Raw genomic sequence first — 144,179 nt, 5'->3', positions numbered from 1 at the left:
CTAAAGAGAGTATTATAGTTTTGTTCACATAACGGTTGTTTGTAACACCCAAAACTAAACGAGTTAGATATAGGGTTATATATACCAAAGTGATCAGGGTGAAGAGTGGAGTTCAAATCCGAATGTCTGTCTGTCCGTCCGTCCGTCCGTCCGTCTGTGCAAGCTGTAACATGAGTACAAATTAAGATATCTTGATGAAACTTGGCACACTTATTTCTTGGCACCATACGAAGGCGCTTTCGAAAATGAGCAAAATCTGACCACTGCCACGCCCTCAAAATGGCGAAAACCGAAAACACATTAAGTGCCCATTCCCAGAATAGTTGTTGTTTGTTCCTTCTAACAGTAATATGTACATACATATAATACCAGAAAAGTCTATAACAACAACAACAGTGTAAATTCTCTGGACGAATAGATAGATTTTCATGTAAAATTAGATTTTTTTTACACGTTTTCTATTTTTTGCACGATTTTTTTTTAAATTGGTCCCAATAGTAAGTTTTATATAAAAATTTTATTTTTTTTTGCTCGGTTTTTTTTTACACGTGTAATTTACTGTCCCAGTTAACCGTGCAAAAAGGAGATTAACTGTTTATATTATTATGTATAAACAATAAAGATTACAAAATAAACAATACTTGGTAACTCTATAGTTTAGTTCAAGAATGATAGAATACAAGATTACGACAGAGTGATGCGCTCAGGACCCCAGAATGGGAATAGGCAACAGAAGAATTGTCAAATGGAAAACGGAAAACGGAAATGTAAAACATAGTGACCCAAATTGAATAATGTGCAGATAAAATATCACAATGAACATGATTCTTAAAATCGTCGTCTATAAAATGATCCAATATAATAATGCATATTTATAATTAAAACAAGGAAGGAAAGGCTAAATTCGGGTGCAACCGAACATTTTATACTCTCACAACTTCGGCATACAGTTTAATAGAACAACGAAAACCTATATAGTGTATGAGGGCTGAGGTAATTCCTGAACCCATTTCATTCCTTTTTAGGCTCACATAATTTTGCTAAGATATCTCACATATTTACCAATACATATATACGGAATAAAGCCCACCGTATTTTTGAAAAACCTATAATTAGGTATATGGAAGCTGGGAGATGTTATGACCCGATTTTAATAATTTGTGGAATAGAACACTTTTAGAAGAAAACAATTTCCTTTGAATTACATTAAATTATCTAAGAGATTTACCCATATTTTCGGTTAAAATTTACCCTTAGGCGCTGAGTTCAACATGTCCGATATCTGGGATCTTGAAAAGTTATAGTCCGTTTTCAACAATTTTTTTCAAGTGAAGCCAGAGATGATATGCACTATTTGTGTAAAGTTTTATACCGCTATCTTCATTGGTTCCTTATGTATTCATTATAAAGTGAAGGAATCAGATGGAATTCAAAATTCAGTTATATGGGAAGTTGTCGTGGTTATGAACCGATTTCATCCATTTTTCACATGTGTCATCAAGGTATTATGTACCGAATTTAATTGAAATCTGTCGAGTAGTTCCTGTGATATGGTTTTTGACCCATAAGTGGGCGATGCCACGCCCATTTTTCATTTTGTAAAAAAATTTGAGTTCAGCTTCCTTCTACTAGTTCTTCTGTAAAATTTTTTTTTAAAGATATCTTAATTTTTACTCAAGTTATCCGTTGCACGGACAGACGGATGTACGGACAGACAGACATCCGGATTTCAACTCGTATCGTCATCCTGATCAATTTGCTATGTATAAACCTATATCTAACTCGTTTCGTTTTATGACTTACAAACAACCGTTATGTGAACAAAACTATAATACTCTCTTAGCAACTTTTGTTGCGAGAGTATAATGATACGTTTTCTTACAAAAAGTTCGCCTTTTTGTCAACTTTTTTGTTGGTTGTAAAAGTAAAAACTCTTTAGATACGACTTTTATGTACTATAATTGTTAAAGTCTCCAACAGCTGATCGTTTTTCTCCTCTGTGTGCACAAAAGGTGATAGCGGTGAAATTACAAAACTTCCAATGCAAATTAGTCAGTGGTTGTAAGTAGTGTCCGACCGATACCAAAATTTTGGCCGATGCCGATGCCGATTCTTTCATTAACAACATTATTTAGTAAATTAGTACAGTAACAAAATAAAGACAAACACAAATAACATCACAAAATAGGTAAACAACTCAATTCATATGTTAATATGAAGTTGTTTAGAGATTTAATTAATATTCAAAACTAAATAAATTATTATTATAAGATATATGTTTATAGAACAAATAAGTTATTCGCGTTTTCTCAAAGCGAATCTGCAATCAGCAATATAGCTTTTTTCCTTTAAGGGGGTATACCGGTGTGACATTTTCAAAAAATCGATTTTTTATTTTTTGCTTATTCGAAAGTTTATCATTTCAAAAACATCCTGTGAAAGGTAAGGTCGTATCTTGAATAGTTTTTGAATGGCAGCGTTCTAAAGAGCAATCGCTTACATGTATTAGCCGCTATAGTCGAAACTTTAAACGCGTTTTTCTCGAAACGACTTTTCACAAAATTAGATATTGACCGATCAACTTTAAATTAAAACTGAATGTTCTTGAATATATTTACTATACAATGACCTACGATCTCTTTGATTTGTTGAAAATTGTCAATTTGGCATTTAAAAAACGACCATTTTTTACCTAAAAAATCGAAATTTTTTTCAGAACTAAGCCATTTTGTTAATGTTTGATATCTTTCAATAATCGTAGGTCATTGTATAGGGAATATATTCAACTGTAATAACCTTTTTAAATTTTTGTGTTTCAGTTACTCATTCGTGATTCCAAGTGATTATTACGTGACCCTGTCTATGGCAAACTTTTAAAAATAAATTAACCTAGTTACGATTGCTTCTATAATAGTGACTTTATGACATTATCTGCAAAATTCTCAACAACTTTAAACAAAACTGTACATATTTGACATAAATCGAATGTTTCTAGCAGTGCTAAATAAAACCGTTCATTAATGCAAAATTGTTGAATTTCTTTATACTAGACTTAAATTATCACCATGATGAATTGTTAGTTTAGTCAAATGTGATTCACTGTATTTTATATGGTAAACAGAAGAATTCAAATTTTATGCTCTAAAGAAATCAAAAAAGCAAAAAAAAAATTTATTTTAGTATAATCCGAAAGAAGTAGAAAGAATCGGCTAAGAATCGGCCAAATATGGCCGATGCCGGTGCTTAATTTTGTGGCCGATGCCGATACCAAGGCCGATTAATCGGTCGGTCTCTAGCTTTAAAACTGGTATTGAAACTGGAAAATGGGTATTGGAATTACCTGATCAATTTCATCAAAATTTAGTTCATACTATTTTGTTGACCTCCTGAACCCATTAATATTTCGAATATAACATAATTTGCACAAATATTGGATTGGTGTAAGACCTATGCCTGATTTTTTTACATAAAATTGCCCATATACTTTAATAAATTTCATAAATTAATTTCCAGAAATAGTGTGCTTTGGTGTTGAAAATTAATAATATCGGGTCATACATTTACACTTATTTAAAACATTTTGAATTCCTTCCTTAAGTCGTACGCTATTAATATTTTCACATTCATGTGCGGAAACGAATCCCCATAATAATGTTTTGAGTAATTTGCTCACTCACTTTCATTGCACTATAATTTTTCAATTTATTTAAAGATACCCATAGCTCACTTATGCCCAAAAAAAAAAAAAATGCTTACATTCACATACTATCTTGTTGCACTAAACTTAAGTTCATGGCTTTGAGTTTTTCTTTATGTCTTTTGATGCTATCGGCAAGCAACGCACACTTAATTGGACACAGAGTGTGTTAAAAACAAATTTTCAACAAATTTTTGTGTGAGCTCTAAAAAATTTAAGCATAAAAAGTTTTTATCTTGGCCAATGGCAATAACACCATTAGCCTGGTGAGCCACTAATAAATACTTATATAAAGGGTGTGTTTGTAGGGATTTCGAATTTGCTACAAGTACAGCTGTGAAAACAGTTGGCATTGTTAAGAGCTGTCTTTCATCCCATGTAAATATTATTATATTTGAAAATTAAATATTAAATTCCTGTCTCGAAGATTTGTTTGTCAAAAGCCTTATATGGCGAATTGAAGGATCTAACAATTATACAGACTAAAACCATGAGTCAAAATCCAACTGAAACCTTAAAGCTTTTATATTTAAATTACAAGTTTGAAACTCCATAAAAGCACCTTGTACTTACGATTTAAGATGTAGATAAAGCAAGAAATGGCAGTACGTACACTTAGCGGGAAATGAGTGAGCTTGTCCAATAAGCCAAGCAGGACGAGTGCAAGAAAAATATACTGCTCCAAATACCAAAGCAGACAAACATATCTGTACATACACAGGCAGTAACGTGCACAATGATGGAGCCATGTACAGCGGGTGTGATCCAAAAAAGAAACAAAAAGGTAAAACAATAAAGAAGAGACGAGAAGAATGCGTGCGCGATGTGCCATGCCGAAGGAGACCAAACGAAGCGTGCAGTCAAAGAAACGCTGCCGCCTTTTATTGTCGCCAACGCGTATACATAAAATGCCGCATAAATAAAATGAGCCGAAAACTTTTCTCCCAATGGGATCGCCAAAAAGTTAAAGTTATTGTATACAAACAACAACAATGCACTTGTACATGGGCACACGTAGCCGTGGCATTGAGTGCCTGCCATAATGAATTGGATAGCCGGCTCGGCGAAATCTGAAGGGCCTGCCAAACAATAACAATAATAGTTAATAGCAAAAGTTACAACAACACTGGCTATGGCGAGCGTAATAAAAGCGCAAAAATGACAACAAAACAAGTAAGAAAGGGCTAAGTTCGGGTGTCACCGAACATTTTATACTCTCGCAATTTATTTATTTAAATTTATTAATATAATAAACAATTTGACTCACATATTCGGCATATATGTATGTATATGGTATAAAGTCCATTGAAAGTTTGAAAACCCTAATATTAGGTATATAGGAGATATATGATCCATTTTAGAATTAGACTATTTTCACAACATATCATTGGGAAGGTTGGAAAATATATGAACCGAATTTCATTGAAATTGGTGGAGTAGTTTCGGAGATATGGTTTTTGACCCATAAGTGAGCGGAACCACGCTCATTTAAAATTTTGTATACCATTCTGGGTGCAGCTCTTCTGCACCTTCTTTATAATAAAATTTAAGGTTTTTGTTGGGTTTCCTTACTGAATTAAAGCATTTTTAGTAGTTTTCAACATAACTTTTGTATGGGAGGTGGGCGGGGTTATAATCCAACTTCCTCAATTTTAGGACTGTATAAGATAGTACCTAAAAAACGACTCTAGATAGTTTCCTTGATGTAGCTTTAGTAGTTTGCGACACTTTATGTGTTTTCGGTTTTGGACATTTTGTGGTCGTGGCAGTGGTCCGATAACGGCCATCTTCGAACTTAATCTTCTTATGGTGCCAAGAAATACGTCTTCCAAGTTTCATCAAGATATCTCAATTTTCACATACAGACAGACAGACATCCGGATTCATTTTGATATATATATATAACCCTATATCTAACTCGTTTAGTTGTAGGACTTACAACCAACCGTTATATGGACAAATTATAATACTCTCGTAGCTTTGTTGCGAGAGTATAAAAATTAAACGAATGAAATGCATCCCAGCACGCAGCTCCTCTTCTGCTTTCTCTACATTCTCACGACTATAAAAGTTCAACGGAAACTGCGCGCGGAAGTGAAAGCGGAACCAGACGCGTGGTAGCCGGGCCGCCAAGTTCGCGTGCACGAATGTGTCTCCACAGTGGCATTGGCGGCCAATGGAGGCCAAAATAAATATCAGTTGCGCAATTATGTAACTTCCTAAGTGGCTGCCAGCAGGTATATGTGCTGTGTGCTTGGTGGCTGCGGCAGAGTCGCTGGGGCTTGCTGGCCGCATGAGCGTTTGTAATTCCGCGCGCGTAAACTAAGAGCGCGTGCATACATACATAGATATAGTGTGACTGTGCGCTCCGCAAACTGGAAGGAGTCGTTGTTTATATATTCCATTATATATTATACTGAAGATTGAGCGCGAGGGCTGGCTTAATTGAAGACGTCGCTGTAACTGGAATTTCAAAGCTGTGCTGCAGGAAGCGCGTTTTCAGATTTGTAGGCTGATAAGTTTCGTGACTATAAACAACGTAGGAACTATAAATTGTCTGCGACAAGAAAAACTCAAAAAAATTTGTTAAAGTATTATTTGAACTTTCGTGAAGTTGATTTCGAAAATGTATTAGTGAAAGATGTAAAGCTAATAATAAACTATTTTAAATAAATTTTAATAAAAAATTTTTAACCAGTAACATAATTATAGAATGTATAAACAAAACTAAGTTTCAAGAAAACTTTTTGAATTCTGCGAAAAATCGCTACACTAAATGAAACAAACAATTCGGAAGCATCAATAAAATACTAAGGGATAATAGTTATTATGACATTTAGTTGTATCAATTGCTGGATTATGTGTTTTTTTAAGTTAACAACTTCATCTAAAATTAGTTGAAGTTCGTTATACCAAATAAGAGTTTAGTAGTTCTGTAGTACAATTCCTTTAACTTCTATTTAATTGAGTCCGTAAATGAACTAGTAGTAATTTGGTAAACGGCACTATTAGTAATATAATAAATTGTGTTGAAATCATTCTGAGACACTGAAAAATCAGATGAACAAATTCTTTAGTATAGGATTGTGATTGTTCAGCTTAACATAGATCATAAGAGCAGACATTTTATAGAAATTCAGAAAGAATATTTTTCTATTTATAATGTGCATCTCTGCCAAAATGGGTGAAATCGGGTCAACATTATATTAGGGTTTTCAAACACACCGGGTTTTATACCATAGATATTGATTAATATGTGAGATACTTTATCAAAATTAAGTGAGCGTATAGTATTGGATATAATGTAGCTTGGTGAAGAAAATTAGTGACATCTGGGATTAGTGCCTAATATATAGGTCATTAAATAAATAAATTGCGAGAGTATAAATTGTTCGGTTACTCCCGAACTTGGACCTTCCTAACTGGTTTTATTTCAATTTGTTTTATTGAATTTGCTTTGTTAAATTGATTGATAATGATCCCTATAAAGTAGCATGGTGTATTTAAGTAGCAAGTGAACCATAGATTAATTAGTCAGAAGTGAATAACCATGGCCTAACGCACATTTTTCAAAAATAAAATAAATTGGTTATTCTACTTTAATGTTTTATTGCTACAAATACATACAATCGTGTATTTCAATTTGAAAATAAGATCAAGGCCTGATTAGAGGTCTCAACAAACGCTGTATTTTAACGAAAGAGTAAACATGTACTTCGACATAAGAAGCCTTTTATTATTGATATGAAACTGTGGTACTAGCAAAGGGGTGACGAATGATGACATTTACGGGTGACGTTAGTTCGAGGTAGCCTTGCCATCTGAAACACGGTAATAACAAAAAAGCATAACAGTTAAAATTAGATGTTTAGAGCTACTGACTTTCGGTAAACATTTTCTAGCCACATAACACTCTCATTTTAATCTAATACTAATTAGCTGATCTGTTCTGGTGGAGTAGTTCTTTTGGTCTAATTGCCATATGAACATATTTCATCGAGTAGTAATCTCCGTGCCAAGGTTTCCACATTATACCATCGGCAAAGGATTTAGTGACACCATTAAGATATAGTCCATTTAAGTTGCTGTAAATTGGAAAGTACGTCACATATTTTGTTATTTCCAAACATATATGTACATATGTATTTCAAAATAAGTAAATTTACCTATGGAGGCATTCATATTTGCCATACCACCAACCGCCTTTATATGCTTCTGCGCAATTGACATCATTATCAATATGTTCGTCATTATCCTGATCGTATGTGGAGAATTTGGCACCACCATGTACTTTTAACATGGCATCACCTGCTGTGCCCGAATATTCTCCTAAAATACTCAAAGCATATTTTTGTCTTTCGTCGGCAATGGCAAAACTGTCGTACTTGGCATACTTTGTACTACCCTCGAAATCTCTCAACTCGATCCATAATTCGTGCAATTGTGAGGCCGTTAATGCATGTAATTTATCGAGACCCATGAAGAAATTCATATTCAAGTTGCCGAAGCCCTTCTTGTACTCCTCCCAACCACGAGAAAAATTCATGTATTCGTCTTTTCGTAGTTGTATTAGTGTCCAGGCTTCTCCACCCGATGGATCCAATAAACAGTGAACATAGAACGCTTTACCATCGCCGTATTGTGGAGGCAATTGTATTTTATATATGCCACTTTTAGCTTTCTTCCCTGTCAAATGAACTGCTTCATTGCAACTCGCCGGTAAATACTCTGTATCGAAGGCATCTTTACACGAATCGCTCGCTGTGCTGGCGCCGAGAGCACAGAGAATTACCAGTAAAACTGAGAGCAACCAGAAACTCTGTTGGCAACTCATCTTCGCAAATTTTCTTTACAGACTAACTTTACTAAGGCATTCGAGAATTCTATATATACGAACCCGTGCAAAATATTTTTATTGTATTTCTGTATTAAATATCAACTTTAATAAAGTGTTGTTGTAGTTACAGAAGCGATAAGAGAGTTATTTTGGTATAACAATCGCAAATATTCCAAAAGGGTCTTGTGCTTTATTATTCACGTCGGTTTTTATACTCTCGCAACAAAGTTGCTAAAGAGAGTATTATAGTTTTGTTCACATAACGGTTGTTTGTAACACCCAAAACTAAACGAGTTAGATATAGGGTTATATATATCAAAGTGATCAGGATGAAGAGTGGAGTTCAAATCCGAATGTCTGTATGTCCGTCCGTCCGTCCGTCTGTGCAAGCTGTAACTTGAGTAAAAATTAAGATATCTTGATGAAACTTGGCAAACTTATTTCTTGGCACCATAGGAAGGTGCTTTCGAAAATGAGCAAAATCGGACCACTGCCACGCCCTCAAAATGGCGAAAACCGAAAACACATAAAGTGTCATAACTAAGCCATAAATAAAGCTATGGAAATAAATTGCACTATGAAGGGGCATATTTGATTGTAATTTTTTTGGGGAAGTAGGCGTGACCCCGCCCCCAAATAGGTTTTTTGTACATATCTCACAAACCAATAGAGCTATATAAACCAAACTTTCTACAGTGTTTTTTTTAGCCACTTCTAATAAAGTCCAAAAATGAAAGAAATCGGATAATAACACGCCCACCTCCCTTACAACGGTTAGGTTGAAAATTACTAAAAGTGGGTTAACTCAGGAACTACTTGACCGATTTCAATGAAACTTGGTTTGTAATAGTTTCCTTTCATCCCAATGATATGTTGTGAAAATAGGCCAAATCGCTTTACAACCACGCCCACTTCCTATATACCAGAACTTTGAAGACAATTTGAATCGTTTACTTTACAATATATAAAGTAGCACTAGTGAAGATATCGGTGCAAAACTTTGCAAAAATACTGTATTTATAGTGTGGCAGCCCCATTCTAAAAATCATCGAAATCGGGCCATAGTCTGTCAAGGCCCCATATATCGAACACGGGGACCTCGGTGCTTCTAACCTAATATCATGGTTTCCAACATTTAATGAACTTTATACAATATATATGACGAATATGTGGGTCAAATTGTGTATTATATATTATAAATAAAGTTAAATAAATAAATTGCGAGAGTATAAAATGTTCGGTTACTCCCGAACTTGGCCCTTCCTTACTTGTTTTAATGAGGTCGATGCGTGAAATTATAGTTTACCAGGAAGAGTCTCGAAATTCGTTGAAATTTTGAGCTGTGCTTTACGCTAACCAGATAATTTCATGACTAATGAATATGAGTACGAATTATTTTTTCGTTCTTCAGTATGTTCCTGCGGTTTTTCTGCCCATTTTTAAATTTCAGCGGCCGGCATCCCATACAAAATGTGAAGATGACGTAACCGCTTCAAAATGCGTGGCCCCATCGAATAATCGAACAAACTTCTTTGAAGGAATTTGTGCCCATAGCTAATCCGAAATTAACTACATATGTATGTATGTCTAAATTTTTGACGCATTCCAACAATATCAATACCAGTTGTAGCAAGCATTTGACGCAATAAATACTAAAAAATATTATTGAAATGGCTCCAAACGTAGACAACGTGTAGTGATGATGCATTTGGCAGGCTGAATTATAACTATGAAACTACTTATATCTGTTATTCTTTTTAGGCCAGCCATTCAAGATTAGGTGCCTGATAACTTCCAAGAGTCCTATATCTGATTTGAGCTAGGGTCGGGTATTCGCAGAGAAAGAAGAAGACCGATTCCTTTTTGTCTTCTAGTATGCAGGAGCGACATACATATGTGGTTATGGGGCAAACCCATTTTCAACAAATGTTCTCCAAATGTTCTCCAGTGCCCTGTTATTGTGGATGAAAGTCTGTATATGTTTTTACTGGATTTATCTAATAAATCCTTCGTTTTTATCTTATCATAATAAGGCCATAACTGTTTTGTTATTTTACATTTGTTATTTGCTTTCCATCTGTTTAGGGCTATTTGTATGTAATGTATGTATATCTGTCTTCTGATGGTTCCTAATGGGCATGGTATTTGTTCCGCCTCGGATTCATCTAGAGAGGCTCAAGGCTCTTTTGCCAATTCATCTGCTTTTTCATTTCCGAAAATATTCCTGTGGCCGGGAACCCATATAATGGACAGGTTTAGCTTTTCTGCTAATGAGCACAAAACTTTCATGCAATTGCTGACTACGTGTGAATTACTCTTTGGAGACGACAAAGCCAGCAATGCTGCTTGACTGTCTGTGTATACATATATTCGCTTTCTGTATCCCCCCATTGTTGTTCAATATAGTTTCACAGGCCTTCTGTATGCCAAGCACTTCCGCTTGGAAGATACTGGCTGCGTTTGGTAGACGGATAGAGAGAGATATGTCCAGATCCTTGGAGTATACCCCCGTATCTACTCCGCAGTCCATTTTGGAACCGTCGGTATAGATTGAGATTTTATTCTCCTCTATTTCTAGACCTCTTCTCCATTCACGTCTGAAATCTAACTTTGGGGGGATAACTGATTTGTATAAATCGTTAATAAATAATGGTTCAGGATACCGCTATGTCCATAACTTTTCTGGTTCCAACCACCTAGTTCATTTATTCTTATAGCAGAAAGTGCTGCTACGTCGATGGACAGTTGGTATAGGAGGGGTATAGTTGCGTCAGTCGGACATGACTTAAGCGCCCCAGTAACCCCTTCACATGCTGCCCTCTGTAATCCATTTAACTTCTTGATGTTATACTGCACGGCCGGGTACATCCACATGGCTATATTTGGTTTAAGGCCCCAGTTTCTGCTTATTATTCTCTTGCAGGTATAGTGGGCCACAAATGCTTTTTATACTCTCGCAACAAAAGTTGCTAAGAGAGTGTTATAGTTTTGTTCACATAACGGTTGTTTGTAACACCTAAAACCAATAGAGTCATATATACCAAAGTGATCAGGGTGACGAGTAGATTTGAAATCCGGATGTCTGTCCGTCTGTGCAAGCTGTAACTTGAGTGAAAATTAAGATATCTTGACGAAACTTGGCACAAATATTCCTTGGCACCATAAGAAGATCAAGTTCGAAAATGGGCGGAATCGGACCATTGCCACGCCCACAAAATGGCGAAAACAAAAAATACATAAAGTGTCATAACTAAGCCATAAATGAAGATATAAAAGTAAAATTTGGAATAAAGGATCACACTTGGAAGGGGCATATTTGGATGTAATTTTTTTGGGGAAGTGGGCGTGGCCCCACCCACAAATCGGTTATTTGTATTTAACTCGCAAACCAATAAAGCTATATAAACCAATCTTTTTGCAGTTGGTTCTCTTACATACCCCACCACACACCATGAAAATAGTTGAAATCGGATAATAACCACGCCCACCTCCCATACAAAGGTTAGGTTCAAAATGACTAAAAATGGGTTAACTCACTAACGAAAAACGTCAGAGACATTAAATTTTACAGAGGAAATAGCAGAAGGAAGCAGTACTCAGATTTTTTTACAAAATAAAAAATGGACGTGACATCGCTCACTTATTGGTCAAAAACCATATCTCAGGAACTACTCGACAGATTTCAATGAAATCCGGTATATAATATTTTCTTGACCCCCTGATAACACGGATAAAAAATGGACGAAATCTGTTCACAACCACAACTACTTTCTTTATGACTCAATTTTGAATTCCATCTGATTCCTTCACTTTATAATATAAACATAAGGAACCAATAAAGATAGCGGAATAAAACTTTACACAAATAGTGCATATAATATTTGGCTTCGCTTGTGAAAAAATTGTCGAAAACGGACTATAACTTTTCAAGGCCCTAGATATCGAACATGTTGAACTCAGCGCCTAAGGATAAATTTTAACCGAAAATATGGGTAAATCTCCCAGATAATTTAATGTAATTCAGAGGAAAGTGTTTTCTTCTAAAAGTGTGTCTCTGTTCCAAAAATTATTAAAATCGGGTCATAATATATCCTAACTCCCATATATCTAATAGTAGGTTTTTCAAAAATACGGTGGGCTTTATTCCGCATTGTATTGGTTAATATGTGAGATATTTTAGCCAAATTAATTGAGCGTATAGTCAGACAGGGTGACTCACTATCGTGCGACTTCTTCAATCTATTGCTGGAAAAAATAATACGAGCTGCAGAGCTAAATAGAGAGGGTACAATCTTCTACAAGAGTGTACAGCTCTTGGCGTATGCCGATGATATTGATATCATCGGAAGCAACAACCGCGCCGTTTGTTCTGCTTTTTCCCGCATGGATAAGGAGGCGAAGCGAATGGGTCTGGAGGTGAATGAGGACAAGACGAAATATCTCCTGTCATCAAACAAACAGTCAGCGCATTCGCGTCTTGGCTCCCACGTCACTGTTGACAGTCATAACTTCGAGGTCGTAGATAATTTCGTATACCTGGGAACCAGCATCAACAACACGAACAATGTCAGCCTCGAAATCCAGCGCAGAATCACTCTTTCCAACAGGTGCTACTTTGGACTGAGTAGGCAATTGAAAAGTAAAGTCCTCTCTCGACGAACCAAAATTAAACTCTATAAGTCGCTCATTATTCCCGTATTGATGATGATGATGAGGAGACTCTTGGGGTTTTCGAGAGAAAGGTTTTGCGCAAGATTTATGGTCCTCTAAACATTGGCAACGGCGAATACCGCAGACGATGGAACGATGAGCTGTACGATTTATACGACGACATTGACATAGTTCAGCGAATAAAAAGACCGCGGCTACGCTGGCTAGGTCATGTTGTACGGATGGAAGAAAACACTCCAGCTCTGAAAGTATTCGATGCAGTACCCGCTGGAGGAAGCCGCGGAAGAGGACGACCTCCACTCCGGTGGAAAGACCAAGTGCAAAGTGACCTGGCTTCACTTGGTGTTTCCAGTTGGCGCCAAAAAGCAAAAAGGAGGAATGAGTGGCGCGCTCTGGTGGATTCGGCTATAATCGCTTAAAGCGGTTTCTACGCCAAATATATATATAGTCTTGGATATAGTGTACCTTGCCGGTGAAAATGAATGAAATCCGTTCAGGAATTACCTCAGCCCTCATATACTATATATGATGATTTTCGTTATTCTATTAAACCTTATTGCGAATTTATGGGTTAATTTGTATGTTTTCTTAATAAAATTTCTTCAATAAATTGCGGGAGTATAAAATGTTCGGTTATACCCGAACTCAGCCTTTCCTTACTTGTTAAGTATATATTTGTGGTACCTTCTGTAGAGGACCTTTGAATGTTACTCTTTCCAATAAGAGGCTTACAGCGATTTTTTCAAAGCGATTCCACGCCTGGCCCAGGTGTGGCCAGAATGGGCGCTCCTGTTTGAAAATGTCTCTAGAAAGGACTGCAAGTGAAAAAGTCATCAGAGCTTTTTAATTTAAAAAAATTACCAAATTACAATTGAAAGATGTCAAATTACAAATATTTTAGACTAAGGAATCATTATACATTATCCAAGGTCAGGGTGCCACACATTATAAAATTGTCATTCATACTCGACCCAAAACGCCTATGGCTTCGATTGTATGTCGCTTGCAATCAAGCTAATATGGCAGAAAGTCCTTTTATTGTAGGAAGTTATCTTCATTATATTAAATAATAAACGGGATATTATAACAAGAAATGGAGTCACTAGCTATGTCGAGTTTTTCAACTTCGAGATAATCCGTTTACCAAATAAAAGACGATATTTTTCGATATTTAACCCTTTCGACCCCGCCGTTGCCTGTGAGCAATTTCACCAGTTTGATGATTTAAAGCACAACCTGTGTTCAATTTTTGAAGTTATTTAACTTGATTTAAGTGGCTACTTATACGGTAATATATTAAGAATGAAAATCAAAACAGTTAGCAACATGACGTTTAGCGACACTACCCATAGAAGCGGAGATAGGATACCTCCTTGAGGGGTCCCTCTGCTGGTTAACTTGGATGCTATGATTATCCTGTTCATAAGCATCGATTCCAACTGCCAACCATATGGTCTATGCCGGCGTGTGTCAGTGAATCAATTATCGTGCTTAATTCTATATTGTTGAAATCTCCCTCTATATCAAAGAAGGCAGCCATTGTATACTCGATTGGTCTGTTGTAATTTCAGTTTGTTCCGTTTGTAGATCCATTTCCGTTGTTTGCTTATTGCCAGGGAAGTGTGTTTGTGAGTACCTTCAGTGTCTCTTCCGCTGAGGAGGCCCAAGTACCTCTTTCCGTTTTTATGTAAGTATCGATGGTGTGCTCTTTGGATAGTATCTTGCCAATCTAGCCGACCCTTTGCAACTTTCTATCGAGGAGCAAAATGATTGCCAGCAGCATGCTTTTGCTTTCCTAACTGTTTTTTTGTATTGCTTCAAGATATCTTTGTATGATTGGCATAACTTGGTCTTAAGCTTTCATTAATAAAGTTGTTAGTTTTTTTAGGTCTCTGTTCCACCAAGGTGGTGATTTCCTCTTTCTCAGAACTGTTAGTGGTGTGGATTGATTGAATGAATTCATTAATATTTTTCAATCTTCTAAACCTCAGTATCAAGATCCTGAATGTTTCTGATCGTATTGCTATTTTGGCAGACAGTTAGTCTTCTTGTTTCTATCCTATTAAATTGATCCCATGTTGTTATTTTAGGGTTTCGATATTGGAAGGGAGTACTGGATTTTTTGCGAATGCTGAAGAGAATCCAAGAGATGGCTCCTCGGACAGTCTCCAGTTATCGACGACAAGGCTATCCGTCTCTGTTGATAGCGTCAGATCCAGGACTTCCTCCCAGCCCGCATACCTACCTGAATTTGGAAATATTAATGTTGGCCTATCGCCTTTATTGCATATACTTAAATCACTGGTAAGGATATATTGTAAAAACGACTTACCTCTGGTGGCACCATAAGAAGGTTAAGCTTTCGTAAATGGGCAAAATCGGACTATTGCCACGCCCACAAAATGGCGAAAACCAAAAACCAGTGTCATAACTAAGCCATAAATAATGTTATAAAAGTAAAATTTGGAATAAAGGATCGCACTAGGAAAGGGCATATTTGGATATATTTTTTTTGAAAAAGTGGGTGTGGCCCCGCCCATATTAAGTTTTTTGTACATATTTCGTAAACTAAAAAAATTGAGGAAATCGGATTTTAACCACGCCTACCTCACATACAATGGCTATGTTGAAGACTACTAAAAATGCTTTAATTCAGTGAAGAAAAACACCAGAAACCTTAAATTTCGTGGTAAAGATGGAACACAAGGGCTCCACTCAAATTTCTACACAAAATTTGAAATGGACGTAGCGCGGCCCACTTATGGGTCAAAGGCCATATCTCAGAAATTACAAAAATTCAGGGAAATTTTTCGTCTAGCCTCCTTCCCATTATTAAACTTACGGTGGATTCTTCTTGACTGGAAGATTGTGGGGTGTCCCTTTTTGTGGATTGGGCAGAGTACACTGAGATTACAATCGTCGGGCATGCTTTCTTCCGACCATATTCCGCAAAGAAGCTGATGCCGGCAATCCATCGGCCCCCGACACCTTGTTGTTCTTCAAGCGGGTAATTGCTATTCTAATTTCTTCACGGTCGGGCAAAGGAACATCCATCCATCGTCGTCGATTGGGGAATCGGGTTCGCCATCTCCTGGTGTTGTACTTTCACTGCCATTCCGCAGGCTGGAGAAGTGTTCCCTCCACAAACTCAGTATACTCTGGTCATCAATAACTAGATCACCTCTGGGGGTCCTACAGGAGTTTGCTCCGGTCTTGAAACCTTCAGTTATTCGCCGGATCCTTTCGTAAAATTTTCGAGCATTACCCCTGTCGGCCAGCTTGTCAAGCTCTTCATACTCACGCATTTCGGCCTCTTTCTTTTTTTGTCTGCAAATGCGTCTCGCTTCCCTCTTCAGCTCTCGGTATCTTTCCCATCCCGCTTGTGTTGCGGTCGATCGAAACATTGCGAGGTAGGCAGTCTGTTTTCTCTCCACTGCGAGACGACAATCCTCATCATACCAGCTGTTTTTTTGACTTTTCCGAAAGCCAATGGTTTCGGTTGCAGCTGTACGTAAGGAGTTTGATATGCACTCTTACAGCTCCCTTATACCGAGATGCTGATGAGTGCGCTCAGAGAGCAGGAGTGCAAGTCGAGTAGAAAATCATTGGAAATTATACCGTATATATCGGTTATTATGTGAGATATCTTAAATTGAGTGAACGTAAAATTGGAATATAATAAAGCGTGGTATCAAAAATAGTTGAATTCGGTCCAGGAATTACCTCAGTCCTCATATACTATATATAATGATTTTTGTTTTCTAGTGGAATTTATTCCAAATACATATGTGGGTCAAATTGTGTGTTCTATTAATAAAATTTAATAAAGTAATTGCGAGAGTATCAAATATTCGGTAACAGCCGAACTTAGCGCTTAGAACTTAGCGAACTTATTAAGGATACTTGTTATGAAAAATTTCGTTTTCAAATTTGGTATCTACTCAAGGAGGCTAGATGTATTTCTGGTGTACATATACACACCTCGTCAATAGGTTACAATAGTATTCAGCTTAGAACTTTTATTTTGGATTGAATTAAATAAAAGTTGATATCCAAATGCCATGGTAATTCAAGGATTTTTCAGAGATAATATTCAAAAGATTAGAAAAATTAACGAAATTGTGTTTTTAAACATTTTCTTAGAGGAGTTTAAAATAAGGAGTTTAATATTTTTTGGTCTCTAGAATAGACGCACTTTAAATAATTAATTATTCGGGAAAACATAGCTTATTTTAAACTTTTATTTTTAGTGAGTGCCAATAATAGACTTATTAAGATAAAATAAAAAATATTTTCAGTAAAGTGTACTGCTTGCTTTGTTTGCAATAACTTAATATATCTGTTTCATCCTGGAATGATATAGAGAGTCTACATATGTAATTTAGCGAATTCTTACTAATAGCAAGTGTTATTGCTACAATAAATGATCATTTATCTTCGTATTGCTTTCCTTCTTCATAAACTTTCTATAAAGCCTAACTCCAAACTTTTAAATTACTTTAAGATCTGGAGAATATGGTGACCATGATCGGGCGTTACGAATCGGGGCATTATCAAGTTGAAAAATCCATGGGATAGCAATAACAATAAGAAAAACTAACTCTAGTGTTGTTTTGAAGCGCTCACCCTTCATTTTTTGATAAATAAAAATAAAATCAATTGTTCTATAAAACGTGATGGCATCCCGTACCATTACCCACTTATGATGGCGGCTTAAACACACTTCTTCTATGAGTAAATTATGAAAAGAGTATTGAAAGCAGTAAAACAACTGAACACTGATCATTGAGTCGAGTGTCAGAATGAAAACTCCAAGGTACGTACTCTTCCGCAAATTGTTTGGCAATATTTCGATTCCATAGTCCTTGTTAGTAAAATAAGTAAAATTTTATTATTTTTTCCAAATATTGCTAAAAAAACAATTAATTTCTTAATATTACGTTTTTATTAATGGAAATAATTGCTCCTTTTTAACAAAGTTTGAATCAAAACTAGCCTCGAATGAATAAATATAGTACAAAAAAAAACAAAAAAGAAGCTTTTAATCCAAATCGAAATAAAAAATTAAAAATAATTCTTAATATTTACTCACAAAAATAATTAACTAATAAAAATATTTGTATTTTTGGAACTGCTAAGAGGGAAATTCTCAAAACCGATAGTTAAGCAGTATTCAGTTTTTTACTCAGAACCTTCCTGTGGCTTTGGCTTTTATAAAGATGTTTTGGATCATATGCACCTATGTTATTCAAGTAACACCATTGATGGTTGAAACTTATAGGAGGGCTTTACATACTTTTAAGGCTTTTTCTACAGTGGACCTCAAATATTTTAAGTTTGAGTACCACTAAAAAAAGTTTCAACCATTTAAACATACAGGTTGAAAAACGAGTTTTCTATTGCAGTTGCTTTTGGGAAGTATATTATTGTTTTGATGATAAGCATAGGTATTTTAACTTCAAAATTCCTATTCCTTCGCAGCTTTGCAACGGCAAAACTAAATTTAATTAACTGAAAGTCATATGTTTTGGATTATTTCATATTATTTCTCTTGGTGTGCTGCTATTTTCATATTTATGTTATCACAAATTTTTGTTGTGTGCGTCTTTGCATTTTAAATATGTTATATATATTATGTAAACATAGTTTTTCTATAAAAATATACTTTCTTTAAGGATATGTATTGGAGTATATACATATGTTGCAACTTTTAGGCGCAATTTTTTGTTGAGTTGCTCACACTATTGATCGCCTTCCTGCAATGTCAGTACCACTGGCAAAAGTTACAAACAAACATACATACATACATAAATACAAGTGAAACTAAAAAAGCGTATTAAAAAGCGACATAAAGATACTCGTATTTTGTTTTGCGACAAATATCGGTTTTGGGAGGACGAGTTTGAAAATTTCATTTTTAGTGACGAAAAAAGTTTAATTTGGATGGTATTCATTGATCTACTGGATAGCGAGCTCATTTCTTTTGCTGAGAATTCTCATGACGAAAATTGGATATTTCAGCAGACAACGCCCCCATTCAAGTGGCTCGCGCTTCAAAAGCATTTTTTCAGTCAGCTTTAAGTCCTGACCACAACTCCATAGAGGACCTTTGGGGTATAGTTACTGCTAAAGTATATAAACATCAGACTCTGAATGGGAGAAAATTGAGCTAACTACTCTGCAAAACTTAGTAGAGTCCATGTCACATAGACTGTTTATGGTAAAATTACATAAGGGCAATACTATTAGATACTGAAAATATTTAAAACTTCAATAACTTAATGCTGATTTTATTATATACCTGTTAAAATAAGATTAGATATGAATTTTAAAGAATACTTTATTTTACATATATACTTATTTTCTATGGAATTAAAGTAAAATTGTTAAAAAAATTCATATTTAATTGGAATTTTTTTTGTTTACTAAATCTTATAAAACCATAAATAAAAATATAAACATCAAAATATATTATGTGTTTTTGATAATTTAAATTCAAGTTGATGTGTTGCACATATATATATATATATATATATATGACGATTTGTATGTGGACTGCCAAATATATGCGAATTTGTTTCGAATATTTATTTGGGTTGGCTTCGCGTGATATTCCAAAGTTATATATTATACATTGACTTATTTGGTTTCTCATCACATTTATGCACTGTCTTAGCTGCCTGAAGTTATTGGAAAATATTAAATATTGAGAAATTTAAAATTAATTTGAAAGAATCTTAAATACCAGCCTCTCTTGGAATTTTTTTTCTTGTGATTTCCGACACTTACTTAATGACAAATATGTAGGTATGTATTTGCTGTCTCCAGAGGACAAGTAAAATGCAAATGACAACGAAATTGCGGTGAAAGGCAATGAAATTAAATTAATGACCCATTTGTGATGCGCGTCAGGGCGCAGTCGAACTCCCACACATACAAACGAACTTAACAAAGATACTCATATATATAGCCAAATGATGGCATATAACTACATATATATGTACTTAGTGTAGGGAAAAACATTATGAATGCCAAAGGACCCAAAACGAAGCAGATGAATGCAAAAAAGCAAGAACAATAGAAAACACTGAAATTCAATAAGTAAAACAAATACAGCAAGGATAAGGAATGACGTGAAGCTAAATGCTATGAATGGGCACTTTGGCATAGCGGAAATTGTTTATGATGTAATCATGCCATCAATGGCCGCACAGATTTCTTTCAGCGCGCTGGTCGTCGTATATTACAGATATCGGGTGTTTCTTAAGAGGAAACTTTTATTGTAAGATTCTCAAATTTTAGAACTGCTGACTCGACGTATCATCTTAAGAAGTAGCTTACTTCACTTACAGATCTTTTTCCTACTCTTCAGTTTTTCGCTATCTCTTAGCGCACTAGAAAAACAGCGGAATATAAATGTCAACAACGGTTGTTTACTATGCCAACTGCTTAGACAGCTATCGCTTTGGAATCATTGACACCACTTAAAAAAACACCCTTTATATATATATATATATGTATGTACATCTATATCTATACGTAAACATTTCGTTGGCTTGGTTGAATCGAAGATTTAAGCACAATTTAAGGTAATTGTTAGACAATTTTTTTATGCGTATGTATCTATGTAATGTAGTCAGTTACGAAGGAAGTGTCTTGCGATTGTTCACTTTTGTTTATTTTTGTTTGCAGGTTAATGTTGGATATGTGCTAATTTGTCGCTGTTGTGGAAATTAATTAAATATTCTCGATTACAAGCAATGTTGTGCAAATACCGTTCATTCATGATATAACTTCTCATTGATGGCCTTCATTTTGCTATATTTGTAATATATAATAGTTGTAGAGTTAGAACTATTTACGGATGCTAATTGTAGAGTTGGTTTGAAAAAATAAAAGTTGGAATCATCACAAGAACTGACACCGTCAGTGACCCAGCGAACTCGCTGGAATAAATTTAAATGCTGCAGATTTCTTCTCTATTCTACGGGCAGGCTGAAAGCTTTCTTACCACTTCCATGACAGGGCGCCACTATAATTTAGTACATATCTGCTCATACATATCTTATGTAGTAATAGAGGAAAGAGGCCACAGATGAAGAAGAAAATGGAGAGAGAGATCTTGGTTCAAGGGGACCAATGTTCTTAATTAACATACATTTCGCATAATCGATACGTGGAAAACCAGAAGAGTGGTCTACTACTGAGCTCAGAGAATCTGTCCACCGACAGGGGGTTTTTTCGCCCGATAACTCTTCTTCCGCCAGGAGTAAAGAAACTGGGCTTTGATTCTTTCGACTTTTATGCATCACCTGAGCCTGACAGAGCACCAACATGGATTCCGTAAAGTGCACAGTACCACCACTGCACTCAGCTGATGAGAATGATTGTAGTAGTGTTGAAATTATCAAAAGCTAGACACATGTATATATTTGAGCAATCGTCAATAATCCATAATAAAGGGGTTTTGAGAAGGGACGCTTGAAATAGACGACGCTCTTTTGACATTTATTTTCCTCAAGGAAAGATATACGATCCAACATAGAGTCGAAATTATTAAAATACCACCAGAATCGTCTTATGTTCGTGAATTGGGCTGAGCAACAACTTGAAAATGATTCGGATTTGGGTGTGACATTGACATTCCTTCACTACGCATACGACCGTTATTGTTACCAAGGTACAGAGCCGCAACAATATCCTCAAGTCGATAGCCTGCTGTACTTAGGGTAATGACAAGGATACGTAGCTTGAAGCCGAACCACTTCCAAGAGCCAACAAGAGGCGTAGACAACGCTTACGCGTTTCCTGACGGAGCTTTTGGTGTTGCTCAACGTCAGCTTACACAGCCGTATTAGTTTTGCGGGGATACCAAATTCAGACATTGCGGCATAAAGGCAGCTCCTTTTCGTGCTGTCGAAAGCAGCTTTAAAATCGACAAACAGGTGGTGTGTGTCAATCCTCTTTTCACGGGTCTTCTCCAAGATTTGGCGCATGGATTTTCCGCCTTGTTGTTCTTCAAGCGGGTAATTGTTATTCTAACTTCTTCACGGTGTTGTACTTTCACTGCCATTCAGCAGGCTGGGGAAGTGTTCCCTCCACAAATACAGTATATTCTGGTCATCAACCATCACCTCTGGGGGTCCTAAAGGAGTGTGCTCCTGTCTTGAAACCTTCAGTTAGTCGCCGGATCTTTTCGTAAAATTTTCGAGCATTACCCCTGTTGGCCAACTTGTTAAGCTCTTCATACTCACGCATTTCGGCCTCTTTCTTTTTTTGTCTGCAAATGCGTCTCGCTTCCCTCTTCAGCTCTCGGTATCTTTCCCATCCCGCTCGTGTTGCGGTCGATCGCAACATTGCGAGGTAGGCAGTATGTTTTCTTTCCACTGCGAGACGACAATCCTCATCATACCAGCTGTTTTTTCCGAAAACCAATGGTTTCGGTTGCAGCTGTACGTAGGGAGTTTGATATGTCGAGGACCGTCCAGACTAATTATAGACAAACACTTAACACCATTCACAGCGATGTTATTAACACTAACACTACTTATTGCAGACGAAGAGTATTAGTTGGCTCGTGAAACTAGAGTGACTCTCGAAGAACATCGTTCTGAATACTGCACTAAAATATGCCTTATCACTAACCACCTATTTGCATGCTCAAACAAAACCACCCTTCTAAGATCTCGTCGAAACAGCTCATTTCCTGGGCCATTTAGATAACTTCGATGACAATTAATACATACATACCACTTAGGGTTTAGATAACCTCTATAATAACTTCAATATGAAGATATTTCCAACAAGGCAATATATGTGTATCACAATTGAATGAAAACGAGATATTGATATTTTATAAAATATGCTTTCTATACGAGTCCCATCATGACAGCACTCATATAAATCACGAATAGTTAATTATTTTATGTTAAACTTCTGTTGTGCATTCAGAGGGGATGCCACATTTTTTGCTGCGTTAACTCAGCATAAAAACAGCGCAAGATATCAGTGCTTTCACTGTCACCATCCTCTGCGTGTGACATTTCAAATGTGATTTTATCGCTTATGTCAGCGAAAATGTCAACAAGTGTGTCAAACATTACCCCAACGGCGTGAATGATAAATAATTTGTGTAGTGTGATGGTTTTATAGAATTAATACTGATTCATCGGTAAACCAGTAAAGAAAAGGAAGTGACGGGGCGTCGCGCAAAAAGCGAGCAAACTCGAAAATGATTTATGACAGCATTCATGAAATGCATGTGGCACTGTATGCGAGTATGTGTCGTGTGTGTGTACCTCTGCATATGTATGAGTCTGCTTAAGTGTTTTAACTGCTGAATAAACATGAATATTTATATCCGCTTTTTAAAGAGTCCGTAAACAAGTTTGAGCCGTGATAAGCGTTTCTGTTTTTCGATTAACGCTTGACGAGATCATTTGGCTAAAAATATGCTGATGTGATATATGTATATGTGTATATATATGAGGTATGCAGATTTTTAAAAGCGCAATGTCAGCGCCAAAATCTCAACTTGACTTTTAAATCAATGTTGACAGCCACTGAGTGAAGTCAACGTTTTTCACTCACTTAAAGTGTGTTCAGAAACTGGTGCTGAGACAGAAAAAAATATTTTGATGAAAAATTGCTTTAGATATTTGGAGTTTAGGGAAGTACTGAACCAAATATAAAATTGTTTTAATTCAATTTAATATAAATTCCAAACGAAAGGCCAAATTTTCGACCACTTCTATCAGCAATAAAGCTTGTTTCGAAGTTTTTCATTATTAAATGGTTTTCACTATTTCCACCACAAGCAATACATGTATGTGATTGGCGTTGCAACCGTTTAGCCGGTTATAGCCGAATCGACGATAGTGCGCCACCTCTCTCTCTCCTTCGCAGTTCGGCGGCAGTTGGAGATCCCAAGTGTAACCAGGTCGCTCTCCACCTGGTCCCTCCAACGGAGTGGAGGCCTTCCCCTTCCTCGGCTTCCTCCGGCGGGTACTGCATCGAACACCTTCAGAGCTGGAGTGTTTTCGTCCATTCGGACAACATGACCTAGCCAGCGTAGCCGCTGTCTTTTTATTCGCTGAACTATGTCAATGTCGTCGTATAACTCGTACAGCTCATCGTTCCATCGTCTGCGGTATTCGCCGTTGCCAATGTTCTGAGGATCATAAATCTTACGCAAAATTTTCCTCTCGAAAACTCCTAGTGTCGTCTCATCTGATGTTGACATCGTCCAAGCTTCTGCACCGTAAAGCAGGACGGGAATGATAATCGACTTGTAGAGTTTGATTTATCTTGCGGGAAAAAGCAGAACAAACGGCGCGGTTGTTGCTTCCGATGATATCAATATCATCGGCGTACGCCAGGAGCTGTACACTCTTGTAGAAGATTGTACCTTCTCGGTTTAGCTCTGCAGCTCTTATAATTTTTTCCAGCATCAGGTTAAAGAAGTCGCACGATAGTGAGTCACCTTGTCTGAAACCTCGTTTGGTATCGAACGGCTCGGAGAGGTCCTTCCCAATCATGACGGAGCTTTTGGTGTTGCTCAAAGTCAACTTACATAGCCGTTTTAGTTTAGCGGGGAGATTATACCATTGGGATGTCAAAATAAGGTCCGAAGTATAAGCAGTGGGTGGTATTGTAGAATATTTACCTCAGTCAGTGTGATACATAGCTCTATCTTTAACCTATAAAGAGTTCAACAATATCTTCTAATAACATGAGATGTGCTTTGAGCACCTATGCAAAATTGCTGTCTAGATACTGCAATTAGAATGTTAAATTCCTTTTTCGCTTGGGTCTATTCAAACGTCATCTTCTGAAATTATTAAAATCATAAAAGAGCTGAATCCTGAAAAGTCGGCAGGACACGATAAAATTACTCCAAAAATGCTAATTGAGTTACCAAATATTGCTTTAACAGTACTCTCCTTGCTCTTTAACGCTATTCTCAGTTTCGGGTACTATCCAAGTTCATGGAAAAAGTCGCAGATCATCATGATAGAGAAAACAGGTAAAGACTTGACACAGCCGTCTTCATACAGACCAATCAGTCTTCTACCATGTCTTTCTAAAATATTTGAAAAAGTGTTACTATCAAAGATGTCTCCTTTCCTCCATGAAAATAATGTAATACCAACGCACGAATTCAGTTTTCGTGCAAAACATGGCACTGTAGAACAAGTAAATAGAATTACTAACGAAATCAGAAAGGCGTTCGAGTATAGAGAGTACTGTTCTGCTATATTTCTAGATGTGGCTCAGGCGTTCGATAAAGTGTGGCATGACGGGCTTTTATATAAGATTAAAAAAATCTTACCTCTCGAAATGCATAAAACCTTGGAGTCTTATTTAAAAAATAGAAAGTTTACTGTCAAAGTAGGAGACTTCATATCTGAAGAACGACCAATAAGAGCTGGTGTACCACAGGGCAGTGTTTTAGGGCCAACTCTATACATAATATATACAGCAGACCTTCCAACAGCTAGTAATATTTTGACATCAACTTTTGCGGATGACACAGCTTTAGTGAGCCTAATCAAATGCCCAATTATAGCATCAAAAGTATTAGGAGCGCATTTGATTTTTGTCGAAGAATGGGTAGCAAACTGGCGTATAAATGTAAACGAACAGAAGTGCAAGCATGTTACATTTTCTCTAAGACCAAAAACGTGTCCGGCAGTTAAAATGAACAATATTCTAGTGTCTCAAGCGAATGAAGTTACCTATCTTGGTATTCACCTAGATAGAAGGCTTACGTGGCTGCAAATTTAAATTGGCTTTTAAATAAAAACTCTAAACTTAGCCTAGACAACAAAGTACTTTTATACAATGCGGTCATAAAGCCGATTTGGATGTATGGCATTCAACTGTGGGGTACGACCTGTGCAACTAATATCGATATAATTCAGAGATTCCAATCAAAAATGCTTAGCTTAGCTTAACAATCACGTGCTCACCATGGTATATGCGTAATGAAAATATCCATAAAGATCTTGGTATTCTCATGGTAAAGAAAGAAGTAGAGAACAGCAGAAATAAATATTTATCGAAACTCCGCGATCACCCAAACCCATTGGCTAATGCTTTATTACATTCTTGTAATCAATCACGTCTAAAAAGAAGAGATATGCCAGCACACTGAGGAGCAACGTTTCACCAAAACAACTCAATCAATTGGTTGAGCTTGTCTAGTTTTAATTAGAATTAAGATTTTATAACTTATTGTTAGGCTCCAAAGAGCAGATTCAATAAATAAAGAAATATATGAAAAAAAAAAATCCTTTTTCACTTCACGAAAATGTGAAAATTTCTATGTGTGTTAGCATTTCTAAACTTCCATTAATTTTGCTCGTTTGTCGAGGCTATTAGCTTCGAGTGAAATATTTAAGTAATCAACTAATTGGAACCTTACCCAAACTGGGTTTATTTGCAATTTGCGAGTGCATTTTATAATAATTTTTGACATTAAAATATTTACGCCACTGATATATGTCAGACGCATCATGTTCATCACAAAACGATGAAAAAGTTCAAAAAGTTTTGGTTTAATTAAAAATGCAATACAGGAAAATGTAATTAACAATATAAATGAATGAGTGTTGTTAATGTGCTGTTTTGCATTATTTATGCAATTTGCAATATATTTATGTAGTGTAAATTGTAATGAAAGGGTGCGTATGGACACAGCACGAACCCTCTAGGCAAAAGGAAACCAATTTGTGAGGGTTCACTTGTGATAGATATATCGTGGATAAAATCACTTTTAATGTTGCTCTTATCCTACGTATAGCGACAGCAACAGACTGTTACGCATCATAAAAACCAAAAATATTAATTGATTTTTTTTAATGTAATCTCTCTTCGGCATTAAGTTTTTCAACTCGTATTGGTTGAACTGAAATTAAAACAACTCAACTTGAAAACAACTAAACTTATTTCTTGGCATTACTTATTAAAACAGCCAGTTTAATTCTACGTTTATTGAAGTTGTCAACCTGATGATCTGAATAGCTGATTAATTTGGCAATTACTCAATACAATTTAGTTAGAGATTGCTAAAGAGCTAACATGTATTCTTTACAGTATTCTAATACTAAAAAATGCTTCGCTAGTACTCGACTATTCTTCGAATTTTTCAGCTCCAAGCAAGGGAAAGCTGTAGTAACGGTTGAATGTCTTTTCATTCATATTTTATTGCAAATTTAATTTGATTGTTTGTATTTAAAATAGAAAGGGTTGTACCTTAACTAGTAAGGTGATCAGCTGTTGATGTTGCGACCACAAAAAAGGTGAAAGATAATAATTTTTTTACTGGTTGTGTGGATTACGGTATTACCAAAATTTCAACTGTAATGGAGTTGAGTTGTAATCCACATTTGCTTAAATTTTGATAGACATAATTTTCTTAGTGTCTTAGTATAACTTGTTTAATCCTGTTTGAAGACTCTTCATAATCTATCGTGGGTCCCGATTCAATTCGCACCATGAATCATTGGGCATCTTAGCAATGACAAAAGGATCACAAAGGCAACAGTGCCAACAACAGATGGAGGGTGATAATGGATGAGATGGATAATGCCTCTAGTGCTTTTATATTTTTTTTTTTGAGTCCTTAATGAAAAAAATCACAGAAAATATGTTTCCATATTGTAAAGTTATCTTTGAATCACATTTGCTTATAAATCTGGATATTTTGTTTGGAAGCCAGGAACTGCATCGTCTTGTAATCAAAAGTGGGAGATAAAACTATTTAGTATTTGAAACGTTTACGGACTTAATAATGATGAGCGTATTCGTTTTTATTCTTGGAGCTTTAAGCTCGTACCTGAAAGCTCGGATTTATGATTACCTTGGCATTGCTTGGACAGATTTCAATTCACTGTCAAATGATTTTTTTTCAGTATTCATTGAAAATTACAAAAAAAGATATGAGCTTTAAATCTCGAACTTTGACAGCGGCAACATGCGTTGTAAATAAAAGCATAATTAAGAATTGTTATTGCCAGCGGCAGTGCGAACTACAAAAGCGCAATCGCTGCAGGGTATTACAGCATGTAGTATTTATGTGCATAACACACGACGCAGAGGTGCTTTCAAGCGCAGGTACACAGACACAGACATATGCGCCAGCGATTGCATTAATTGCGTATAATTAAATATTTATGCTGATGAGCAATTGTGAGCAATAAGCGGGCATCATTAATTTTCAGCGGTAAAACAATTTTCAACTACAAATGTAGATGACATATGGAAGAATTAATAAATTGAAAGTGAATGCAAAAAAAAAGAAGTCAACTTAATGAAATTAAAACTCAGTTGAAAATTGAGGACTTATTCATACGGTTTTTATTATTAATTAATTTCCATTATATGCATATATTTTCATATTTTCTTAGCACATTGCTGTCTGGTATTGAAAATTCAACGCCTTTTCCTACACATGCGTACATATAGAGTTACAGTTACAGTTATAATACTTATACTTAAGCTTAGCAACAATTACAATTACAAGAACTTAATGTCTATACATATATATATGTCTTTGTATATACTGATATACACTCATACTCACATATATTTATATCGTATATACTAGTTTTATATGTATATATTTAGCTGGGTTGTTAAGTGTGTCCTGTTTGGTGACAAAGTCAAAGTCAAAGTCAAAGTTTGGTGCTTTCGTCAAAAATTCTTATTTCTTTTTTTTTTATTTTGCTTTTTTGCGTACAAATAATTTTTGGTAGAGTTTGTTTGCCACTTGAAATATGTATGTATGTTTAATGATTATGCTTAGATCTGAGGATTTTATTTACTTTTCATTTATTCATTATTTTTTATTGTTTTCTGCTTTTATTTGTGTCGTTTACTCTTTGGCATTATTACTAGAGTTTTTGTTTCTTTTTACAGTCGTTTCTCATTTCTCATTTCGTCACATACATATTTATTTCTCATATTTCATTAGTTGCTATTGGAGTCATAAAAAATGCCTGCTTCCATTTTGGAGGGGTTTTGATGCATACATCGTGATTTTATACAGTTTTTTTTTACATTATAACATACAAATATATTATTTCCACTAGTTTAATTCATATGCTTTAATACACTTATAATTTACTGGAAATACTCGTTATACATTTGCTTAAATACAACTAATGCTCCTACATGCACACACAAACACACATACAGAAATAATAGTAACAATATGTCTTAGAAGCACATTTATAAATTATTATATATATATATATTTATATGTATACATATGTGTCTTTTTCGTTTTATATTTGCGCTAAAACTTATAACGCACTACTGATATGGCGACATAAACAATATTATTTTTACTAAATATTACATTTATATCTTAAATACATTCTGAGCTACAAAATTAGTTTTCTGTTTTTTCTCAAATATCATATTTTGTCTACATTATCGCTATATATTTATTATTTGTCTCAATTCCTTAGAAGCTAGTATTCTTATGCACTTACATACATATACTCATACAAACTATACATGTATGCATTAAGCTACTTTTTGTCATAATTCCTGTTTTTTAATGTTGATATGCGTTGTATTGTATGATGTGTGTGTGTGTGATTGAAAGAAATAAGTTTGTAATGCAAGTAAAAACGTTTTTTTTTTTAATGTGTGATGTGTATTGAGTATATTTGTATAGCTACTTTCCTCAAACATCGTAGAGAAAAGCTACGAGAAGGAGTTAAAAAATTAATTAACCACAGTTAACTAAAAACCAGCATTCGTTTGAAATAATTTAAAATAATTTCGAGTTACGAAGTTGACAAGTTATTCAAAGCTACATTCAAAGTTCATACCACATAAAATTCAAAGTTTCCAAAAATGCAATGATGAGTGCCTTGGCGTATGAGTAACATTTCAATGCATGCCAATTTGGAGCATTATTTTATAAAATTTATGTGAAATGTAGTTTTGAATTCTTTTCTGCATATTATATACCTAAAAATTTGCATAAAAAGAATAAGAGAATTGATATCAGTATGCTTAAAAACAACTTAAGAAGATAATAAGAAGACAAGTTATGATTGAAACGCCATTATACTGACACCACCTATTTAAAATGCCTCCATAAGATCAAATAACATAAGTAAAATTTAGTTAGCTTAATTCCGTACAAAAATATCTACGTGCATATAAATGAAATAATTACTATATATGCGCTTATACTAAGAGCAAGCATTTTGACCTGCCATGGCGTATGAGCAACATTGTCAAGCAAGCCAATACTGAGTATACTAAACAAGTTCTTTTGTCATTGTAGCATTGCAAAAAGTGTGACACGTGTGAGTAGCTTCAGCACAATGACACGTGAAAAAATAATGCAATGTTGCTTGTAGAAGATTTCAGTTGAAATAAAAATTTTAGTCCACTTTTATTCAAATTTGCAAATATTGTATGCGCTTTTTCGAAATCGAAGAGGGTCGTAGTCATTATTGCTACACTAAAATATCAAATATATATTTAAAATAACATATTTGTATGTCCGTGTACATTTCGTTTCGTAAGTCGTATAAATTTTGGCATTTAAAAAGAGAGGATCAACTGAGAGCTTTTGCACTTAACATTGTTGTTTTTTCATGCCAACAAAACTATTTATTTAAATTGAAAAGAAATAAAGCGAGCAACGCTAAAAATAATCCTCGGAATTCGCAAAGCTAGTGTCAAAGCAAAGCTGTGGCAAGCGAAATGATTTTACGAACCCAATTTAGGGAGAAAAGCGCGGGATAATGAAAACAAAATAGACGGAATAGAAGAAAAAACGGAAAATAGCAGGTAAGAACTAATGAAAATTGGTTGAGAATGAAATGAAATAATGGCGGCAATAAAATAAATAAAAATGCTGAGCTCTAATAAAATATTACCACGAATAAGGCTTAAGAAAATAGTGATGTTAATGTAGAAATATTTATATATATCTGTATATTAATGTATATATTGTTTATTGTGCATGAATTCCTCTTCTATTTGCCACAGCAGCAATTCATTTAAACCGCTGCGCGTCTTTTGTGTAACTACAGCACTGCAGTCAAATCGGTATAAGAAAGTGCAGTGATAAAAAAATTAATTTTGCTGAATGAATAGCGCACGAAACAACAGCAGCAAAAAAAAAAACAAAAATAAAAAATAAAGAAATAAAAATAAGAAACATAAATTCAGCACGGTCAGTTGCTACCAAATCCACGCGCTAGACATATTGCCCGGCAATCGCATTGAGTGCACAGCGAATGCAAATGGAAATGGATTATTTTTGCGTGAAAAATATTAGAAAACCCGAATTGCACGCTACACAGCGCACACCGTGCACCGTGCACCGCAATGCATTTGGCAGTGTGTGTGTTTGTGTGCGAGAGTTTTGTTTATTTTCGTAAAATGCTTGCGCGGCAATTGTTTTAGATTAATTTGTTGGCTGCTCGCCGGTTGCTGGTCGGTTGTTGGTTGCTGCGTGGCAGCCTCGCGTTGCGCACATGAATACCGTTGCGGCGTAGCCAGTTACAGTTTTCGAGACTTGCCATGAATTGCATGTCGAAGCTCAATATGATGCGCGTATGCCGGAAGTAGGTCAGCACTGCGGCAAGGCGGTGGTGGATGGCGATAGAACTGGTGAGAATGACTGCAGGGCATTCAATGTGTGGATTCGACAAATGCTGAATTATATGGCTAAAATGTCTGGTTTGGTTTTGTGCGAATTCGCCGGAGAGTAAGTAATTGCTATGCAGACGTATTGTGTGTGTGTGTGCCTGCGAAAATATTTGCCTTCATGGCTATGCGCAAAATAAACGCTAGCTGTTGTTGCTCACTGCTGTAGATATTCAAATCTCTCTCTCTCTATATACAATACATATTGTAGTCGAATTTGCATGCCTGCTTAATATGTCAGCGTATTCTAGAGCTGTTGCTTAGCGTTTAATGTGTGAAATAATTAATCATTTGCTTGGCTCACAGCTCTCAGCTAACACTTAATTACAATAACCTGGTGGTTGGGATCGATTTTGTCACGTTTAAAAATAAAATGTGTACTATCAAAAAATAAATTAGAAAGCAAAGAAAATTTGCTTGAACCTTTGCTCTGGGTAAGTAATCTGATCAAAGTTGACAATAAAAATTTAGTGTGGTACACTTAGCTTTATGCCTTAAACCTATGAAGGATCGTGCAAATATGCGATTCAAAAGGTTCCAGGTCTTTTAGTTATTGAAAATCATCAGCTAACTTCTACTATACTATTGAACATAAAGTTAATACCAATTGACAAATATAGCATGCTTAGTTGTTGGTATTCGGCATCAATTTACACAACATTTATATTGAAGTAACAACATTTCGTAAATTTCGAAAGCTGAAATATATAAGCATATATTCAATTAAAATTAGCTGATTATTCCGAAATTACACATAACGTCTCGAATTCAAATATAATGTTGCTTACAAAAATATATAGCTTTAAAATTTATTAAAAATTAATAAATGTTTCGCCTTTGTCATAGGTACGTCATATAAATAATTTCCAATGAAAAACTGTACCTCAAAATGCATTGTCAATTAGCTATAATTATTTGCTATTCATATTGTGTCCCATACCTTTTATGCACGTTTTTTTCCACCACTCCTCTCTCTTTGTGCATATTTCACGTGCAATTCAATGCAAAGTGTGCACATTAATATTCAATTAAGCTCAATTAATTTTTCCGTATACAGCATGCTATATATGAATGCATACACTCAATATGTATTTAATTTAAAAATGTCAGTAAATTGAAATGGTATATTTGCATTTTGTACATTAATGTGGTTCTTCATGTACGTTCTTTTATCTAGCCTTCTGTGAGGTCCTACTGGACGAGCACATACTTTTAGTTGTATAATTCCAATCCCACTTCCAATGGGCATGCGTTTATAGGGAAATTTGGTTATCAAACTACTACTAGAGGACCTCTTTAAAATTTTGCTTGCCATAATATGATAACGGTACCTTAGCTATTCGCCTTATAAGCATTTTGTGATGTAACAAAATTGTGCTTCTATAGTTGTTTACAGTTTTGGAAATCTTTACTTTCTTTTACTAATAGTTTTTATAGAGTAAAAATACATTTATTAATCATTATTTTAAATGATTTCAAACTAATTTTTCAATAGCAATAGAGTTTATTTTTAAGTTCACTGAGACTGAAACTGAAATATGAAATACGTTTCTCCGCTTATTCCTAACATTGCCCAGCACAATTTATTACAATTTACTCTTTTAACTATTGCATTCAACAATTGTTCACTCCATTCCATTTGCATTGTAGGAGTTACCCTAATGCTGTGCACACACAACACCCAGCTTTTATTTACGCTCAAACACTGAGTAGCTTTTAAGTGGGTGAATGGAAATTAAATAACGCTTTTTGCTTGTTTGTTTTCTTAGAAAATTTATTTACAGTAATTTCAATTATATTTATGGGCATTACAGCTGCACTTTGTATAATCAAAAGTGAGTTATGCGAAGTAATTGAGAAGGAAAATGTTTTATTGAAATATTAAATGAAATGAACTACAAGAGCGCACTGCAATAACTAAGGTTAAAAGCTGTAAATAAGCAAAAATAACAACATTTTATTGTTAACTGTTTGCAAATGGTATTTTCTGTTTTCATTGCATAAATGCCTATGGAATTGTTGGTGTAATTATTTGAAGTTTTATATTCTGTATTGCCGCTAGCAGGTGGCTGATATGCTTTACTAAAATTGAGTGAGTGTTGGGAATTCGGTTACATTTCGATGTAGATTGCTATTGTTAGTCAAATAGATTCCAATAAATATTTTTTTATGAAGGCAGACATGAAAATAATTCTCACAAAAGTGCGAGTGTAGTGGGGTGGTAATCGGTTGTGTTGAATTTTATATTCACAATCTTCTTAGGCGTTCTCAGCAGTGGTCACAGAATTATGTTCATTTTATGATTTTTGTATGAAAGTTTGTCATATTTAAAAGACTAATGCTTAAAAATTAAAATACTAATGCTTAAAAATTAAAATACTTAAAAAAACTTAAATGCATATAAGAAAATTACAAAGGAAAAAATGTATATTTTTTGAAAAAATAATTATTGAAATATATACCAATAATATATTTTAAAATTATCAAATTTTCTTAGATAAAATAATAATATTTATGCTTATAAATGATAATTAAAAAATTTATGATTTAATGAATTTTTAACTTTGTTGAAAATAATTTTTATTTTTTTATTTTTTCAAAAATAATTTTAGGTGCATAGCGACTATAGGCCAATAGTCGGAATTTAAATAAAAAATATTTTTTAGATAATTTGAACTTGCCAAGAACATAAATTCGAATTCGAATACTTATTAATAATACTCCCAGAAAAAAATTTATTAAATTAATTATTTATTTTCTAAAGAGAATACTAATATTAATTGTTTAATTAAAACTTTTAATAAAAAAAATACTTGGTTTACTGGAATGTATGCGAGTAGAAAAGAGTTTTAGTTTACACTAAGCTAAAATCTATGCTTGTTCAGTACTCATTTAATTACATATAAACAACTCTCAATTCACTGCTTCGTTTCCACTACATAATACTTCAAAAAAGCAACTATTTTCCATAATGTTACTTAACATTACATACATATGTATATATAATTGTCTAAGTATAAATCGCAGGCACTCACACACACATACAAAACTTAACTCAATTAGTAACTTTGGACTAAATAAATACACCGCAACGCAATGCTTTTGCTTACCCACGCACATAAATTGAAAAATCAAATCAGTTCTCGGCATACATTTACGCACGCATATACAACGTAATCGTATATGCGCCGCCGCATATATGCCACTACCATATTTACAGACATATCAACAAACGCACTGCATACGCAAACTGTGTCGCAGGCATGACTTTGGTGGCGCCCACATCATCATCTCTACACTACATATGAATTGGTGTGTTCGTGCCGAGCAGCACTTTACAGACGCGCCGCGGAAGCATACATCGCTATCGTTGCCGGCGAGCGCACTGGCCGATGCGTCGCGCTATTCGCTGCGGCTGGCAGCACCGCCGCCACAGGCATTGCCTCCGAGCGCGCACTATCCGTCAACTCGTGCTGACCAGCCGCAGGCGCTGCCGGCAGCGATGGTGATGACGACGACGATGACGTCGGCGACGTCGCTACGGACGCTGTATGCCATGTTGTTGTCATCGTCGCTTCCGCAGCTGTCAGTGCGGCACTGCACTTAGCCGCCGGTTGGCGTTTAATTAGCATTTGACTAATTTTGACGGCAATCCATTCATTGCGTGCCGCATCGAACCAAGTCAAGCCCAAATTGTAGCGTCCGTTTAGATTGGCGTGCTGACAATGCGAGAACCACCAGCCACCCTCATAGTTGGCGGCGCAGTGCGTCTGTGAAATGTCACGATCGACATCGATCGCCGAGAACTGCATGCCCTGCTGGTAGTCGAGCGCATCGGAGGCATTGCCACTGTATCCGGCGGTATTCAGACGATAGCCATCGGCGCGCGACGAAATATAGAAGCGATCGTATTGTGCCAGCCATACATTATCATAGATATCCTGCATGAGTATACGAAGTTGTGTGCAATTGTTGCGTGTCAAATGATGTAGCTGTTCATTGCCAATCCAGTATTCGCCGGCTGGTTGTCCGAAACCGGCGGCATAATCAGCCCATGAACGATTGAAATCGGCGCTGCCATCGTAACGACGCTGTATGGTGGTCCAACCGTCGGCGCTGCAATGCACCATGCGTGGTCGTTGCTGGCCGGCTGGTGAAATCATAAAGAGACCGGCATCACTGCCGGTTGGCGCTTCGCTGCAATCCTGTGGGAGATTCTGTATAATGGACTCATATTGTTCTTCGACATTTTCGAGCTTGGCGACAAGCGACTCAGCGCCATGTGCCTCTGCGGTTGCCGCTGCAATGTTGTTGTTGTCGTCATTGTTATTCTTGTTGTTGCTGGTCTCTCGGTGCTGGTGATTGTGATGCTTTTGGTGTGAGTGGTGTAACTGCAAAGAGATTAAAGAAATATGCGTCTGTGTTAAAATGTCTCGTAATATTTTAGAGTGTTGTGGTTTCAAAGTTGAATGGCCCTTATATGCCATGATATGGTATATGTTTAGTTTAAATATTAAATTAATATAATGTGTTTGGTTTGACATATTTCTATTTTTGTCAACGAAAGCCGAAACGTTGACGTTGTTTGTCATTTCACTTACTCATAATTCGTAATTATTCACAGCTCGTCTAGAGAGCTTTTTCAGGGATGAATTTCAGCTCAGAATTTATTATAAAATTTAAGAAGCATTTACTCTGGTATAGGCTAGTCATAAAACCGTCGAGATTGCAAGCTCTCTGCACTCCTGCAAAAGTATTGTCAGACTGGTAACGGTTAGAAGATTCGTTATCTACTTGGGGATTAATATTGCACTGTTATGCTTTGTGCGTGAGCAGTAGACAACTGCTGACACTTGTGCGGATTTTGATTCTGCTGTCTTATAGTAAATAACAAGTCCAAATTGTAACTCAGCAACCACGCGGTGAGGCTCAGTCCAATTGTCGAAGTTGTCGCGACGAGGATGAAGTACTGACCTCTGACTGACCGATGAAAATATAGTTCTGGAAAGGGACGTATGAAGTCTGAATTCACCAAGTCAAGTTTAAAGTCACCTTTAACGACCTGAACTGAACATTGCGGAACGTATAATTAGTGTATGATGTTAATCCTCATCGGTAACGTTGTCAGTTCTAGTCAGTTCTTAATCCTGTATTCCGTTCCAGTCTAAAGCATAAAGTCACTTTTCTTTGATGAAGGTAGACGTTCCAAATAGCTTATCTACGACAGACTAATGCTTTTCGTGTGTTTTGGCTTCAGTTTAGGAATGTATCTCAGCTTATACACAGCCGGTATACTGTTACTTTTTAGATCTTTCTCACTTGCCACTTTGCTAAAGTTGACCAGCGAAAATATGCTCCTCATCTTTATCCAACAACGGCACATTACAATTGCAGACACATTCCTACACTCTACCAACTCGTGCCCTGTGTGTCAGGCAGTGAAATCAGCAGGGAAGTGAATTGTAAAGGCAAATGATAGAGAATAGAGAATGTCAGGAGCACGTCGGAAATCATTTTGTGTCGTCTTTATGCCGGAAATACAATTTAAGTGTGGTACGCTTGAAAAGAACGTGTCAACAAAGTGAAATTTAAGAGTGTCTGAGTGGCGGACAGTTAGCGGGTGACCACGCAGATTCCAACGACAGCTGCAAGAACCGAGCATAGTTGGACGAGTGATGGAGTATTGAAGATAGGTTGGAGATATTCAGTTGCGTTGGCAGTTTAGCTGGAGATGAATATTTAGAGAGGAGGTACAGGGGGGAAGTGGGCTTTGATTGTTTAGTTTTGCGTGACTGAGCGAATGACTGTCAAAGTGTGGCAAGTGGGCGGCCGATAGCAAAGTACTCGTAAGAGAAATGAGTGAGTGAGTGAGTGGGTAGATGTGCTGCTGAAGTGAGTAAACTGGTGTCGACATGCGAACGCAATTGAACAAGCTCGCACACTGAACGCCGGAAAGTATAAATTCAAGAGAAATAGAAATAAAAGAAAACCAGCAATCACAATGCACACACACGCAGGAAATGCAGAATGTAAATGTAAGTAGTACATATTAGTGACAAAAGCAACGCCAAACGGATGTCACAGCAACAAAAGCAAGCAAAAAGAGCGAGAGAGAGGGAGGGAGCGCCAAAGAACGCACAGCACGCTAACGGAAACGGATGCCAACTTAGAACGCACGGATGTTGGCGTGGCCGGGCGTGTGGCCATGGACAAAGCAAGCGCCGCTCACAATAATGAAGAAAAATCAGAGGTTGTACGCTTGTAACGACGTAATGCGAGCAGCGTGCTCTGCGAAGTGAAAACAAAATGTTCTTGGGCAACACAATCAACAACGCTTCCACTTGCACACAACCAAGTGGACGAGCGTGAGTGCGCGACGAGACGAGCTGTGGCGAGGGTGGAGCAAAAGTTTCAAAACAGTCACGCGTCGTTGGCCACACTAAATTGCTACCATTTAAGCTCGTATGCTGCAGATTTGCGCTCGTTATGTGCGTTTTCTATTCCTTTCCGCCCTCGCCATTTTCGTTGAGCTTCCTCTCGTTTTGCGCAATTTTAAATTCGCTTTATTATTTCAGCACTTTGCGAAAGTATAATAGAAAATTGCTTAAAAATGAGTTGTGCTCTCCAAAAAGGTCACAGCGTGCATACATGCACAGGAAATGAATACAGCAAAGTGTTTCCGGTCATTAACACGATGGCCTTGCATATGTTGACACGGACTGATTGCCTCGTGGTGGCCAACAATGAATCGGTAATGTTTTTTGTGCTTGATATTTGTGCTTTATTTAAGCTGATTGCTGTTGTAACGGAAATTTACATTATATTGCGCTGACAATTTTGAAATTATTGAATGAGCGAAAATGCATTGTCACAGCAGTGAAATTGCACTAACGGAATGTGCTTTGCGCGAAAGCAAACGAAGCGTTGAAAAGTGAATTTACAATAAAATCGTAACTGTAATTCAGTATAAACAATAACTTATATTGCGGTAATCATGCTTAAAAAGAGACTTACTCACGTAATGATTCAATTATTTATATGACCACTAATTGATATATGAAAGTGAAGATCTGTGGTGGCTTGTGTATCTAATTGCCTTGGGCTAGCTGACAACAGATCATCTAAAGAGAGTTGGACCGGTTAGAAGCGATTTACAAAATTTCATATGTGAAACCGACTTTGAAAATATTAATTCCTATTAAATTGAACCCCTATAAATTTTATTCACTGCAACGGATTTGTGCAGCGCTACGAAATACCGTCACGCCAGCAGTTAACGGAGGACCATCGTATTCAGTGTATGCTGCATTAATTGCATTCATATATTTTGGGTGGTCGATATAATGTTGAATGGTTTGAACCACAGAATGTTGTAATATGTTTGAAACAAAAAAAATATAAACATATAATATAATAATAGAACTTTCAAATTTAAGTAACCCTTTTTATAAGTTGAATGAAGCAAGCTTACAACGCATAAAAAAGTTTGTAGTTGCCACCTGTTTCAAAAATTTAATTTTATAAATTTGGTTACTGTATTACCAGCTTCTCCTCCTTATTCGCGCTTCCTTTATTCGCGTTTTCGCTATTCGCGGATTAAAAAAATGAGACCCAATTTCTATATTCGCGACTAAAAAATTTTTTATTCACGGATCTAATAAGCACATACTTAATAATGAAATTATTCCAATAGGTATCCAACCCAATATTCTTGTCGAATGGACTAATAAAAAAGTAAAATAGATCTTATTGCAAGAAAATGTTAAATAGTCCACTATTTTCGCAATATTTTTGAACTTTTGGTAATATTTCCATATAGAAGAGGCTCACATGGAACTGAACACAACCTCTTAGTGAAGGATTAAGAATGGCAATTGAATTCTGCGATTTCTTTATGAACATTGATCCGTCTATGGAACGAAGTCTAATTTTTAAGAGACAAATTGCTAATGCGACTGCTGTGTATCAGTCTGAATTGAAGGAGCTTTTGAAAACTGCTAAGCAAGAAAAAATTTCAAAATTCAAACCATTGCCTAATCCTTAAGATAATTAACTAAAATGTTCAAAAACTTCAATTAAATAATTTTTTTATATACCTATTTGTTTTTTTTTTTTTTGTTACCTAGGAACATATCCCCTATAATCCCATATAAATTACCATCCCGTATTCACGGTTTCTGTATTCGCGGCATATTTATGGAACATATACCCCGCGAATAAAGAGCTTTTACTGTATGCAAAATATTACATTTTTATAAGTTGTAGAAAAAGTTCAGAGAAAATATCTGTAGTTGCCACCTGTTTATTAAATTCAATTTTAAAAAATTTCATAATAGTTTACGCGCACATTTTTATTTAATTTTCTAGCTTTATCAATTTAATACTAAATATTTTCGCTTTAAAAATTTATAGTTCTAAAATTAAATGAATTTTAAAAATTTGAAAACTATAAGTTTAAATGTAATTGAATATATTTTTTCTTTAACTCAATGAAATCGTAGATTGGTTTCCATACTGCTGTTGCCAGGCGATATGAACCGAAAAAGATACGTTGACTCTATGTGTTTCGAACTATGTATGAAATTGGTCTGAACAGACTTCAGGCGTAAGGAAAATTATGTATGTAGTTCCGGTATTGAAATATTTCACCGAGTATTGATCGATTAATTTTATTTTCTGATCGCAGGTAAAGCACTAGATCACTGATGGCCTCGAAGCAAAACTACATGCCAAAATAACAGTAATACTATCCCAAACAAAGGTCAGCTGTTGACCTCTACTAGAAAAGTGTTTTTGTTACTATTTCAGATTCAGTTATCGACATAATGGAGGAATAGTTATTTCGTCGAATTAATTCCAACTATTAACTGCTTTCCATTTATCGGCCTGTATACTTACAAGTGACTATTGCCGCAATCTCAACGTACCTATTCCCTGCGGCTTAATGTAGCTTAACGCAGAACAACTGGACTGGAGTGGCAAACCCCAGCTGTGCAAAACAACTCAATTAATTTGCCTCCAAACTCACAGAAACCGTGCACACCTTACACAAGACGCACAGAATACACAACTACAACTCACCTTGTGCTCCATGCTATGCTGTTTCTGCTGTTGCATCACCGCCCGTTGCATATCCTGCGACACGCTCTCCAGGCGGTCCAACTTGCCACGCAACTGCGCCACTGCCACCTGCATTTGTTTATTGGCATCGCGTTCATCCTGCAACGTACTGACACTCACCGCCATCGCCTGCACTGAACGCGCCACATTTTTGCCCTCCTCACGCAGCAGACTCTGCTCGGCGGTTAGTTGGGCGCTGGTGAATTCTAATTTGGAAATTTCATGCCTCAACTCTGGCAGGCTTTTATCCATTTTCGTTTGCAAACTCTCGACATCTTCGAGCAGCTCCAGCATTGAAGTGTGCAGTTTATCGAGCGAGGCAATTTGTCGACTCAAATTGAAATTGGCATCGGCCATGCGATGCTGTTCGATTTCCAGGTTGCGTACACGTTCGCCAATGCGATGATACTTCAGTTCGTTCAATTGGGATTTGAGTGAGTGTTGTGCCAGTTGGAGTTCATGGATTTGTTGGCGCTGGAAACGGCAATGGCGGCGCTTGTGATCGGCGGTTAGTGGGTCGTTGATTAGCTGCAATTGGAGAGAATGAAGAATTGAAGTTAGTGTCATCACATGACATAATGAATGCGAAATTAACTGACTTGTTAGATTAGTAAATGAAATGACGTTGCAATTAACACTACATTCGAATGAGAGCCGACACTACATAACCAGAGCGAACCCGGATTCAGTTCCACCCAAATAATATTAATAATTAGTTTAATAAAACAACAATAATAATAAAACAACAATTATATTAGGCTGAAATATAATTGTTGTTTTATATTTTTGATTAGATCGTTGTTTTGATTAGAGTTGCCACCTTTTGATTGTAGTAGAAGTGAGCACAATATATTATATTACAACAAAATATGTACCAATTGTAAGGGATTAAGGACGATTCCAGTATTACTTTCTGATCGGTTTTCTTTAAATAAATTTAAGAATAGAGTTACCATCTTGAACTATAATACCGATGGCTAGTTATTTAAAATTTCAGTTCCAAACGTAGAGGGTTTATGAAAGTCTTTCACGGGCATACAGAAATTCTTCATTTTGATCATTTCGGAGTAGAGTTGGCAACTCACGAATTAAATTTAGAAATTCTTTAGCTTAAAGATTTTGGAGCGGAGTTACCAACTCACTAATAAAATAAATTTAAGTTTTTGATTTTTTTTAGAAAGCTTGGAGGAAAGGCAGGTTAGGCGCTGGTCTTACATAATCGAGAAGACAAATGAGTTTTCAAACCATAACGGTATCAATGACATTAAAATTATTGCTCACTTACAGAGCATTTCTTCAAACTCGAATAAATATTACAATGTGATGAATATTATTGGCTATGTTTTTACAAAGGAAAAAGGTCAAAACAAATTTAACAACTTATTACAGTGAAATAAAATCACCTGATAATTGATTTTCATTGAAATTAAAAAAATATGAAAGATTAATATTAACAGCTATTGAATAAATTATATAAAACCTGTCTCAATCCGCTTAGCTGTTAGTACAGAGGAGCAAATAATGTTTGTAATATATTTTAAAAGTTGCGAATTCGAAGTAGAAGTCAGTATGTTCGACATGGCCAATTCTAGAAAGCAGCAACCTCTCTTCTTCATAAAATATGCTTAGAAGTCTGCGCGGTTTTGTTAAAGTTTCAGTAGTTAAATGTGGAAATTGCGAGGCTTTCACAAACTCTGAAGCAAAGTAAATATATACAAAAATATTCAAAAGTGAAAAAATATGCCCGAGTCCATGAATGGAAGATTTTAAATATGGAAAATACATGTGTGAATGCTGCAAGCACACGACCAGCTGCACGACCACTGGAGGCTGCGACAAATTGTGGTACCCCATAGGCTAGTGGCGAATTTTCATTCACAGAATTCTGGTTTACACATGCATACATGTGTGCTTGTATAGGTGAGGCCGACCGAAAAGAGCACAAAATGTGGCACACCATTGAAATTTGGAGAAATGGCGAAAAATTGTAAAACGATGTGGGAAGGTGAGGTCTTTTATACAGTTGTAGTTATTTATAAAAACATTTTTGAACCGAGTAGTGTATGTGGCTATAGCTAAAATTTCAATATAAGTACACCTAAGGGAGTTCGAAAAATTGTCCTTTTTCAGCTGGTGAAAAATTATATTTGGTGATTGTTTTATTTTAGGTTCTTGGGTTGGGAGAAATAGAAAATTCTTCATTTAATATTTGCTTTAATACACAATTTGTCTTGATTGAAACAATCGTTGCCTGCAGACTTCGTAACGAGATTCAAGGGAATAAATGATGAAATTATTAGAATTATTAAATAAATAATAGTATCATTTCACATGACTTGTTTGTGTATTTATTAATTAATTTAAAATCTTCTTAAGGATTTAATTGATTAAATATCAAAATTCAACTCTTGCTATTTCTTTCTACAATTTTATTTCCAAAAAAAAAAAAAAAAAATATTTTAGTTGCATTCACGGACTCAGCATATTTTCTAAACTGGAAAGTTCTACAAGACATAATATACATATTAGTAAACAAATAAATATATATATTTTAATAGTTTGTGCTTAATAGAATTTCCTGCCTTTCTTGTGATACATATCATATACCTCATATACAGAAGAAAGTACTAATTTCTTATGCATATCAATACATTTTCTTTAGAATCATACAAGAATGTCTTACACAATATGAACATGAAATACACACACTTTCTTCAAATGCAGCTTTGTGCAATTCATGGCATTTTTGTCTTCTGCGGTTGCTTGCTGTGCGGATTTGACACGAGTTGTTTTGCAAATTGAAATTTATAAGCGAATTTTATTCAAGGCAAGTGAGGAGCAACAACAATTAATGACAGTCAAATATTGCATAATGAAATTCGGTAAATTTATATATATCCATTACATATGTACTATATGTACTACATGTATTTATTATATTTTGTCTATGTAAGTATGCAATCACTTAATAATAATACGTGAATAACTCAATCGGCTTGTGGTTTCTATTTCTTGATTTGGTTTAGTGGCATTATTTAGGTTAACCACCACATGTACACATATTTTATTAATTTCAGTATTTTAGTTTATATTTTGTATACATAAATAGGCTGCGTATTTAAGTAAATCTGCTAAAAGCTATTTTAAATTTTTTTAATTGTTGACATTTTAATCAAAGGGAATTGAAAATCATCACAGTAACTTACGATTTGTGCAAATATTGCAATTTTTTTGATATTTTGATTAATTATTTAAAGCACTTCCTTTTCGCTTTGTTTGATGTTTTTGTTAATATCGTGATATTTTTAGTCGTCAGCTAATATTCTGATATAATCTAAGTGTTATCAAATTAATTAATTAATTTTTTAAGAGATTACTGATATATTTGTTAAAAATTTCAGCTATTTCTTGATCGCTTTTATTAAACAATATATTTCTTTTAATGTGCCAGTAGTGCCACATTTTAATAGTTAGCCTAAAGTTAGGCAACGTTTAATCCGTATTCTAGGAATAGAGCTATTATTTTGGGTTTGAATATTTAGAAAAGCTTTCTGTTTTCAACTAAAAATTGTCTAAATGGCCGCAATTATTCGATAAATCTTTTTCAGAGCCCTTGTTGTGGAAATTTTCTTTGAAATGCTAGTAAGTTATGTTGAACAAAAAAAAAATCATCAAAGTGTCTGACATAGATAAACTATATGCGATCAACGTTGAAAGAAATCACAATTAGTTTATTTATTATTATTATTGGTTGAAAGCCTGATATTGCAGTTTGAAGTTTTAAATTCCTTCTGATACCTTATATCAATTATAAATTATTTACTTTAATAGAAACACCTAAAGAAAATATTCTTTCCAATCAGAGCGTTATGGCATATCTTTAAACTAAATGCATTTGGCTTTTGCGCCTAGAATTATGCAAATCTTTCACAAATGAACGCTTTAATCAAACGTTGCTTTAAAGCAACAGGCAAGAAGTATATAAAAACCGTTTATACTTAATGCATATTTTAGTAGTCATTAGTGCATTTGACTTTAGTCTTCCGCCAGCGCACTTACTCAACATTTTCATAAATGTATATTTTCTTGCATAACACTTATAAAGCTACTCGTGTACCATCATGTACATATGTATGTATATATGTGGGTGTGTGTGTCTGGCACGACTTCTAGCAAAATAAGCACACTTAATGGCGCATTACGAATTCATTTCGTTTTATTGCGTGCATATAAAATATGAAAAAAAACGGGAAAAATGTTGGGAAATTGTAGAAGTGCGTATTTTAACAGCACACACTTCCTACATATGCATACTCCTTTAAGTATATATATGTGACTATGTAAATATCTACTGCTAAACTCGTTTGTTTGCATAGAAACTCGGCTAATTAGCACACAAACTAATGTATAACGGTATACCATGTTAGTGCATGCGCTAGTCTTTTTAAGCGTTGTCTACCATGCTGCTTGCGTTCGTTGCCTTCTTCACGCGCTACTCATACATACAGTTAACTGCTTTGAAGTATCCCCTTTTCAGTTATGAAGTAACATGTTGCTGAAATCGTTAGCACCGTTATTACTTATTTAATGTTGTAACAACTGTTGCACGCCATTAAATGGGTCACTCTTCACTAACGTTCTGGATAATAAGCTGATATGCATAAGTAATAGGGGTATTCAGTGCTGAAGAATATATATGTATTCAGTAACACCATTACTCTTAATCTTAGTGATTTAATTAGTTTTTTATCAATTTAGTTTTATTTTTGATCTTCCACGTAGTTTCCTTACCATCCTCTCTAAATAGAAATATCTACTGACTGCAAGATAGCAGATTTTATTTTAATTGTGACTATTTCTCGACCTTATTTCTCCTCATTTCCTCGTGTTTTTGGTGTGCTATGTAAACCACATTAGATCAGCACAACCCTATTGGCTGATTCTTGACAATATTTTGCGTTTGTCTCGTATTCCCTTGTCAGAAAATTTCTCTCCTAGGACCATTAATAATAAAGCCTAACTCTCAATATTTCTATTTATCATAAATAGCTTTTTGAAATTGTAATTATTACTTGCTTGTATAGAGTTTGTTTCTAGATCTCAATCCATAATCTTACAGAAAAATGAGTACAGTGCTGCAATTACTAGAAAGTTGAACCTCATAAACATCTATATATATCATGTAGACATATAGTAGATCTAAATACCGGAGAACAGCCGAAGCTATTTAGCTATAACTGTTACATGAGTCTATTCAAAGAAACGCGTTGGTTCTGAGAAAGTCTTAGAATGCTATTTTGTCAAGATAATGATTACCAAATTAAAAAAGCTCTAAAATTATAAAATCAAATAAATCTTGACCTTTCTGCTCTTCCACAACTTGTGTTTTTTAATTACATACATTATTTAGCGTGTAATTAAAAAAGCTATTTGCAAGATGTTGAAAGTATCTCAATCTATTGCCCTGACATCTTGCACTTTGTTTACTGTAATTTAGAACTAAGCGCAGCTTAATTGACAAGAAGATTGGCATAAAACAAAAAAACAATTAAGAACATGGCATAATGTGGAAGTTGATAAGAAAAAATGTTATGAAACTGTCGTTGGATCAACTCGTTAATTATGTTAATGAAAGTATGCACACATAACGGCAAAAAAGAAGAACATCACAGCGGTGTGACGCCAGCACAAATAAAGCTGGAGACAGAGTTAAACGCGAGCGATATGAAAGTGTTGGATAACTGGAACTGAGAGTAAGAATCTTATACTCAGCTAATACTGTTACTTTTTACATAAAGCTTTGCTTATGTTTCTGCACTGCATTTTCATTAGACTCCACTGTGTATGCAGCCTAAAGCACTCACGGTAGCCAGCTGCGTAAGTGAGGTTGCCAGCCAGACAGTAAGCCAAACAAGCTGCTCGTGCTGCTGATGCCGCTGTAAACAAAGTATTAGCGCTGAGACCGAGATAAAATCTTCAAGAAAGTTTGCACTGAAACACTTTATTATATTATTAAGGCGACAGCAGAGCAGCGAAAAAGTTGTAAAACGGAAAACAAATGCAGCTAGTGTATGCGTATAAGTAAGCAGATTGCAGAGAGTACTGGATGGTGCAACGGCAGTGAATGAAATCTCTGCGAAAGCAAAAGTAGCAAGAAAAGTTTGGAGCAGACCGGCGACCAGCCAGCGCTGCAGCGAAGTTGGCACGCGTGAGGGCAATAAAATTGTCAACTTGGTCATGACAACAGCGTTAATAATGAATGCAGCAGACACAAAGAGAAATAGAAATATAACGAAGCGAAAAAGAGAGTCGACAGACGTTCAGCAGTCCAAAACCTTTAGCTATAAGAAGTTGCACAAACAAAGCAACAAAAGGCCAACAAAGCCGCCAAGTTGCATGCAATGATTTTTACTTTCAAATAAAGTTGCTGAACAGAAGCGAAAGGGAGTTCTTGGAAAATTGCATTTTACAAAAGAAAGTAGAAGACTAAAGACTACCTTGTCGTCCTGCCAGCTAATGTTGCATGCAACATTGCAGCTAAATGTTAAGTGATAGGCTGTCGCTGCAAAGTTTTTGCCATACGTTTTGCCCTTTCATTTTGCTCCCATCAACCAAACCCTCCATCCCCCCTTACCAAATGAAACTTGCGTTCTTGCCAGTTATTGGGTTGTGTGTGTGTGGGCCAGCTACTGCAGCTCATGTCCAGTGGCATAATTCGTTACATGCCGGCAGTCGACGGTCTTTAACTCTGCTTAATGCTTTTCATATTTTCTTTTCTATGCAATAATTTTATTTTATTTTACAAATGTTGCCAGTGCCGGCAACAGGATGTTCTACGCTGTTATTAGCAATCTCTTTGCGCTCCTTTATTATTTGCTTGCGCTGTTTTATTTCCTTTTGGCTTATTAAGACATTTCTATGTTGTCTAATACTATTCTTTTCCTATTCCATGCTCTATGCCTTTGCAAGTTGCAAGTTCTTTGAAATTGCTGGAAATTGGCCGGCGGTTATTTATGTTCTACTGAAAAATATTTAATCTCTGACCTGCTACTATTGTACTACGCTGGTAGTGACTACAATTGCCAGTGGCTATGCTTTTTCTTATTTTTCATTTTTATTTAAATAAAAAGCGCACAAGCAAGCAAAATACTGTGGCTTTTAGTAGTAAATGCGAAAGATGGAATTGTAAAATGTGATTGCCGCCGAGAAAAAAGACTTCAAAGCTGGCGAAAAAATAACATTGAAAACATAAAGTTAATTACAATTTATTGCTGGCGGTCTTAAGTTCGTATAACTTGCTTTCAATACAAGCATAAAATATTTATTATATTATATATTGATAAATATTTATATATAGTATTGAACCGCATATTCTTCTCAAAGGTTAGTGTTCTTTTATTGATATACGTTTGGAATTTGTTCAGTTATATATCACACTTGTACATATTGATTTATGTATATAAGAATGTTCTGTAAAAGCTATAATAAAATTACAATTTTTCCATTAATGATACGACATACATATGTCGGCACCTCAAAAGTCTGAGAAAACTCAAATAAGTATTCTTCAAAATAATGTCTGTAAAGTATGTTCAGGATGGTAAGTCAATTCAGTGTTATTGGCACCCTTTTAAATTGGTTAGTTTAGGTTCTATCACTAATGGGCATCTCAATTGGACTAATATTTGTATATAAAACCTTTTGCCAGTAATTAGATCTTATTTGTACACCAACTTCTATTACCTCATTTATCTAGATGTCTGAAGACGTGAAAACCGAGGTTTTTGAGCCTTGAACTCACAAAGGGGTAGTAAAACAGAAAGTATTGAAGTGACTCTCCAACTAATTCAGATAAATCGGTCTGTTGGACAAGGTTTGACGTCGTTATTACGTTGAAATATAGAGTGTCCCTGTGAGGGCCTTAGAAGTGGAATTCCTAATAGGCGCTCTAAATGAATTTTCATAACTTCGAGTGATTTTTTCCAAGTATATGAAAGATTGTGAACTATTAGTTAATCGATTTAACAATGTGGTAAAAAATGTGAAAGAAATGCAGAACAAAAATGCTAGAGTTTATCTAAGGTCATATTACTTCACTTCAGGAAGCATTGTAACTCTTAATCCTATCAGATTTTTGGCATATAGGTAGAGGTTAACAGTAGACAAACGTTAGTTGTCATAACTGTTATCTAAGTAAGGCTGAACTTGATTGTAGATTGTGTTTCCTTAAGACATGTCTTCCTTAGATTTCATTGGAGATGAACTTAATATTTAAAATAATGTCAATCCTCAGTTAAAGTACATTATTTTTTCTATGATCTTGATTTGTGATATCTCAAAACCCTTTTGTCTAAAGTCCTTGTAACCGTACATAATTGAAGCTGGCGATATTGTCAAAACTCAAATGTCTTCTCGAGACTCTTTAATAAATTATTATATTAAATGTCTTTAATATTCATAGCTTGCAAAATATTCTTATTCGTATTCTTAGAAGTCTTCTTCTCCAACACTCTGTATGCATAACTGTGTATACACGGCGTCTGAATAAATAGTAAAATGCATATTAATTAGTTGCATATAAATTAATATTATTGCGCAAATCATTTAAGTAGCCATGAGCGGAAGTCAAAGGCTCAACATCCGTCAAAGTTGGCGCACAGTTACTTAAGTTAATTAAACGCACGCCCACACACACACACTTATACACCAACACAAGAAACAGAGCCAGCACTGGCTGATAGCAGCGTATTGAAAGTCAATTTAATTCATACTCCGAGGCAAGCGAGCATAAATTTGGCAACACATGTCGTTTGTAAGCCAGCACTTCTGCTGTAGTAGTGCGCGTGTGAGTATTACTGCCAAGTTTCTATAACCATATATCATTACATACACAATGAGTTGACGTACGCATTTGTAAAGGGTGATTTTTTAAGAGCTTGATAACTTTTAAAAAAAAAAAAACGCATAAAATTTGCAAAATCTCATCGGTTCTTTATTTGAAACGTTAGATTGGTTCATGACATTTACTTTTTGAAGATAATTTCATTTAAATGTTGACCGCGGCTGCGTCTTAGGTGGTCCATTCGGAAAGTCCAATTTTGGGCAACTTTTTCGAGCATTTCGGCCGGAATAGCCCGAATTTCTTCGGAAATGTTGTCTTCCAAAGCTGGAATAGTTGCTGGCTTATTTCTGTAGACTTTAGACTTGACGTAGCCCCACAAAAAATAGTCTAAAGGCGTTAAATCGCATGATCTTGGTGGCCAACTTACGGGTCCATTTCTTGAGATGAATTGTTCTCCGAAGTTTTCCCTCAAAATGGCCATAGAATCGCGAGCTGTGTGGCATGTAGCGCCATCTTGTTGAAACCACATGTCAACCAAGTTCAGTTCTTCCATTTTTGGCAACAAAAAGTTTGTTAGCATCGAACGATAGCGATCGCCATTCACCGTAACGTTGCGTCCAACAGCATCTTTGAAAAAATACGGTCCAATGATTCCACCAGCGTACAAACCACACCAAACAGTGCATTTTTCGGGATGCATGGGCAGTTCTTGAACGGCTTCTGGTTGCTCTTCACCCCAAATGCGGCAATTTTGCTTATTTACGTAGCCATTCAACCAGAAATGAGCCTCATCGCTGAACAAAATTTGTCGATAAAAAAGCGGATTTTCTGCCAACTTTTCTAGGGCCCATTCACTGAAAATTCGACGTTGTGGCAGATCGTTCGGCTTCAGTTCTTGCACGAGCTGTATTTTATACGGTTTTACACCAAGATCTTTGCGTAAAATCTTCCATGTGGTCGAATAACACAAACCCAATTGCTGCGAACGGCGACGAATCGACATTTCACGGTCTTCAGCCACACTCTCAGAAACAGACGCAATATTCTCTTCTGTACGCACTGTACGCATTCGTGTGGTTGGTTTAATGTCCAATAAAGTAAACTGAGTGCGAAACTTGGTCACAATCGCATTAATTGTTTGCTCACTTGGTCGATTATGTAGACCATAAATCGGACGTAAAGCGCGAAACACATTTCGAACCGAACACTGATTTTGGTAATAAAATTCAATGATTTGCAAGCGTTGCTCGTTAGTAAGTCTATTCATGATGAAATGTCAAAGCATACTGAGCATCTTTCTCTTTGACACCATGTCTGAAATCCCACGTGATCTGTCAAATACTAATGCATGAAAATCCTAACCTCAAAAAAATCACCCGTTATTTACCACAGCCAGCTAATTAAGCAGCGGCGAACAGAAATGAAAATGTGGCCAACCGAGCCGCCAACGTTGAATCGGAGAAACTTTGCCACGGCTGTTGAATGCTGCTGAAGGGAGAGGGCTCTGCTAGACTCGACGGCAAAGAAACGGGATCTGCAGCAGCTGGTGATAAACTGTGGTGCTGTGCGATTGGTTGTGACAGGGGAGGGAGTAGTGCGAGTAGTGTTACTTCTCTGTGACAATTAAGAAAGCACGAGGAGTGCGTACGTTTTATGGCAGAAAGAATGGCGTGGATAATGACGAAAAGTTTTGCGTCTGCTGGGCTAACTACCTACATTAAGTATCAAAGCGAAAATTTCATTAAAACTGCCGCAAAAGTAGCTGCCTTCGGCTAAGGCAAGCGGGTGTGAAGGCGTGCAAATGGCTGTAGGTGGCAATCAAAATGTGCTATATACATATATAACCACATATGTAAGCAAGCAAATTAACATTGAGCAAGAATTTCTCTAGCGTGTGCCAATTTGTTTAAGCTGCGCCCAAATTTATTTACCATACATATATACATATACATACATACATTTGAGCATATATAATATATGAAACGCAAATATATTTATTTATATGTGTTAATTTATTTATTTGCTGCTGAACTTGTTGACAGTATTTTAGCCTTGGCTTTGTGTGTAACTGTGTGTGTGTGTGCGCGAAATAAATTCAATATCAGCTAAAGGAGGGAATGTCTTGCATGCGAAATGTGTACGCCATGGCGTATGATTGACATAAATGTCTGACATCAACACCATATAATCGCCATTTTATTTATTTTTGTTTTTTTTTTTTGTTGATTTTCGTTTTTTCTGACGTTGGCATTTACGTTAGCATAACAGACTCATTTAATGCTGCGTTTGACAGTTTTCAACGTCTGCAGTGAACTTTATAAGTTGCCTGAATCACTGCGTTTAAGTGCGTCTGCTGTCTATGTAGGAAGGCGTGCGTGGCGTCATTTCAGATTTTGTTTGTTTGTTTTGGGGGTTTTTATTTTTCATAAGGGCGGGTTGTTTGCATGAGTTGCTTCGTATATATGTATTTGAATGAGAAATTTGATAAGTTAATATTGTAAAAAATTTAAGTAAAAATAAAATAAAATAAAATATCTAAAAAACTATACGAGATCAACCATACTTATTATTAGCTGCATGAGCTGAATAGGGGAAAATACAATCAAATTTTATAATTCATAATACATGTTTACATATGTAAACATGTTTATTTGTATTTATTTGTATGCGCATACGAAATGACGTGCTTAAATTTTATTACTTTATTGACAAGAAAAACTGCATGCATTCCACCACTGTATAACCATCTGCACTCGCTCCAATTGCACACGAGCCGAATAATGCGCTGGTATATGTGCATAAATGCACGCACAAAGCCATGAAACTGCAATATCAACAGTTGATTGCAATCAGTTGCAATAATCCACTCCCGCGATTGCAGCAAAGTGTAACAGGACACATAAAGGTTTTCTCATTAAAATAAAAATTGCTTGTCATAACGGCACACAAACAGGCATTTCTTTGGGTAATGAGTTTTCTACAAAGGAGAACTGGTCATATTTACAATAACTTAGAGTCATAAAAATTCGCATATTTGCTCTGCTGACTTTATTTAAGTCTACGTTGTAATTTCGACATTCTCCAGCAGTCATAATTAATAGTGGATGCTTCTCGCATTTTGTTTTATTTTTGCTCTTCTTTATGCAGATGACATGTCTTATATACATATAAATATATAGTAAATATGTATATATAAAGTACCTTTGCGTCCCTTTGAAAAACTCACCAGCCTGTATGTGTGCTCTTACACACTTCCAAACACAGATATTTTCATATTAATGACCTCATATTTATGACTTGGCTACCTCGTTAACCCGAATCGCCGTCCTGTTAGCCTACTCACTTATTAACAACTTCAACTCACCTGCCATTCTGCGCGCCATTTTGCGTCGCCTTCTCCTCGAGTGAAAGCGTACACAGCGCGCGCCTGTGTCTATGCAATAAAATTAATTCAGCGTTTGTGTGCTCATTGTATTCGCATATATAAAAGGCATGTGACCTCAGGTGTATAAAAAGGACATATGCGTACACTTGTATATATGTATGTGCATATGTAATTCAGCGTAAATCGTGTGACATCGTCAACCGTGCTTGCGTTGGCCTTGACGTTACATTATAAATATGGCACATAAGTGTGTTTATATGTTAAGTGACAGACAAACACATGTTCTACTTACAGCCTTTATGTTTTAATTTTTATTTTTCGGTTGCGCACTTTTTGCCTTTATAGTTTTATTATACGTAGACACCTGCCCTTTATTTGCAATTGGTTAAATTTAGTGCTATTTCTTATATCCTGTTCCATTACTTGACATGAGCTTATTATATGTTTTTCATGCATTATTCTTCTTGTTTTTGTAGGCACTTTTTTCTTTTATATAAAAGTTTGTATTATGACATAATAAAGTCATTGCATAAAACTCTAATCCGCTTCTACACTTTTTTGTTTATTATTAATTGGCTTAAGCTGGGGTTTGCTGACGTACTTGGAATGAGTGTTTATATTTTTTTTTAAGAATAAACCGTTGCCGGGTTACTAGTACAAGCCACTGAGATATATTTTTACATTTGTAATGGAAAGGTATATAAGTATGTATATATATGGATATTTACGCATATAAAGAGATTATATTTTAAACCGCTTATTATACAATAATTTGCTTTTGAAATCTTATTAATTTTATTTAATAGATACAATTATAGATATAATACAAAAAATGCAATAAATAAAAGGAGACAAGCCATCTTCAACAAACCTTAGCCTTGTGTACATTGTTTGAACTTTGCTCTCTTGTCAAAAAAATTTGCATATAAAAGAGATCAGAAAGTTATGCAATTGAATTCTAAGGATATGGTGGAATATGATGATAGCTTATTATAGCCTGCTGCTCTGTTTATATTTGATTATTGCAAACTCTTTTAGTTGGTGAATTGAAAGCAGCTAGACATGTGTTAAAAATCTTACTTCTTCAAAAAAACGTAATCTTCACGATCTGTATCAAAGAGAGCGTCTCTATCACAATTAACTTGTAGACTTCAATATTAAATTAATTACACTCTACAACACTCGGCTGGGTATTGAACCAAAATTACTTTTTTCGGAAGATTGAGTAATACGAAAAAGGAATTTTCTTCGATCATCGAAGTTAGCCCCCAAAATAGAAATATTTGTCTTCGAATTTCGAAATAAGGCTTATTAAAAAAATGGAATACTAATTACATAATATAGTTATAAACAAGAATAAAATATAAATATAAAATATATACGCAATCAAAATTTTCTTCTTAACTCTATTGTATATAAAACGTTTCGTTTAAGCTTATATGACAGATGCCATTGATTCGAAGTTAAATATTTCAGCTTTAGAGGCTAACTTCGAAAAACTTATTTAATTTTTGACTCAATATCTCGCAAAATATTTATTTGGCCCAGATTTATTTACCCAGATGGATAGAAATTGTAAAACTGTTCATGAATTTGAACAGTTTCATATTTATTACTTTATATGTATATCACCTATAGCCATATTTGAGTAAATATTATTATTTAAGAATATTTTATTGAAACAGTTTTCAGCTGCACTGTATGCATACAATTTGTTTAGTTCGGCAAAAGATATGCAAATATTGGCATAAAGTTGCTTACTTTGAGCGAATATGTAAATTTGTACATTCGAATTTCATTTACGATTAATCACTGAATTATTTCGTGTTTGTAAATATATATATAAATACATAATATAATTTATATGCGCATACATAAGTAGACATATGCGTACAAATATTAATATACGCGTGAGTAAATAACTGCGCAGCTATTTAAATAATTGAAAAGTCAAATTTAATTTACAGGTAGTTGAACTTATGTATATGTATATATCAAAATATCATGCAAATATATATATGACATACATAACAAATGCGATATATTTATTATTAAAGCGAGTTTATGGAGAGCATAAGCACCCTATAATGCGTTTGATATCGCTAATATTAGATGTAAAGCTATATATTTCTGTTAGTACATGGCTATATATTGTGAAGCAAATTTTCAATCAAATTATCAAGTGACCCTCGACTTCAAAACAGTTGTAACAGTAAATTGCAGATGGGGGTTGGAGAAGCAAAAAGTTGAAAGTACGAAATATGAAATTCTTTGAAAGTTGCAATAAAGTTCTTAGTACATTTTTTTGTGTCACAGACATACATATATTCTTTTATTTTATATATACTTGTACATATATAAATATGAATTCATATTTCTTTGAGTTATTGCCAGCACTTTTTGCAGCCATTGATATATAAATCGATAAATATGTATGCATGTGTGGTTGCGAAATTTAATATCAACCTGTTGGTAACAAGAATTTCTATGATTTTTTTGTATTTATTTCTAAAATATTTCGCACAAAGCACATACTTTCAATGGATTTGTTGATGTTATGTACTGTGCATCAACAACACGAACAATGTCAGCCTCGAAATCCAGCGCAGAATAACTCTTGCCAACAGGTGCTACTTTGGACTGAGTAGGCAATTGAACAGTAAAGTCCTCTCTCGACGAACCAAAATCAAGCTCTACAAGTCGCTTATCATTCCCGTCCTGATTTACGGTGCAGAAGCTTGGACGATGTCAACATCAGATGAGACGACACTAGGAGTTTTCGAGAGGAAAATTTTGCGCAAGATTTATGGTCCTCAGAACATTGGCAACGGCGAATACCGCAGACGATGGAACAATGAGCTGTACGAGTTATACGACGACATTGACATAGTTCAGCGAATAAAAAGACAGCGGCTACGCTGGCTAGGTCATGTTGTCCGAATGGACGAAAACACTCCAGCCCTGAAAGTGTTCGATGCAGTACCCGCCGGAGGAAGCCGAGGAAGGGGAAGGCCTCCACTCCGTTGGAGGGACCAGGTGGAGAGCGACCTGGTTACACTTGGGATCTCCAACTGGCGCCGAACTGCGAAGGAGAGAGACAGGTGGCGCACTATCGTCGATTCGGCTATAACCGGCTAAACGGTTGCAACGCCAATCACATACATGTACTGTTACCGATATAAATACGTGTGCCCAAGAATTTTTTCTTTGAGGAATTTATTTGATCTCATCTTATAGACATTCGTCGACAAAAATACATATTTTTATAAATAAAATGTTGAAATGGGGGAGGAAGCTTAGAGCTTAAGAATGTAGGTATATAAATATATATATTATATATATTCTGATCAATAGTAATTTATTTTTGTATTGTCAATCAAGGCTCGCTCTAATCAACTCTGTTCTTCAAAAATAAAATATATCCTGAAAGCCAGGGTCACATTAGTGCTATTATGAATCCAAAAATAATAAATTAAATTTATAAGTTTTCAGAGCAAAACATTTATTCGAAATTGATGCATTCGTTTTTAAATTAGTTTCGAAAATAATATTTGAGTGTTTTTAGTTCAAATATGTTCAATTCAACTTCATTCAAGCACAACAATAACACAGAAATATTTTCCATCAATTGTCTCGTACTTTTATCGGTCTTCTTAGATGTCTCTGACGCATACAAATAAATCAGCGAACCTCGTCACTTTATTAGAATTGAAAATATTTGTATTATACGTAGATGGAACAACACGACTTTTGCAATAACAATCAATAAATATCAATGAGAAAGTGGCATTGACACACTCACCAACTCCCGAACACTCGTACACATGACAAAGTAAATATACAATAAATGCCAATTTGTATGGACTCATGTAAACGTAGACGCAGCTATTTGTACAACAGCGACAACGGTAATGATACCCACACATGCACACAGCAAATTGTCCGGGAAGTGTGAGGAAAGACGCAGAGGAGCAGTGAATGTGAAACGACAAGAGACCGCAAAGCAGCATCGCTGTTCGATCTTGAGGTTACCACAACAAGAGTCCTGCCGCCAGCAAACTGATTGCCATTGCAACTACTTTCACCCTCTCCACCCCTGTGAAGGAAATGTGGAGAACATGCTGTGCAAATTGCTTGCATTGTAAGCGCAAATAAATAAGTAATGCACGAACAATGGAAAGACAGCGAGGCGGTCGAGGTGCATGGCAGCAGTAATAGCAACAAGGAAATGGAATTGGAAGAAATCCACAAAAAAGGACACAACAGCGGTACGACTAGTGCCCAGCCCTGCTTGGGTGTTTTGAGTGCAAATAAAATACGTGAAGAAAGCAAATATGCGGCAAGACAATTTGCAGGAAGTAAGTAAAAGATTTTAGAAAATATTTGCGACTCGCAAGTGTACACATACTTTTCATACGCAGTGTCTGTATGTCGGCGAGTGCTCTCAGCGAAATGTAGTTTGTTTTAGTTCTAGTTTGCTTAGAGTTGCGGTTTGGCAGGCGCTTTCGAGGCTCACTTTGCTCGGTTGCCAATATTTCAGTTGATTTTACTGTTGTTATTCTTATTGTTTTTGTTGCTGTTGTTATTCCCTTACCTATATGTTCACTGTCAATTTGCCGCTTAAAGTTTTTACTTTTAAATATATTCTTTTTATTTGTCTTCGCTTTCATACTCTCCCATCCGCCATTTTTTAAGGTAGCAGTCCCTAGCGCTCGCTGCAATCCCCAAGCGTGTTTAATATTGTATCGGCGTATTTTTGTTTTCGCCATATAATACCAGTGTAAAGCGTCCGTTGTTGTTTGCTATTCGACTGTTTTCTTTTTACACATTTTATTTTTTATTTATTTATTTTTCTACGCCACAACATTATCCTTGGCTTGTTTTGTGTTTTTTGTTTTTGTTTTTGCTTCATATATCTCTGTGCCAAATATCGTTAGCGTTTCAAGTGATTTTTGATTCGCCATTGTTTTGCCGTATGTAATTTTTTTGTTGCGCTCATTTTTTATTTCGATTTACCGTTGTGAAATGCTCAGGAGACTCGCCTGTTTTACTTTGAGAATTTTCGCAAAAAAGTGTTTGAATTCATATGTATTTGCTCACATACTGGAATATTTATATTCTCTATGGAATGAAACGACTCGACGACGTTGAAATCGTGTATAGGAATGTGGGAATTTAAATATTTTTTATATTTTATTTTAGTGTAATCAGTGTGCCATTCAAGGTTCCGATGGTGAATAATTTTGTTTTTGCTTGAAAGTACAAATTAATATTTCATAAAAATCAATATTTTACTTTCGATTCTATTCATTTTCATTTCACTATATTATATATAGATATGTATATATGTACATATATACTCAGAGATTGACTAATATTACGATACTCTAAAGTCTATTCAAAGTTATATTTTACTAGTTTTTACCTCGAAACGTGCTCATACCCACTTGTAAAATACTTTTGATTAATTTAGGATAATAAATGTTTTCCAAAGGTGGTAACGCTTTCTCAAACTCTTAACGTATATGGAACTAGTGAGAATTTGTTGAAGTTACTCTACTTCTAGCCCAATTTCACGTATAGAAGCGGAGGAAGAGCAAAAAAAATTAATAAAAAAAAAACATATAACAAATATTTCGTCCTTCTATATCAAGGACACTTAATTACTATATACTTTATATACAATTGAAAAACTTCGCGCATGGAATTAGCGCAATATCTTCTTATACGCACCACAAATAAATTTACAACAGTAGTAAGTGTTGTGTTGTTGTTGTTTGCCAGCATTTTATGTCGTCATTGATTGTGACAACCTTGCTTCACTTTCACCTCAAACTTTGAACCACGCCTACAAACCGTTTGTTGAATTTTTAATTGCAGCTACTTACTTAAGTGCGCTAGACCACTTAAGCACTAACACACTTACGTACTTATGTATGTATATGTATCGTCATGTAACTGCAGTTATATATGTACAACGTGTAGAGCTCTCAATGCGAATTAGTGAGAAAGAGCGAACATGCTAGCTGAGCTACGGTGAGTAGTGTTCAATGACTGTGTTCTGTGAACTTGGTCAAAGTGAAAATTTTCAAGTACTTCAAACTGTTAAGTGTAAGTGCGCTCAAATTGCAATCAAACCGCCGGTGCGGTTCACGAGTAGAAGTGGGAGATGGTAAAAGTGTGTGCAGAGATAGCTAGAAACTATATTAAAGTTTATACACATACTAAGGATATCAGGAATGAGTAGATGAGTGCGAGAAATCTCAATTTAGGAAATAAAATATAAAACATATATTACTAGATTTGATGATCTACCTGCGATACTGTGCAGATATATATGAGAAGAAAATTTAATCATTCTCAACCTACAGTTACTGTAATTTATGCATTTCAAGGCTGGCGTTATATACTTGAATTTATATGTAGTATATATTCACATGAGTATTCACATACATATTCCCCACCGCAAAGCTGTTAAGTATGCAATAAAAGCCTTTTAATTGACAAGCGCATCAATGACAATGTCTATCACTCAATCAATCTTATTGACTAATAAGCGCAGCTAACGGTACTTGTGTCCCCAACGCACTTATTGTAACCGCAGCGCCCTCATCAAGTTCTCGCATGCTCACATTTCATTAAATCTTGAGCTGTCGAGGCTTTTGTCTTGCACATTTCATTTGCTGAATTATTCAAATTTTCTTTAATCAATGAAATTTTGCCTTCAAGTTGAATTGCAGTCTCATGACATGACTTAGCTTTTGAACAAGTGAAACTCTTACGTATTTGATTAAAATTCCCCATAGGCCAAAAATATATAAATGATTCGTTGAAAATCGCACTTGAAAAGGTAATTGGTGGCGCAGTATCCCAAAGGAGCAACGTAAATCAATACAGATCAAAATAAAGTGGAATAATAATGTGGATTATAGCTGTATACCCTGCAAGAAATGGCTTTTGAAATTGAGAGCGTATTCAATAGCATGGATTTGAGGCTTCAAACGAAAATTAAAGAAAAAGAATGAGTTGTAATTAACTAATACAAGAATTATTACCACTTGAGGATGTTGTTAATAATATTAATTTTATCTCGAGTACTGGTAGTCGACGAACTACTTAGTGACTGGGTGACTAAGTTGAAAATGATGTTAAAATGTTGGAATATTCGTGCAAACCCAATCTTTCAAAAAATAATATTTGAGGTTGGTAAGCAACATAAATTGGTTATTCTCGAGTATTGTTTTCGTCCAGCAATCCCATGGAGTGCTCTTGACATTTTTAGTGTTTATTTAAAGTTGCCGTAAGATCATTTGATCTCAGATAAAAACCAAAGCTTTTATCTTTAAAATCCATAGAATCTTCACCTCTAAATATCTGGTTATACTAAAGTTAATTGAATTCCTAGCCATTTTGAAAGCTAAACCGAACCACTTTATTTGCAAATGCCTCACTGTTAAAATCACAACATCTTCATTAAAATCATGTTAATTTAAATTTAATAGACAGACAAATATGTCGGCACTAAATGAACAACACGCGTTTAATTGATGCAAATCCCTGAACTCATTATATTACATAACAGTGATTAACACCTCACTAACGCACTTGGCTGGCAATATTATTGACACAACGCTGTACTGTTAATATTAATTTGTTAGTATTACAAGCGGTGTTAACTAAATCATTATATACATTTTACATAATTCAAATTAAGCTAAATAACAAGGTAAATCACAGCACAGCTGTCAAACCAATTATGATCGTAGTCATTGCAATAACAATTGTCTTATGAAGCCCTGTGTTGTGGCGACCTGTCCGAAACACATTGCAGCATTGCACACGAAGCCAAACAAATAAACAATCCATAAAATCTTAAATAAGCTGTGAAGCGTCTGAACATTGCCTACATTTAGGCATTTAGGCTGCAAGCGAATATACACACACATAGACAGGCATTCATTTGTGTTTGGACTTGATAAATTTACATAAATCAGTCAGTTGGGGAAATATTTTACTGACTACAGATTTTTCATTAATTTGTTGATTTAATGTCAACAATCAGTAATTACTGCCGTGTGTGTTTGTGTGTGTAAAAATAACTGTAAATCTATTTAAAGTCTAAATGCCGTATTATGCACGTATCTCTGTCGCTGCAGTTGTGTTTATTGCTTCCGATAACATTGTCATTCACATAACAACAATTGTGACAGTTTGCCTACTTACATTGTTGTCATTGTTGTTGTTGTTATATGGAATTATTTATTTTGATATATCAATTTTAATGTGTTTGCTTTAATGCTTTGCAAGTCAGGCCCAGGCAAATACACTTCACTTCCACTAACGCATGTTCCAATCTTAACATTGTTGTTGTTGTACTTGTACATGTACTTGTCATTATGATTCCGGCATAATTATACACATCAGTTGCCGGTTGACAGTCGCCTGATTGTCTGTTATTAGTCAAATCGTACTCATATGTTGAGTGAAATAATTTGCCGAAATAAATACCATCAAGTCAAGTGGAATGGATGGCTGCCCTGTAGGGAAACGCAGAAGTTCCAAACTGGTAAGGCAGTAGTGGTTTACAGAATACTACTGGTAGGTCTGTGGCTTGATTTTCGAATTTCGAAAATCTACTTTCAAATTTTCGAAAATCTACTTTTCGAATTACGAAACAAAATTTTTAGAATTTCTAAAATCTTTTTTGGAATTTTGAAAATCAACTTTACATTTTAAATTTTTAGGACTTCAAAAATCTTATTTTCGAATTTCGAAAATCTACTTTCAAAATTTCTAAAATTTACCTTTCAAATTTCGAATGTATATTTTCAGAATCTCGATATCTATTAAACGAACTTCAAAAATCTACTTTAGGTTAGGCTAGGGATTTGTGTTAAATCTTGGTTGATTAATTTTCAAATATCGAAAATCGTATTTAAGTTACTTGGGAAAATTTGTAAACCTCATTTTGAATTTTGAAAAATTATTTTAAATATCTTTGGCAAGTCAGGGAATTATTTTTGAATATCAAAAAACTGCTTTACTCAATACAAGCAATGGCCATCCGAAATTTTAGCGAAAGGATTTTAGCCCGTTATACTTACATTATCCACACTTTTTCCAATTCAAAAGCACTCGTTAACTTTTACTTTAATTTTAATAACCATCTGGTACAACTTTGAGCACTTTTGGAGTAGTTCTCCAAATTCCGAGCGCAACATTTTCTAAGAGTTCTGTTGCTTTTGTTTATACTATTGTGGATTTGTTGGCAATTATTTATTTGTGTACTGTTACTGTCAAATTGAGTGATTAAAATTTTGCACGACTTGCAGTTATTTTGTTTATTTTGTATTTGTCAGCTATGGATTTATACCGTAATTTCGTTAAGCCGATTATTTTGATTTGTAGCTTGCGTTGTTATTGTTGTACTGTTGCGGTGGAAATAATCTTTTTCCAGCAATTGATTTTGTCGCATTGTGACTTTCAATTGTAAAATGCTAATAAGCAATATTTTTTGAGGTTATTTTTCTATGTTAATGAAATACTTCAATTTCGATGTGTTTCGACATTTAAAAAAAGGGATTTTTTATCAACTATTATAGAGTGTAGTGAGTTTATTGGTTACCACAAATGTAAGTTTTAAGCGAATTTTAATTCATTAATTAAAGCAATCAAACAAATTCCGAAACATTTAGGGAAAGGGATTTATTTTTCTTTCGAAAGTATTTTTATAGGTTAAGTCAGCAGTAAGAATTAATTATTTTTTTATATTTTTGCTATACAATTTGAAAGAATTTTTTTACGTTCTCAGTTAATATTTCGAAGATTATGTGAACTTGTATTAATTCGTCATATTTAATAGTTTTTTACAGAGTTCCAAAGTAAAACATAATTAGGAACTCTCACAACAAAAACTAACTAACATGATTCTCACTTTTTAACAATATACTTTTCTATACACAAAAAATTGAAGCGAGCAACAAAATTAACTTCAATTTTAATTAAACAATTGCAATTTAGTGTAGCGCCAAGCGGCGTCTACAGTTGGCGGAAAGCAAAAGTTTGGCTTTTAGCGCCAAAAGAGTTGGCAGCGCGCGTATTTTCACCTTGGTTGTCGCTTTACGCTGCTACAACAATAGCAAATGCGGTAATTACAAAGAAACCAAGTGAATTTGCATTAAACTCAAAAACAAAAGGAGAAAAAATTAAACTAGTGCAAACTGTGAGCAAAAAGAATTCAACACAGCATTAGCCAATGAAAAGCCAGTATTAAAATGCTTAACTTTTTTGTTTTTGTGTTTTTATTTTTCAATTTCATTGCACCAAAAACACACAAAATTTCAACTGTGGTGAAACAAAGTGGCACAGTAGTTTGCCACACGAAAAATGTCTGCACATTCATATGTGGTTCGATTGCATACCCAAGAGAGATGAGTGTGTTGTCGCCCCTGCGAGGAAATATCAACGGAACTTCGTGGACCATAGTTGCTACATGCGGAAGTAGTGACCTCCAAGCGGTAAGTTTAAAAATTTTACTGTATTCCAGTTCTAGTAGTAGTAGTTTGGGAGAAGACTTTCTTCTTCTTGACTGTTTCGCCATACCGACATCGAATCTGATCTAATAGAAATAAAAACGTCTCATCTCATTTGCATTCAGGTCCGGGCGGTTTTTTTTTTACCAAACAAAAGGTTTTATTGATACTTGTTGCGCTTCTGCCCTTAAACAGAGGACTTAAAGTACATTGGACATCCACTTGAAACTTTAATATTAAATTTAGATTCTTCCGAAAAAATAAATTTTTTCAAGATAAACTGTTCACTTAAAATATAGCGACACTTGTAGAACACATTTCGGAATTTGAGCATCATTGTTAAAACGGACCGAAATATCGAAATATAGACCTGGAAAATCAAAAGAAAGCTTATCTGTTTAAATATCAATATTTTTTAGTAGGTTAACCATTATCCGAGGAAATACTTAATGGTGATGGCATATGGGAGTTATTCAGTCCGGTGTATATCTTATATATTTTCGGTTTTTATGGATTTCTGTATTTGATATGAGGAGCGTAATTTTCGATTCAACCATTTGCATTTTCTATGGGGATGCCAGTAATATGGCATATTTAGGTGTCTCTGTGAGTACTTGCGGATATTTCCACACAGTAAATATTAACAAAATACAAAGTTGTTTGAAACAAAAAGCTACAAAAAATGCAATGAAATAAAATAAAATAAAGTGAAGGCAAGCATAAAAATACGACTACAGCGCTGAACAATGGCACATAACCATGAAATGCGAGTGGTGCAACAGTAAGTTGCTTAACACATACATATGAAAATGCTCTCACATATATTTGTATAATGGCGCTGATAGTTACTCCAACCGCAGTTGCATGTTAGCTAGTAAAACTTTGTTGGGCAATATACTCCTTTTTCTTGCACTTTGCATGTTGGTCCGTATGTATGTATGTGTAAATGTAACATTATAACCTGTGTGCATTTGCTGGAAAGTTTGCATTTCGCAGCGTGTCTGCGGCAACGCAAAGTGCCATACTGTTTATCGGACACATGCGAACAGTGGCAACCAGCGGCAGCAGGTTGCCTGCTCACTTCACGTATGTACATATGCTTGTATAGAGGAGCATATACTCAGCTTAGTGTGTATGTGTGTTTGTGTGCAGTGTAAGGTGTGTTGGGTTGCGAGTTTATCACCGAGGTAAGCCGTACAGTTGCTTGCTGGTAAAGAGCTGTCAATGAGCTGCTACTGCTGCGCACCACACTGTACTTATGCATTGAAATTTATGTGCATGTGTGTGTGTGTGTGGCCTAAAAGCAATTGCAGTTGGCTGCATGTGAATATAAAAGAAAATGTAACGAAAACGCGAAAATATCACACGGACAAACATCTGTTGTGTGGGAATGTAAATTCGTTTATAAAAATATTGTAAGAAATTAAGAAAATACGCGCTGAGCTCAGGTAGTTTGTTTGAATAAAAAAACATTGTTCAAAAATATAAAATATAATTTTAATTCAAAATTATAATTTAAATTAATTACAAAAATATTATATTTACTTATAAATATAATTTTCCAAAAAAAATTGCAAAAAATTTTATATTTTGTGAATTTGCTACTGAAGCATTGAAAGAATTATATTTTTTAATTTGTACGATATGTTGTTTTTTTTTAATTATATTATAAATGTTGTATAGAAGCTTGTAATATACATAACCACATTTAAATTTTTTATTATTTATTTTTTAAAGCTCTTGCAAATGAAATTCTCCACATTTAATCCTTCAGCAGGCTGCTGTTTAACGACGACTGCCACGATTACCTCATTCATTACATTTTTCTGCGCTGTTAAATTTCTCAAATGAATTTTTTTGTTGCGCACAAAAGCGCACCGTATGCTAATAAATTTCGGGATTTTAAATTGGTTGTTATAAAAAATAAAATATCCAACTCATTTGCGCAGCTCATCTTCACACACTTACACTCCATACAAGCTGCTATGCATTACACCTTTACGCACAAGTATTTCTATCTCACACACATTTCCACCTGCGCATTCGCCATTCTTTTATGCTTTCGCCATCATCGAATTTAATATCCTGGAGCATTATGCTCACAGTGCTCGCAGCGCGCATCATTCAAAGTGGGTATTATCTGCTCTTTAGAATCACCTGTGTAACGGCATCGCATCGCAATCATAAGCAATAATGGCGCCAACAACTGTGCGAGCTAAAAATAATAACAACAACAAGCATCTTAGCAATTCCAACAACAATAACAAAAGCAACAACACGCTTAAGTACGAGTAAAACCTTTGAGTAACATCAGCTTTGGCAAATTTTTACATTCCTTTGCATCGCCCAACCACCTTGCCTCGCATTCAACTTTTGCGCGCTTTTATGTTATCTGCTTTGTTGGAAATAATAAAATTTTACAGCAACATTTTTTAAGCGCGCAAAGTGAAATATTTCAAAGAGTTGCGTTGAAGGAGCAAATCGTTTGTTAGCACTGAAATATGCTCAGCTTATTTGGTGTTGAGGTGAGAGGCGTGGTGGTGGGTTTATTTGTTATTCATAAATTGTATTTGTTGTTGTTGTATTGTATTTATTTGTTTGCAGTGTGTTTCTATTACATACCAGCCATTTTATATCCTTACCACCTTTCCTTTATTACTGAAGTCAGCATAAATTTCACTTTTCCAAGACTTTTACTTTATCTAAAGACTCTTCAAATACATGTTGATTGACTGAAGAGTTGCAGAGGTCGCTTTACAAAGAAAATAGCTCAACAGCATTGTCTGATATGGCGCCATATTGATTGAATGTCACTCAGCATAGTGATTATAAAGCTATTTCGGAGAGAGTTTTACCAGAGAGATGCCCTTTTGATTAACAGTTAATACTAAAAACGATTGAGAATGTGCGAAACGAGTTTTTGCACACACAACATCAATAAAAGTCGATTGTTGACTGTGGAAAATCTTTTGTTGAGTATGAAAGAAGGGTTGAGATCACATTCTATATGAAGAGTCATACTTGTTTTACTCTAACACTCTATTGGGTATCTTTTCATTCATTTCCTCTGACCCATCTTTACTCTTAGGGCATCATTGTTGTTTACAAATAGAATAGCACACATACTTATATACTGATCCCATGTTGTCAAATTGCTAAAAAGTCGCTGGGGGGTATTCGGATTTGATATCGGTTAATTTTTTTCTACTTTCTCGTTGATACATTGCAAACTCCCAAGTTTTTTGAGGTTTAGTATAGAGTGACTAATATAGTTAAGTGTATTGAGTAAGAGTCTCCCTGGTCGTTTTGAGTACGAATTCCATTCGAAAGACAATAGATATGAAATCGCTGAATAACTATTTTATTAACGGCAAATAATTCAAAACATTCTAAGAGACTTTGGATATCGAGTTGCTTAACATGAAATCCATTAGTCATTTGAATAAATACGGCCTCAAAAGGTTTGAAGATCTGGATGCATATGCAGACTAGTTGGCAATAAAGGAGACTTTGATATCAGAAATCTTCAAAACTTCATTGTTAACAAGATTTTCGACCTAATGACTTCCGAAGGACTCATCAGATCTGGCGTATTATGTTTACGACCGCACCGAATAGCCGATTTCAAGACTGGAAGATGCCTTTCGAAAGTAGTTTCTATAACATTTGAGAATTGGTAAGCATGTTTGCCAAAGTGTAACTCTCAATATTTTTTCTCTATAAAACATGTGACTGGGAATGTCTTCGTCAGCATAAAAAGCAATATTTCTAGATCTGCAATTCTACCATATAAGAATAAACTCTAGATTCATTCAATAATGAAATCGAATAAATTCCTTGTTGCGTAAATCCTTCAATGAAGAATGTTCCCTATATCTTGCTAAAATATATTTCAAGCTAACCAGTCCTCTAATCTAGCTCTCATCTCACTTGAGTACCGCGCAATTTCCTTTTTCTTAAAGAGGAAATTCTTTTTAGCTCTAAAAAAAGCTCGCCGTATTCCATTACTAATCCTGGGGTTTCTTGAGCTGTACATATGTTCTCACCTACGCTCAAACCAATACCTTAAAGTATTTGTGTACGAAATTGCCACAACGGAGGAAAGCAGTAACGGCAGCGACGTTGCTTTTGATGCTCGGTTAATCAGCGAAAATTTGCAACACAAACAGCAACATCAGCAGCCGCAAAGGCAAATGCGGTGGCAACAATAACAACAAGCTAAGCTGTAGAATGAGTAAGTTTGTGCTTGAACGAGAAGCAAAAATGGCGAAAAATATGCCAACAGCAACAGCTGTGCTGCCGTGTCGCCACATCCGTTTCATTTTCAGCGGTTGTTTTCTTTGTTTTCTTGGCTTTTGTCGGTTTTTTTGATGATTTTTTGCAACGTTTTATCACATAACCTACGCCATTCTTTCCATATGCCCCGCATTTATATGCGTTTGTCAAAGCTGTCGTTATTGCATGATTAAAAAAATTTTATGCGTTTTTATTTGAATTTCTCTTTTAGGCGCTCCTTTCGCCTTCCACTGGTGTTCGCTTGAGTGTCGCGCTCGTTTATGGCCTTGATAAATATGCGCAGCATGTTCGCTACGCGGGAGCGGCAATTGGATTTAGCTGTGGCATTTGGGTAGCAGCTGTGTTGAAAGCAAATGAAATGTGACATAATTAGAATGAATAATATTCACACATCAACGCACACACACATACTACTCGTTTATGTAACTGTATATTTGGCGCACGAGTGAGTGGATTAGCGGATAATGTGTGGCGAGACGCGGAGAGTATTAAAGCGCGCGAAGACAAAGCTTAATGTGTTATGGATGTCACCGCTATCTTAGCGTATGCATACAAGAATATATTTATTTATAGAAACAGTTATTCCATGTATATATTTCTTTCCACATTTATTCTCTAGTAATCCTTTTGAGAGTCAATCCTGCTTTAGCCTGTTTATACGCGTCTCTGGCTTAGCAATATCAAAGATATGCATATTAAATTAGTTGGATAAGACGTGATTAGCTCTAACAAGTCAAAGCAATCTTGCTCAGTTTGGAGTGTTGAAATTGTGCTAGCAGTTTCAAGTACTGTTATACTTAATATCGAATGTTTTCTGAATAAAATTAGTTTTTTTTGTGACGAAAATGTATCTATGTGACATTTGTAACGTCCGACAGTAGCTGTCGCAAGGATGTAAGAGAATTAACTTTTTCCGCATTCTATAAAGTATTACAGTTATAAAAGCAAAAAAGATCTGTACTTCTGATATTGAAAAAAAAATATTTATTAAAAACACTATACAAATTTGTTTCTTGGTGTGTGGCTGTCTTCGATTCGCCATTTCTCTGCTCGCTATTTTTGCGCGTTGCTCTTTTGCAAAAAAATACGTAGAGGAAGCAACAACAAAGTTATTGAGTTGAATTCGATACAAGTGAATATGAGAATACCTCTTTAAAATGTTTTTTTTTTTTATTTTAGACATTTTAGACCAGTGAATGGATCAAAGGAATTAACTTGAAATAAATTATATAATAAATGTTGAATTGCGCTGATGAAAGTATTTCTTCACCGACGAAAGTAGTGCACCATTGTACAGGCTTTAAAGGACATGTTAGGGCAATAACTCCCAGTTTTTATTATCTGGTATAGTCTGTTCGATTGGCTATTATCTAAAGTTTCGCTATACGGGATGTCTGATCCTTCTTGTCAGTATGACATTAATAGATTATGGAAATTTATAAAGTTGGAACTAGATCATTATGTCTGCTTGTAAATACGGGTTGCATCATCTCACCATCTTGCGAAACGAATTATTCAGTTGTTGAAACTAAATTTTCTCTCTGCAGCCAAGAAGAGACTAAGTTGACTACATAGATATACAGATTTGATTTTTTCAGTTTTTGGCAATAACCGTCATACCATTGACGAACTCAAAGCTTCGAAGTCATTTTTAAAATGCGTGAGTTGGTCGAAAAAGAAAAGAAAAATTGAGATAGAAGGGTTCGATATAAAATAATTAAAAAATATTCCTCGAGAGGGCTTCACTTATCAGTTTACTATCAAAGTCACGATTGTATTATTATGTTTCTACATAAGATTATGTGGGTGAGAAGATCGTTTGGAATGGACAAATTGGCAAGATAGCCGAAATTGTTCAGGAAATATGTATAACGAAGTATTGAAATATCTGTTGTTATCATTCTTATACAGTTATATTTAAAGTATCTCAAAATCTATAATTAATTCGCTAACATTGTGTTGCATGGGCTTTCTGATTATCTGTGTATTTTCAGCCTTTTTCTAGTCTCACTGGCGCACAAAAGAAATACGCAAACGAAATTCGAGGTAAACTTTACAAAATCATATGAAAATCGTTGACATGAAAGGGTGAATTTCAATTAAATTGCGCACCTTAAACCAGGCCAAGCAATTAAAAATGAATAAGCAAATAAATCAGGCATGCGTCTGCATGATTGTGTCGTGTGTCTATGTGTGTGTGCTGCCATTTCGTAGCAAATTTAATTTCGTGCACACACACACACACAGTGTAGCTGTTGTTAGACGTAAATAATGGCAGAGCTCGACCTTTCTTTACGCAAATTCAATTAAAAACCACCAACTCACGCTCAGCGCGCCATTTAGAAAGGCTGCCAAGCACGCTTGATCGTGTGTGTGTACTTATTGTTGTTGTTTGTTGAATGTGTGTGTGTGTAGGATTTTGCCACAACTGAGTGAATTTTATTTAAAATACGTTTTCATGCTATTTTAATTTTCTTTCAACCATTTTATTTTTGTGTTTTTATATTGTATGCTGTTGTTGTTGTTGTGTTTGTTTTGTTTTTTGCGTCCAAGCTGTTTCTTTTGTGTAAGCATGCTGGTCGTGCAATACAAATGTGTGTATTTGATTTTTAATTAAATCCATCTGGTGAGCTTAAAAATGTTTGAACACACAGCAACAACAACAACAACAAGGAGATGTGTGGTAGAAATTAAAATTTCATTAAGTAAAAATAGCAAACAAAAGGTGAACGAATAAACAAGGCGAAGGTAGTGTAATGAATGGCTATTTACTCGTACATAGTATATATCCATGTAAGTATATGAGTTTATGTGTGTGTGTGTAAAGTATTTCGTTTAATTTTGTGCGGCTTCTCTCATCCGCAACACACTTGCGTATTTCAAGTTGCCGTTACTTCAGTGCAGCATATTTGCTTGTGGCGCAGCAATACGATCTTAAGCTGCAACACGGCATATTTATCCCTCTTCTCTTTTGTTGTTGTTGTTTTTTTTGCCTCCATCAAATTGTAAACAACTCTTTTCTGCTTCACTATTCGCCCAGCACACCTGTCGCGCCGCGCAATCAGCTGGAAAGAATCCATTTTTTCTCTGGCGAAATGAGCGAAATAAAACTTTTGCCTTGATAACGGTTAATCGCTGCAGTTGAAAGTGGCGCATAGCTTCTTCAACGTTCATTTTGCTAGCTTCACCGCACGTTGGCGAACCTTTTTCTTGTTTGTCTGCATTATCTCGGCACTTATTTCACTTGTTTTTTAATGCCGCATTCAAAGGCGCGCAGTCATTATGATGCTAAGCACTTTGCACCAACGCTTGTAGCCAATAACATTGAGTTTTGTGCCGCAATTTGGGCGCAACGGTTCTTTTTGTGCGCTTTGACTCACTCTGTCTGGCTGCTTGGCCGCAAATTGTTCGGTTTTTATCTCAATTGATGGCGGCTGTTGTTCATTTGGTGGCGCTTAGTCACTGCTAACCTCAACATTTGCTCAGCGCCTGTTTTTTTGTTGTTGCCACATTTTGATGGCTGAACTCTTCGCTAGCAACATAATTAACGCAATAAAAAGGTTATCTAAGCGCAGCTGTGGCATCAACTTATCGACAAGTGGCCCAAGCGGCGCGGAGTGGGTGTATACTTTGCACAAATTTAATTATTGACGCCTTAACAGAAATTTAAGAATAATACATCTGTTTGTAATTTTTTCGCTCCCAAAGCTTGTTTGTTAAAATTAAATTGCTGTCTGTACGATTTTGTATATGTAGTACATAATTTTATTTCTGTAATTAAAATATTGAAAAATATCGTCGAAATCGGTCTACATCTTAAAAACTTTGCAATAACCTAATCATTCACCGCGCCAAGATAAGTGTTAGAAATAAGGAATACCACTTCATTTGTTTTGGAACCCATATCAACACTGAAGGACTGGTTCTATCAATCTTAAAAAGCTTTCGCATAATACTGCCTCTGACTTATTAATATATAGCTATGTTTCTTTTTTCTTGTATGTACATTATAATATGAGTCAAAAGGGCGCTGGATAAGATAAGCGTAGTCTTCGAAAAACATTTTCGATGCTGCTAAATTAAACTGTGCTGTCAAAACTATACCACTATTCAAGGTGCAAGAACCAAAAATATTCAAGAACTGAAAACATTGGTGGCAAAAGCTCATTTTATGGACGGTGGACCCACAGACTGTTAACGTGCATTCCTTTTTTTATATATATACATGATAGACATCCAAGCAAAATTGGGTACTAAATGTTCTCCTGACGCAAGTACTTAGTGGATGTATTCGGTGTATTAGAAATTACTGCTTTAGAGTTCGTCAAGACGTTAGTCCATACTCTCCGGCATGTATATATTGCTTTAAAGACTCTGAATATAACTTATTTAGTAGCTTGACACATATTAATTAGCAGCTTAGGCGTCAGTTAGTCAGTACCAAAGAAAAACCTTGAAATGTCTAGTCACTCTCATGAAGTAACATTGTATTTCGTGAGAGTGTTTTGATTTGGGAGTATGTTAGGTGTGGCGGATTAAAGTTCCATACTTAAAAATAAAAAGGGGTGACGCCTTTTCTTTCATGAGCTGAATCCAACTCACTTAAGGAGATCTATCATCAATATTGTTGTACCACCAGCTGCTATATTGAAGAATTTTAAGGCCGAAATTGAGAACTTTTAAGGACAAAATAATGTGCTCGGAAAACATAATATTCGGTGTATTGCTTTCAATATAGACAAACACTGAATGAGAGTCAACCATGATAAGGAGATCATACAATTTGCTTATATTGTAGAATTATGTGTGTATGTATGATTTATAAACCCTTTAGGCAAATTTCCACTTAACATTATCCAAAATGTGTTTAAAAACACTGTTTTGGCCAGGCAACATTATTCAATTAAGTGAAATTTATTTTAATAAAACCACTTGGCTTGTAGCTAGAAACCTTTTTGTGGGAAGGCTTGTGGTACACCATTATCAAGTGTGGTTGCTTGTTTACCTTAGTTTACAGTGGTCGTTGGGTTTACGTACACCTGCAAGCTCTTCCGTTAAACTCGATCTGCAGTGCTGCGCAAGCGGTTTTTGTTGTTGTGCATATATAGGAAAGTTTTCAAACCGCAGACGCACCAACTACTTGTGGCTACTGGACATTTTCTGCAGAATACATGCTACATACATATATAGAGAAGCACATGAAGATGAGCACAGCTGCAGGCTAGCACTTTGAGGAAGCTGTGCGTGGTACATTTTTAAATAATTCTCTTTACTGGACACGATGCCGTGAGCGCAGGTAGCATCCAAATTGCTGTTGCTTAAAGAGTTCGTAAAAAAAAAACAATAACAACATGCTGCACTCACATCTTTTAATGTATTTACTTTTAACGTGTTTTTTTCTTTGTTGGCGAGATGCCAGAAGGCTTTTTTTGTGGGATGTGCGAATTGCAGGCCGAAAGAGAAGATTGAATGAGTGATGAGTTTGGCGAAAAAATAACTGTGTTTTTTGTTCGCCGCACTTTTAATGTTTAAAAATTGAAATTTCGGCAGTTTTTGTGCGCGAGCAGCTGCAACTTTACACACGAGTGTACTTGGATGTAGCTTCAGCAGCGCAGCCTCTTACAACTACTTTTGTTTGAGACTGCTGCCAAGGGTTATGTGTACAGGCGTAGGAAACTTTTCGCATGCTGTTGTTTGGAACTTTTTCTTCACCTTTCTGTGTGTATTTTTTAATAACTTTTGCATTTTATTATATAGAGCGATTGTTATCAGCAGTGCGCAGGCAGTTTTGTTGTAGCGAAAATGTGTATGCTTTTCACCAGTGGGAAAAATTATTTGAAGATGCTATAAGACCTTTAGCGATTTCGTAACTTGAAGTGAATTTTTATGGTAACGACATATTTTTATATTAATTAAATATTCAGCATAGGGTGGTGGTGAGCCCATAACAATCTAATTGGGCTTTGTATCTTATTATTTTTTAATGATCAGGATAAGGTGCCAAAGTACATGGTTAGCAATTCAACACCAGTTTTTCCTTGGTTTTGTCAGAGAGAAACTCTATAAGTATTACCTCAAAAGAAATGCGGTGTGTTACATTATTTTGCTGCAGGGCCAGTTTTCAGCATGTTGGGGAACATATTATGCTTCCAACAATTCTTTGCTAAAATTCTCGTCATAATATGAATATTGCAGAATATTTAATACAATATCGCCCAAATTGTCATACAAATTTTATTTAACAGTGTCAAAATAATCAAACATTCAATAAAATATATTTAAATTTTTTTTTTTATATTTTACCCATTGAGAGCACCCTGTATTGTAAAGCCTTTAAAAAGTGTTTTCTTTATAAATTTATTGTTAAATTTGAGAGAACATAATTTTGTTGCTTGTAAATCATATTATTTTCTTATCATTTATTGATTTTAATAAAAAAAATTTAATAAAATAATATTTTTTAATAAAAAAATGTAGCGAGAATTTTAAGTTTAAAAAAATTATTATAATTTTATTATTTTGCCTTTTTCTCTACACACTTTTCTTTGAAAATGTCAAATATATTTGCCGTAAATAAATTTCAATAATTTATGTTTACTAATCAAAGCCCTTAAATGCGTTGGCTTTGCTACTAATAAAGCACAGTGATTGTGTGTTAGTGCTGCTACTATACAATTTTCCACAAATATGCAAATTCAGAATATTTCTTTATTAATATTTTACGCCACAAAATGTGTGTGAATATTTTTTTTTCGACTGCGGAACTTAAACCACGACAACAAGGTGCGTTGTTGCATGTGGCAAGTGAGCGCGCCACTGCCACCAGCTGCGTGCTTTTAGCGGCAGCATTTCAGCCATGTGGCGCCTGTTGCCTCAAAAGCAGAGGCATTTTCACCATAACACACACACAGCAACACATGAGCACCAAAGGCAGGTGAAAGGATGCGCCTCGTTCGCTTCTGGTTTAAATCTGTCAACGCACGTGTGAAAACTTTTCATTGTTATTTCGCTTTTATGACCAAAATGCGAGCTCACACACACACGAACAGTCAAAGCATAGAAATATGCTTGGCATGCAGCATATGTATCATTAAGCTCTTCGCTTGTATTTCCTTTGTTTTTAGGCAACAAAATCGTAAAAGTTGATTATCTGCAATATGCAAGGTCCTCTAGCGTAATCTACTTCGTCTGCCGGCTCTTACTGAAAACTTTACTTACCCGAATTCCGAGTAGATTTGCTTACGTCCCTCAAATTCCAAATCTCTTTTTCGCCACTTATTTGCCATTTTCCATTTCCAACGCCATTTGAGTTTATTCTTCTTTGTTTTTTTTATAACGGCAAATGACACAATATGGCGCATAAAAGTTTATTAGTTTTAAAATTGCTCAATGCCAGACCCTGAGAGTGCGTGTAGTAGAAATGGAATTGTCCAAATGACCTTCTACATTCGCTTGGAATTCATTTGTTTTCGGTTGTGATTATTTAGGTTGATATGTTGTGTCGAGTGCTGTATTATTCGGATTATGATTATGATGATATTTGAATGTCTGTTTAGACCTAATAGAGAATATTTGAGAGGTGTAGCAGAGAATTATTTACGGAAGGTTACTCTGTTTTATGGTGTGAATTTAATGTGGGATTCCTGAGGTGTTTAACCTGAATCAAAAAGCAGGTTTTCATACCAATAAAATGAAATAAAAAAAAATTTAAGCAAAATTTTACGCTATTAAATCACCAAAATTAAATTTTCATATCGACTTTTAATCCATTTTATTTCTCTTTAAAATTCATTCAAAATTCTCCCGAGGTTACTTCTTTGCGTAGCATTTATTCTTATGCTCTCATATGTTTGTACTCTCATAAGCTTAAGTGCAAATAATATACTCTTAACGCACACAATTTGCAGATATCTAAATGCTGATTTTATTACAGTTGTGTGCAGCTGTGGGTGACGGCGCGTTTGATGTTACGACTTGCCACATTCAGTGCTGACACGCCTTGCGGCGCATTCAATCGAAGCGGTTTAATCAAATATTAAAAATAATTAAACCTTCACATCAGCTGGCGTATTCAAATACACATATGTGTCCATATAGTATATAATATATATAAATATATGAATATGTTACTGTCGATTTGTTAATGGTTTCACGTACAAAAATCACTAACCGCTGCTGTTAGACGCACATTTAATATGCACAATGAGCTTCATTTCGAGAAGCGAGCGGCTGTGCATAAGTGAATTTTTAGTATTATTTGCATATTTTATTAAAACAAATGTTCGGAATTAAAAATTTATAGATTTTGAATGCTGCTATGTGCCTTTTGGTGCAGGTGTTGCTGCAAGAAAGTACTTTTCTTGTATTCATTTTCAATTTGTGTGGATTTCTAAACTCAATTGGCCTAATATAATATGGAGCTTGCTTATGGGAAATTTATGAGTACTCTAACTCGATTTACTTCTTTTAAATTTTTCTATAAAATTTGTATTAGGTTACACTATTAGTGCCTAAGGGTGCGTGCAGAGTGGCCGCTTGTTGCCGAGCCGAGCCGACTGACGCTTATTGCAAGAACTTGTTCATGCGAGAAACAAGTTTGAGTGTGCATAGTGGATGCGAGAATCAGCGCTGATATTTTATCTATTATTTGTGTTTTATGTATGTTTGTATGCATTTGGGTTTGTTGTTCATTCGTGTTTGTGAAATTGAAGTGAAAAGATATGGATTCGTCAGATGATGAGTATTTAGCTTCGGCTACTGTTTTAAAGTATTTTATCAACAAAAAATCATTTGGAAAACATCCAATAAATGATAAACGAAGTGAATTTGGAGAATTTCATCACTTATATAGTGATTTAAGAAAATATCCTGCCAAGTTTAAAGAATATACTCGAATGAGTATTGAAACTTTCGACTATATTCTCGAAAAGATTGGTGATAAATTAAAAAAGAAGTGGAGTAATTAGCTTTTCGCAGAATAACCAATGTTTTCGGCGCTGAAATACGCTTTGGAACTGTTTTCTCGCATTCAATCAGCTTTGCGCTCTGACCAGCTCGGCGCCCACTATGACCTGTTCGCGCTTATTTGTACTAATTTGTATAGTACCAGTTTTCTCGCATTGGTTCTCGCAATAAGCGTCAGTCGGCTCGGCTCGGCAACAAGCGGCCACTCTGCACGCACCCTAAAGGTTTACTTTGGGGCATATGTTAGTAGAATTTGTGAGTAATTGACTGCTATGCAAGGCAATATTTTTTTTTAAAACTGTGTTATACAGGTTTATTACAATTATTTAGACTCCTCTTAAAACATTGCAGGAGTTTCCGGGATTTTATGAAATTTCGAATTTCTATACATACATTTTCTATACATACTTTTTACTTGTGGCATATATATGCATAATCGAATGCCTTCCAGAAATCTTAATTATGCTTCCCTCTGCCTCAAGTTTGTGAAATTTTAAAAATGATGGCAAAATAAAGGTAAATAAGTCCGGGAAAATGTGCAGTTAAATGGATTTGCAGTCGGATTTTATTGATGTTTACTTGTTCTTTAAGATGTTCGCGTAAGTTTCCATGTTAGTATATAACTATTTTTAATAAATTTAAGTTGACATATGTGTATCATTAGTATACACATCTAGCCCATCATGTGTATTCTTATGACATATGTAAGCTTAAGTCCAAGATTTTCTTTCAAATTCTCAGTGCATATAAAAAATCAGTAAATGTAGCTCTTATGGTAATTTGAGTTTTTTGTTACATAAGTTTACTCCATAAGCAGCTCTACACAATTATTTGTTTCCCAGCAAATTAGGTTAAGAACTTGACAATATTCATATTAATATATCCCTGGAAGATATATTGAGAGATCTTGATATATCTTCTTCAGAAACTTCACATTTGCGGATGAGACAGCCCTGTTAGCAGCAGGAGAGTCAACTTCAGTATCTACCCTTCGAGTTCAACGATTCCAAATGTACGTAGACTTTACTTAAAAAAAAACATCATACCATCCCATTTATATAAATGGTACTCCTATACCACATCACAATAATGCTTAGTATTTAGAATTACCCTAGATGCTAAGCTTCGCTGGAAAGAGCATGTCAATCAAAAAAGGGGTGAGCTTGATTTAAAATTTGCTAAGTTTTGCCATCTAGTCGGTCGGAGATCCACGCTTTCAATCGAAAACAACCTGTTTATATATAATCAAGTACTAAAGCCAATTTGGGCCTATGGAGCTCAACTAAGGGGTTGCTCAAGTCAAGACTGTATTGCCTGCATTCAGCGCTTCCAAAATAAGGTACTAAGAAGTATATTTAATGCTCCTTGATATGTTAGATCTGCTGACCTTCACCGTGATCTTGGTGTGAATTCAGTAGTAAACGGATTAACCAAACTTGCAAAGACTCACGAAATGAGGCTTGTACAGCATGTAAATGAAGAGACATCCAGACTCATCGGTACTGCCGAACGAGAAAACCGACTGAAACGTAAGAGGCCTTCAGACTTAGCAAGGCAACTGTAGCAGCAAATGAATTTCTCTAACATTTAGCTTTTAATTACTATTTTTTAACTTACTAGAAATGAATTGTTGTTAGTATTTAATCGTTGTATACTAGTTACAATTGTAATAAAAAACAAAAAATAAAGTATAAAAAAAATAAGATATACAGGCAGAGTGAAGTGAGGAATGAATTGTTCGAACAGTATCACTGCGAATACCAATTTTCAAAGCTTTGAGACGAAATCTAAAAAAAATCACTGTGTTTGGATGTAAAAGAATCTGAAATCTATATTGTTATCCAAAATAGCACATCTTTGATTCAAACTGGTTTTTAAGTAAGACTAATAATGCATTGATGTCTGATGTGTCAAGCATTCTTTCATTTATGCGACAAAATTAATGATTTTCATTAAATATATAATTGAAAATAAATCTTTAGTAAATGTATATCAAAACCGATTATAGAGATTTATTTATCCAATAAAAAATATATTATTTTGCGATACCAGTAATTCTTCACTCAATCTTATATAAAGTATGTGCTTAAGATTATTATGGAAAAATTTAAGCTCACATAACGAAATATTTCTAAAAGTATGTTTAAAATCTAATCGAAATTAATTTATTGAACTATTGTTCACAATTTGCAATTAATTTGCTATTTCACTTAAATCTTTTTTGCTTTTGCTGACCACAATTTAATAGCTCTGTGCATAAATCAATGTGTATATCTCACTATATATATAGCTTTATTACATAAACAGGCGTACAATGAACCATAAATCCAGGTGAAATTTGCGCTATCATGTAAATGCGAAATGCCACAGACGCAAACTAGAAGCAGCAAACGCAACAATAAAGACGCAGGTAAGCTTTGCTAAAGCAAGTATTTATGCGCTCTATATATTTATGTTTATATGTAGCTCTGTATGTCTTGGCATTTCCATCTCTGAGGCTGTCTGCCACGCACATAAAGGCTCATAGTTGTAGTGAGATTTTGCTTTGTACACCAACTAACACAGTTATTTATAGAAACACAACACAGCGAGTAGCATTGTTCTAGCGCTTGTTTGTGTTGCACTTGTTGTTGTTGTGCTACAGAAAATAATTTCCATGCGATTTTGAATTATTTGCGCTTCAAGCTGACATAGCAAAGTGATATTTGCTAACTATGTTTCTCAGCTCTGTATGATTGTGCGAAAATTGTCACACACACACACACACGCACAGGCAGCGGCAAACACAAGTCATTGAATACGTATACGCCGTGTACACATACCAAGTAGTACTTGTATATTTATGTTGCTTTCTTGTCGTCAGGTATGTTGTTAGTTATTTGTGTAAGACTTGTTAAAATGACGAGAAAATGTGTTGTTGCTACATAAATTACAACAATAACAACATATTTAAACACATTCATTCATATATGTAAGCAGGCATATGTGCGACTGTGTGGCATGTAAATGGTAAATGTTAGCAGCCTCAACTCAGCCTCGAGCAGACAAGTCATCAGCAGCAGCAGCAGCAGTACGCAAAGCAGAGAAAGAGTGAAATAGCGTGTAGCAAAGCTGGGCATGTGCGTGTCTTTCCACATCTTCGCAGGCGTTTAAAAGCGCCGCCTATTTAGGAATTCACAACAGGCGTTTTGTCGGTGCATTGCAGTTGTATTTAGCAGCCGAAATCGGGCGAAGAATGCGGAAAATGTGGAAAATCTAGGAAATTCAGGAAATCTTCGGTGTGTACGATGTGCGGCCGACCCAAAAAGGTGCTGACTGGTTTGCCGCTTCACTTATTCGCCGCGCTTACTTACCAGGCTATTGAGCGTCAGTGAGTGAGTGAGTGTATGTGTTGGTGAGTGATGTGTGTGTATGTGTGCGTGTGTGCCATTGTGCGCATGCAATGAGCCTTGACTAGAAAACGAAATTACGAAAACGGTACAGCATTCTAACGAGCTGCTCGAGCGTGCGTGTTGGGATTGACACGGTTTTTGTTGTAAACGAGCGCGCGCCCGCTCGCGTGTGTGTGTGCCTGTGTGGGGTTTGTTCAATTTATTTTGAGGGCGTTTTGCCAGTTTTCGGCAATGCAAAATGAATCGCTGTTATTCAATATTGCCAACTAATATGACAAGCGAATATTTAATGCGGACATGCTTGTGTGTGTGTGTGTGTGTGTGTGTGTCGGAAGCGTGCTCTAGGGACATGCTGACATGAGAATATGCGCTGGCAGCAGGTAAAATGTAAAATTGTTTGCTTAGCAGCTAGCTAAATATTAAATTTCGTAAACTGTTGGAAAAGAGATTTTGTGCGCGTTGAAACTACTGTAGTAGCTACATGTTGTTGTTGCTTTCCTGTTACACTCACTTCGAAAATTTTTAGCACGTACTTTTTTCTATTATACGCCAAAGTTGATGTGATTTTAGAATATGAAAGTCGCGTTTAAAATTCATAAGCCAATTTTGAGCTTGGCTTTAGAGTAAACCCTGCTCTCCAGCTCTACAGCAGCAGCGTCATTTGGCGAGCGAGCTATTTCTCTGCTCATCATGAATATGCTTGTACGTTGGTGTAGTTTAGTTTTTTAACCGTCTTCTGCTGCGCTTGTCATAATGGCTTAATTGCTCTAATTGCACATGCAGAATTTTCGAATTACAGTAATTTGCCGCTTTGCTGTTGAAATTATGCAGGCAGCAATTAAAACTTATTAATTTTTGTTAAACGTCTATTAAAAATTACCCACCGGCACAAAGCGCATGTTGAGTGTAAAAAATGTTAAAACATCAAAAATATGCAGCAAAGCAAATTATCAAAGTTTTGCACACGAAATTATCCCAGAAAAATTTCTTAATGTGATTATAGCAGCGCCCTGTGATGCGCTGCGTGTGCTGAAATGTATTGAAGCCGCTGCTGTTTGTTATTTATTTAAATTAAAAATATTTAATTTGAGCTATGACTTTTGGTTTATTAATTCAGTGCCGAAATGTAGGCAATGCTTTTCAGAAAATTATTATTTTTTTATTATTAGTAAGTGTAGGTTGGTTTAGAAATTATTCTAATATAATTTTAAAATACTTTTTAATATTTTAAATTAATTTAAAATTTTATAGTTAATTTTAATAATTTTTAATCATTTTAGTTTAATAATTTTGCGAGTTCATCCCAAATGTAGGCAATTATTTTTAGAAAAATATTCTTGTTTTTATACTACTAAGCGTAAGGTGTAAGTGTTAATTTTTCTATACAATAACTTTTCGCGGGTTTATATAATTTATTTTTTTAATAATATTTTTTATATTTTGTTTTATATTTTTTTATTAAATATTATATTATTTTTGTTGGAAATTTAATTTTAATATTAAATATATGTTTCTAACTTTTTTATTTTTTTAACATTTAATTTAAACTTCATTTTAATATTATTTGTAGTTATTTATATAGTGGCAAAATAATTATTCCATAAAAGTATTCTTCAATTTGCCATCACATCGTATTCAACTCTGCAATCAACTCTCATTACTTTTAGTATTTCTGCTTGTTTATTTAAGAAACCAACATTGAGTAAAATTGCATAAATTTCTAGTCTATACTATAGGCATAGAGCTAATGCAGAAATTAATAGCTATGAAATTCCTCTAAAATACACATCAAAGAGGAAAAGCAATTGCTATTAAGGATTGATAGCAAAGCGAGGAAAATATTTTATTTTTTTCTTTCTAATATTTGCCAAATTTCCATGAAAATATTGGCAAATTATGTCAAAAATATTTCTTAGAAAATGATTTAATTTTATATTTTAAGTGACTAGCCGAGAACGATTAAAAATTAATTTTATTGCATATATTGCACATAATAAAATACGTTTGCACTTCACAAAACAAAACTATGAACTAAAAATTTATTTTGCACGCGAAATAATTATATCAAATGCTTTAATATTTAAATAAATTTCAACATTTCAAATACACAAATCACAACTAATACTGTGTTCTTTGCTATTTAATTTAAACAGGTATACAATTTTAATGAGATTTAAATATGAAATTTTTCGTACCGTTAAATTTGTATAATCGAATAAAAACCTACTTTTTTATACGAGCATAAAATTTGCAATTTAAATGTGTAATTCAAAACGAGTGTACCATTTTATGTATATTGACAAACAAAATAGAGCCACATACATGCATATAAACAGCTGCACTGAGTACTGTAAAATATTTTGTGCCTTTACTGACATTACTGCTTTGCCAGTTGACTGGTATACATGGTTTTAAATGAATTTAACTGCTATATTTTAATAAATTTTGAAGTCGTACATGGCGTATGAGTAACATTGGGGAAATATGTAAATTAATTTCAGAATATAGTATATGTCTTCATAACAAATGTGTTTGTGTTTAGTTTATATGGGAAATGCTATTTAAACGCACGAATGGCATATGAATAGAAGGATTTTCTGTATTCCTTTTGGGCATTTAATGTGCGCTCACTTTTAGTACGCATTTGCCTATTTCATATATTTATTGGTATGTAATAAGATTACTGTTCCATTTAATTGCTTTATTGATAAATAAATATGATTTATAAATTTAGCAAATGTGCATCAACATATCTCATAAAATGTATGTGTTTACTGTATTTGGGTTAAATATATTATTCATATATCGGAAGGAAATTGTGTGCATGAGGATGACTGTTATATCTAATTTCTGTGAAATATCATTTGAGAATCGCTTGATTTATCATCGTTGACAATTTACTACGAACTTTCCTAAAACGTATCGTGTTCTTTGATAGAAATAGAGCGTTCTTATGAAAAATATTTCAGGCGAGAAAAACAAAATTATTTATTATTAATTAGACTGCTGCATGAACCAGAAATAATTTTACCACAAAATTTAGGATTTCATAAAGCAAACTAAGGAAGCTGTGAAACTACTTTCAATAAATGATATCCAAATGAATTTTTCATAATTATGGATCGTTTAAAACAAGCAAGCACACGATTGGTAATGGTTGCCACTTCTTTAAAATTATAATTTGATAATACTGCTGTATTATTGTAATATTGTTTATGAAATAATATAAAAACCCTCTTCATCACATAAAATATAGTTGTATAATGAAATAACTCTAACCCTTTTTCCGCTTCCTTCTTCTATTTCAAACCCATTTTATATGCCAAAAACGGTTTTTATTGTTCAAAAATCTTGAATTTTCAGAAGTGCTAGCGCTCATCAACTATTTACGCTCGTTTATTTGTGTGCATGTGCTCACTTATGATGATGACTCTCCAAAATGAAATGGAATATACGAGTAATAATTGCATTTCTCTTTGAACTACAGATTCACAATCAATAAAATGGAGTGAAAATAAACAATTGCATATCATACTCGTATTTCGCCAAATGCGCTCAAACACACACAATAAATAATCTGGCAAATGAAAAGCAACAGCACTGACAGCTATGAGGTGAATGCGGCACTGGCGTTTTGAACCACTGACCAAGTCAGCAGCCATAAAGTGGAATTAAATAATTTATAAGAACACTTAGCAATCAGAAGAGTGTACTTCGCTTAACGAACGAATGTGGGTTAAAAGTGTACAGTGACAGTGGTGTATGGCAAACACAAGCAACTGTACTCAAGTGTAACTGGATGTACATAGAAAATGATATGTCTGTGCTAAAGGTTATATGAGTAGACAAACAGAGAAATACTTTGAAAGGCCATAACATAATTTTTTCCACTTTAAAATTTGAGTGATTCCACATAATCATAACAAAGTGTATTCTGTTGAATATCCATTAGCTCAAACTATAATTGCACTATTCCTTTACTTCATTCCATCCGTCGTTCTATGAATTTTATGTTTCCATGTAAATTCTGAACACATATCAGCCAGGTACTTTTTACTGACTAAAAGTGGGTAGAAACTAATGGTTAACAAATCGACAATCCATTGTCGACTACAGCACAGCAAAAAGGAAATATGTGAATATGTTTAAATCACAGCGGTGCTCATACCCTTAACGGTATTATGGTAAATTTGTGAATTTTTTCATAGAGTTTTTCAGGACCCAAAATTTCTGGAATATAAGCTCCGTAGAACAATTACAAAGACAATTGTTAGACTTTGAATAATCTGTATTAGATATACTATATTTCGTGGCTATTCTCTACCAGAAAATGACAGAAGTGTACGATTATACCAGTACGAGAAAATAGATCACATAGCTATAGAGATAGAGACATATAATAAACTAAAGAAAGTCAGAATTTGTTGCAAAGCAGAGATTGTCTGTTTTTTAGCTAGAACAGTTGAGAGTGCTCCTCAAGACCTAAAACCGAATGGATTTGGATCAGAAGTTTACGTTAATGATAAGGAAACGAGAAAACGGCTGATGAACTTATTTTTAGAAATGAAACCGAAAATACATATTTAACGTAAATGTAACTTGTGGTCCAAGTCATTAAATACTTCCATACTTTCATTTCTTTGTTGATTAATATGAGGACGATGTAGACATAAGACTACGTGTATAAGATAAATTGAAAATTATCTCGGTTGTAAGTAAAGGCGTCTTATACATACTACTATAAGAGTTTGTACCATATACATTCTCCTCTTTTTTTAACTAAATATTTTAAAGATACGTTTTGCGTCAAATGCTTCAAGTCACTAAGAGAAGTAGTGTTATATGCTCGTGCGCCGCTTCTTCTTCTATCCAACCGTGCTCACTAAATAGTTCCACGCTAGTCAACTGACGCATTGACTGACTGGCCATGGCGCTGATGACTTTTGCAACGAACGAGTGTAACGGCAACTAAATAGTGCCCATCAAATTCTATTGTTATTACTAATGATTTCTTTATCGCAATCGAATGTGTGAGCGTTGCAAGAATGTAGTCGAAGTGTTGTAGTAAACAACAAGTTAATAGTACAAAGAGTTAGCCGGAGAAAAGGAGGAAGCAACAATGGCGAGCAAGCAAGCAAAAGCGGAAAATAAAGGGCAAGTAAGGAGGTGAATAGCGGAATGGAACAGTGGACGAATAAAGGAGGAATGTTAAATACATAGCTGGTTAAAGTATAAGAGAAAAAGGGTTTTGGTTTCGATTATTTTTAAGGAGAAAAGGCAGAGGATTACTTTTTTGAAACATCGAATTTAGTACAATTTCTTACATTTTGGAGTGTGTTGAGTACTTTTTGTTACCATGCAGCACTTGTGCACTCAACAAGCACACTATTTAACGCCATATTTTTAAGCAGAGTTACGACGCCCATTGGAGGGAGTTTGCAAATTGCAGGAACGAAGTTGTGAGTGGTACAATGTTGGCGCCGTGTGTCGATCGTCGGTTGAAGTGCAGGCAAGGCAATCAAGTTGAGGAGTGCTCCGAGTGGGTTAATGCGAAGTTTATTGAAAACTCAGCAACAACCGTTTTAAACTACACAACGGCGTGGTGCAGGCATTCGTTCACATTGGCTCTCTAGATACACTTCAGCGCCAGGCAATTGATGAAGTGCTGAGATAATATACTTCTGCCGGCAATGCGCACGAAATCAAGTGCCAGGCATGGCAGGTATTGGCAGTAATAGAAACAACAGCTGATTCTATATGCTTTGAATGAGTTTGCCGTGGTATAGTACTTTGACAGTGCCGCATGGGTTATGGTACTTGGCAGTTCAATAACCACATAGCTCGGTTTTTTTTTCCAAAGTGGGAAGCTTTACTGTAGACTCAGTATTAGATGTATACAATGAGCAGTCAAATGTTGAAAAATATTCTACAATACATTTTTACTTTTTTTTACTTTTACTTTATTAAGTCCTCTTTCGTAGAGATCTATTTTGAGTATGACGATTAAGTAAGCGAAACCTTTAGCCCATTTAGAGAACGTGGAAAATCTTCAACTTCCCTAACCTTGTAGAATATTTTATTATATTTATTTTTAGAACTGGCGTTTTCCCTCTACAAAGAACTCTGGTTTTCTTAGGTTCCAATTCCATACCTTAGGGTCTGTTTACGGAAATATGTACTTATTTCATAAGAGTCATGGTTTCAAAGTAGAAAGAGAGAGTAAGAGAGTGATAGAGAAATAGAGAGGGATGGATTAGGAGAGGAGAGGCGGGGCGGGGGAAAGTCAGGGATAAAATGAGGGAAAGAGAGAGACCGAGAAAGTAATGTTTACTGAACATATTTTCGAAGATTATATGCAGCAAATATGATCCACTTGTATTTAAAGGTTAACTGTTTTTATTTTTGAAGTCATTAATTAATAGAACAATTTTTAATGCGATATCTCAGAGTTGCCCAAATCTTTAACCAATCCAAATCAATTCTCTTGAGTAGTTATATTCCCTAATGGAGATCCGACTTTAATAACTCTTATATAGTGCAAGATAAGAGAAAGTTGACTTTAAAACAATATAAAATTTCAAGCGGCGTTCCGTAATACAAATTAAAATTAACTATTAATTACTCTAGTGTTTACAATAGCATTTTCAACGCTTAAATTGCCTCTAGAGCGCTTTAAAATTATCAAGCTACATAAATATTTCCGTACTCATGTATATACTTATGTGTATATTTAAGTAATTGGCATTTATTCGCAACGATACGAGCATTAATAGGAAACCTAAACGTGCTTAAGGGAAAATACTAAAGTTTCTGACGTAATTTCAATGTTTGCCAGCGGAGCATTCAAGCTAAAGCATAATGCATATAATTATCATGATTATGTACAAACACACGGCATAGAAAATAAGCCAATGCAGCAAATGTTCATAACATATGTAAATTACAGTATCTATGCGTTCTTCTTGATATATAATAGCATCTGGCTACAAGTAGACCTATAATAAAGTTTACATATATCTTTTTAGTTAAATCGCAAAACATATACACATACATTTAGCAACACACTCGAAGTGAACCAAATTAAGCTTTAATTCAGCCCTCAGTTAACAATTCCCCAATGTGCCGCTAAGTGCTACATTTTTCGGTTAGTTGCGCAGCGCCTGTATGTAGGCTAAACGAGTGAATTAGTGGGCGGCAACGCCGTTACAAAGGCCAACCCACACACATCAACTCACACATTTATGTGAGTAATGATGAGTGGGAGTACATCATTGCTTGAGCTGAGTCAGGAACTGGATATGACATTGCATTGGCCCATAAAGCACTTGATGGCATTAAATTGATTGGCAGATTGTTGAGTTTTCGAATGTAATCCACCGTTGGGTAGCTGCCTACTTGTTTTTGGCGAATCATGCCAATAAGTGCGCGTATGCAACTAGCTGGACTATTTGCGTGACTGGCGCTTTGGGGGTGTCACTTAATGGTTATTAGGGAATTAATGCTAGATTAGAACATTGATTAGGACACGTCAGGTTGTACACTACATTATATATGCTTATGTATGTGTGTGTGGTGGAAGCGACTATTTACATATGTACGCACACAAGTTGACACCCAAAAGCGAGGGCATATTTTAAAGGTATAATTATTTTGTCTGATACGTGCGCTTCTTTTTGGGGTAAGGGTAATTAATATGATTATGAATTAAAAAATGGGAATTTCATTAAAATAACGGATACCGCTAATATGTAAAGGAACTAATGTATAGTTGCCGTTGCATTAGTAGTCTAATGTAATATGATTTTGTATGTTGTCATCTCAGTCTACTCGCCGTACACAATAGGGGTATACTAGTTATATGACTTAACTGAAGTTGTGTTATGATCCAAAATTTACAAAAAACAATTACATATTTTTTTTTTATTTTTGGGAAAAAATAATCAAACAAACATCTACTTTTGCGTTTTATTTTCACTTTATCACATCCATGGCAATTGCATTTGAAAAGACAGAATTATTGTACTTAACATTTCACTGCAACAATAAATATTTGCATATAATTGTGCTGGTTCCTTTACATAAAATTTTTTTTCTATATTTAAGCACTTAAAAACTTTAAAAATTTACCAACGTTTAAGTTCTCATAACTTGTTTATCACAAATTCATATGTATCCCTCGAAATGAAAAAAACAAAAAACAAGTAAGGAAAGGCTAAGTTCGGGTGCAACCGAACATTTTATACTCTCGCAATTTATTTAGAGATTTAGAAAATTACCCTTAGGCACTGAGTTCTTCATGTTTGATATCAGGGGCCTTGAAAAGTCATGGTTCGATTTTGACAATTTTTCCACAAGTGATGTCACAGCTCAAATACTGTATTTGTGTAAAGTTTTATTTCGCTATCTTTATCGGTTCCTTAAGTATACATTATAAAGTGAACGAATCAGAAGGATTCAAAACTGAGTTATATGGGAAGCAGACATAGGTGAACCGATTTCGCTCATATTCCACCAGTGTCATCAGGGTGTCAAGAAAATATTATATACCATTGAAATCTGTCGAGTAGTTCCTGAGATATGGTTTGACCCATAAGTGGGCAACGCCACGCCCATGTTCCATTTTGTAAAAAGATCTCAGTGCAACTTCCTTCTGCCATTTCTTATGTAAAATTTGGTGTTTCTGACGTTTCTCGTTAGTGAGTTAACGCGCTTTTAGTCATTTTCAACCTAACCTTTGTATGGGAGGTGGGCGTGGTTATTATCCGATTAATTTCATTTTTGGACTGTATAAGGAAACGGCTGAAAGACACGACTGCAGAAAGTTTGGTTTGTATAGCTTTATTGGTTTGCGAGTTATATATAAAAAACCTATTTGAGGGCGGGGTCACACCCACTTTTCCAAAAAAATTACATTAAAATGTGCCCCTCCCTAATGCGATCCTATGTTCCAAATTTTATTTTCATAACTTTATTTATGGCTTAGTTATAGCACTTTATGTGTTTTTGGTTATCGCCATTTTGTGGGCGTGGCAGTGGTCCGATTCTGCCCATCTTCGAACTTAACCTTCTTATGGTGCCAAGGAACACGTGTTCCAAGTTTCATTTAGATATCTCAATTTTTACTCAAGTTACAGGTTGCACGGACGGACAGACGGACAGACGGACAGACGGACGGACGGACAGACAGACATCCGGATTTGAACTTTACTCGTCACCCTGATCACTTTGGTATATATAACCCTATATCTAACTCGTTTAGTTTTAGGACTTACGAACAACCGTTATGTGGACAAAACTATAATACTCTCTTAGCAACTTTTGTTGCGAGAGTATAAAAATATTTCGCTTTATCAATAAATTTCTACGAAAATCGTCTGATTGAACGACAACGCTTTGCTCTCATTCGAGATGAATTGCAAACACTCGAGAGCTTATTTGCCGCCAGCTTAACTCTTAACGCAACGGCAATTTGACAGTTAATACATATTTGAATAAAATATAAACGTTATTCACATTATAAAAATAATTTGCATGCAGCGCACTCACCTCATTATTTTCCGAATCGATTTCACTTGACTGCGCTGTTTGCTGAAGTTGTTGTGTTTGCTCTGCCCCCAACACCGACGTCGGCGTTCCCTTGACGACCGTCGGCGCTGACGTGGGTGCAGCGCGCAAGAGCAAGCGTTTGTAGTCTTCCTCCTGCTGGAGCGCTTCCTCACGTAGCTCCTGTATGAAGACCTCGTTCTGCTGCTGGCGCTCCCTCAGCGCGGCCACCTCCAACTTGAGTTGGGTGAAGTCGTTGCGCACCGTCGCCATGTCTTCGTAGCTCTGCGTGCGGTGGCTAATGCTTTTGCTGGCTTCACTGGCGAGCCCCTGCAATTCGACGAGTTGTTTGCGTATCTCGGCGATCGATTGCTGCAGCCACTCGACGGTGAGACGCTCCTTGTTGCCGCCTAGGTGACCATCACGCAAAGCGGCGACTTCGCGACTGCAAAGAGAGAACGGTGTACAGAAGTTAGCTAAAGGAAATCGCTAAGGAAATGTTGGGGTGGCGAAATGTAATGGAAGAGCGCAAAAAATGTAAATGAGAAATTTGAAAGTCGTCTGTTTACTTTTTATAATGGCATTTTTTCCGACGCACCCGCAGCCGCAACGCGCTGTTTGCCTTTGTCTTGGCGTTTGCTTTGTTTGCGTTAATCTTTTTTAATAAAATATCATATTATTTTGCTATTTCGCAGATTGAGTCGAGTCCACATGCAAATCGAATACTCAACCACACACACAAATACATATGAACATACATCCACCAGTGTGTGGGTAGCTAAAATAAACAGCAATTTTGTTGGCTCAGCGCTTTTATTGTTCCATTCGCTCAACTGTGTTGTAATCTACCGTTAGCTTACATAGACATGTATGGATTGTGTGTATGGGTGCTGGAAAGTGCCGCTCTCAGCAAAAAATTGCTTGCCCTCAGCAAGCCATCATCAAATTGAGTGTAAAGCCCAGCAGTATCCTGCACCTCTCCTCAATACCAGCGGCCCAGTATGCCGTCTAACCAACAATAGCAAGAATAACAATAACAACAGCAATCAGTAAGGCCACACCACACACTCCGCACTCATCTGGCATTCGTTGAAGGGCGTGGTTGTTTACACACTTGAGTGTTTACTTTGAATTTGCACCCAACCAAATTGGTGGCGTCCACTAGCAAACAGTGCGCTGAAAAAAGTATGCAGACAAAAAAAAGTACAACTAAGTGGCTAAAGCGATGATGGACAAGACAAGCGGGTGGCTGTACAGGTAATTTGCAGAGCCGGTGTCACACTGAATACACAGTGAAAAATCTGTTTTTGTGAAAATTTACTATGGTTAAAGTGGAGCAAAAACTTTTTGCTGACCGTTAACTGAGTTAATGGAAAGTTACATTTTGTTTCAAAATAAGTACAGAAAGCACAATCTCCTTTATTTAAATTTTCGGGTCAAAATTATATTTTAAGTGGCTCTTTCTACAACTTTGTATCGAACTTGCAAACATGAAATTCATTTCTTTAATAAGCTCCCGTCGACTCTTCAATACCAAAATATGTGTTCGGTTATCTTTGAAATATCTGAAGCCTCACTAAACTCGGACTTCTCCTCGGCAGTAATTTATATTTTTTTAACTTGAAACTTTAATATCTCATAAATACTTTTGATACCGTTGATTTTTGATACTTTCAAGTCTATGTTTTGTGAATATATCGATTATATACTCGTGTTTCGAATATAGAAAAATTATTATTTGTATAGAATACTTAGTAAGTCTATTCTCATAACAAAAAACTATTTTATTTGCGCTTCATTTGTTGTAAACGCCTCAGTTGTCAGCTTTGAAGGTATAGAAATCGCTCAGCTGATTCTCAGAACATAGCTTTCTAATCTTTAGAAATTTAATTTCTTTTCAATAAAGTCCTTACATATTCTATTGAGTTATAGTGAAATTTGTATGTTAAATATTTACTATTAATAATATATTATTTATTTAAATAGATAAATATATGTGATGCCAATGAGTTGAGTTTGGTGCATATTTAGTAACAAAATTGTTGATTGAATCACAATATAGAGACAAATTGATAAAATTTAGAAACTTATTTAATTGAAAAGTTCTAATAGTAACTTCACTGCATAATACTCTCCAACACAATCCACACACTGTGCAGTCGGTCGCACATTATTTCCAATTGTGTCCCCAACTGGCGTCGCAATGTGTGCTCATACTCCCACCAGAGTGGTATTCAATCTGTCATTTCCATACTGTTTACTCGAGGTAAACTTTACTTTTTCATATCTTGCTGTAATGCTCTGAAATGTGTTTTCTATGGCCGTTGCTCGTTCGCCTTCGGTGTGCCCTTGCCCTCTGACCAAGCACACGCGCTCCAATCCTATATAAATGTGTGTGTGTGTGTGTGTGTGTGCGTGATTTGTTTACTTTGACTTTGGCCACTCATAATTGCTTTTCAGGCTATTCAGCTGTCGTACTGCACATGCCGTCTCGTCTCGTTTTGCGTCGCTTTTTAGTCACTTTTCGTTTTCGTTTGTTTTATGGCAAACACCGTTATTGTTTGTTAAATTTAGCTTGGACTTAAGTTTGTTATTTATGTATATATCTGCTGGGTGCTGTTGCTGGCATTGTTGTTGTTGTTGTCATAAATCTGCCCGTTTCAAGTTTGTGAGGTGCGTAAAGCAATTTTAAGCTTTCTGTTCGCTTGTGTCAATTTATATTTATGCTTTGTAACTATTTTTGGTTTATTTGCATTTTTGGCCATTTTGAAAATGTCTTTATAATCGCATTGGCACCGCACGTTGCCAGCTGAGAGCGCAAATATTAAATTTGAGCTTAAACAAAAACAAAAACAAAAACAGCATAAATGGAAATCACTGTGGCAGTTTGTACTGCAAGTTGCTTTCACTCAATTTGGTTTTGTTTTAGTTGTTGTTGTTGTTGTATGGGAGAATGTCATTGTATTTAGCACGCCGCAAAGCAATTAAAATTCGATTAAGATAAGTAATTTGTTAAACAATATGACAATTTTCCACACCAGACGGTCGCCAGCACACAGTCGAGACGAAAAGTAGTGGAATTTAAGGCATAGTGTGGTGTAAAGGTGGTGTGGTCTGTAGGTGCTTATTTCACTAGGTAAGTTGCATTCTAAAATGCCAATATAATTGGTTTTAAATTACAAACTGGCAGAGAAAATGAATAATGATTCTTAGATGCCTATCGGCGCTACATAAGTAAAGAGAGCAGCTGATGGCCTAAGTGAGTAAAGTCAACAAACAAATAATGTCACTTTAAAATTCTTGCATTTTTAGAATTAATGTGTGGAATTAAAGTCGGACGACTGCAGATACCGTACTCCGTTGTCCAATAGAACTATTTAACTTTAAAGCTAAAGTACATTTCTATACAAACTTGGTTTCTGTTTTAACTCCACCACTTGGGCGAAAGAATTCCTCAAATAGAGAGTAAATCGATCATCCAAAGAATAGTTTGCCAGTTACTTTTGAATTCCTCAAATATTTCCATATTTTGTTGACACCGAAAAAAAATCTAACCTCAAATATTGACGGTCGCAAATGACACTTTGCATATAATTTTCCACCTCATTTTCACCGAAGCAACACAATCACAATGCCATTGTGACGCCTCATTACGCACGCATGCCGAGCGAAAATTAAGTGCTCGCCACATATATGTATAAGTGGATTTGTAAAGCACACTAGCATGCAATAAAGTGTGTCAGTTAAGTCACACAAAGCTGTTTAAGTGTGTGTGAATGTTATTGCTGAAAGTGGCTGGCGCTTAAGTACCGTAAACCGGTAACATGTGGCCACAAATACTTATTTAAGCAAATATAGTTGATGTATTAATGCATATAGTATATAAATGATGAGAGTATATAGTTGATATGTTATGCGTTTGATATTGCGAAAAATTTACTGTTAGTCCAATATTAATTTCATGGCATACAAGAGCAAGCGTAATAGTAAAAACGAATTAGAAATACCCGACTCAAGTGTGTGTGCACCACAGCTTTATACAATTTTGTTCTTTCCTTATAAAAAGAATTTCATTATTTCACTTTGGTTTTTGTTGTCTTTCTTTTCGACTGTTAGACTCAAATTGTCAATTATTCAAGATATGCATTAGCCTTCATTTGCCTCCCACGTATTTCATGCATTGCGCAAAATAGTGTCATTACCTATTCTTCCTCACACTGGCGCTCTCTATCTCTCTCTACCTCTATTTCCTAGCGTGTGTGCTTTGCCGCGCGATTCAAAAGTCAATTTCATTTACATTTTAAATTGCTTTGACATTTCGCATAACATTTGTTGGCACTGTGCTCGTTGGCAATGACCGTGTGTGCGCCCACCCTGCTGGGAAGTACATACATATGTACGTACCACATTGTAGAAATATATAGGAGATTGGCATATTTATGGTAATTGGTAGGCCATGAATTATTGAAATTTCAATTATTTTTCTTTCAAGATGATGCCAAGAATTCAATGAGCCAACAGCGAGGCGCTTAATGCTTTCTATGAATTTTAAACGACATTGAATAGATGCTTGCTTGGGAAAGAGGTGTTCATTGGGTGCTCTCTAAGCTATTAAGCAGTAATATATGTTAGAAAAAATAAGAAGAGTTTTGAACGAATTCTTTTAAAAATGAAACAGTACACTAAGTAAGATTCAAAAAAATATTTTATTTTATTATTTATAAACAATACCATTAAGGACCATTAAGTAGGTTAATACTTTTTATTTGATATTTATGTGGTCAACCATTAGTTTTTCCTACTGGGTTCATTAGTACCATAAATAGTAATAATGTAAATGTAAAAATCTCTTATATATGTATTGTATGTTCTTTTAGGTGGGAAAACTAGCTAAAACTAAATTTGCGTTTCCATGTATATGTGGGCTAAAGGACTGCGAGTAACTGGTATGCAAGTTAATAATAACTATATATGTGTAGAATTGTTGTTGTAAGCGCAGTAAAGGTCTGTTGACTTTTGAGTGACATTATAAAGGGTGATTTTTTAAGAGCTTGATAACTTTTTAAAAAAAAAAACGCATAAAATTTGCAAAATCTCATCGGTTCTTTATTTGAAACGTTCATGACATTTACTTTTTGAAGATAATTTCATTTAAATGTTGACCGCGGCTGCGTCTTAGGTGGTCCATTCGGAAAGTCCAATTTTGGGCAACTTTTTCGAGCATTTCGGCCGGAATAGCCCGAATTTCTTCGGAAATGTTGTCTTCCAAAGCTGGAATAGTTGCTGGCTTATTTCTGTAGACTTTAGACTTGACGTAGCCCCACAAAAAATAGTCTAAAGGCGTTAAATCGCATGATCTTGGTGGCCAACTTACGGGTCCATTTCTTGAGATGAATTGTTCTCCGAAGTTTTCCCTCAAAATGGCCATAGAATCGCGAGCTGTGTGGCATGTAGCGCCATCTTGTTGAAACCACATGTCAACCAAGTTCAGTTCTTCCATTTTTGGCAACAAAAAGTTTGTTAGCATCGAACGATAGCGATCGCCATTCACCGTAACGTTGCGTCCAACAGCATCTTTGAAAAAATACGGTCCAATGATTCCACCAGCGTACAAACCACACCAAACAGTGCATTTTTCGGGATGCATGGGCAGTTCTTGAACGGCTTCTGGTTGCTCTTCACCCCAAATGCGGCAATTTTGCTTATTTACGTAGCCATTCAACCAGAAATGAGCCTCATCGCTGAACAAAATTTGTCGATAAACACATTTCGAACCGAACACTGATTTTGGTAATAAAATTTAATGATTTGCAAGCGTTGCTCGTTAGTAAGTCTATTCATGATGAAATGTCAAAGCATACTGAGCATCTTTCTCTTTGACACCATGTCTGAAATCCCACGTGATCTGTCAAATACTAATGCATGAAAATCCTAACCTCAAAAAAATCACCCGTTAGTGAATCGATTGTCAAGCCCGTAGAGCGTATAAATAAAATAATTGAGACTATAAGTTAGGTCCAGTAGCAGAAAGCGAGGTGTATATGACTTATATAGGTAAAAAAATTTAGTTAAAGTCGTCTATCATTTCTGTATATATATATCTATATATTTCCTTTTGTCTCATTATCCTCAAGGTTTTTCGCATTAGAATAATTTTGCCAATGTATGCTAATTGGCTGTAAATTAGCTTCTTCTTCTATAATGTTAGGATAATTTATTGTGTTTATTTAGTTCAACGCCACTTTTTCGGATTAAAAATTTCAACTTCCTAATACTAAACCCAACTTAACGCCATTTGTTTGAACCAGCGCCACCACAACATGGATTTATTTTTATTGCCTACACTTTGTGCAAGCGTGTTTAATTTTATTGCACGCTAGTACTGTGGTCTGCATATGATGGTTGTTTTGCAACAACACACATGTCTTTGAAATTTCAACAACAACACTTGTGTTTAATGGCAAACGCGAGCTGTACTACAGTGCGTATGAGTAACTTTTTAATGGCATTTCAAACTGAGTACGCAAACCAACAGCACAAATGCCACAGTATTACAATATACAACAAGTAGAAGTTGTTGTTGTAGTTCGCGGTTTCATGTAGTTTTCATTGGAATTGCTTTTTTTGTTTGCTTGGTTTACTGGTTGCTTGTTGAAAGTTGATGTTATAACTGTTAATAACTGCAGGTGGTTTTAGCAGTTCATGTGTGTGTTTTAGGGAAAATATTGGATTTTAGATTGCGAAACAGCGTACATACATAGATTGGTTTGTAAATTTCTGTTTGATTTTCGTGCTTATATAATGGCTGTTCAGATGTTATTATTGTTGCAAATAAATCAATGCTAGAAAAACTGTTGTTTGTATGCATTGACTCTGGTTGATTGATATTGACGCTAATAATCATTTACATTTTAGTTAAATTTTTTCATTTTAAATAAGTATATATATAAAATAAATATTAATTCTTGTGCTGTTTTTTAATATTTTTTTATTTTATTTCATAAAATTTTTACTATTTATAAAGACTCTTCATCAAACACCTTTTCTTTTGACTCTGAAATTTTTTACAATTTTCCCGCATTAAAAATATTCGATTTTTATTCGCATACATATACATATATGCACATATAAGAAACGTGTGCGTACGTCAGCAGTCTGCCACAATTTTTGCGAAGAAATTTCATGGCACAGCACTTTTCAATATCAAAAACGGCAACGTCAAAAAGTTGACGTGCGTGGCTTGTAGTTGTAGTTGTTGGCTTGTTTATGCGCGCACACCAAAGCACAGCGAATGGCCACACACGCGCGTGGGTATATAGTGGGGAGTGTGTGGTGCTGCTGGTGGCGTTAATGTGGTCACAGAGCTGTCGCTGTGTAAAGAATATTCTCCACTGCGGTTATGCAATGAAATCACCAAAAGAAAAATCTGCTTGGCTACGCGTATTTGCAGGAAGTTACCGCGGTATGTCGGAGATTTTAAAATAAATTTGTGAAATTTTGATAAATTTGGGGAAAAGTGTGAAATATAAATATGAAATATAGTTGACGTAAATGGAAGAATAAGGGAGGAAGGAAAAATAGAGTAAATTAATATTAATAATGCAAATTGAAAGAAATGTTTTAAGGAAGCGAACATTAAGAATGGTTGAGGTTACTGAAGGGGAGGCCATTAGTTGTGTGTTAACGCTGACTTTGGAGACACATACTTGGTATGGCTTTTATTCGAATTATTTATACTAATAAAAGAAACTATTTTTAAATGTATTCCAATAGCTTGTATTGTCTGAGCTTTTTTTCTTTTAATTAAATTTTTAATTATTACATTACAGGAATTTCTAAATTGCAACTCCGCGCCTAGAAGTAGGCAATATTTATTTGCGTGTACTTCTTCTTACATATATGTATATACAGTCGACTCTCGTTAATTCAAACCTGCGATAATTCGAACCTCTCTATAATTCAAAGTTACCACGAGTTCCCTACTAAATCTCTTTATATTTCGAACTAAATCAATACATTTTCATACACTTGTTAATTCGAACGAAAAAATCATTGCTATTTAACAAAACGATGCGTTAATTCGGACTCATCAGCGTCCAACACTCGACAATTCAAAGTTGCAGAGAGAAGAGGCGGAAAGATTATAAGTACATTTTGCGACAAGTTCAAACTTGTATCAAGATACACGAGCCTTTGTTTTTGTTATGCTAAGTTTGACTATTTGACGCACACACTTCTCACGAATTGGTTTGTTCAGTTATTCAGTTACTTTTACTCTTTCGTTGGTATGCAGATTAAAAGTTAGCGTTAGTTATTAGCCCTAGAAAGTATAAATGTTTGACGATTGCGGTGTGAGTTTTTCTAATTTTGTTCAAGTGGATGCAAATGTTGCTGTCTCAGGTTCACTAACCGATGGTGAAATTTTATCTGCGACAGATACGCAAAGTAACGATGAAGATGAGGAAGATACATCGGAACCTTTGGCAGAGATGTCAGTTAAGGAAGCAAGATCCTCATTTGATATCTTACAAAGCTTCTGTCTACAAAACGAAAGTGATGAAAAAGCATTACAGGCACTTTTTCTCTGAAAAAAAGTTATTGAGCAGTGTGAGCAGCAGAATTGTGCTTTAAAGCAAACCAGTATAACAAAGTTCTTTCGAAAAATTAATTAATTCACATTACGAATGAATGTAATTACGCGAATGTACCTCTTAATTCTTGCCATTTTTATATTAATAAATAAAAATTAACCAACACTTGATAATTCGAAGTTTTATTTATTTTCTCTCACAAATTTCGAACCATTTGATATTTCAAACACTCGATAATTCGTAATATTTCAAGAGACCCTCGACTGTCGACTGTATATTATTATGAGAGAGAGAGAGAGAGATATCGAAAGAGAGTATGAGTTTGAGAGGTTTTAATTACAAATTTTGTGATATTTACCAAAAGACTAATCGAAAGTGATACCAAATAAATATAGAAACTTATTGGAAAATATCATGACTGTATGATAATTATATTCACTATTTAATTGACAAAAAAAGAGTGTGTATGCAACTACAATTTTCGAACTTTTAACGATTTTAAGACACAGCTTTCCACAGAAATCCGAAACCTTTCTCAGAGACTGGCGAAAATGAATAGCTGGCTGACGAATAAAGCTGGCAATTTAACTGATATTGTAATAAAATTTGTCAATTAAATTGCGGAGTGTCTAAATAAATAAATATACCTCAAGCACCAAATCATTATTTTTATCCTTGGTTCCAAAATATAAATTTTGATCAATGTTAATAATATTGCTCTAGAAGGAACACAAACTTAGCGAATTAATGTAGAAAGTTTACCAAAGAGTAAACATCAGCGCTGTAACTCCACACAGTTTTCTCATTAACAGACTCAGAATTATAGATATATGTATCTACAAATGTATGTATATACTCGAAACCTGCCGTGAGACGATCTAAAACTTTTTGTTTATTTATGTCTCTTTCATTTATGAATTTTTGCAAATACCAGATCCATTTTTTTTTTGATTTTTTATATTTAAACCTCCATTAGTTCAATTTCATATCCAATTCATCGCTTACTAACACCAACGCAATTTTAATCCATAACATTTTTCAACACTTTTGTTTTTTGTAAAGAAGATTTTTTAAATGGTATTATTGGAGCGAAAATATACGAAATGCTATGTGTGAATGCATATATAGGTTGATAAAAATGAATGGACGCGCACACCATGCACTTTGCACATATAGATTTGCATATATAGATTTGTATATGTACAGCAGGATATCACTTTCATCCGTTAGATCACATAGCGGATATTTAAATGAATGTTGTTTGCAAGTGTAGCGGAAGTGAAGAGGAAACAAAAATGGGACAGTCTATGCGCCGTGAATGGGAAATGGATAAAATAAAAATTTCACCGCACACATATGGCTACATATACATAAATACATATATGTAAATGTATATATGTGTATGTATGTTTGTGTATTTGCAAATCTATTTGTGGAAAATATTGAAAATAAATACTTTTGTTGCCGCTAGTGCAACTGCTGATGCCGAAGAGCAGTTATAGATAGATATTTATATATAATACAATCTATGCTTTCTCGCTTCAGCGTGCGCTCTTTACTCTCTCTCCTCACTGCGACGTGCCTATCGAAAGTGTGAAATGAATTTTCCTATAAAACACACATCAATATATAACCGTTGCTATGTGCATAACCCATGCGTATTGATTGGAATGAATTGTTTCATGCATCACTGTGCAAATAAATGAATGCATTGATGTATGTGCGGTTCCATGGATTATTATTCCTCTCCAGGCACTTACCATTGGGTAATACTGAGCGGAGTTTTATGGCTTTTTTTGCACCAGCAAGAGAGAAAGATATGTGTAAATATGACACACACATATTTTCAAATATGAAACTATGTTTCAATTATTATTTTTATTATTTTAAATTTACAATTTTTTTGTTGTCTATCTGTGCGTTCGCGGCCGTGTTCGGCATTTTTTCAGTTGTGGCTTAATTTATCGCACTTTTTGATTTATCGCTAGCACATTTGATTTGCCGGTGAATGCCAGCATATGTGCTGCGGTGTCAGCAGCCTTTTGTGGATTTTGATTTTTAATGGTGCTTAGTGGATGCCAGATTGCCAACAACTTGTGGAACAGAGCGGAAATTGTATTTTACTATCAATGTATGGCGGATTTGCGCTTAAACTGACTGTGTTGTTCATAAATTTGTAACGCGCATGCTACAAAAGTATTTACAATGGTGAAACCAAAGAATAAATCATAAAAATTTAAAAAATGCATGTATTCATTGATATACGCTTTGCAAGATAAATAAATTATTATTTTTTTAAATCGCAAGTATTTATTTGGCTTTTATTGGTGTTTATGGCGGCTTAAAGGTGTGAGTGGGCGTGTGTGCATCAGTATGCGGTTTGCGGCTGCGTGTGAAATGCTAATTACATTTAAGCGCACAAAGTTCATTTGTTCGGCTAACAAATCCGCTTATTTAGCAATTCATGCGCAAGCAAGTGCGCGTTTGTTATAATTTGTGGTGAAATATTAAATTTATATCTTCCTGAATTTGATGCTGGCTTCATATTAGTAATTAAATATGCGCATTATTGTTTTCGAGCCGTTTTTTGTGGTCGAACTAATGAATTGAAAAATGCTTGGTTACACTAGGAAATAAATAATTAAAATTTGACGTGCGATTTTTTATCACAAATTCTATGAAATTATTCGGTACTTTGATATCAAATATTTAAATAGCATTTTGGAGTGCATAATACACATACTTAAGTGAATATTCATAAAACATTTCATACCAAATATTCATTAACTTGTAATTTTCAGTTAAAGGAAAATCTTCAAATATATTTATGTACTCGATAAATATACGCTTAAGGCAGCATATATTAATTAATCGGCTTCTAATTAATTATTTTCATGTGCATATGTATTTTTTTAGATTTTTTTAATTTTCAAAATTTAGTCACCTTATTATTCAAAGTTTCTTTTTTTAAAACAAAAACAATTTTTTTACAAATATACCGCAATTGGCATGTTCCAAAAGCAACATTTAACTTATACATATATGTTTAAAACTGTTTCGATAACACATTGCGCCTGCATGTATGCTTCAAATAATATCAAACCAAAATATCACACTTATCGCTAACAATTTTTGTTTCACCACTGAATACATTTATCTAATTTACCACTTCAAATGCACTGAAATTACTAACTCGACAGCATTTGAAATCAATATATTCTGTTAGCAACACGTGTACATTGAATACATATGACAAAGCGCCTAAAAATAAACCATAATTGATTGTGCTTGTGTCACACGTGTGAGCAGGCGATAGACGCACATAAAAATTACAAAAGTTATAAATCTAAACAGCAAAGTAAAACAATGACAGTGATCTTTTATTATATAAGAAAAACTAGTAACTAGACACCTGTTTTTTTATTCTTATATATGCACACTCTCTTAATAGAAGTGGCGAATATATTTAAATACATAATATTTCTACAAGTCGATTACTTACGCTTTAACAAAACCTCAATTACATGCATCCCTGCGTAAATAAGTGTGCTTATATGGAAATTGATGTGTGTTTATAAGTACTGCATGTATGTATTTGTACTCGAAATGTTTCAATGTTGAAATGTTGATTTCAGTGAGAATAACGATGTTATTTAAATTTACAAAGTTTCTTCCTTAAACATCGTACAAATACTCATACACACACTCTCACATAGCCATGCATAATTTTATTTTATATCTTTGGAGTAGGGTCTCCCTGTCGCGTGCATATCCGATATCAGCATTTAAGTAAATATGCTTTTGTTTGCTACTTTATGAACTCACACAAACACATTTTTGCTCTGAATATGAATACAGAATCATTTTTCATACGAAGACATGTGCGTACATACAAATGTACTTACATGTCTTCATTAATATGCTTGTAGGTTTCAAAACTTCGCTCAATGGTGTATACAAAAATTGTGGCTTGCAAAAAATTATAACTGATATATGCCTGCTACTTGGTGTTGCGGCAGGTCGGATCATATACTCAACTATAGGAAACGCACGTATGTATAGGTATGTATATTTGTAGGCAAAGAAAAATATTTTCCTATAAAATTTTATCAAGAGAAATTCAGCAGCATAAACGTCAGTAAAACATTTACAGGGCATAAACTTATGCATAGTTATAATTATGTATATGTGAAATAGTTGGCAACATTTGACGGATGAGGTGAATATGGGAAAAATATGAAATCTACAATTTGAAACTCTCTTGTTAATGAGTATATTTTGCCAAAATAATTTTATATTCTCTTCAACTATTGTCTTTTTGTTTTTATTCCTGCAACACTATTTTTTGAATCTATCAGCCGAACTAGTGAAATTTATGAACTATAAAATCGCATTTTCAACAAAAATGTAATCAAGTGAAAATGGGAAATTCTTACTTCTTGAAACGCTAACCCACAGTGGTATGTTTCTAGGCAAACGCCATACTTTCAGATATGCATTTCCAACTCAGAGATAACTTCTGTTTTTATTTAGCATTAGTTTCTCTCTAATCTTCAAATCACATATGTTATATAATATCGGGATAAAAGGAAGATCCCGATTTTACATAATTAATGTGATTTCAATATGATGACTTGGTTAGATATTTATTTTGGCACCCAATCATTATGTTGAAGCCTTTCTTTATGTTAGAAATCACAAACTAAAATAAATTTTAGCTCTTTTAACTTCTATTTACTATTTTTTGTACTGTTTTGGTTTTCCAAAATAGTGAATAAGAAAAGAGTCACTAGCTTTCTAATACTATTGTGAATGGTTGATTGAAAGACTGACGAAAGAGGAAGGAAATGTTGTCAGAAGTTATATGATCGGACATTCTGTGCTTCATTTCTCAAAGATTTTCAATACCTACAGACTTGTGACAGCTTTAAGCTTAAATTTGACTTTCTACTGGAGCAGAGATGGGCTTAGATGAGGTTCTATGGTTTATAAATTATAGTTCTGCACAAAGAGAAAAATTTAAGTCAACTTTTCGAGAGTAACTTCTAATATCAAAAAAATAATTAAATATTTCTACAATATTGTCTTTTCTCGTCAACAGCTGCAAAAAATACGTATAGAACTAGGACGAATTAAAATGTCATTAATGCCATTGCATTAATTCCGCAATATAACAGTAACTTTAATGTATACTTATGAAATATTAACTGGCATTTGAAGTCTTTGTTTTCTTTCCGGGTCCATGTTTTGGCAACTGCTGTGCGAGCAACAAACGCAAAGCAAACATAATGAGCAGACAATAAATAAATAAAGACGGGCAAAGCTGTTGCAACAACGAAAATGCGGCAAATAACAGACAGAAAATTTAGAAATTCTGCCGAAGGCGTTAACAAATTGCGCAACAACACAAATGTGGATACAAATACAAACATAAATACGTATATAACATATACAAGGCAACATATGTGGCAGGGATTTTTGAACCATTTTATGTATTTGTGTGTATGTGTGAGATGAGCATGTGCGCACGGATATAAACAGCTACTGTGGCTGCCTACGTGGCATCCTTATTTGTTGCTGTTGCTGGCAGCGGAGAAGAGGCCACAACTACAAGACTATTAGACTATTATCCGTGTGTTGGCGTTGCCTCGTAGCAACAAACTCTGCTCTGCTTTATTTCGAATTCATATTGCTGCTATTGTTATTGCATAACAGCTGCTGTTGCTGCAGCCACGTTTGCTGTGCGCTGCTTATCTTGTTGCCTACCGGGTTTTCGATTTCATGCACGCCTTGTGTATGCCACGCTGTGCAGGTTTTTGTGCCAACACATGTACATGTGTGTGTTGTTTCATGCTCTTATGATATATTTTACTTTACCGTGTTGCACGTATATTTCTAGGTGTATCCTGCGGCCATCCTTGCCACAGTGCACACACCTGCCACACACATATACAGGCTTACAACTGGTGTATTGCTGTATTTCTTGGTAGTGTTTTATTTGTGACAACGCTGCGTGTGATTTCGTGCACATTTTCGAACCAACAACCGAACATTGAAGGTACGTAATCACACAAATATATATGCTTATAAGGACAAACTTCGATGATGTTTTGCCACATGGTGCTGTGACAACATACAATAACACAATATCATCACAAAAACACACACAATTTCCTTTACATGATGATCTCCCTCAGAAAATTCCCATTGAATGGCAGGCACAGTTTGATGTATTGCTGCTTTGGTTAAATGGATTTCGGCAACTACCATACACCAACTGCTTTTTTATTGCATCTATTATTTTCCGTTACATGGGATTTTGATTGTCTGCCCGCTGTGCATTGCCACATATATCGGCGATATGTTTTTTATTGCTGGCAGTTACCGTTGTTGTTATATGCCCGCATCTTTGTTTTTGTGTAATATTGTGCAGATTTTTAGTGTCTTCCTTTTCATTCGTGATTGATTTGCATGTTTTATGCTTTAATAAAATGAGCGAAAAGCATAAAAAGCAACATTTGCTTTACGGTGTCTGCTGTTGGCTGCTTATACCATAAATAGCTCCGTTACACACACACATCACACTCGCACTGCCTTTTTATTATCTGCTGTTACTTTGAAATCGTAAACATTTTAAAACTTTAATAAAAATTTGTTGTAAACTTTTATTTATCAAAGCATTGCTTTTTATTATAAACTACTCTGGCTTTTGATGACTCTACTTTTGACTTTTTTTATTTATTTAGTTACAAATTGACATTAATTGAAAGGCATTAAATCAAATGTGAAATTCATCAGCAAGAAATAAAAAAAAAATTCTTTGATATCTCACTGTTAAACGTGCGTTTCTTAGTCATATTTTCACAATATGAGATTTTTGAAAATCCCGTAAAATAAAATACAAAAGAAATAACTGTCTAGAGTATGCATTCTTCTCAATAATTTATGTTTCAATAATGACTATTTACATGTGATCAATAATCCCTAGCAAAAATAAGTAATATTTATATAGAAATATTTTTCTTTATTCATTTGCGGATTTGGGTAAGCAAATGTCTGCACTATAACTCTGTCCGTAATATAACAAACTAAAAATGTTTGATGTTATTATAAACTTTACGAAATTGCCAATTATTTGACTTTCTTTGTTTTCACATTTTATGATATTGAATTTTATGAAAAAAATTCGGCGAATTCGCACAGAACTTTAACTTATTTGACATTTGGATTTCAATAACCACAAAAGAATATATATACCACATTTAAAACTGGGAGAAAAAAAATAAACTAATAGAGTTAAGGCCAAACAGTAAGTCTCGTTTTGTCCATGCATTTATCTTGTTCCATAGAATATCTGAATAGCCTTTTCCCACTGTCAAATTAATTTAATACATTAAGATTACTATATAATTGAAAAAAAAAACGGTTTTTGTCCTTCGCACAGCCAACTACTCGATTAACGATTAGCTGTTATACATTTTTGTTTTTACTGTTCATAAGGAGTCGGTAAGTTTCAACGGCTGATTACTATTTTATCAATAATAATTTTATTCGATTAAAAATTAATGTAATAAAATAAGATTTTTCTTTTGTATGGTAAATCGATCTAAATCAGTGCTTTAAACGAACAAATGTTATTCTCATTTTAAGCAACCATTAAATTTATTGATTGTAGCTGGGAAGACGAAGAAAGTCCTGGGTATCCAAAATATGAGGATATTGGGAATTGAAGAGGGATATTGAACATTGTTAGATCACAAAACCCAAAAATTTTATGTTTAATTAATGTTTAATAATGTTTTATGTTTAATTAATTAATTAGAACTACGATTAATTATTATTTTAATTTATAGACAAAGAGCGCATTTACCATCAATATGTTATGATAAGCCTTGTTGTTAAACTAGTATTGCATTACGAAACTGTTAGTTTCCTCCATAACTCGAACTCTTGAATTGGCAAAAGATCTCAAATTTCATACAAATTACCTTCTGTTTTTTTGTGAATAATGGTGATTCGAGTTAGGTAAGTTCAACTGTATAAGATTGATATGAAATGATTTCGAAATGTTCGGAAAATTCTGAAATCGCCCGACATTAATTTCTAATAGTTACTTTAAAAAATATTTGTAATGCTGGTAAATTTTTGATCAAGTACACAAATACTATCCGCACTGCACTTAGAATAATTAACAAACCTCGAAATAATCTTAAAGCTCTCCGGATCTGATTTGGAAGACTGTATTATCTATTTAAGCCTGAGGTAAAATTTTTGAATTTTACAATATAGGATCGTTTTTATAATAAGAACTCAATTAAACCTCGATTACTCGGTTTTATTCTATAAATATAACATAAACATGCAGGGTTGTCCTTTTCTTTAAGCCCACAACAATTTATTTGTGCTAATATTTTATTCTTAAAATTTACTTAAACCAAAGTAATTTAAAGCAAACACCAAACACCTGAGGAAAGGAGGAAAATCCATAAATTATGCATTCAAATAACTAATCAATTCTGCATTTTCAATTCGCACTGTTGTATATTAATTAGCACACAATCACATACGCCTAGTGTAGACAAAAATAACTGTGACGCAAAAGGTGAGAAGTACTAGGCGGACTGCGCTGTAAGGAGCTAATTAACATTTCAATAACTAATTTGAACATCAAACAGAAGCCACAGCAGAATGAGCGAAAATTCGGGCTGTAAGTGAAGCCCGACAAGAAGGCAGAAAGAGCAAAAATAGCCACGAGCAAAATAATTATGGCAGCAACGGTGGCTGCAGCACAATAAAGTCGAACGAGCAAGCGCGAGGAGACTGGAAGTTCCGAAGATCAAACGCTGAGGAGGCAAGGTTGCAAGGTATCACAGGAATTGTGGCACGACCGGTAACTGGTTCAGTGGAGTTTGTGTTTATTTATAGACATACACAAACTGTGCAACTGACCTATTTACTTAGCAGGCGCAGGTGAACGCCCATTAGACAGCTACAAAGATAATTTGTGACTTGGTACAAGTCGATCGGAAATTCCGCGAAATTTGTATGCAGGTAGATCGAACGATTAATTGCCGTTACTTACCGCAAATCCTGCAATTCGGTGCGCATATCCGCATCGCCAGCGGCGGCCGACAACGCATCCTTCGCCGTAGTGCCGATTCTGAGCGATTTGCGTAAATTATGTTCGAGCAGCTCGTAATCTTCGCGACGACGCATCATCAGCGCGTTTAACTGTTTGGAAAGCAATTGCACCTGCTCGGCGAGCGGCAGTGTCGCGGCGCTCTGTTCATGTGTTGGCGCCGCTGTTGTAGTAGTTGTTTTTGTGGTTGTAGTCGGGGAGGTGGTGGTGGTGCTTGCAGCACCGGTTGTTGTGGCATGTATCAGCATTGCATCATCGCGTTCATCGACGAAACGCAGCAGCTCCACACTGGACGACTCATCGCTGGCGGCGTAACGCTCCGAAGCGGCGGCGAAGTCGTTTGCGAAGTCATCGCCAACATAATTATCGGCATCTAGTTCATCGACAGTCGCAACATCATTATCACTGAGCACTTGGTCATTGGGCGCGTTTTTATTGTAAACGGCATCACGCAACATGTTGCCAAGACGCTGTTGTTGCTGCTGCCCATTTTGTTGTTGTTCTTGCGTGCCGTGTACCACACTTGCCGCGCTGTTGGGCAGTTGCATGAGGCATGCAACAAGGATTATGCCAATTAACGACACGAAAGCGCCGGAGCGCCAAAAGAGCGACGCGCCTGTTGGCAAACACATATTCAACACTGCTGTTGTTAGTTTTGTTGTGTGATGGTAAGTTTGTCGATTATTTTACGACGCTTTACACTTTGCAGTTTCAGTGCTGCTGCCGCCGTAAATGTTGTAATTATTCGTTTCTTTGTATTTTACTTTCGAACTTTATTTTGATTTTTCTTCACAGCCGTCGCACGCAACGCCCATTAAAACCGTTAAAAGCACAATAAAAGCACAAACGGCGTATAAATCAACGGCCTACTAAGCCGTTGGCGTTAAATGCGTACGATTGTCGGTCACTCTTTACACGTTTAACACTCACACACGATTACACGGCAGTATATACGCGCAAAAGTATGCTTTGTGTTGCCACAAATTTCAAATATATTATTCATGTGATTATTTCCAATTTCGCTTGTTTACACTTCCACACAGTATTTTCGATTTTCCGTTATTTTTATACACTCTACGCTGTCAACTTGGCGCATGAATTATTTATTGTACTTTAATATTCGTTTGATATTGTTATTGTTGTGGCTTTAGCTATTTGCAGAACCTTCCTTAACAAAAGCACACTTGTCGACACACCGTCGCACATGCTCAGTTAAGCCAACACTACTTGCTTCTTACACTCAATTTGTTCATCTACGCGTTCAACGGTATCTTCAACTATACTTCGCACGTTCAACTGCAATGGCTGTCAGGACTAAAACTGAATAACGCGCGATTCGGTGCGTCCTTTTATACCTTCGCATTGCCATCTGTCCGATTGCTTTGGTGCTGGTGTCCAATTGCCGACAAGTCGTTGTTTTTGCTGCTGCCAGTTGGAAGAGCGTCGAAGAGAGTTTGCTTGTTTGCAAACAGGTTGTTCGCTCACGCTCAATTTACCTTGCTCGTTCTCTTTTCGCGATACTTACTCTCTTTGTACTAAAATTTCAATTGGACAACGCATGTTGAATGACACGGTGGGTTTAAAAAGGTTTATTTGTAGTCAAATTAGGAAGGAGTTCATATTAAATTATTATATAAAATAGACTTGAATTATTTTACTTCAATTGATATTATTATTTATACAGTACTATTTCGTGTTGATAAATTAGGATTTGTATATTATATTTATATTATCTTAAACAGTAATCTCGTTATAATAGTTTTGTTCACATAACGGTTGTTTATGTCTCCCAGAAATAAAGAGTTAAATATGGTGTTAAATATATATAAATTAATTGAAAGACAAGTGGAATTGAAATCCGGATGTCCGTTCGAGCAATTTTAACTTGAGTAAAATGATATATGATGAGATATTTTAATGAAATGAAATAATCGGATTATAACTACGGTGCGCGTACAAAGGTTATCTTGAAAACTACTAAAAATGCTTTAATCCATTAAGGAAAAACACCAAAAACCTTAAATTTCATGGTAAAGATGGTACAGAAGAGCTGTATTCAAATTGGTATACAAAATTTAAATGGACGTGGCTCCGCCCACTTATAGGTCAAAAACCATATCTCCAAAACTACCCAACCAATTTCAATGAAATTCCGTTCATATCCTGGCATCTAAATTATATGTTTTGAAAATGGTCGAAATCAATTCACAACTTTGCACAATACTGCATTTATAGTGTGATATCGGCCTTCTAAAAATCGTCGCAATCGGAATAAAAGTTTTCAAGGCCCCTTGGATCGAACATGAGGATTTCAATGCTTCTAATAAATTTAGTGAAAATGTAGGTAAGTCTCTCAGATATTTTGAAGAAACTCAGAGGGAATATTTTTTTTCTAATAATATCGGGTCATAACTTCCCCTAGCTCCCATATACATAATATTTGGGGTTTCAAACTTTTATTAGACTTTATACCATATATATCGGTTAATATGTGAGATATAATCTTAGATACAATAAAGTTAAGTGACAAAAGTAGTTGAAATCGGTCCATGAATTACCTAGCATACCATATACATACAACTATTAGGTCTGCTAGTAATTTTATATTTGTTTTCTAATGGACTTTATGGTTGTTATTTATGGTTGCACCCGAACTTAGCCCTTCTTTACTTGTTAAATATATTTCCATTGACTGAACCTATTACCTCACAGCTTTATTTTACATTTGTAAATGGAAGAATGTTACATATTTTGCACCTTGGGATTGCATTGACTTTAAGTAGTTGTGTCAGATATGTAATGTCGTTTGTTATATTTGGTGCAAGTCTTGTAACACTAACGATATATCGGACTAGCATTTGGAATTAATACAGTTTAATTTAGTTTTTTTTACATCGCGTTATTTTGAACTTTTTTAACATATTTTAATAGGTAGTATAAAACGGCAATTTTTGAAAGAGAAGAATAAATAAATTAAGTATACATAGTAGTTATACGTCTTAAGTTCATACATTTTATATCACTTAGCTTTAGCTCTGGTAAAGTTTTTTTTTTTTTTTTTTTTTTTCAATAAATAACATAATTTCAATGTCAAGAGGTTTTTCTTCTGCGTGATAGTTGCTCTGGAACTGAAGTGGCCACAATTCGAAAAAATTAAGAATCCTCATTATACAACTCGGGAAACACGCCTTTTATGTCAACTAACATTTCTTTTGTATTCTGATCCAAGATACATTTGCTCTTAAACCTTCCGTCCCTGTAATTGTAGATACAAAGGTTCTGACATTTCACAATAGAAAATATTGTAAATAACAGTTTAAATATTTAATGTATTTAGTTAATTCGTATTAGCAATATGTGTTCCCAGACGGAAACATGCCATTGATATACTATTGAGCATTCAAATTTGGTGAGCTGAACTCAAAGGCGTATTAAACGCCGAAAGTTCTAAATAAAGAAACAAATTAAAATCCTTAAAATTAGACTCCAATTTCCGTTTCAAGAAATAGGCTTTATCAATGGGATTTCCATGTAATTGTTACACTGTGCCATGAATTTCATATCGGGTATTCTTTAAAAAGTCAACGGCTATATTTTAAGAGCGGCCACTTGCGAGAGCATAAGCAATAAAGAAGAGCGCGATGCACAACAGTCGACAGATGTTCGAAATTCTAAAGGTTTCACGCTGACAAGGAGCAGTGCAAAGGTATGTTGTATGCAAACAAAAACAATGTGCAACAGAAATAATAATAACAACAACTGACGCGGTCACGAGCAGCAGTTGGTTTGCAAGTGTTACCCACTTGTTTGTTTGTTAATTTGCACGCTTACCAGCAATATTTATAAACTGTAATATTGCCTCACATATACACACACACACACACAACAAAAACTACATGAATACACACATACAAGTAAGTGTATGGGTGTGTGAAGCCACGACAGTACGGTTATTTGCTTTTTTCAACTTATTTGCGAATTTCGCCAGTTGTGAGCGTTTGCTTGCCAGCCAGTCTTTTGTTGTACTACTTTATGGATCCTCCCTTTGACTGTTACATTTCTGGCTGCTTTTATTAATAGCAGCTACATATACACTCACACATATACAAATACAAGTACATCGGTGTGCGCTTGTTTTGGTGGAAACGGAAAGCCTTTTGTCTGCCGGCTCGCAATTCATTTTTCTCTCTGCTAACCTCCAACTGCTCTGCTGAGTTGCTTATGAACTTGCTTATTGTTATTGCTCGCATTATTGTTTGTTGCTGTTGTTGTTTCTTCTTGTTGTTGGTTGTTGTTGTCGCAGCGTCGCATTTCGCATGCACCCTCGCTTTTTATTCCGCTACCAAAATTCGACAGCCGCTTTGCCGGTGTTATTAGCACTGCTTACAGCCGTTGTTGTTGTTGCATCTTTGATAGTTTGCATATGTTCGCTAACTGTTAGCGGCGTGGTGTTGTGCGATGTGTCGCTTCGCAAATGGGATGTTCAACAGCGACCATTCAACACAATCTGCCGCATCTCAATTGTTCGCATTCATACATCCAGTACATTAATATCTCCATATATATTTAAATTTCTGCACTTTATTGCCGTCAGTGTGGAACACCGCTGCCATCTGTGGCTAGCCCTATTGGTGTTTATGTGTTTCGGATATGCTTGGCTAGTCAAAATATCAAAATGCTCGGTTTTTGTATGGTGAATAAAAGTTGGTTGCAATATGTTTTCCGGTTTTGTAATTTGGGCCGACTACTGAGTTTTGTTTCTAAACCCTCAGTGAAGAAATAAAAAAAACAGAGTTTGAAAATAAAGTTCAAAACTTAAATATTCCTTTAAAATATTAATTGTTAGATTAGTCAACACACTTACAAAGTTAAATTCAGCAACCGAGATATCTCACTAAACCTCTGGCAACTCCATTTAGAATTGATTGTATCAGTCTATTTCATTTACGGTAGTGATTTGTTCGATTCGCTACTCTCTAGGAAGGTAAGTATAGGTGGATGTCGGACGACGCACCAAGATTTTAGGAGGCCTATTATGAAACTACCGGAACTGCCCTCCTTTCCTAATACTTCTATGTAATCTCTGAACCACTCTGTGGCTCCGATAAAGCTGATGAATTCAAAAAGTCTTATTGGACATCTGAAAGAAAAACCGATAGATATTTGCAAAATTTATTTGATTAGAAAAATTCTTGCATCGGTTTAGAAGATGTCCAGTTCTTGACAGCTTCTACAGTAAGGTTTATATAATATAATTTGCTGGTATGTAGTCGGAAGGTGATTTTGTTAATTTGCTGAAAAGATATCGCCACTAGATTATCTGGTTTGGATATGTCCGTATAGATAATTATTGTTACTCTCTATAGTATAGGTAGCCTCCATATTGTTTCGGATATATCACAATTTTATGGTTGATATATACGAGCATGTAGTAATTCGATAAATACAGAATATTGTCTGCAATCTATCAAATTTTTTAAATAAGCTCTCCTAAAAAATCACTTCGGAGAATTGATGCTAGGAAAATCATAGCAATGGATTGGTCTACACTCAACCCAAAACATTTGGTCGGATTATTTAGTTTTTTAGTTGAGAAGCAATTGTTACAAGCAGTTGATAAAGCTGTGCCTAAAGTTGGGTATAATTTCGCGAACTATTTGGAGGATGGGATCATGAGTAGAAGTTCACGTAAGTAAGGATAGTTTTTGATTGTCATTCACTTGGGAGTGGCCAGGAACGATTCTTCTCCACATGATTCAAGCAGCTCACGACTTCCAATTTAATACCAAGTATCCTCTGGGTAGCTAACAAATATCCGTTTGAAGGCGAGCTAAAGTGAGAAGGCTAGCCGGCTTCCGCGGTTGTGCGTAGTGTTTGGGACCCACCACATAAAAACGAAGTACCAATGAAAAAACGAAGAAGGCCTCGGATGAGACACACCCTTTTGATGAAGACCCCGCAAACGTTTTAAGGATAATGATTTAAGGGCATGCACCTGGAATGTCCGGGCCCTTAATTGGGAAGGTGCCCCTGTCCAGCTGGTTGATGTCCTCATACGACTAAAGGCTGATATCACCGCCATTCAAGAAGTGCGAGGGACGGAAGAATATGGGTCCTTGTGACATCTACTACAGCATAAAAAGGAGCGCAAATTTGGTGTCGGATTTGTGGTGGGAGAGAGACTCCGTCGCCGAGTCCTGGCAATCACCCCGGTGGATGAACCTCTTGCCACAATCCGCATAAAAGCGAGGTTCTTCAACATGACGCTTATTTGCGCCCACGCCCCAACGGAAGAAAAGGACGATGTAACCAAAGAACCTTTCTATGATCGCCTAGAACGCACCTACGAGCGCTGCTCCCGCCACGCTAAGGTGGGTAAAGAAGGTGTCTTTGGCATAACAGTCGGAAAATTCAGCCTCCATGACGAAACATCGCCAAACGGCCAGAGGCTGATCGACTTCGCTGGGGCCTGCCTACCTCGCAACGTTGCAAACGACCACAACACGTGCGGCATTTGTAGACAAAAATGAAAGAGGCCGAAATGTGTGAGTACGAAGACAGAGGGAATGCTCGAAAATTTTATGAAAAAATGAAGCGACTTAACGAAGGTTTAAAGACCGGAGCATCCTCATGTAGAGACGAAGGTGGTATTCTGGTAACCGATGTCCAGGGCGTACTGGGATTATGGAGGAAACACTTCTCCGACCTGCTGAATGGCAGTGAAAGTTCAACACCAGGAGATGGCGAACCCCATTCCCCAATCGACGACGATGGAACAGCCGTTCCATTACCCGACCATGAAGAAATTCGAATAGATTACCGGCCGAGCTATACAAAGACAGCGGCGAAGAACTGATAAGGTGGATGCATCACCTTCCTTGCAAAATATGGTCGGAAGAAAACATGCCTGACGATTGGAATCTCAGTGTGTTCTGCCAAATCCAGTAAAAGGGAGATCCCACAATCTGTGCCAATTACCGTGGGATAAGCCTCTTAAATATCGCCTGTAAGGTTCTATCGAGCGTACTATGTGAAAGACTAAAGCCCACCGTCAACAAACTGATTGGACACTATCAGTGTGGCTTTATCAGCCAACCAGGAAAGTCCACAACTGAACAGATATTCACCATGCGCCAAATCTTGGAGAAGACCCGTGAAAAGAGGATCGACACACACCACCTTTTAGTCGATTTTAAAGCTGCTTTCGACAGCACGGAAAGGAGCTGCCTTTACTCCGCGATGTCCGAATTTGGTATCCCCGCAAAACTAATACGGCTATGTAAGTTGACGTTGAGCAACACCAAAATCGCCGTCATGATTGGGAAGGACCTCTCTGAGCCGTTCGATACCAAACGAGGTTTCAGACAAGGTGACTCACTATCGTGTGACTTCTTTAACTTGATGCTGCAAAAATAATACGAGCTGCAGAGCTAAATAGAGAAGGTACAAGCGTATGGGTCTGGAGGTGAATGAGCACAAGACGAAATATCTCCTGTCATCAAGCAAACAGTTGGCGCACTCGCATCTTGGCTTCCACGTCACTGTTGACAGTCATAACTTTTCGAAGTAGCAGATAATTTCGTTTATCTGGGAACCAGTATCAACAACACCAACAATGTCAGCCTAGAAATCCAGCGCAGAATCACTCTTGCCAACAGGTGCTACTTTGGACTGAGTAGGCAATTGAAAAGTAAAGTCCTCTCACGGCGAACCAAAATCAAACTCAACAAGTCGCTTATCATTCCCGTCCTACTTTACGGTGCAGAAGCGTGGACGATGTCAACATCAGATGAGACGTCACTAGGAGTTTTCGAGCGGAAAATTTTGCGCAAGATTTATGGTCCCTTAAACATTTTCAACGGCGAATACCGCAGACGATGGAACGATGAGCTGTATGAATTATACGACGACATTGACTCAGTTCAGCGAATAAAAAGACAGCGGCTACGCTGGCTAGGTCATGTTGTCCGAATGAACAGAAGAACGAGGACTTTGAACTTCTTCACATTTCGCCTATATTGTATCTAAAACTATAACGATTTCAATCCTTCAAACTAGTTGTGTACTTCCGCTCAACTATAAAATCACGCCGAAGCGCACCCGCTGCCAGTACCCCCGCCCCTCTCTTTTTTAAAGCAACGCAGTCGATACTCCTTCAGTTCTTGTAGTGCATGTTATTCTTTAGTCACGCTATTGATATTCAAACTCCCTCGTAGTTAGTTAATGGAACGTGTACCTTGAAAATTGCCTTATAAAAATATATCTATGAACGTAACCAAACTCCACACCAATTAAAGTAATTAAGTAACTGACTTAAGTTCCACTTTAATTAGCATTTCACACTCTCATACATACTTACATTTCCCCCTAGTAGGGGTATATAAAAGTTTGCATTCAACAAAGTTATTTACTGCTGACCTTCTCGTGCTTGCTCTAGTAATTTTGCACTTTAGCACTATTGTTTTGTAAGTCACTTTATTTCACACATACGTACATATATGAGCCTATATGGTATGTAGGTATTTATATATTTATATATTTAATTCACCTCAGCATAGTATGCGCAGCTAGTTAATCCCTGTATGCTTTGATGTAGCCGTGTAGCGTATAGTGTACAACATTTTGCGAATTTCCAACGAATATGTACTATATATGTGCATATATGTATATTGTATGTTCGGGAGCAAGTTTTACCTTACATAAACCTATTCATTGTACATTTAAGTGATTTCCTCCATGCGAACACTACGCAAATTGCGTCAGTGACCCTTGCACACAATGGTAACTCTATATTCTTATATACAATCTGTATATGTTTCTTTAAAATGAATAATATATGTATGTATTTGTAGATGCTTTAACAAACCTGTTTCAGTAATGAACAGTACTGCCGATCTCTGTGGCGCTTAGAACACTTCCTTCTGGGCTTACCAAAAATAGCCTGAAATGTAGACGCATAACAGGCAGAGAAACGGTTCATGAACGACCTTAGGACCTTAATTCAACCGTTATATTATTTTTGCTTGAGGCTTTACAGTAAAGTAAATGATAAATACGAAATAGAAAGTTTATTAGGAAATTTAAATGCAAGAAATTCGATGATATTCCCGGTAGAGATAGTAGAGGAAAGAAAGGTTTTTTTAATTGTAGAAATCAAAAAAGTAGTTGTACTTCGAAAGAGTGATTTAAAATAGAAGTAAAACTGGCGGCTCTCTAGTAATTTGGGTATATTACGAAAAGCGTCGAATTATTTCAAATTATATCGACACAGTTAGTTGTTGAAGGAGGATGGAGTCATATGTAGAAGTTCAAGTAAGTGAGGAAAGTTTCTGACTGTCATTCACTTGGGATTGGCTCGATTCTTTTACATGTGGCTCAAGCAGCTCACGACTTCCGGTCTTAGACCAAGTATCCTCTGGGTAGCCAACAGACATCCGTTTGGAGGCGAGCTAAAGTGAGAAGGCGAAACCCGCTTATGCGGTTGTGCGTAGGGTTTGGGACCCACCACATAAAATACCCCCCAATGAAAACGAAGAAACAGCCTCGGATGAGAGACCCCAATTTTGATGACAACCACCGCAAACGTTTAAAGGACTACGAATTAAGGGCATGCACCTGGAATGTCCGGACCCTTAATTGGAAAGGTGCCTCTGCCCAGCTGGTTGATGTCCTCGTAAGAATAAAGGCTGACATCACCGCAATCCAAGAAATGCGATGGACGGCACAAGGACGGAAGAAGGTGGGTCCTTGTGACATCTACTACAGCGGCCATATAAAGGAGCGCAAATTCGGTGTGGGATTCGTGGTGGGAGAGAGACTCCGTCGTCGAGTCCGGTGGATGAACGTCTAGTCACAATCCGCATCAAAGCGAGGAAGAGAAGGACGAAGTGATCAAAGATACTTTCTAATAGCGCCTAGAACGTACCTATGAGCGCTGCCCCCGCCACGATGTCAAAATCGTGCTTGGCGATTTCAACCTAGGGTGGGTAAAGAAGGTGTCTTTGGCACAACAGTCGGAAAACTCAGCCTCAATGACGAAACATCACCAAACGGTCTGAGGCTGATCGACTTCGCCGGGGCCCGAAATATGGTCGTTGTAGTACTAGATTCCAGCATAAGAAAATCCATCATCAATCTACTTGCCTGTCCCCGGATCGAATCACTCGCAACCAGATCGATCATGTTGTGATAGATGGACGACATGTCTCCAGTGTTTCTGATGTGCGTACGCTTCGTGGTCCCAACATCGATTCGGACCACTATCTTGTAGCAGCTAAGATACGCATCCGCCTCTGTGTAGAAAAGCGCACACGTCAACAAACACAAGGAAGGTTCGACATAGAGAAGCTGCAATCACAACCGACAGCCGAACGATTTTCTACTCGACTTGCACTCCTGCTCTCTGAGAGCACTCATCAGCATCTCGGTATAAGGGAGCTGTGGGACGGCATATCAAACTCCTTACGTACAGCTGCAACCGAAACTATTGGTTTTCGGAAAAGCCAAAAAATAGCTGGTATGATGAGGATTGTCGTCTCGCAGTGGAGAGAAAACAGACTGCCTACCTCGCAATGTTTCGATCGACCGCAACACAAGCGGGATGGGAAAGATACCGAGAGCTGAAGAGGGAAGCGAGACGCATTTGCAGACAAAAAAAGAAAGAGGCCGAAATGCGTGAGTATGAAGAGCTTGACAAGCTGGCCGACAGGGGTAATGCTCGAAAATTCTACGAAAAGATCCGGCGAATAACTGAAGGTTTCAAGACCGGAGCAAACTCCTGTAGGACCCCCAGAGGTGATCTAGTTATTGATGACCAGAGTATACTGAGTTTGTGGAGGGAACACTTCTCCAGCCTGCTGAATGGCAGTGAAAGTACAACAACAGGAGATGGCGAACCCGATTCCCTAATCGACGACGATGGAGCAGATGTTCCATTGCCCGACCGTGAAAAAATTTGAATAGCAATTACCCGTTTGAAGAACACTAAGGCGGCGGGGGCCCATGGAATACCGGCCGAGCTATTCAAATACCGCGGCGAAGAGCTGATAAGGTGCATGCATCAGCTTCTTTGCATAATATGGTCCGAAGAAAGCATGCATGACGATTGGAATCTCAGTGTACTCTGCCCAATGCACAAAAAGGGAGATCTCACAAACTGTGCCAATTACCGTATTGCGAAAAGGGAGCTCTGCCTTTATGCCGCGATGTCTGAATTTGGTATCCCCGCAAAACTAATACGGCTGTGTAAGCTGACGTTGAGCAACACCAAAAGCTCTGTCAGGATCGGGAAGGACCTATCGTGCGACTTCTTTAACTTGATGCTGGAAAAAATTATAAGAGCTGCAGAGCTAAATAGAGAAAGTACAATTTTCTATAAGAGTGTACAGCTGCTGGCGTATGCCGCTGATATCGATATCATTGGAAACAACATCCGCGCCGTTAGTTCTGCTTTTTCCAGACTGGATAAGGAAGCGAAGCGTATGGGTCTGGTGGTGAACGAGGACAAGACGAAATATCTCCTGTCATCAAACAAACAGTCAGCGCATTCGCGTCTTGGCTCCCACGTCGCTGTTGACAGTCATAACTTTGAAGTTGTAGATAATTTCGTCTACCTGGGAACCAGCATTAACAACACCAACAATGTCAGCCTGGAAATCCAACGCAGAATCACTCTTGCCAACAGGTGCTGCTATGGACTAAGTAGGCAATTGAAAAGTAAAGTCCTCTCTCGACGAACAAAAACCAAACTCAACAAGTCCCTCATCATTCCCGTCCTACTTTACGGTGCAGAAGCGTAGACGATGTGAACATCCGATGAGACGTCCCTAGGAGTTTTCGAGAGGAAGGTTTTGCGGAAGATTTATGGTCCCTTAAACATTGGCAACGGCGAATACCGCAGACGATGGAACGATGAGCTGTATGTGTTATTCGACGACATAGACAAAGTCCAGTGAATAAAAAAACAGCGGCTACGCTGGCTAGGTCATGTTGTTCGATTGGATGAAAGTGCTCCAGCTCTGAAAGTATTCGATGCAGTACCCGCTGGTGGAAGCCGAGGAAGAGACCTCCACTCCGATGGAAGGACCAGGTGGAGAGGGACCTGGCTTCGCTTGGAATAACCAATTGGCGCCAAACAGAAGGAGGGATACGTGGCGTGCTCTTTTGGACTCGGCTATATCCGCGTAAGCGATGTCTACGCCAATCAAGAAGAAGAAGTTAGTTGTTGAAAGTTTTGAAAGAAGTGTGGTTAGATTTATCAAATTGTATAATGATGGTATATAAGGTATCTATTTAAGTATAACGGTTTTCTTTATTCATTTAATAAAATTCAAGTATTGATTGAAAGGATAGTGGAAAATACTTTATTTTAATTGGAGCACTACTTTTATCTGAGGTATGCAAAATGTAAATAGACTGAGATCTTACTTCAATTATATACTAGTATGTATTACGTCTCATTTTTCATTAAAATTTTTGCGAAGTTTTCCCAAAAATTCCCTGTTTATTCCCAGAGAGCATATACGATGAGAATATATCTCATGCCAAACATTGCTCTATGAAAATTGGAAGATAACAGGGAAGTTTAGAATTTAACATTCAACATGGAGGCCACATCTAAAAAATGTGATGTAAGCGTAAGTTATTCGAACCTGAATTTCTAAAATTATGCCTTCAGTTTCATTAATTTAAGACTAGGAAACCCGGAGTTCTGTGCTCACGTTGTACACACTTTGGACAGAACTTTCAGATACCCACAAATTCATATGTTATTTTGATATCGTTAGAAGATCTTGATCAATCTTAATTTAAGTTCATTCTAAAAACGTTAACTTACTTTCCAGGCTGTTTTATATATATGTATGTATGAATGTCCTCGAAATAATATTAAAACTTCGTTTCCAAAATTATAAGCAAAGAGTTCCGACAAAGGATTGCATTGAAGAGTTTATTGATACTCGACATCTCATTAACTATTACCTCAATAGACCTGCCTAGAATGAGGTTAGTTCAGTGTGTTAATTACCGTCTTATATTGTAGGTAAACGATTGTATGAATTTTTGCAGTCACATCCATAAGTCCTCTGATCGCTTATCTTATACAAAACTTAGACATTTTTACAACTACATTTAGGAAAAACTCTATCTTTAATTCAAACCTTTTTTGGAAGGACAGTCTTGAAGAGGGCAAAACATAAACTATTTGTAAAGGTTTCATATATTTTTAACACCAAATGATATTTCGAAAAATAAATGTTTCCCATTTCATAAAATGCACGTTGTATCAATAATTCTATTCATACCAAGCTTAGTGCATTAATCGCCGGTCTTACTAACTTGAAGAACGTTAATTACTCTACTTTCTAAAAATAAAACACCCTTTGCAAATAGAATACCATTTACAATTGCAAATGCCAACAGTCGCTTCTCCGCTCGGTTGCGCCCTTACTGGTTGGTTTGTTGTCGTCTACTCACTAACTGGCAAGTGAATTTCAGTTAACAAACTGCATTTTATTAGTGAGCGCCGCAGCGTCGTGTTGCTCGGTTTCACTTTATGATATTTGCATATTTAAATTATATTGTCAATTGAGTATTGTTGATTTTTCGTTAGCATTTTGTTATTGTTTTTATTGCCAATGAAACGAGTGTGTTTGTCATGGCTTAAATTGTACACTTTTTGTTGTTTTTCTTTCATATACTCGTGTGCATACTATTTCGCCCTTTTCACTTATTTTTATTTTTATTAACCTTCGGTTGAGTGTTTTTTCTGTTGAGGCTTTTGCCTGGCGATATGGCTTGGTGACGTTGACTGGTGGTTTTTGCATGGCGGTCGCATTATGGTCAGTTGATACTTTGGGGTTAATGGCGTGGAACGCTAACAATGGTGATGGCATACGGTGCTTAGTGCTATTGTTTTTTTCGCGCTGCACACGTTTTTTCACAACAACATATGTGTGTATGTCAACCAATACATATGTAATTACATATAAATTAAAGTGTGCAAAAGCTGAGTACTTTGAGGTCTATTTTTTCATGCGAATTTATTTTTTTTTTGTAATATTGAATTAATAAAAATGATAATAACAGCAAATTTTTTATCGAATTACACATTTATTTGTGTGTGACAAAAATGCGTTGGTTATAGTTTACAAATGCAGCAATATTGGCGAGCTATTTTTGAAATGACACCTGCCACCGGGAATTGCTTTGATTACATGTTTCATTACTTTCAATCTCGTTCAGCCTTTTGCAGCTGCCCAGTCAAGTGGTGTTCTAAAAATACTTTCAGTCACGTTGTGGAAGCATTTTTGTAAATGCTTGTGCTTGTATGTGTGTGTGTGGTGGTATACAGTGTAAATGACTGTCCAACACTACAATGACACTTCAAAGGCTGTCCAACGATCCGCAACGAAATCATTCGCTTTTTCTATGCAAATAGCAGCAGCTGTTGCTACCACTCACACATTTACTTACATGCATACATGTGCATATAGTATATTCTGTAGACATGCGTGCAACCAGAATGTTAAACTTGTACTAGTACTACTCAGAGTAGGCGAATACTAGTTGCTAAGTTATGAATTGTTTTATTTTTTTTTTTTTTTTAATAAATGTTATTCAAATGAGGAGACTGAGAGAGAGCGATTCTTAAAGTGAATATATACCAAAAACACCTGTAGAGAAATAACTACCTTAAGTGGGTTCTAAAACACTTTAAACTAATCTTTAAACATTTTAGTATTACGCCTATTTGTAATTAGAATCGGGCTATTACGATCTCTAGCTGCACTCACTTGGGACCCAATTATTAATGAAGAATATGTGTTTGACACGTTCTTTTATTATCTTGAGAAAGTCAACTGTCGCGATGATGTTAGACCTCTCGACGCTTGTTGTCTTGAGGAAATGTGTGTCTTTTCTATACCTTTTTTCAAAACTTTTTGATTTCTCAGTGCTGAGAACTGGAATCACACATTTATTATATATTTATTACTGACATTAACATCCGGTTTCACGAAATAAATTCATGTGAAAAATAATTAATTTAAGATTCACCATTTGTCTTAAATTTTATTTAATAAATTATAATAGAGCGTCCCTGAGTTTACACCCAACAAATTTCAAAAACATAGTTTTGTCTGTCCGTTCGTCCGTTCAATGGATAGCTTCAGTAAAAATTAAGATATCTTGAGGAATCTTGGTACACATGTTTCTAGGGACCGTTGGAGTGTTGCTATTGAAACCCGAAAGTCTATAAAGTGTCATAGCTAGGGCATAAATATCGTATTAAGGAGAAGCATATATGTATGTATTTTTTTATGGTAAAGAGGGCGTGGCCCCGCCCCTACTAAATTTTTTGTTCGTACCTCGTAAACTACAAAAGCTATGTCAACGAATCCGTCTAGAGTTAAAGCGGAGAGTGTGGTACGTTGTTTATATAGTTTGAATTTTGGTTTACATTTTACTTTAATTTATAATTTCACTTTAATCCACTTTTCTAATTCGGTACGATTTTAAATTTATTTAAACGATGGTTGTTCTCGGGGGGAACTCGGCGGGATACTCACTCACGTTGATCGATGCTGCGACGGGACGGAAATCTCGATGAAAAAAAGGGGCGTTTTCTTCGCGTGAGGATCCTTTTAAAGTTTGTTGCGTGGTGAATATGCGTGGGTGGTGTGATGTATTTGATGATTGTATTGTGGATTTAATTGGTGGATGGTATGGTGAGTATGGTAGAATAGACTGTAGGGATGCCACATGATCACTTGTTCTAACTCATGTGAACATCCCGCGCCCCCCAGGCGAATTAATTGCCTAGAAGACGCTGCAACTGTTGTAATGTGTCGACGACGGCGCTCAATCCCGTTGAGCGTCTATGTTGCCGATGACGAGGAGGCCCATATGACATCGGAAGTGGCCGAGAACGTGATTAATAGATTGGCTTATTACGATGAACTGGAACTCTTCGCCGCTGGGCAAATTCGTTCTTTGTTCTGCACCTAATGCTCGAGGGAATCTAAGGTGTGTTAGCTCGTCTATGGAAGCGATGGAATAGTGTATGATGTGGCCTTTGGCAGTACTGACATGAGCCGTCGATGAGACACTCGATAGTGGCGTGAGTGTCTTTCAGGCAATTCATGCAATGACCGTGTGCTTTGGCAATCTGCTGCCGTTGCGTGGGCTTCATGCTCTTAAAGATTTAAATGACATATTATATAAATCAATAACCGAAGAAGACAAATTGTTTTTGAGCTGTGGAATCACTTGTGGAGAAACTGTCAAGATCGGGCGATTACTTTTCAAGGTCTCTGATATCGAACATGTTGAACTCCGCACCTATGGGTAAATTTTAACCGAAAATATGGGTAAATCTCTCAGATATTTTAATGTAATTCAGAGAGAATCTTTTTCTTCTAATAGTGTGCCTCTGTACCAAAAATGTTAAAATCGGTTCATAACTTCTCCTAGCACCCATATACCTAAATGCCATGGGCTTTATTCAAAAATACCATGGGCTATATACCGTACCGCATATATCGGTTAATATGTGGGATATCTTGGCAAAATTAAGTGAGCATATAGTTTTGGAACAAGCGCTCACTCTTGCCAACAGGTGCTCCTTTGGACTGAGTAGGCAATTGAAAAGTAAAGTCCTCTCTCGACGAACCAAAATCAAACTCTATAAGTCGCTCATTATTCCCGTCCTGATGTATTGCGCTAAAGCGTGGACGATGACAACATCCGATGAGACGACTCTTGGGGTTTTCGAGAGAAAGGTTTTGCGCAAGATTTATGGCCCCTTAAACATTGGCAACGGCGAATACCGCAGACGATGGAACGATGAGCTGTACGATTTATACGACGACATTGACATAGTTCAGCGAATAAAAAGACAGCGGCTACGCTGGCTAGGTCATGTTGTACGGATGGAAGAAAACACTCCAGCTCTGAAAGTATTCGATGCAGTACCCGCTGGAGGAAGCCGCGGAAGAGGACGACCTCCACTCCTGTGGAAAGACCAAGTGCAAAGTGACCTGGCTTCACTTGGTGTTTCCAGTTAGCGCCAAAAAGCAAAAAGGAGGAATGAGTGGCGCGCTCTGGTGGATTCGGCTATAATCGCTTAAAGCGGTTCCTACGCCAAAAATATATATATATATATATAGTTTTGGATATACAGTGATCCCTGCTTAACTGACCATGAAATGTGTGAAATCGGAATTAACTCAGCCATCATATACTATTTATTCTCGTTATTCTATTGCATTTTTTGCCAAATATATGGGTCATTGTGTGTTATCATAATAAAATTATATCAATAAATTGCGAGAATACAAAATGTTCCATTGCACCTCAACTTAGCCTTTCCTTACTTGTTGGGATAATATTTTAAACATATTGTACTATTTAATAAAGCAAAAAAAAATCAAAATTTGATATTTTGAAAACCCCTTAAAGCATGCAATAAATAAATCTTGGAAGGAAATTTCGCTTGATTTAGACCAAAAGACTAACAACTTTCCAAATATTTTTGTCAATTTCGTTAGAAATTGTTTATAGAAATACATATATTATTTATATCCATCAAGCATCCAGCTGTAATAGTAAGGTCCTGTAAACGTTTAAAAAATCCCTAAATATTGTTATACGTTATTGTGAGCTACTTCATAGGAATCATGTGTACATGAGAAAATTTGACAGTTATTTGACGACTGATGACAACTGTGTGAGACCCCCTAATGACTTTGATCAGGTGATCTTGAGCAATGGGCTTTAATGACTTTTCAGAAAAAATAGTGTCATTACGAAAACAAATTTTGCATGGAAACTTCACTAATTTGGTGCGACTTGCCAGAACAAAGTCTTACAATTACAAGTGAGTACAACTTGTAAACCAGTTTGCTACTCCACTGCAAATACTTCAAAACTGTACCACACTTCCGAAATATTACACTCACACATACATATGTTTACCATACACTTATTTGCATGTATGTGTGTGAGTGTCTTGCTAAAACATCTGCCAGTCAGCCGGGAGTAAATTCAGGTGTTCATTTTTTGCATGACTTATTTGCAAAGCAGTAGAAATGCCGCGGGGACAGCAGGCCTATAAAATCAGACTGTAGAAAAACCCTACTTCAAATAAGAGCACGAAACAAACGCAAAGCAATAACAAAACACACATGTGCCACATGCCGCAGGTCCATGCACGCGACCACTTAAATCCATTTTAAACAATTTTCGTCGAATACAAAATAAACGAAAGAGAAATCAAGGAGCGCCGGAAAGCAAATAAAACGGAACGTAAAAATCCATTGGAGTGGATAACAGCGCAAGTGAGCGAATGTGTATGTGTGTGCTTGCGTTGTGCATGCACGATCAAACAGCGGCAGCAACAACCTTGAATGATAACATCAATGCCAAAACATCAAAAAAGCAAACGAATCGCGTGAGTGCGTGATTTCTACGCTGTGTGTGTATGTTTGAGGGCCTGCGGACAGCCGGTGCGCGCACGAATGGGCAGCACATCATTTGACTTGCGACGCTGGTTGGTTGGTTGGGTTGGAGTGAGACGAAGGAGCGTTGCGCTGGCGGAATAAGATTAAATCAGGTAGATGACTGGCGGTGGCGGTGATATAAACATTTGCACCTGCCAATGGCGTGGTCAATGCTGGTAGCAACAGCTGCTTACTCTTAACTGTGGCAGTTGTGGCACAAACACACTCATAGGAACGGACTTGTATTTTCTTGTTTAGTGTGTGCATTAGATATTGTTTCTGACTGCTCCTTGGCAGCTGTTCTCGTAATGAGTAGTTGTACTTATTGTTGTTGATATTTGTTTTTGCTTTATTTTTTGCCTGCTGCCATCGGTCAGTAGTGATTAGTGAAGCATGACAGCCACAATTTCGTTGCTTTTGAGTTGCCAAAAAGCAAAGCGAATTGTGTGCAACAGTTAAGAAAGGAAAGAAAGAAAGAAAAGTGAAATAGAACATATAATTATTTTTACAACAAAAACACCGTTTCGATTTGCTGGACTTTATTTGCTAACTGCATCGTTGGCATTTTCTTTGAATAAAAACTGTAAAACCTTCGGAGACCTCAGCCCAGTCAGCCGTCGGCGCACCATGTGTTCTTCGCATTTTTTGTCAATTTATTTAATTTCTTCAAACTCATAAGCAAACTGTTTATATTTTCATGAAGTTTTTCTGCGGCGTGCTCAAATTTTCGCCAGCACATTTTTTGCCACATTCATTTCTATTCACTTTGCACATTTTTTCGATTTTTTTCATCTTTTTTTGCTTATTGTTTGTCTGCCTGCTGCTGCGTCTGGCATTTTTTCTATGTGTTATCTTGGCTGTCCTGCCGTTGGCTATTTATGCGCTCGTTTTTCATGTCATTAACATGCCATTTATTTTGCTGCCAATATCGTAGCGGTACACACGTAATTTCGTTGTCTGCCTTTTGAGCGAAATCAATTTTAGTTGTCAGCGCATGTGTTGGCATTACATACGTTCATAGTGGCACATTCGTTGTCCTTCGTCTGGAGCATCATATTTGCAAATTGATAAAATATCGCATGCAGGTGACAATCGCTAGGAATGAATGAAACGCAATTATGGCATTAACACCAGGTGGCTGACACGGCAAATTTATACTATTTGTTTTGTATGATAAGCATTAAACACAATTTCAATTTCACTGAAATGGTTTAAAAATAAGCGCGTGCTGTTTATTTGGAGGAAAAATAATACCAACATTAACCAACCAACCTTATTAGTCTATCTAGATTGATATCAGATTGATAAACAACATTTTTTGTTTTCTGCCCCATGCGTAAATGCACAGAGAAGATTGTTTTCCAACTCGTAAATACTGCATTTCCAGATTTATGCCACATACTTTCAGCGACTGTCCTTGTGACCTGTTGATTGCCCTCGCAAATGCAAGTTTCACTGGAAACTGAATACGTTTGAACTGAAATGGCAAATCGTTGGAACTCAAAGGAATTCGTGGAATCAAACATCCTGCCCCCAGTAAGTCCCTTTCAAAATTCTTGCAACTATCACATTATTCGATAGCGGCGTCCGGTTCCATTACGGCACATGAAGATTGCGAAGCATAATAATGATAGATCCAACGTTACGATAATTTTATCCAATGTTCGGATAAGCATTCGTGACGATTTCATCATTCGTTGAAGTGAATTGACAAATGGCAGTTGGAATTGATATCAAACCACTGGAAGTATCAACCGGAATTTGCCCATTCCCTATTCTTAGCAGTTCTTTAGAGAAAACTTCTGCGGTGCTATCCTGTTGTAGGAATACTTGCACATTCATAGTCAATCGTATGGACTTCACGTATAAAATGTTCGGTTGCACCCGAACTTAGCCTTTCATTACTTGTTATATATGTACATACATAGATAAAAAAGTCCCACTCGTCCCACAAAATGTGGGACTACCCTATCGATTGTGAGATGTGGTGTTGAAGGTGAATGACAAGGTGCCATTATGAAGTACTTGAGTTTTTCAAAATTCGCACTTTACCTACTGCTCGACAAATAATTCTCAAGGTGTTAATTTCAACTACGCAAAAGCGGTTAGGTAGCCCGTTTGCGGTTTACGTATTGCAGTATTCAATTTTCCATTATTGCAGTTCAGCAAGATTCTTATTAGGACCTTGGATGGTGTAGAAAGTTGCATGCTGCCTCTATAATTGTGCAATTCCCCCTTCTTGAGAATCGTCACTAGCACGTCTTCTATCCAGATATACAGATTTTTGAAAAAGTAGAAAAAGCATCTGTATGGTCATTAAGCACATTTTCAGCAGCATTTTTATTGTCAAGGTCGGCCGATTTATTATTATACTCTCGCAACAAACGTTGCTAAGAGAGTATTATAGTTTTGTCCACATAGCGGTTGTTTGTAAGTCCTAAAACTAAACGAGTTAGATATAAGGATATATATCCCAAAGTGATCAGGGTGAAGAGTGGAGTTCAAATCCGAATGTCTGTCTGTCCGTCCGTCCGTCCGTCTGTGCAAGCTGTAACTTGAGTAAAAATTAAGATATCTTAATGAAACTTGGCACACTTATTTCTTGGCACCATAGGAAGGTTGTTTTCGAAAATAAGCAAAATCGGACCACTGACACGCCCACAAAATGGCGAAAACCGAAATACATAAAGTGCCATAACTAAGCCATAAATAAAGCTATGGAAATAAAATTTGAAAAACAGGATTGCATTAGGGTGGGGCACATTTGAATATAATTTTTTTTTTGGAAAAGTGGGCGTGACCCCGCCCCAAATAGGTTTTTTGTATATATCTTGCAAACCAATAAAGCTATATAAACCAAACTTTCTGCAGTCGTTTCTTTTAGCCGTTTCCTTATACAGTCCAAAAATGAAAGAAATCGGATAATAACCACGCCCACCTCCCATACAAAGGTTAGGTTGAAAATTACTAAAAGTGCGTTAATTCACTAACGAAAAACGTCAGAAACACCAAATTTTACATAAGAAATGGCAGAAGGAAGCTGCACTGAGATTTTTTTACAAAATGGAAAATGGGCGTGGCGTCGCCCACTTATGGGTCAAAAACCATATCTAAAAATTACTCGACAGATTCGAATGAAATTCGGTATATAATATTTTCTTGACACCCTGATGACACTGGTGGAATATGACCGAAATCGGTTCACAACTACGCTTACTTCCCATATAACTCAATTTTGGATCCTTCTGATTCGTTCACTTTATAATGTATACATAAAGAACCGATAAAGATAGCGAAATAAAACTTTACACAAATACTGTATTTGAGCTGTGACATCACTTGTGGAAAAATTGTCTAAAACGAACCATGACTTTTCAAGGCCACTGATATCAAACATGTAGAACTCAGTGCCTAAGGGTAATTTTTCACCGAAAATGTATGTGATTGGCGTTGCAACCGTTTAGCCGGTTATAGCCGAATCGACGATAGTGCGCCACCTGTCTCTCTCCTTCGCAGTTCGGCGCCAGTTGGAGATCCCAAGTGTAACCAGGTCGCTCTCCACCTGGTCTCTCCAACGGAGTGGAGGCCTTCCCCTTCACCGAAAATATATGTAGGTAAATCTCTGAACAAACAGCGAGAGTATCAAATGTTCGGTTGCACCCGAACGTAGCCTTTCCTTACTTGTTTTTGATATAACTCAGTGCTGTGACAATTTCAGCGATAGCAGTTGGACCTGACGTTATTATTTGACTTCGGATAATTACAGGTGAAATGGCTGGTCATACTTCCGCAGGATAGGGATCTGGTATCTCGATTTAGTTTAAGATGTCCGTGAAATGCTCTTTAAAGCGTTATAGTTGATCTTCTGTAGATACCAGATTATGTTTGATTGGCCGGAGCCTTCTTGCTCTATTTCCAGCGGTATAGACTTTTCATATTTTTGGCTTTGCTGTGGACTCTGCCTTGTCTTCGAATCTGAGGCGCATGTCTTGTAGTTACATTTAAATGCAGAAATCTTTCTGAATACATGAGTCTGTAAAGATAATGGAATGGAATGGCTTGAAATACAATTACCTCAGAGCAACATTGAAAATAATCATTTTAGTGCTAGATTAAACTACTAAACTGAATCAATAAACAAACTAAAATCACAAATAGTGCAAAATATTACGAGGAAAATAAAGTAGTAGTAGTCCTTATAGTTTTTCCGAGACGAAATAATCCACTGCAGAGGGTACAAATATTGCAGAAAACAAATAAGGTTTCAACAATAGACTCGACATCATTGCGTATCCATATAAATATGTACATACATATGTATACGGTCACATGGAATGTCTTGATTTTCAGCACGTTTCACAAAAGCCGCATCACTACGACATACAGCCATGTTTTACGTCCTCGTATTTGATGCGCCGCTACATATGCTCTGTGGTTGTTTTGTTTCGTTGCCGTTGGCGTTGATGTTGGCGTTGTCATTATTGCTCTGTTTTCGAGTGTCACTGTCATGGGTAACGCTAGTGTTTTCTCTCTCAGATTTGCACACGTCACCAATGAATTATTTGCGGACGTGCCGCTGACAATTACTCGCATGTCTCGCTGGTTGTGATTGTTTTGTATTGTCTCTATTTTTGTATTCGCTGTTCTGGATTCTCAGGATTTTCTGCTGCATATCGGTGAAATATTTCAGAATATATGAAATTTCGTTTTTATGCCGTTAAAACTAATGGAAATACTCAAATATACTCAAAATGATTGCATACGTATATAAATGAAGGAAAGATGGTTCATTATTCCGGAGTCCAATTGACAGTCATTCAAGTGGACTGCACGCGGGGAACCACACCCAAGGCATGAGAAGATTCAACTTTCAGTTGGTAAAGTTATGACTTAAATATTCTAGATTTACCTTCTAGAGTAATTTTCATCGATTTTCTGGAAAAATTAAAAATCATCAACTAAGAGTGTAAGATTTCTTCAAGACAATACACTTTGGGATAAAACAATGAAAGCGTTATAAAAGGTGCATGAATTGAGTTTCAGATTGCTTCCAGATCCACTCCATTTATTCACCAGATCTGCCCCCAGTGATGTTTCCTGTGGTCAGACCTCAATTGAATGTATGCTGAAAAGAAATTCTGCGACGAGGAAGATTCGCCGACACTGAGAGACTTGTGGTCCATAAGGAAAAAGCTCACTATTTGTCATATTAATACTAAGAGCCACCAAATAGTATGGAATTGCAAACACTGTATATAATAATCGTGAGATGCCTACATGAAATGTTGCTCCGAGCATATATAACAAATTATTAGTACAATTTCCCGCTGGGCGTGTCATATACAAGTACCGGCATGAATGAGTTGTCTGCCACAGAGCTTCTGTGCTTTGGAACGCCATAACTAAATACCAGGCATGAGTTGCCGAAACCCACAGCGAGCTTCCAAACGTTTGCAATCAACTTTAAGCATGGACTTTTGGGAATTATTTCCGGTAAACGTGCATTTTCCGTGGTATTAAGTATTCATCAATACAGGTAAATGCAACGTGTGTTGCGTTGGCGCACAAAAGTATCCACCACAATCGAATATGTAGAATTGTGTGTGCGATTCGAGCTTTAGTTGGTATTCGTTCCATATAAACCACGCGATTATTTTGTATTCTCGCTTTACTTACCGGTTTTGTGCTGCTTGAATTATATGTTTGTGGCATGTTTTCATTAAGGAAGCCTAAAGTTGTTATTGAAACAATTAACGGTACTTTTGGAATTCTTTATCGCTTTTCAAGCAGTTGCAATCGGAAGAAAGATGCTGAGAAATTATTAGTAATGATTACACTCACTCTGGTCCACACGTTGCCTGTCTGACATATGTATGTTAGGAGGCGCGTTTGGCAAACAGGAAGTCTGTCAGCAACTTTAAAACACATGGTGCATGCCGCAATCAACTTGTTGGCAGTGCTTTTGGTGAGCTCTAGCAACTGGCTGACCAACAAATATTATTTCGCACTAAAAGCTGTTGCTCCGCAGCGAGTGTGTGTTGTGTGCGTGTTCCGAAGTTCGAAGGAAAGAAGTAAATAAACGTAAATTAAGAGCGACGAAAATAAAACACGACCACTTACGAGCTATGTAAGCGGAAAGCAAGCTGCATTTCGGCTGCATTTGTTGTTGCACAATTTCGTTTCCTTTGCGATTTTTTTTTTGTTTTTTTTTCAATACAAGCTTTTGGGGTTTTGCTGCTGTCACTCTGGTGCCCCACAATCTCGTTGTAGGCGCATCTGCACATGGACTTCGTAGCCTATGTGTGGAGGTCTCACGGCTTAAATGGCATATGTAAGCACATTTGTATGCACAGCAGTCAAAAGGCGCGCCACCGTTGAGCTGTGTTGTTGGTCAGCGTCAAGTCGTTGGTATATCGGTGTGCTTGGTATGTGCGGATTGGTGGCAGCAGTGGTTGAGATCCAGGTTGCCATCTGACAGGTTAATGCAGTTTATTGTACGCTGCTGCTGCGGTGACAAGCCGCAGCTTTAACACAAACACACATAGGCACACACGCTTTCTGCCAGCCTTATTAAATTTGTAGCTGCCCGTGTTGTTGTTACGGCTGTCGCAAGTTACACATGTTGGCTGTCATGTCCTTACACGCCACAAACCTGCAGCAGGATATCTACAATCTGCCTTTATCCTCATTAATATACATATTTATACTGCTCATTGTAGGCTATAACTGATGATGTTGGTCAGTAAAGGTGGATTTTACTGGTCTGTTGTTTGTTTTATTTGATTTTGTTGACTGTTTCTCATTTATTCGCTCGAAAAAGCGAAGATAAACAATTCGATAAAGCAGATATTACTAATTAGTTATGGTCAAAGGTGTTCAGCTTTATCGTAATAATCTCTGAAGACGATTTTGGTTTGACGGCAAGCAGTTGCCCCTTACTGTTTCTATGCAAACCCTTGGTCTAAACCAAAATTTATAAAACTTTGACATACATTTTCTTTGACATCCAAAGTAGTGTCTAATTGTTTTTTTATCAGCTGAATGTATTCCCAAATGCAAACAATTCACACTCTTTATCAGAATGTATTCCTTACGACAGACCCGACTGCCGTTTTTTCAAGGCTACGCTTCTGGTCTAAATGCGACATTTAAGAGCGCAAGATACGAAAAATTTTCTATAACTTTAGAGTTATTACGGTGAATACAAACTCTGAACGATTATGGATTTATTGTTAAGCTTTACACTTACCGAGATGAAGAAATCTGACAATACATTTTCGGACCAAGAATTTAGTGATATTTCATTCTTACTGATGACCACTCACAATGCCAGGCCATCTTACGACTACATTTTTGGTGATAATCCAAAAGATTAACATTTCATATTGAAAATCCAGTAATATGGTTTCTGACATATGTAACTAGGACGCACATAAAAAATTATAGTTCATTCCGTAGGTAAACCTTCAGCATTTTATGTGGATGTTCTAAATCAAGATAGCTCTCTTGTTCTTTTGCGAGTAATCCTGGAGTCCTCTGACTTGCCGAATTTTTTACATGTTCTTTCATTCCTAACAACTTTCGGTTTAAATACAATCAAATTTTTACATTGTCTCCCAATTACTATGTTTTCTCCACCTGCGAGAGAACTTGGTAATTGGAAACCTTCACAACCTTCAACAAAACAACAGCAACCTATCTCGCACTAGTAGCAAAAACAATGGTATTTTTACAGGCCCGACAGAAAATAACACTGGTTAACACAACTCAGCAGCAACGCGGACATACATACGTATCTATGTACATTGATGATGCACGCAGTTTTATCTGGGCTGATTTGCTTTGAGTTTTTTCCTCGTAAATGTATTGAACTCATTTTGTCGCAGTAAAAGCAAATAATCTCAGCGGCGAAATTTTGTCTTATATGTATGTACATATGTATGTATAGTATCTCTGTCAGCTACCACAGCATTTTTTATGGAAACATGTGGATTTATTGCCGTTCTGGCGATAATTAAAAATCAGCAAGAAATCAACAAAAGTCTGTCTTACAGCAAGTAAGGAACGAGGGAATCTCGAAAAGAAACATGAATGATAATGAGACTCACGGCATATAAGCGCATTGAAAAGTGTATAGCAAGAACACATTTTGCGCCGAGTTGAACCCTGCTAAGAGAAAGTAGTTCAGTGGACCTGATACGATCCACACTAGACTAAAAATATGTAACACCTTACAGAAGACTCTCCCACCAGCCAGCTTTCCGGAGTTCTATCCATTCGTGAAAAAGTTATTTCGGTCTCTTCTTCGTCGACTTTGAACCGCCTATATATCTCTCGTAGGTCTAGGAACAGAGAAGGAACAACATGGAGTAGGTTCCGCGACTAAGTGGATGCAGTCAAAATAGCCGAGGATTTAGGAATGTCCCACTTTGGGATCTTTCGCATAGCTAACCTATCTGGGTCTGACAGCCACCTTTGCATCAATGCGCCATCAATGCTCGCTATATCAATATAATGCTAATGAAAGCCTCTTTTCTCCTGGTTAGAATGACTGACATTGTGATACTAAATATGGAAAGAAGTTTATCGCAAGATAATGCTCCATTTAGTCATGGAAGTATACAGTCGGCTAAGGGGTCCAATTTTAATATTTATATTTCTATATTCTGTATTACTCCGCGGTATTTGGATACGCTTTATAGGGGTTAATTAACATACGGACATAAATATAGTTCTATATTTTAATCAGGGAAAATTTACATGCGATCTGCATTGTGATAGCCAACACTAAATAAATGTATGTCTTCATTCCAATTACTTCATCGCATTTAATCATTGATACATTTAACACGGTTCTTTTTAATAGTGTTACCATCGAGCATTACGTGAACAGAGTTATAAAACCTTGCGAGCGTTGAAAAACACAACAACACGACGGCATTAACTGTGAAAGCCGAGTGATGAGCCATTTCTTGCATTTTGAATTTTTTCCATTTTTTCCCATCGCTGTGCGAGTGCAGTTTCATTATTGCGTTGCGCCGCCTACAAACCAGATTTCAGGTTGGGTGTGGGAATTTTTTGCATCTTTGTTTTGATTTCGGAATTTTTTTCGAAATCGAATTTTTTGGTCGTATTTGTTGCGTACACAATTCAAGCTGTCAGCAAAAATTTCTAAAGGCTTTTTCACATGCGTTTTTTGCGCTGTTGTGCTCTCATCATTGTTTTTGCGACCACTGTCAGTTGTTCTTTCGGTTAGTCTGGTTGCATGCAACAGCAGTTCAATGCTTTTCGTCAGCACTTTATTTTTCGATTTTTGACTACGTATTTTAGCAACACGGATTTATGGATGTATACAGTGTTTGCTTTTGTTTTTGTTTTATATACACACAACAAATACACGCACACTCGCACAGTGTGTAACGTGATATTGCACTTTTTCTCCGGGTTGCAGTGATTTTTTCGTATCACTAAGAGCATATTTTTTAAGCTCGCCGAAGTTAATTTGATTACGTGTTGGGCTTGTGAGAAAGCCCCTGATTTATTGATGTGGACATATATTATATTTTGTAGGTTATATAGTAGTCCATACAAGGATATTGGAATTAATACACTTTTAAAAGAGAGAGAGAGAAGATAATGAAAAATTAAATGTACTTAGAAGAAGGAAATCTATTTTCATTCTATTCAATCTATTATTTGCTTACAAAATTAAATATTTAGTTTCAACTTGTATTTTGTTAAAGATACTCATTTAGTAAGGGTTTATTGAAATATTTCACGAAAAATATTAAATATTCTGCCATTGTGACGAAATTTTCGGCAACCCGCGTCCGCGTTGTCAGCCTAACTCCAATCAGTATCATTTGATGTGAAAATAAAAAATAAGTGTTTAGTTAAGACTTTAAACTACAACTTGGATGAAGCAAATATATGACATTTTGATTTGGTGTTTACGAAATTAAAATGTTTTTGTTTTGTATCTTTGACACCCTTGTTACCCTTTAACTAAATTCGACTACCTAAACTTAGTATCTAATAAACATTTATCATATCAGGGTTTCATAGCTTGAAGCATACATATAATAACACATAATAAGCCACACAAAAAAATATTTTTGTCATGACCTGGGGCTCTTAGTAAGAGCCCAATTTTTTGCTACCGCTACGCCAGAGCATAGCGCAGAACTTAATTTTTTGCTCCCGCTCCAGCTATAGTTTTTTACATAACAAAACTCGGAGCAGAGTAGAGTACATACTTTTACATTGTTATGCTAAGGCTATGCTGTGGCTCTCGACAAAGTGAGAGCGGTAGCAAGAGTAAAATGAAATGCTACGAGAGTAGCGTAGTTTTTCAAACGCTGGCTCTTACTATGTGAGCTATATGTTTTTGGGGTCGCTGAATCCGTATCCGAGGTCCATTTAACCCCATCAGATCAGAACCAATGGTCTATTGGTTCTTCTCCTGTCATATTTAGGCCAAATCTGCTTTGTTATTTTGCATCTGGTTGTCGATTTTCATCTTTCTTGAGCAATCTATTCATACTGTGCGTGGAGATCTCGCTTGGTATTACCTGACGGGTATTTGTTCCGCTTCGGATTCTTGTCGAAAATGTTCTGTGGCCGGGAACAAATATTATGGACAAGTGGAGTTTTTCTGCCAGTCAACTCAAAGCCTTCCTGCAGCCTGACTGTCTGTGTAAATATTCACTTTCTCTATTCTCTCGTATTGGTTCAGTATAACACCACAGTCCTTCTCTATACCTAGTACTTCCACTTGAAAGATGCTAGAAGAGTTCGGTAGAAAAAGAGAGAGATATCAAGATCATACAGAGAGTATATCCTCGTAGCTACACCGCAATCTATTGGAAATTGTGATAACTGACTCAAATGAAAAATATTGTCCCTTCAGTGCACTAAATAGAGCACATTGGCAATTCTATTCTGGAGTAACGACTGTGCTACACAAATCCTTTAGTCATCAAATCGCAATCCATGAATTTATTTTTTAACCTTATTTGTAGTTTTTTGTATTAAAACAGGGAAGTGTTAAAGGGAGAGTTTGAAGAAATGATGATGAGTATTGTTTATGTTTGAAACTGTTTCCACTAATAACTAATTATGAGTAGTGTTTACATCATGAGAAAATACAGAGAGACAAAATTATTTCAAAGAGAAAGACTTGAGAAGGTCTTGTCAGTGCTTTATTGGGCTCAAAATGTGATACATAAATTGGTTGAAATATTCGACGGATACATAAATATAAATATTGAGATGTTTTATTTTATTTGATGCTAATCGATTTGCAATTATTTGGAGGAAACACGAAATTCGGTTTTGATTAAATTAACCTTCCCATTCCATTCTGATTCCGCCTCTTCAAAACGGCTGACCGGATGGATATGATACTCGTTGGTGTTATAGAATTCTTAGTGAAATATTATATATTAGATTTCCGTTATTTTTTGATCTCAACGTGTATATATACATAGATGTAGCTTTCAATCTAGACTTCCTTCAAATTTAAAGTTAGCACTCAGTAAATATCAGGCCACATTTATTTGTCCGTAAAAAATGAAATCAATTAAAGCCTCAGTCCTTCCTACAGGGCATTTTGCTAACACTGCATCATTTCGGCCTCACCATATTCCACATTTGTATTCACATGAGAGTTTGCCGATTGGATTTTCGATCCTCTCCAGCTTTTTTCCACCGCTAACTTTTACCGTTTGTTTTCACTTTTTTGCCAAAGCAATGGATCAATTTCAATCTGATGTTGTTAAATGACAGAACCAAAGGCCACATGGGTGGCTTGTAATACGAGCGCTGAGTATTCGTTGTGACCTCAGTAAATGATACCTGCACGTGTACTTATGTATGTATGTATGTATGTTTGACGTGCACAGAGTGAGACGAAATGTGCTCAAATGAGCGCTGCGAACCAAATTAAGAGACAAGTTAGTGTCAATGTCAAGGACAATTTATAGCCGAAACGCAGTAATTAATACCACAATGACTAATTTGCTGTGACTCAGTAAAGTGATTTATTTTCAGTATTTATTTATTGTAAAAGAAAATAAATATTTTTGTATAACTGTATTTCGTTGATAAAAATCTGAGCTTAAAACTAAAGCGTATTACCTAATTTTTTACAATTCCTCTTCTTCTTCTTGACGTAGACATGGTTACGCGGTTATAGCCGAGTCCACAAGAGCGCGCCACGCATCTCTCCTTTTGTCAATTTGGCGCCAATACCAAGGGAAGACAAGTCCTTCTCCTCCCGGTCCTTCCATCTGAGTGGAGGTCTCCCTTTTCCTAGGCTTCCACCAGCGGGTACTGCATAGAACACTTTCAGAACAAAACCTTTAACTCGAAAACTCCTAGTGCCGTCTCATCGGATGTTGACATCGTCCACGCTTCTGCACCGTAAAGTAGGACGGGAATGATGAGGGACTTGTAGAGTTTGGTTTTTGTTCATCGAGAGAGGACTTTACTTTTCAATTGCCTACTTAGTCCATAGTAGCACCTGTTGGCAAGAGTGCTTCTGCGTTGGATTTCCAGGCTGACATTGTTATTGCTGTTAATGCTGGCTCCCAGGTAGACGAAATTGTCTACAACTTCAAAGTTATGACTGTCAACAGTGACGTGGGAGCCAAGACGCGAATGCGCTGACTTTTTGTTTTATGACAGGAGATATTTCGTCTTGTCCTCGTTCACCACCAGACCCATTCGCTTCGCTTCCCTATCCAGCCAGTAGCTGTACACTCTTATAGAAGATTGTACCTTCTCTATTTAGCTCTGCAGCTTGTATTATTTTCTCCAGCATCAGGTTAAAGATAGTAAGCCACCTTGTCTGAAAACTCGTTTGGTATCGAAAGGCTCGGAGAGGTCCTTCACAATCCTGACGAAGCTTTTGGTGTTGCTCATTTTTTTCAATTAGCAGGGTATAATTAAATTGTGATTTTTTTATTTTTTCCGTTTGGTTATTACATTCATGTACATACAATCAAATGGATATATTTTAGGTGAAGTTAAGCTTTTCATAAAAATATTAGTGTAAAAAGATTAATATTTCTATTTTTATATTTCCTTTCATTGGTATGACTGCTAATAAGAAATTCACCAGATATGTCGATTGTTACATTGAAAACACTCACATTTTTTAGCTGAAAAAAGCACAATTGCTGAAACTTCATATTAAAAAGAATAAATGTGACTCGCAGTCAATCAAATCCTGCGCAAGTTGCCTTGACAATTTTCAATACAATGCATGCCAATTCGGAATATAGAAATATAATTTGCATACAAAATTTGTCGAAGAATAACAAACAGTGAAGCAGCAACCCAAACTGGAATGAATGTTGAATGCAATTTGTGATTGTCATTGAAGAGATAGCAGTGAAAGAATAGGAAAAGAAGTAAACATCAAACACGAGTAAGGTTATCTTCAAGGAAAAGAGAAATGCCTCAACCCATTGTAGAGCGACTGCCAACAACAAAGCGAGAACGTGTTAAGACCGCAAATTGAGTGCATAAAAGTGTTCACGTGCGTGTGCAGATCTGCCAGTGAGAGTCTGAGTTATTGAGGTCAAATGCGAATTATGAATACAAATGTTGCGCCAGTTTTCGCATCAATACAAGAGCAGATTCCCAGCGGTCTTTGCAAACGGAAGTATATTTTAAACGCTTGCAACATGTTTTACAGAGAGTATAAGAGCTTTCTTCACCTAACGGACAGTTGTTTGTGATACTTGAATATAATAGAGAAAGACATATAATTATGTTTGATATACATTGATCACAATGATGATATACATCGATGAATCTTGAAACATTTTGAGGAGTTATCTGAATAAGGAATGTTTTAGTTTGGGGCTCTCTAAGAATTAGCGAAATTAGACCAAAACTTCTAAAATCATTAAAAACAGAATATGAACACTTCAGTGTATATAGGGCTGACTTTATAATGGAAACTATCGGTCATTGTGTTTTCACCCATAATACCCCTATTTAATGATTTCCGAAGTTCTGGTTGACTTTATTCCGAATTTATCCGTCCACAAAGTACCTTAAGCTAATATTTCGGAAGTATCCACTATCCGGCTGACGTCGAATGTAGCACTTCCTTATTTATTGTATTTGCATATGCAAGTACGAATGTATGATTGTCAGAGTCCAAATCCTCAGCCATCACTTGGGGCAGATTTCTAAGCAGAATAAGAAGAATTGTTGAATAGCAATAGTAGCGTGTAGTTGAAGGATTGCCAAGCGAAAGACAAAAATGAAAAAGAAAAAAAAAATAAATCGTTGCATCCATTTCAAATTCATTCCGGCACCACTCTTGCAGGTATTCTGCCCGCAATGTCCTTAGGCTTTTCTCTTCTTATCTCAAAATGAGAAATGTGTGGTAGGCTTTAGCAGTCTTAGAAGTAAACCCTCTTTGCAAGCGCATTTCTATCTCTATGCATTTGAGGTTTGGTATAAAGGTGTGTATTTTAAGGCAGGTTTAACCAACCGGATGATGAGAGTTATTAATCAGTATGAAATAAACAAAGAAAACTATGGGCCGCAGATAAATGAAATGACACCTTTGGAAGCACTTTCTCGTTCTTCATAAAAAAGTAAAAGAAATTTTACATTTTCAGTGTTAAAATCTCGATTTATGGGAAGTAGGTATAGGCAGATTTATAATTTTGTACATGTCCCCTAACTCTATCTGGTCAACTGATTGCCTAGTTTGTTGAAATTTGTAAACAAGTATTGAATGCCTGTATGGAGGATTTATTTTTCACTTACAATCAATTCCATTCACCTTACTTTACAGTGATCAATTTTAACGGGAACTCGTGTGACGGATACATGTATAGTTCTGGAAATCGCCCGATTTCAATTCCGATCAGAAATTACAATTCGTACGATTTCATTTAATTTAGAATTTAAATTTGAAACAGCTGTTTTATTTTCAATTTCACAAAATAACCAAAAAAAAACAATTAGTTGGTTTAAAATTTGAAATTAAGTGGTTTTTATTAAAGCAACAATGTTTTTATGGCCGAATATGTGGCAACACATTCCTTACTATTTGTTAATATATTCTTATTGTTGATTTGCAGAATAGGGCGGCAAAAAGATTTGCTGATGTTCAAAAAAAAAAAAAAAAACAAAAACGGAACGATTTACTGAACATGTCAAATGATTTGAAAACGGAAAATGTGAAAATCTTGCCTGAAAACGATTTGCAGAACATGCCTAATGGATTCACAAATTTTTTCGTCGGTCTCTGTATCAGCGAGGTATAAAGATTTCGGATGTCCATGAAATTAAGTTCATCGCGATGGCTGATACTCTAAAGGTACTAACGAAGCGCTTTCGATATATCGTTCATGAATAAGTCATAATAGCCCCAATTTATGGGTATCTGATTTTTGATAATGACCCGATTCCTCTTAGCGAAAGACGTGAAACCACCACCCATTGCAGACGATGAGCTGCCTCGCGAAACCAAAGGGATCCTCCCGCAATTTTTTTCTCGATACTGTAGCATGTTAAACTTCTACTTATCAAGACTCTGGTTTTGACATATTTAACACATGTTCTGCATGATGCTAATTATCATCAATAATATTAATAAATACCAGATTCCTTAGATAAATAACAAAATTAATTTTCAGATTTTACCTAAGAAAACTCTTTAATTATTTGCTTCGACTACAGGTTCAGCAGTGCAACACCTCATATGCATCAAGCATTGCACAAATTCACATTGGGTGAGTGTGTGTGTGTGAGACTGCGCTCAATCATCAGACATTGTGTATCCTTAAGTGAAACACATGCCGGAATGCGCATATGTACGTGGCTGCGATTACTACTGACACATGTGTATGTACATAATGCATTGACTTTCGGCTTTGGCAAATCCCTGCAACACCTCATTGCACAATCCGGCGTGTGTGTTTGTGGCAATGCAGCATGTCAATACAAAGGAATGAAGTCATTCTTAAACAGTATGTTCGTCGATGTAAATGCATACGTGCATTCCATATTCAAGCAATGCCGAAACAAATGTACTGAAGTGTGTAAAACATGGAATTGCACTTGCTTTTCTTGTTTCCTTCTTTATGGTTTGCCTTATTGCTTCCTTATGTCGTATAAGGTGATGTGTTTTCCACTTGAAGGCAGTAAATATTCTGGTATTTTCAAGCAATAATTGTGTCTCGAACCAGATTTCATTGGGTGTTCTCGCACTGGTAACAGTGTGGGTCTTGAGGTCGAACATTTGTCAGGCTTATTGAATTGTGTTCAAAGTCACATTTATTTGAAACAATTAAGATCTTCCTCTCATAGAATATTTAAACCCCCTACGAACGGTTCAGAATTTGAACCAAGGCAGAGGTACACAGAGACACTCAAACTCAGTTACCCCGTATTTTATATTTTGTGAAAGCCTAGAAAGCTTTAGCTTGTGTCTAAGTTTCAATAATGCTGAGTAAGAACCGAGAGTGATAAGAATACCCAAAATCATGTTTTTCTACACTAAAATTTGGCGAATTAAATCAAAAGATCTGTGCGCTTTACGAGCCCATTCCACAGTCTTTGTTTGGTTAAGCTGAGGAGTGCCGGGATCTATTTTGAGAAATTACTCTGTTAGAAGACTTTCACAATATTTTTTACATAGCGCTGAATATACCCACAAGGCTTCTTAGACATTTGGCACCAAAGTACTGCTTGAGGATTGTTTGATATTTCTAAGAAAGTCCGCTACTTCTTCAAAGCAAGCAGATTTCGCACCAAATGGATTGACGGAAATTTTCGCCACACAGTCATCACTTTGATTTACTCATTCAAAGAGAAATTGGGGAATATTTGTGCACCCTCAACAATGCTTGCGCAAATATAAATTCTTCCGTTGCATATCCTGACAGACAGCTGCAGTTGTTGTTGCAGTTGCCGCTGTCTTTGGGAGCTATGAATGAATCGCACTCGCTTATGCAGCTTGTTTCCTTTTCCAGCAACAAAAAGTTGATCATCATCATTATCGTTGTTGTCCTGTCGCCGGAAATCAATGAATAACTTTGCACTGCTTTCTTTGCACTTCACGCTTGCCTTCTATGCTCTTTGCGGCTGGCACCCTTCGTTGCAGCACACAGGCAAGGATGATAACAGCTGACATTCCCTTGCTTTTGCGCTGCGTCCCATTCACATTTTCTTCGACTCTGTGATTGCACTAATGCGCTGTGCAGCAGTCGTCGCGTCCGCAGTGCATCTGCTCGGTCTAATGGTGTGGAGTGCAACTATGTGCGATTGTGTGCGCGTTTGTCTGTCTGTTTATTCGCCGCATTCAATTTCTGCATCGCATTATCCTTCGCCGAGCTCCTTCCTGCCAGGCGGATGCAGATGTCGAATTGCAAATAATCGTGCATTCAATCCAACCTTTTCGCACCCGTTGGTGACCTGCTGTTGGCCCTTCCTCATTGCATCTGATTTCATTTCGACTCACTTCCTTTATGGTTGCTCCTCGACATGTGAATGCTGGTACGTATGTACGTACATAGTTGTTTTGCGTTTTTTTTTTGTCGGTTGCAATTGAATTCTACGGATTTTCGTCGTTAAAAGGGATTTGATGTTGAGTTATTTTTACTTTATTTGCTACTTCCAATTTTATTCGTTTACCCTTTTGATGTTTGTCAATCTGCGTGGCGTTGGAGAGTGAGTGAGCTTATTTGATTTTCATACTAAGAACAGCTGCTGTAGACACACACATACATCCACATACAGATACATGCTATGTACATGGCTAATTCCGTCATTCCTTCCGTCTTCCGCCAGCCATAATATTTCCGGAGTTTCTGCTGCTGGCTTTCGTTTATCTCATTGCTGATTATTTGTGGCTTTCCCCTTTATGACATCATTAGCACTAATCAACTTAGTAGCTGTCGTTTGAGTGCTCCTTCAGCATTTCAAATCTGTGAATCATTTGGCCCATTTGCGAATT

At 36.1% G+C, this 144,179-nt stretch overlaps 2 protein-coding genes across 3 annotated transcripts; both read right to left on the bottom strand.

Annotated features, from left to right (window-relative positions):
• Positions 1 to 7,286: 7,286 nt before the first annotated feature.
• Positions 7,287 to 8,580, bottom strand: LOC114804425 (ficolin-1-like). Of its 2 annotated transcripts, XM_054234460.1 has the most exons (3): positions 7,864 to 8,580; positions 7,580 to 7,782; positions 7,287 to 7,518 (listed from the first exon to the last, which is right to left on the bottom strand). In XM_054234460.1, exons 1-2 carry the CDS (start codon positions 8,529 to 8,531, stop codon positions 7,629 to 7,631), a joined length of 822 nt encoding a protein of 273 aa, XP_054090435.1. In that variant the 5' UTR covers positions 8,532 to 8,580; the 3' UTR covers positions 7,287 to 7,518; positions 7,580 to 7,628. The 2 variants fall into 2 exon arrangements, with proteins under 2 accessions (XP_054090435.1, XP_028898581.1); XM_029042748.2 differs by having other exon boundaries at positions 7,287 to 7,782.
• A 19,969-nt stretch (positions 8,581 to 28,549) lies between these two features.
• LOC105216086 (protein scabrous) lies at positions 28,550 to 109,101 on the bottom strand. Its single transcript, XM_011190366.3, has 4 exons — positions 107,637 to 109,101; positions 89,967 to 90,408; positions 40,971 to 41,537; positions 28,550 to 36,280 (listed from the first exon to the last, which is right to left on the bottom strand). Exons 1-4 carry the CDS (start codon positions 108,323 to 108,325, stop codon positions 35,225 to 35,227), a joined length of 2,754 nt encoding a protein of 917 aa, XP_011188668.2. The 5' UTR covers positions 108,326 to 109,101; the 3' UTR covers positions 28,550 to 35,224.
• Positions 109,102 to 144,179: the final 35,078 nt, after the last annotated feature.

This window comes from Zeugodacus cucurbitae, chromosome 6 (assembly GCF_028554725.1).
Source record: "Zeugodacus cucurbitae isolate PBARC_wt_2022May chromosome 6, idZeuCucr1.2, whole genome shotgun sequence".
Taxonomy (NCBI): domain Eukaryota; kingdom Metazoa; phylum Arthropoda; class Insecta; order Diptera; family Tephritidae; genus Zeugodacus; species Zeugodacus cucurbitae.
The sequence above is the reverse complement of the archived record's forward strand: the minus strand, read 5'-3'. Positions and strand labels throughout refer to the sequence as shown.

What these genes read in the sequence shown, in the direction of transcription:
- LOC105216086 (XM_011190366.3), bottom strand. Translation starts at nt 108,325, where the DNA reads ATGTGTTTGCCAACAGGCGCGTCGCTCTTTTGGCGCTCCGGCGCTTTC. An exon ending in ACCGAATTGCAGGATTTGCG is followed by an intron (nt 90,409 to 107,636) that starts GTAAGTAACGGC and finishes CTCTCTTTGCAG; the next exon opens with TCGCGAAGTCGCCGCTTTGC. An exon ending in TCGATTCGGAAAATAATGAG is followed by an intron (nt 41,538 to 89,966) that starts GTGAGTGCGCTG and finishes CTCCAATTGCAG; the next exon opens with CTAATCAACGACCCACTAAC.
- LOC114804425 (XM_029042748.2), bottom strand. Translation starts at nt 8,531, where the DNA reads ATGAGTTGCCAACAGAGTTTCTGGTTGCTCTCAGTTTTACTGGTAATT. An exon ending in AAATATGAATGCCTCCATAG is followed by an intron (nt 7,783 to 7,863) that starts GTAAATTTACTT and finishes TCCAATTTACAG; the next exon opens with CAACTTAAATGGACTATATC.